Below are 127,963 nucleotides of genomic sequence, written 5' to 3'. Positions count from 1 at the left end.
CATTCACCTGCTCTGCATCCGGACTGGATGCTCTGTGACCTCCAGATATTATACTGGGTGCTTTGTCTCAACAATGAGAAAAGTAATACAGGTGTCAATGCTGAGACTGGACTGAGTTGTGTTGGAAGTTGCGCTGATTGATCGGGCTGGCTTTCCATACTGTATCAGCCCTGTACTTGGTTTTAATTGTTAACTTGACACAACCTTGGAAGAACCCCTCAGAGAGGGATTGTTCACATTGGGTTTATTTCTGGACGTGCTTGTAGGGGATTGCCTTAACTGATGTGAGAACACGCAGCCCACTGGAGGCAGCACCATTCTCTAGGCAGAGGTCCTGAACTGTTCAAGAGTGGAGAAACCAAGTGGAGCACAGGAAACAAGCATGTGAGTGTGTGTGTGTGCTCACTTTTCTCAGCTCTCCACTGTGGACATAGTGTGACCATCTGTTCCAGGCTCTCCACTGTCACTGTGGACTGTGGACAGTGTGACCATCTGCTCCAGGCTGTTCACTGTGGACACAGTGTGACCATCTGCTCCAGGCTCTCCACTGTCACTGTGGACACAGTGTGACCATCTGCTCCAGGCTCTCCACTGTGGACAGTGTGACCATCTGCTCCAGGCTGTTCACTGTGGACACAGTGTGACCATCTGCTCCAGGCTCATCACTGTGGACAGTGTGACCATCTGCTCCAGGCTGTTCACTGTGGACACAGTGTGACCATCTGCTCCAGGCTCTTTAGTGTGGACACAGTGTGACTATCTGCTCCAGGATCTTCACTGTCACTGTGGACACAGTGTGACTATCTGCCATAGGCTCCTCACTCTGGACACAGTCTAACCAGCTGTTTGAAGTTCCTTCCTTCAGTCCCCCACAATCATGGACTGTGACCTGAAAATACAAACTGAATAAAGCCTTTTCTCCTGCATGTTTTTTGTCCGTATATTTATCATAGCAACAGAAAAAAAAAACTAGAATATTTAGCAAACAACAATACCAAACTATCTCTGAGCCAGAACACCTCTGAGTTCCGTGTAAACATGCTTCCAGGGCTGGAGACACGGCTCAGCAGTTAAGAGCACTGGCTACTTTCCCAGAGGACCCAGGTTCAATTCCTAGTATCCACATGGCATGTCAGAAAGCCCATTTCCAGAAATTCAAAGCCTTCATCTGGCCTTTGATGGCCCCAAACATTCACTGATGCACAGATATACATGCAGGCAAATTATTCATAAATCAAATGCACATAAAACAAGCCGACAGCAATCATGCTTCCATGTCTTAGATGCCAGCTGCCTGCAGTGCTGGGAGGCATGCACTAGATGGCAGTGCTGGTCCAACCGACCAAGCTGCATGACAGGGAGGCCTTCCCTGGATTCTCTATTTCTTGAAACTGGCTGATGGGAAACTATTATTTCAGGGGAGAACATAGTGTAAGCAATGGCATGCCACTTCCTAATTGCAGGTCTTCAAGAGCACAGTGTAATTGCAGACTCCCCAGAAGCCTTTTAATGTTACACTGTTCTGAGGTTAATGTGCCATTTTCTTTTAGAAATCCAAATAGCAAATAGCACACCTAAAGGCCGGAGCTGTCTCCACACCTTCCTCCCTGAAGTGTGGCTGACTAGTCTCTGCAGGGAGGTTCCAGATGGGCACAGGTCCTGTGTGGCTTTTGTAGCCCACTCTGTGGAGAGAGAGGATGCCTAACATGTGCTTACTCACATGGACTCGTTAGGTCCCTTTCAAGACCCCCCAAAAGACCACCAGGAGATGAAACCGATGCAAACACAAGAGGATCTTTACTCTTGGCTTAAGCCAGAGCCCCATCTGTCACCAACACAGTGGTTCAGGAGGAGCTCGCTGTGCTCTGGGCTGAGGGCAATTTATAGGGTCCTTTCCCTCCCAGTGTGCCCAAAGCAGGGGAGTTCCAGCCTGGCAAAGGTCTATTGGTTAAAATACAAAGGGGGATATTGTGTTTTAAAATGATTGGTTATGAGCAGGCGCCAAACTCACAAACGGTTCTGGTTTTCTTTGTTCTCCCTGGTCTTGGGTTTCGGTTGGAATGTCCTGTCCTGTGCTAATTGGCTGTTGCTAGGGGAGAAGGGCAATTAGCACATGCTGTGGTGTTTAGTTCTTCTGGGCTCTCAGACTCTGATGCTAGCCTGTATGGCCCTTCTGGTCCTCGAGGACGTTAGCACAGAAAACAATGGCTTCACACGATGTCTTCACGTGTGAGCATTTTGCTCTTTGCTCATCTCCACTGCCCTGACCCCTGAGAGACCAATTCCTCCCCACAAATAAGCAGCCCCCACTCGGCTTCCATGTTTCCCACACATGTCTGTGTCTTAAAGATTCCAGACGGGAGAAAACGTGTGGCATTTGTCTTTCTGAGTCGGCTTATTGTTCTTAGCAGGATTATCTCCCAGTCCATTCAGTTTTCCTGGGTGTGTGTGTGGGGTGGGAGAAGCAGTTTTATTCTTTACATGTGAGGAAAGCTCCACTGAGTGTGCACACCAAATGTCCCTCATCAGTTTATGTGCTGGCAGCCGTCTAGCTGGTTTAGTATCATGGCAGGCGGGTCACTGCGAGTTTGAGGCCAGCCTGGTCTACAAAGTGAGTCCAGGACAGCCAAGGCTACATAGAAAAACCCTGTCTTGAAAACCCAAGCCAAACCAAACCAAACAAAAGCAAAAACAAACAAACAAGACAAAAAATCAACCAAACAAACAAAACAAAATTAAAAAAGGACTACAGGCAACTAAGGACAGCCGAGAGTGGGAGAAATAGTCCTTTCCTGGGGACAAGCACAGCGATGTCATTCTAATCTGCGCTCCCCGAGGCCACAGGCTGCTGCCCAGGCACACTTTGTTTATATGTTCTTCTTTTGACAGCTGTCTAGTCATCTGCCCATCAATTCACTGCCTTGTTCCTTGGTGTTTATGGCCTCCGTTCTCTATGTGGCTAAGATTTGACTGTTAGATTTTTGCTGGCAAAGCTTTCCCCCACCCCTCTCCTTGTTTTTGTTTCCTTTGCTGTGTAGAAGAACTTTAGGTCTCCACAATCCTAGTTTTCGGTCTGTGCTGTTATTCCCTGAGATGCTGGAGCCCCTGTCAGAAGTCTCCTCCTATGCCTCCATCTTTTAACGCTCTCTCCCATCAGCTTCAGAGTTTTGAGCCTTACATTAAGGCTGTCGGTGCACTTTGAATTAGCTTTTAGAGAGTGAGAGGGAGGGATCTAATTGCGTGGCTACGCGGTTTGCTCGGCACCATTCGCTGAAGAGGCTGTCTTTGCCCAAATGCAGGTTTGGGAACCTCTGCTGACCACAGGTGGCTGTGTCTGCGAGGGCCTCATGCCCTCCATGCCAGCTCTCAGCCTGTCTGGTTCTTCTGCTAGCACCTCGCTGGTCTCCATGCCAGGGCTCTGTAATGGAGTTTGTGTGGGACCCTCCCAGAGATGCTGTCTCGACTGCTTCGGCCACTCAGGGTCTCTGCTTTATGTCTGTGGGGAAAGGCACAGGGCCTCATCTCTATAAGGCTCTCTAAGTAGATCACTTTTATCATATGGCTACCTTTGCCCCTATAAGGTCGTCGAAGAATCATATCATCCCCACAGATGCACAATTTGACTTCTCTCCATTTGTGGGACCCTGATTTTCTTTCCTTGCTTTGTTCCCCTAGTTCTGAGTTGGAGTGTGGGCTCCCTTGTCTCAGTCTGCACTTTAGGAAGTGCTTTCGGCTTCCCCTGTTTAATAGAAGATAAGCACTGGTTTGCTGCTTGCAGCTCTACGGGGCTGAAGGCTCATCCTTTTATTTCTACCTTCCTCGGGTCCTTACCGTGAAGGATGTCAGCTTTGCTAGAGTTCTCTCCTGAATCTTTTGAAACGTGATCAGTTCTGTCCCTAGCTCATTCATGTACAGAATTACACTTAGTGATGTGTGTATTTTAGTTTATTGGGTTTTTTTTTTTTTCCTGAGACAGGGTTTCTCTATGTTATCTTGGCTGTTCTGGACTCACTTTGTAGGCCAGACTGACCTCAAACTCACAGCGATCCACCTGTCTCTGCCTCCCAAGTGCTTGGATTAAAGGCATGCGCCACTATGCCCAGCTTGATGTGTGTATTTTAAACCATCCTTGTATCCCCAGAATAAAAACAAATTGATTGTGGTGGGTTTTTTGTTTTGTTTTGTTTTGTTTTGTATTTTTAAATATGCTGTTGAATTATGCTTCTAAGCATTTTTATTTTTTTATTTTTAAAAACAATTTATTTATTTTCATGTGTATGGGTGTATTGCCTAGGCTATGTCTGTGTGTCACCTGTGTGCTTGTGCCTGAAAAGACCAGAAGAGAGCATCAGATTCTCAGAAACTGAAGTTACAGATGGTTATGAGCCACCATGTGGGTGCTGAGAATTGATCCCAGGGCCTCTGGAAGAGGAGCCAGTGCTCTTAACCCCTGAGCTAGCTCACCATCCCCTTATTGGGGATGGTCATGTATTTATTTATTAAGGAAATTGGCCTATAGCTTCCTTCTTTGTTGTGCCTTTGTTTGGTGTGGGGATCAGGAGGACGCTGGCTTTGCAGAGTAGGTTGGTAGTGCTTTTCTATTTCCTGGACCAGCTTGCCGGGCATGGGTGATGACTCTTCTTCAAAAGCCCAATAGCATCCAGCAGTGGTTCTGTGTGGCCCTGGCCTTTTCTATGTCAGATTTTTTAAATACTGTGTGAATATGATTGTTCATTTTATATCTGCTGAAGTTGTTTATATTCTCTTGATTATATCTAATTCTTTTACGTTTCCAAGTTTTAAAATACATACATGTTAAAATATTCCTTAAAGGTCCTCTGAATTTCATGAATATGCTTCAATGCCCCCCTTTTCACATTGCCAGTAGTTTAGCTAGTGGCCTGCTGGGCCTGTTTGTATTTTCAAAGAACCAACTCCGTTTTCTAGCTCCTTTGTCCTCACAGTCTTTCTCTCATCTGCGTCAGCCTGCGTCTCCATACTTCATGTCCCCACAGGTTGGTGGAATGGCTTGCTCATGGTCCCCCCGCCACAAGCCTTTAAGGTGCATAACTGAGCTCTGGATCATGGAGGCCTGTCTGCTTCCAAGCTTACTGGGACCTGAGGATGACCTTGAGCTTCTCTGATCCTCCTGCCTCTGCCTCCACAGAGCTGACGTCACAGGTGTGCACCACCATCTCCAGGTTGTGTGGAGCGGAGGATCAAACTCAGGGCTCTTTCTTCCTTCCTTCCTTCCTTCCTTTCTTTTTTCGAGACAGGGTTTCTCTGTGTAGCCCTGGTTGCCCTGGAACTCGATCTGTAGAGCAGGTTGGCCTCTAATTCAGAGATCTCCCTGCCTCTTCCTCCCCAGTGTTGGGATCAGGTGCGGGGGGATGTAGAGGTAGGGGGGCATCCATTGGGCAAGCTACCAACTGAGCAGCATCCCCAGCCCAAGCTCTGGCCTTCTAGCATAAGCATTCATACCTCCTCCCTCTGAACCAATGGCCTTAGCTGGCTTCTAATCTGGGCTCTTCCTGCTGCAGCCTCCTGGGTTCTGAGATTACTCAAATGTGCCTCCAGGCCCAGCTCTCTGCTATCTGGAGAGCCGGGGTCTGAGTCAATACTGATTTTGAGTTTCAGCAAAGCTGAGTAAACAGCCTGGAAGCAAAGGCTCACGCTGCACTTACGGGTCTCCACTTCTGTTGGTCTCTGATCTTGACTAACAGCAGCTTATCACTTGTGCACTGGATAGGCACTTTTTCTTTGTTTTCAACACATAACATATCAAATAGGAGATACGTTTGACAGCTTGTAACACAGACCAAAACTAACAAAGTCTGCTGGGCCATGTCATAGAGTCATTGGCAAGTCTTCTCCAACTGCCGACATCCATTCAGACTTTAAGATAATTTTACCTAATTCCATAAAAACACAACCCACTGGGATTCTAACTAGGTCAGCACAGCATTGCACTTACACACTAGTTAGGAGACCTGCTGGTTCAGTTTTCCTGTTCAGATTTGATTTGTTGCTTTCAGTAAGATGTGTTCTCGCCACACACATATGGATGCTTATGCTATGGTTGTGCCAAACTGGGAATCTGGAAGTACAGTTCTGGCGAGGCAGGTGCCACCCATGTGGCCAGGTCCCAGTGAGCACTCCAGTGAGCTTCCTGGTAGCCAGCACGTGCTGTCGGCAAAACTTGCTGATGGGCTCTTCTGACAGCGTTGGGCGCTTTGCTGGCCCTGGGACTGGGAGGCATCTTCTATAATCGGGCCGGTGAGGGGCTTCTCAGTTTTCTATCTGTGGATCCGGCTCCTGACGTGTTTATCCAATTCATTGCTAGATGCCAATTCTTTAATATATCTCTCCTTGGCAATTGTTCTAGGTGTTAAGGAGCATTTGGTGACATAATTATGCCCCGTGACATCCTCTCTGACTGAAGAGTGGTTTTAGGAGCACGCTGTTTGCATCTTTATTATGTATGTGTGTTATCTTAATGGACTACGATGAAAATGTGGTTTCCAAATTCTTCCCATTAAAGGTGTGTCTCTCTGTAGTGGGGCACCATCACTTTATGCAAATCTCTCACAAACGTAAGGAAAAAAAGGATTGTAGGTCAAGCTGACCTGGAACATGTGACCCTCCTGCCCCTGCCTCCCAAACAGTTGGGACTGCAGGCCCGCAGCAGCAGGCCTGGCCATCTTCTCTATTTTATGATCTCCTGGAGTGTCAATGGCCTTCTGTACACCATGGATTGAAAATCAGTCCTTTGGGCTTGGAAGGTCCAGGCTCGGACATTCCCAGAAGGAAGGTGAGGGCATCTGCGTGTGCTGTGTGCCTCCCCAGCTTTCCCTTGTTTTGGCCCACAGCCCACACACCCTGTTTGGCCCGGCACATGGCAGGCTGAGAGTCTCCATACACATTTTCAGAATTCCTTCAGCCTGTCCCACTCCTCACTTACTTTCCCCATCCTCGACCTTCCTTCAAAGTTCCCCACACCCACTGAGTCAGACCAGGCCAGGGCCGCACGGGAAGCTCTGTGTGCCTTTGCCTTCATGACTGCGCAGGCCAGTGATGTGCTCTGAGGGGCTTGTCTCCTGGCTAGAGGCTCTTACTTCTTATTCAGAGGCCTGGTACCCTGAGTGTTCCATTCTGCAGAAAGCTGTTTTTGTTTTTGTTTTAATTTTGATTTTTTTTTAGGATTATAATAAAATTTTTTATTTTTTAAAATTTTATTTTATTAATTTATTCATATTACATCTCAATGGTTATCCTATCGCTTGTATCCTCCCATTCCTCCCTCCCTCCCATTTTGCCCTTACTCCCTTCCCCTATGACAGTGACTGAGGGGGACCTCCTCCCCCTGTATATGCTCACAGGGTATCAAGTCTCTTCTTGGTAGGATTTTTGTTTTGGTTGTTGTTCTTTCCCCTAAAAGTATTTTCACTTGAGGTGATCTATTTTTGTACTTGCTAGTCACTGGGAACTGCTGTCAGTTTAATTTTATATTAACAGGTCCTTCTCATGTCTGAACACAGGACTCTGACATCTGCATAGCAACCCACCCCAGGATGATGTTGCCAAGTGAATTTCAGGGACCAGGTCTGAGGAAGAGGCCTGCCTTGTCTCCATGGTGGTTGTACTGTTTTCCTACTTCTCAACGTGGTATGCTACACCCAACCGTTCCTGGACACAGACCTGCTGCCTTCTCTGCCCTGACAGACGCCCACACATACCAGTAATCCCTCCCTCAGCTGCACTCACTCTGTCCTATCTGAATTAGGCATCAGCACATTGTTCTCAGTCAACATGGACATCCCTGCCTCAGGGAGCCCAGTGCCAGGCAGCCGAGGGTCACAGCACTCAACAGAGCTCTTCCCAGTAACCTGTTTCTTAATCCTGGCCTCCTAGAGCTCAGGATCGGAGGCCAAGGGTAGTTTGGCAGAAGTAATACTTCTGGAAGCTTGAAAAAAAAAATAAATAAGAGGAGAGTTCACCAAGGAGCAAAGGGAGGACAAGTCACAGCAGAAAGGGCAGAGGTAGACGTCAGCACAGCAGCAGCAGGGATGGGACCAGGCGTCAGGATAGCCAACGTCCACCACGCAAACCACACCGACCTTGCTCCCGCGGCAGCTGTGTAAGCCATAAGCCATGTGCTACTCGATGAACAACTGCAGACGGAACTGAGGCCGCAGGGCAGATGACGAGGGAGACATCGCCCTGGGAAACCTCAGCTCCAAGGTTCCTGACTGCACAACTTCTTCCCTGCCACTCTGGCGAACTCAAGCTGCACGAGTCGGCTTTAGGTCAAGACCTGAGTTTGTACTGAGCAAGTGTTTTCTGAAACAGCCATATAGTTCGGTTGTGGCTCGAATCTGAAATCTTTCCCCAGGGTCATGTGCTAAGGGCACAGCTGCTGCTCTGACCCCATTGGTGACTAATCCACTGGTGGGTGGAAGCTTGACATTACTGGAAGGCTTTGGAAACTTCTGATGCTCAGGCCTAGTTGGAAGAAACAGGTCACCAAGAGCATGACCCCAAGGGGCTCTTTCTTGGTTCCAGCCCCTTTCCTTTCTGCTTCCTCAAAGATGTCAGGTGACCATTCTCCTGAAGTAGGATCCTCTGTCAGGATGCCCTGCCCTCTCGTCTGGATTCCCTGATTTGCTGGTTGGTGTCCACTGCGCTTTCTTAGCTTTTTTAAGTTTAGTGCTTGCTAAAGCCTACACTTGGATTTCTAGTTTTAACCATTTGTGTCTTCGGCTTTTCCTTGACTAACTGAAGTTGGGATATCTGCCTCGCCCCTGTGCAAAGACTAGTACAAAATAGATCAACACTTCAATATAAAAGCTGAAGCTATAGAACTCTCAGAATAAAACCAGGCGTAGGGCTAGCCACGTGTCAGGCGTGTGCTTGCCATGCAAGTGTAAGGACCTTGAGTTGATGCCCAGAACCCACTTATAAAAACTGTTTTACTCCTCTTTCTACTTTTATCTAAGTTAATCTAGTCACTTTCATTTTATATATTTTTAAAGTTTTGTTTTATTTTTTAATTATATATGTGTGTTTGGGTGGGGTACATACGCATGACTGCATGTGCCTACCAAGGCCAGAATAAGTGTCAGGTGCCCTGGGCTAGAGCTACAGGTGGTTGTGAGCCACGGGACATGGGTGGCTAGCTCCGACCTGTAGCAGTGTGTGCTCTCAACCACTTACTGAGCCATTTCTTCGGCCCCAGCTTTTTAGACTTTTTTCCTTTGCTCTTTTCTATTCCTCCTTCTCACATTATCTTCTTTTAATATGTCCTCCTTTCTCTGTCTGCACTTTTAGTTTTGAGAGAGAGAGAGAGTACTTATGTGTGCAGCTCCAGTCAGAAGCCAGAATTCCAGGTGGTTGTGAGTCACCCAGTATGGGTGCTGATAATGATCTTGGGCCCTCTGAAGAGCAGTAAGAACTCCTAATGGCTGAGCCATCCTTCATGCCTCGCTCTGCATCTCATTCTTTTATTGTTGTTATATTTATCTTTATTATTTAACTTCACTTATTCTACATTGATTTTGTTATTTTATTTTCTACAGTCATTGGTAATGTAGCAGGATTTTTGTTGTTGTTGTTGTTTGTTTGTTTGTTTTAAGACAGTTTCTCTATGTAGCCTTGGTTGTCCTGGAACTTGCTCTGTAGTCCAGGGTGGCCTCGAACTCACAGAGAGCCACCTGCCCCTGCCTCCGAAGTGCTGGGACTACTGTGTTTTATTCTGGTCTGTTTGGTGGTGGTGCTATAATGGCAGCTGGTCTTCTTCTCTTCCTCCCTTTGGGACTCCAGATGAAGCTGGTGAATAAGAAGAGTTTCATCTAAAGCTGAGGCGCTTCCATCCCAACGGCTCACAAAGCTGAGGCGCTTCCATCCCAACGGCACACAAAGCTGAGGCGCTTCCATCCCAAAGGCTCACAAAGTTGAGGCGCTTCCATCCCAAAGGCACACAAAGCTGAGGCAGCACACAAAGCTGAGGCGCTTCCATCCCAACGGCACACAAGCAAGAAAGCAGCACGAGGAACATGGCAAAGCCGACTTGCCGCCTAGTTCACACCTCTTCAGTGACCGAGCCAACACGTGAAAGTAGCTAAAGGGCCAGAGAAATAAGCAAAAGTTTCATTTAAAAATCATCAGTGATCAAAGAGGATTAAAATAAGCAGATGAGTAAAGCAAAAAGACATCAGTTCAAGGCCTGGCTGAGCTCAGCAGGAAACTGGGACTCTGAAGAAATGAAAGCCTTAGACACAGAAGCATCAAGAAGCCATGTGAAAAGCCAGTGGGCAGCACCATTGGCAGGCTGGGTGAGAGGTTAAGGGCAAGGTGAGAGAGCTGCCACTCAAAACAGCACGGGGAGGAGCCATCGTGGCCACAGCATCCAAGACCTCTGGGGCACAACTAAGAGCCTGAACCTATTAATCTGTGGCAGAAACAAGGGAACCAAGAGACAGACCAAATGCATGGAAAGCTGTTCAATAAAACCGTAGCAGGGGAAAAAAAAAAAAAAAGTAGCAGGAAATGTCCAAAGCCGGGAAAGAAAAGGACATCTAAGTGCAGAAGAACCCAAATGGATGTGACGAGAGAGGAACGGCCCCATACAAAAGGCAATACCACGTTCTCTCTCACATGCACAGTCTAGTCTGCTTAAGACATGAGAGTCAGGCTGGGCATAGTGGTGCACGCCTTTAATCCCAGCATACGGGGGAGGCAGAGGCAGGCGGATCGATGTGAGTTCGAGGCCAGCCTGGTCTACAAAGTGAGTCAAGGACAGCCAAGGCTACACAGAGAAACCCTGTCTTGAACCGCCCCCCCCCCAAAGACATGAAAGTAGAAGATGTGCTATTCGGGAGAGTCCAGGGGCCAGTGGGAGGGGGTGGGTATGAGGTCTGTACCTTACGTACCCATAAAAATGTCAAAAATAAAGCTCACTGTTTTATAAACTTGATGTATGTTAGTGAAAAAATTTAAAGGAAATAAAAGCTATACAGCCTGGACAAGAAGAAGGAAAACTGTCTCTGTTCATATACAATGTAATTTTTATGTAGAAAATCTCAAAGAATCTTCCCAAGAAGTAGAGTGTTTGGATCAAGCAAGCAGTTATAGCAATCTGCAGACAAAATCAGCACAAGTCAGTGTTAACACGGTCTGACAATGAACCATGGGGTTTCTTTTCCTTCCTTCCTTTCTCTTTTAGACAGTCTCTCTGTGTAGCCCTGGCTAATCTGGAACTTGCTTGTAGACCAGGCTAGCCTTCAGCACACAGACACCTGCCTACCTCTGCCTCGTGAGTGCTGGGATTAAAGGTGTGCACCACTGTTCCTGGCTTGAACAATCAAAATTTAAATTTTAAAATACAAGTAAGCAGTACCTCACCCAAAATAAATACTTAGGCACAAATGTAACCAAACGTGTATATGATCTCTGTGAGGAAAACCAGAATGTTTAATTAAAGCCAAGGAGCTAAAGGGACAACGAGACACTGGGTGCACGTGGATGGGTTAGGGAAGAATTCTAAACATCTTTGTTTGTTTATATGTATTTATTTGTGTTGGTATGTGCATGTGTTTATGTGTGCAGGCATCCTAAAGACCAGGAGAAGGCATCAGATAGGGAACTGAAGTTAAGGTGGTTATGAGCTGCCATGTGGGTGCTGGGAATCTAATTCAGATCCTCTACACAAGCGCACACACACACACACACTCATACACACACACACACACACACACACTCTCAAGTGCACACACTCACACATGTGCACATATGCACCTGACACACACACACATACACACACTCACAGACACACACACACATGCACACACGTGTACACATACACCTCACACACAATGAAACACATGCACACACACTGACACATGCACAAACATGCGCGCGCACACACACATCCCACAAAAAACTTGCACCCAGCATATCAAGCAAACTCAAATTCACAGAACCAATTTCTGTTCAAAACATAGGGGAAGACTCGAAGCTGATATTTGACAAGTTAAAAAGAAAAAGCACACATAAAAAGATGTACACCGCCAGCGTCCACCAGGGACATGTTGACCAAAACGACAGCGGCATACTGCTACTCTGGATTTTACTAGAAACTGAGACTGCAAGACTTGCAGTACCAATTGTTTCGAGGAGTATGGAGCAATGGAGACTCCGTGCACAAGTGGAAACAGGAAAGGATCTGACACCCCAGTAGAAGTGAAACGCACACAAGCCAGCAGCTGTAGCCTCCAGCAATCACCCAAGAGAAATAAAATACATCTCCACAAAGGTTAGTAATTATTTATAACTATGAACTAAAGCAACTCAAATTGCCATGAGGGGTGAGGGTGACGTACTCAGCTGAGAGTGCTCACAGTGACGAACCACAGCAGGAGTGGCTTTGAACTCTGGCTGGATGCAGACATCTGGACAGAGTCCAGGACGAGGGACGTACAGACAAGGCTTGCTTTGGAGCAGGGTTCTTCACTAGTGTGACACTAATCGTTTTGTTGCAGCTGGAAAGGACTGTTACCCACAGCAGGTAGATAGACCCCAGGGGGGTCGCTGAGCACTCTGTGAGCGCAGCACAGGCCCCACCTCAGTCTGTTCTTAGTTGCAGATAACACAACCCCTCAAGATGGATATGTGATTTTAAAAAAAAGAGAGAGAGAGAGAGAGGTTCATTTTGGTTCCCTGTTCAGGTCCCAGGTCAGAATGGAGGAGCCCAACTGGTGATGGTTGCTGGCAGTGTCTTGGAGTTCAGTTTATCACACAGTGAGACCAAGTGTGTGTATGTGCGCGTGAGCTTGCGTGCGCACGAGTGTGTGTGTGTGTGTGTGTGTGTGTGTGTGTGTGTGTGTACGTGCACTCTGGTCCTTTCCTCTTATAAAGCCACAAGGATTCAGCAATGGGCTCTCCACCCTGATAATCTTATCTAATTCTAATCACCTTCACAAAGAGTCAACATTAAACAGCAGGTCCCAGGCAGAGGTGGTGTGACCACAGCATAGTACCAGAAAACTCCTTTCAGTGACAGGAATGTTTGCGATCCTAACCACAATCCTGGTTTCAAAGTGCTTGTTAAAACTCAAGCTGTAATACTTAAAAAGGGTCTCATTTATCATAGGCAAATTTTGTCTTAAAAAAAAAAAAAACTCAGTTTACACGGTGCTGGAGAGTTGGCTCAGTGGTTAGGAACACTAACTGTTCTTCCAGAGGTCCGAGGTTCAATTTCCAGCAACCACATGTGGCTCACAAGAATAAAACAGTAATAAAAAGATCAATTTATGAATAAAACTGGGAGAGCAGGACCTGCAGCCCCAGCACTCAGGAGGCTGAAGCAGAAAGAATTTTTTTAGTCCACAAGTTGGAGATCAACCTGGAAATGTCTCAAAACAAAAAAGAATGTGATCCTAGCACTGCAGAGACAGAGGCAGGTGGGTCGCTGTGAGTTCGAGGCCAGCCTGGTCTACAAAGCAAGTCTAGGATAACCAGGACCACACAGAGAAACCCTGTCTTGAAAAACCTAAAAAAGAAAGAAAGAAAGAAAAGAAAAGAAAGAAAGAAAGAAAGGAAAAGGAGACCAGAAGAAACCTAGAAATAAGGAAGAGAGATTTCTAGTAAACTCAAACCGGGGCACACTCTTTGAGAAGAAATAAAGAACGCATAAGTCTAACCACATGAAAAGATAAAGTTTTAAAAAGAAAAAGAAACCATTCCCCAGACCAGGCATGGTAGTACATGTCTTTAATTACAGAGGCAGAGGCAGGCAGATCTCTGTGAGTTCAAGGCCAGCCTGGTCTACAAAGTGGCTCCAGGACAGCCAAGGCTGCACAGAGAAACCCTGTCTAAAAAACAAACAAACAAACAAACAAGAGAGAAGAAAGAAAGAAAGAAAGAAAGAAAGAAAGAAAGAAAGAAAGAAAGAAACCCTTTTCCAGCCCTATAGATAGGTCTTGGGCAGCGGGCAGTCCCGGTTGCTACTAGGAGTTTGTGTGAACTGCCATGACCTCGGGGTGGGAGGGGTGGGGGGAGTGGGGGATGGGACAGATGGGGGGGCAGGGGGACAGTCTCCACCAGCTGTTGCTTCATTATTCACACTTGAGTTCAGTCTTTCCAACTCTATGATAATGATACACATGTGAAGTGACAGGCCTACAAGTGAGTGTCACAGGCTCTTCCACAGCGACAGTGACAGTGAGGCACCACCCAGTAATGACGTACTTAAAAAGGACAAGACAACTCTGGAAGTGTTGCATGCACACATATTAAGGCAAGTGTCTTAGTTAGGGTTCCTATTGCTGCGACAAAACACCATGACCAAAAAGCAAGTTGGGGAGGAACGGGTTTATTTAGCTCACACTTCCACCAAAGGAAGTCAGGACAGGAACTCACACAGGTCAGGAACCTGAGGGCAGGACCTGATGCAGAGGCCATGGAGGTGCCACAGGCCTGTGACGTCTTCCAGTGGCTCACAGTGCTCCTACCCACCTCCACAGGTCACAGTCAAGTGGCTAAACCATAAGCCAGGATGACTATGAGGGCCTTAAGCTCTCAACCCAAGCCCTGTAAACACCACATGTGCAGAGGACAGCAGGCTTCAGGGCACAGTGCTGCCTGGTGGACACTGCTCACTACACCAGTGTCACTGAGGACTGGCATGACTTCTTGTCGTTGCCCACTCCGGCTCTCCTGCCTTCCTTGGGGTTTCTGCTGGGCACCCGTGTCTCCTCTGGGGCATTTGTGCAATGATTCTGCACGCTGTACCTCATGCAGCAGCTGCATTTTCAGTAGATCACCAGGGTAATAGGTTTTCTTGCTAAATGCTCTTATAGTTTCCAGCGCTTTCCACCAGTGAACACCGCTGCCTCCCCCCCCCCCCCCCGAGCACCTTCACTTGCAGCTTGGCCATCCCTGTGTTCCCCAGGCCATCTGCACTTGGCCCAGATGAGGGCTCTGCCAAGGTCCCCTCAGAAGGGCTCTCCTGTGCCTCCCTCCATGCACGGCCATGCTCCAGTCTGGAGTTTGTTTAGGTGACTGAGTTCTGTGGTTGCAGAGTGACTCCCTCCCCACTCGACACTTCTGGATACCTCAAAGAAGTCACCCTTAACAACGGTGACATAGACTGTGTGAATCAAGCATGTGACAAGCACGAGTCAGAGGGATGCCCACTTTCTCCATCTTCTGCTATTTTGGCTTGATGACCCCACCATTGCCTCCGTCACCTGCTGTGGGGCTCCACACAGCACATGCGCTTCCATGGGGCACAGAAACAGGGTGCACTGGGCTCACCATTGATCTCTAGGGTCCTGGACTCTGCCTGGAACAAAGCCAATAGCCAATAGGTGCTTACTGAAGGAATGTGCAAACAGTGACCAGCCCTGAAGAGCACTGGGCTGCAGACAGTGGCCGGCCCTGAAGAGCACTGGGCTGCAGACAGTGACCGGCCCTGAAGAGCACTGGGCTGCAGACAGTGGCCGCCCTGAGGAGCACTGGGCTGCAGACAGTGACCGCCCTGAAGAGCACTGGGCTGCAGACAGTGACCGCCCTGAAGAGCACTGGGCTGCAGACAGTGACTGCCCCTGAAGAGCACTGGGCTGCAGACAGTGGCCGCCCTGAGGAGCACTGGGCTGCAGACAGTGAACGCCCTGAAGAGCACTGGGCTGTAGACAGTGACCGCCCTGAAGAGCACTGGGCTGCAGACAGTGGCTGCCCCTGAAGAGCACTGGGCTGCAGACAGTGGCCGCCCTGAGGAGCACTGGGCTGCAGACAGTGACCGCCCTGAAGAGCACTGGGCTGTAGACAGTGACCGCCCTGAAGAGCACTGGGCTGCAGACAGTGGCTGCCCCTGAAGAGCACTGGGCTGCAGACAGTGGCCGCCCTGAAGAGCACTGGGCTGCAGACAGTGACCGCCCTGAAGAGCACTGGGCTGCAGACAGTGACTGCCCCTGAAGAGCACTGGGCTGCAGACAGTGGCCGGCCCTGAAGAGCACTGGGCTGCAGACAGTGACCGCCCTGAAGAGCACTGGGCTGCAGACAGTGACTGCCCCTGAAGAGCACTGGGCTGCAGACAGTGACTGCCCCTGAAGAGCACTGGGCTGCAGACAGTGACTGCCCCTGAAGAGCACTGGGCTGCAGACAGTGGCTGCCCCTGAAGAGCACTGGGCTGCAGACAGTGACCGCCCTGAAGAGCACTGGGCTGCAGACAGTGACCGGCCCTGAAGAGCACTGGGCTGCAGACAGTGACCGGCCCTGAAGAGCACTGGGCTGCAGACAGTGACCGGCCCTGAAGAGCACTGGGCTGCAGACAGTGACTGCCCCTGAAGAGCACTGGGCTGCAGACAGTGGCTGCCCCTGAAGAGCACTGGGCTGCAGACAGTGACTGCCCCTGAAGAGCACTGGGCTGTAGACAGTGACTGCCCCTGAAGAGCACTGGGCTGTAGACAGTGACCACCCTGAAGAGCACTGGGCTGCAGACAGTGACTGCCCCTGAAGAGCACTGGGCTGTAGACAGTGACTGCCCCTGAAGAGCACTGGGCTGTAGACAGTGACCACCCTGAAGAGCACTGGGCTGCAGACAGTGACTGCCCCTGAAGAGCACTGGGCTGCAGACAGTGGCTGCCCCTGAAGAGCACTGGGCTGCAGACAGTGACCACCCTGAAGAGCACTGGGCTGCAGACAGTGGCTGCCCCTGAAGAGCACTGGGCTGCAGACAGTGGCTGCCCCTGAAGAGCACTGGGCTGCAGACAGTGACCGCCCTGAAGAGCACTGGGCTGCAGACAGTGACTGCCCCTGAAGAGCACTGGGCTGCAGACAGTGGCCGGCCCTGAAGAGCACTGGGCTGCAGACAGTGACTGCCCCTGAAGAGCACTGGGCTGCAGACAGTGACCGCCCTGAAGAGCACTGGGCTGCAGACAGTGACCACCCTGAAGAGCACTGGGCTGCAGACAGTGACTGCCCCTGAAGAGCACTGGGCTGCAGACAGTGACGCCCCTGAAGAGCACTGGGCTGCAGACAGTGGCTGCCCCTGAAGAGCACTGGGCTGCAGACAGTGACTGCTCCTGAAGGGCACTGGGCTGCAGACAGTGGCTGCCCCTGAAGAGCACTGGGCTGCAGACAGTGACGCCCCTGAAGAGCACTGGGCTGCAGACAGTGACGCCCCTGAAGAGCACTGGGCTGCAGACAGTGGCTGCCCCTGAAGAGCACTGGGCTGCAGACAGTGGCTGCCCCTGAAGGGCACTGGGCTGCAGACAGTGACCACCCTGAAGGGCACTGGGCTGCAGACAGTGACTGCTCCTGAAGAGCACTGGGCTGGAGGCAGAGAGTCGAACTTTCAACCTATGCCAACTGTGCAAGGCGCCTCCCCATCATGTCCATGTATTGCTAAGATCACAGGTATTTAAAGTGTGTGAACACAAAATTTATAGGTGAAACAAAAGCAATGACCTCTACATTAAGGCCATCTAGTGTACTGTACGATCAAACTGCATTCCTTGGTTTGGTGTTTTTGTTCATTTTGTTCATTTGTAGCCTTGGCTGTCCTGGACTCCATTTGTGGCCAGGCTGGCCTTGAACTCACAAAGATCCACCTGTCTCTGCCTCCCTGAGGCACCCAGCTGCGTTACTTGTTTTTTAAGGAAGGAAATCCGGTATTTACAAAGTCGGTGTCACTGGGCAGGATGAGGTACTTTTAGTCTGAAAGCCTGATGTGCTGCTGGCGGGTGGGAAGGCTGCAGTGTGCGGAGGACGAGTGAGCTGCATTTAGTACCCTCAACTGCGACAACTGCAGATAAACTTCAAGATGGGAGCAGGGACCCCACGTGCTGTTTTATTTGTCGCCTACCCATTTCCTAAGCCTGACTAGAAAGCAAGCAGGTTCTCATGTCTACTGTGTCCCACGCTACGGACCTGGTGGCCAGTGTGCACACTGCTCAGCCATGCAGGCCAGGCCACCAGCGCCCTGGCCCCATGCTTCTTCACAGCCACACCTCTGCGCTTGTTCTCCCCGCTTCAAGGTTGAACAAGGCTATGCGCACTGGTCGCTCAGGACTGCCACCTGCTGGCGACAGCTGGGAGGCACAGTCCCAGGATCCCTGCTATCAGGGAGGTGACTGATAGCTACCCAGCCCACGCTGCTGCAACGTTTCTGCTCCTCCACTTGATGATCCCCTGGGTGAGCGCCAGCATCTTCACAGGAGCATCCCGGGGCCTGATGTTCAGTGGTTAGCCTCTGGCAAAATCCAAAGACTTGACTTTTTAAGGAAAAGATAATCTTAATGCTTATTTGTTTGTTCTACTGAACATATTAATGGGTCCCACTGTGGCATTTCTCTGTGTGCATATATCACGCTTGTATCAGACCCAGCCTCCCTAATAACCTCTTGCTCTCCGCCTTCTCCACCTCTGCTTTCAGGTCTTTGCCCCCAACTCCACGTTTCCACACACGGAAACATGTAACATTTGTCTTTCTGTGTCTGGCTTGTTCCACTTAACATAGTGCTTTCCAGTTCTGCTCATCTCCTGCAGACACACGACTTCAGTCTCGTGACCAGAACTCCACTGTGTAGACATACCGTGTGTTCGTATCATTCACCTGTGACAGGTAGGTGCCTGCTTGAATCCTTATCTTGACTATTGTGAATGGAAACACAGTGTACAAGGACGAGCAGCTCTCTGTGGTGCGGAACGTTTCAGAGACATAGCTAGGAGGTACAGCTGGCCTTTTGAGGAATGCTCGCTTGTTCTCATAATGCTTTACCACTTTATGCTAACTGTACAGGGGTTTCCTTCCTCCAGAACCTCACCATCATTAAAAAAAAAAAAAAAAAAAAAACATAGCTAATCTGACTAGAGATGGAATTTCAATGTAGTTTTTTGTTTTGTTTTGTTTTTGGAGGGAGATAGAATTTCACTCTGTAGCCCAGGCCAACCTTAAACTTGTTGTAACCCTCCTGCCTCAGCCTCTTGAGTGTTGGGGTTCCAGGACTGAGCCACCACAGCTGTAAAGGTCTCACTGTGTAGACCTGGGAGGCCTTGAACTGAACTCCTCCTCATCCTCATCCTTCTGCTTGGGAATTACACTGTGTCAGGTCCAAAGAAAATTCATTTCTCCAATTTCTGGTGGTTGGCAAAGCCAACGTTCCTCTGCCTGCCTGTTAGTTCACCAAGCACTCGCTGCCTCAGGCTCCCCCAGTGTCACAAGTGCAGTGACGCACTTCAGAGTCATGCTGGCATCCTAGGCCGTCCACCTCCCCCCAGCCCCTTCCTGCCCCTCCCTGCTACACATTTTCCTCCTAACACTGTGCTTCAGCAACGCTCGCGTCCTCTGTCTCCCTTTCTCTGTGCTCTGCCCACTTTCCTAGTTCTGTCCTGGTCACATCTCTCTTTCTCATATCTACAGTAAAAGCCCTTCCCTCGGCTGCACCATGTGAGTGGTCCTGATATCAGTTTGTACACAGTATGCACTTCAGTGCAGTTTTGGCTGATGGCAAAAGATGGACATTGCATATAGCGACAGATATTTGTATTTTGAGAAGTGTCTGTTCAGTCCTTAGAGCATGTATTAGGTTAATTTTTCTCACTGAGTTCCTTACATGTTCTGTGCATTAATTCTGCCAGATGAATAGCTGCTGCCTGTCTCGCCTTTGCTGTACGGCACTCCTTTAAATTTGGTGCAATTAGTTCTTAGTCAATTAGTCCATTCCTGCTCTCATTTCCTCAAGCGTCGAATCCTATTTAATATGTCTGCAACACACTGGGGATGCTTCTTGTCGTCCTCTCAAAATTCCAAGCCTCCCTTGAATCTTTTAGCCCCCGTGACTTTTGTACAGGGTGAGAGATGGATAGTTTCCATCCATTTGTGTATGGCTGTTCAGGGTGAGAGTTGGATAGCTTCGATCCATTTGTGTGTGGATGTTCAGGGTTCTCAGGTATCTTTTCCCCACTGTGGGTTGGTTTTGGTTGTTGTTGCCTTTTTGTTTGTTTGGTATCTTTATCAAAACTTGAGTGACTAAAGCTGGATGTGGTGGTGCACGCCTTTAATCTCAGCACTGGGGAGGCAGAGGCAGGCGGATCTCTGTGAGTTCAAGGACAGCCTGGTCTACAAAGTGAGTCCAGGACAGCCAGGGCTACATAGAGAAACCCTGTCTGGAAAAAACAACATAAACCCTGAGTGACTAGCGCGGGGTGGGTCTCGGAGCATCTTCTTTGCCGTGGCTGTGCGTTCCTGGCAGTGCTGTGCTATTTTGCTAGCTCTGCCCCTGTAGTTTATTCTAGAACACTATGATGCTGAACCTCCAGCCTGCTCCTGCTTTGCTGGGTTACTTGGGGTCTTCTGTGCTTCCAGGTCAATTTTAGGATGTTTTTCCTAGTTCTATAAGCAATGCTTTGGTATTTTGATGGAGATTGCAGCCAATCTGACAATTTTTTTTTTGTAATATGTTAGCCATTTTTATCTTAACCCACGTGCCTCCAGTTTCATTTTTCAACATTTTATTATTTTCATTATAAAGATGTTGTGGGTTTTTTTTAGTGTTCTTTGAGTGTCTCACTGTGTAGGCCAGGCTAGCTTTGAAGTCAGGATGCCCTTGTCCTTAGCCTATTGAATTCTAGGATTAGAGGCCTAGGATCTTTGCTGTTGTTTTGTTGTTCTTTTTCTTTAGGCTGTCTTGAAAGGGCTTTTCCTGTTTTCCTTTCCTAGCAGATTGACAACTGATCAGAAAAGCTATTGTATGTCGTACGCTGCCCTCGTGCTGAACACATTAGTTCTAAGTGTCTTCCTTGGTAGAGCCCTTCAAAGAGAAGTGTCCATACACAGGAACAGTTGGATTTCCTTTCCTGCTTCTATTCTTCCCTTGAATTTTACAAAAACAAAACAAAATGAAACAACAAACAAACAACAAAAAACAAAACAAAAAAACCAAACAAACCCTGAGGAGTACTGGTATTAGTTCTTCAATGAACCAGTGAAATTCAACAGTGAATCCCTGACGTCACTGGTTTCTGCATCCTGCACAGCATGGTCCTGGAAAGCTGCTGCTGTGACTGGAGAATGAAGGGACCACAGACCCAGCACAGATCAGCTGAGCTGTGCTTGTCCTCATGGTGGCCACCCGCTATGTACACAGGAGGGAGGGTTGGCTGGCCTCACGGTCGGCCTCTGCAGGGGAGCATTCTCTGGCTGTGGAGGAGGAGGAGGCTGTGGCCTACATACTTGGACCCAGGGAAGTCCTTGGCCATTTCTCTGAGCTTCACCATTTCCATGGGTCTGAGGAGGCGTGGTCCTGTACATGGCTGTGTCCATGTTAACAGCACACTTACACAGCTGGGCGGTGGTGGTGCACACCTTTAATCCCAGCACTTGGGAGGCAGAGAGGGGCAGATCTCTGAGTTTGAGGCCAGCCTGGTCTACAGAGTGAGTTCCAGGACAGCCAAGGTTACACTGAGAAACCATGTCTTGGGGGAAAAACATATTCACACACCTTCATCCACACCCCACACTGCTTCAAACTCATGACTTGTTAGCAATCTGCTTAGGTTTTTTATTAATATCCTTTTGGATCAATTTGTAGGTCATATGCGTCTAGAAATTTGTATTTCTTCCAGGTGTTTCAGTTTGTGGGAATGAATCTTTCAGAATGTTCCATGATGGTCATCTGGATTTCAGTGGTGTATGTTGTAATGTTCTCTCTCTCATTTCAAAGTTTACTTATCAAGTCATCTCCCTTTAAAAAGATCGATGTGTACCGGGAGTGAGCACTCAAGGAGGCAGAGGCAAGCCAATCTCTGAGCGTTCGAGGCCAGCCTGGTCTACAAAGTGAGACCAGGACAGCCAGGGCTACAAGAGAGACCCTGTCTTGAAAAACAAAAACAAAACAACAAAAGATTTAAGTGTATGAGTATTTCGCCTCCACGTGCCTAAGTGCTCACATGTCTGGGGCTCACAGAGGCCAGAAGAGGGCGACAGATCCTCTGGGACTCGGGTTACAGACAGCTGTGAGCCACCATGAGGACGCTGGGAAGAAACCAAGGCCCTTTGCAAGAGCAATCAATGCTAACTTCTTGAGCCCCAGGATTTTTGTTACTACACACCTGTGCACATGCCCATGTGTGTGTGCGCACATGTGTATACAACAGGCCATGGAACACATGTGGAAGGTGTGTGTGTACAACATACCATGGAACATACATGAAAGTTAAAGGACAATTTGAGGGAGTTTTTCCCTTGTGGGTCCTGGGGACTGAGCTCAAAGCATCACCTGGCAGCCCGAGTCTTCACACACTGAGCTCTCTCCCCCGAGATTTACTTTAAGTGTCTGCACATGTAACTATAAACTTTTTTGTACTGATTTTGCTGTATCCCACGGGTTCTGTATATTATATTTCCATTTCGTTGTTGTTTTCAAGACAGAGTTTCTCTGTGTAGCTCTGGCTGTTCTGGACTTTGTAGACCAGGCTGGCCTCGAACTCACAGAGATCCACCTGCCTCTGCCTCCCTGAGTGCTAGGATTACAAGCGTGTGTCACAGCGCCTGTTTCCTTCCGTCCTTCTGTTCTTCCCTCCTTCCTTCTTTCCTTTTAGTACTGTTTCAGCTCCATCCCCAGTTTCTTCAATGACTTACTCTTTTTCGAAAGAGTGTTATTCAATCTCGTTTGCTCTGCAGGTTCTCCTGCAGTTGATTTCTGTTTAATCCCAATAGGCCTCAGAGAATACGAGGAACTTTTTCAGTTTTTTATTGTGTCTGTGGAGGAAATGTACATAGATGTGTGGGTGTCCACGGAGGCCATCGGGAGACAGCAATGCCCTGGAGCTACTTACAGGCAGTTGTGAGCTGTCCAACATGGGTGTTGGACACCAAACCCCGGTCCTCTGCAGGAGCAGTATATGCTCTTATCCACTGAGTCAATCCTTCCAGCCTCAAGACAGCAAGAAAGATCTAAACATTGTTGTCGTTAAATGCTCTCAGATGTCTACAGTATAGGACTGATCTCTGCAATTTCATTGTGTGCAGATAACATATCTCTTGGTGAGTGAGCTAATGAAGTCTTCTGTTGTTACTGTTTGGGGTCCAGTAATTTGCTTTATCACATTTAATTCTCAGAGGTTCAGTGAATATTTACAGCTGTTACGCTTTCTTGGTGGGTGTTTTCATTGTTACATAATTTTTTTTTTTCTCTTCTAATTTCCTTTATGTCTATGAGACATGAGTGCTTGCTTTCAGAGTTCCTTTGCCTGGAGTACCACTTTTTATCCTTTCACTTTCAGTCTGTCTGTTTTTGACAATGGGATTTATTTTTAATAATTAATTTTGGCTGGGCACAGTGGTGCATGCCTGTAATCTCAGCACTCAGGAAGGCAGAGACAGGCAGATCTCTGTGAGTTTGAGGCTAACCTGGTCTACAAAGCAAGTCTAGGATGGCCAAGGCTACATGGAGAAACCCTGTCTTGAAAAAAACCAAGCCTCCCCCCCAATTTTTGTGTGTATGACATGAGTGTGAAATTCCATATATATTGTAGCACACGTGAAGACCAGAAGACAAGTTTAAGGAGCCATTTTCTCCCTAGGTACCATGGGTTCCAGGAACCAGCCCAGGTCATTAGGCTTACAACCATGCACTCTTCCACACCTCGCCCCACCCTGGAGTCATCCCATCCACTTGACACTGAGGCTCCTTGCAAACAGCACATTACTGGTTCTGTGGAGACTTAAGACAACTTACATTTGGGGTTATGATGCATTTCATGTCATTTTGCTTTCGGTCATCTGTTCCTTTGTCCTGTAGTCTCCTCAGAGATTTGATGGGGAGTTAGTTAATGGTTTCCCAACCCACATATGCTTGCCTATTCTTCTAAGTGACCTGCCCTTTGCTCTCAGGATCATATTTATCTTGCTCTCATCTAGGTGTAGAATGCCTTTAACGTCTTCTGTGATGCTGGCTTAGCGATCATGGATTCCACTTGTTTATATTTACTGTGGGAGTCTTTATTTATCCTTTGATTGTGAAGGGTAGCCTTGATGGTACAGTAGCCTAGTTGGCAGTAATTTGGGGACTTAAACTGTATTGTCCCATGCATAGACTGGACCTAGCCACCGCCCCCCCCCCCCGGTTGTAGCAGATGGGCAGCTCAGGCTTCATGTGGGCCCCTTAGAAGGGGACGTGGACTCGGCTGCCTACTTTTTGATCACTCCCTCCTGGAGGGGCTGCCTCTGTCAGACCACAGGGGAAGAGGACATGCTCAGACTTGATGACTTCATGAGATGGGGTGGGAGGGCAGGGCTTTCCTTTTCTGAGGAACAGGGGAGGGGCCTATGATTGGGATGTAAAGTAACTGAATAAATTAATAAAAATGTATCATTCCATGCTTACCTGGCCTTTGCAGCTTCTGCTGAGACCTGATGTTATGGCACTGGGTTTGTCTTTATATACAACTTGGTATTTCTCTGTATTTTAAAATACTTTATAATTTTGAAAGTTTAACTATGATGTATTAAGCTCTTTGCCCCAATATTTAAGAAATCTTCTATGATTTTTACCAAATAGGTTTTCTGTGCTTTGGGCCTGCAGCTCCTCGCCCCTTCTGTTGTCAGTGTCATGAATGCTGCTCCTTCTTACCGTAACCTGCGTATGATGTGTCACCAGCATTGTCCTCAGGGCCTGGCGTCCATTCTGCCCACCCTGGCCGTCTGGTAAGGCTCTCCATGATCTTCTCACTGACTAAGCTTTTATGTCCAAGCATTTGCCTGACTCTTTTTCCAGACTTTCATAGCTTGCACTTCGTAATTCATTGTTATTATTATCTTTGAAATAAATGTTAATAAACTTCCTTCTGAATTCTTGTCTACCATTTCACTTTGCTATCTCTGCAATTGTATATTAGACAACTATACATTTTCAAAGGAGTCATGTTGCCTTTCCAACCACACCTGTTTCTCTGTTGCGATCTGTGCATGTCCAGGATGGAAGCCTCGCTCGCTGTCACAGAGGGGCCTTCTCGGGAGCTGTCTTCTCTTGAGGTGTGCTTGTCTGAGTGCAGCTCCTCTATTGCTTCTGTGACTGTGGTTACGTTGTGACACAATGTACAGCAAGTCAGAGCCTACATGCTTTACTTTCTCCTTAGGTCTCCCCGAAGTGGAGAACCTCTGAGAACTCAGGAAGGTGGGTCCTACGTGTTAGAGTATTGGGGGTATGCCATCTATGGCTACTCTTCTAGTCTTGTCAGCAGTGTGTGGTCTGAAAGGGCATGGAGTCAGCCTGTTTAGATGCAGAGACCACGAGTAGTGTTCATCTCCACTCTGGCTGTGAGGGTGAGTGACCAGAGCAGGCTTCAGGGCTGGGGGCCACACCTTGTGAGACGGGTGCTCTTGTCTCCACCGTTCTTCAGGTTGAAGTACCTGCCAATGTTTCATGAGATCAGGTTGTGGCTCTGCAATTTCTCTCAACCTATCTGCAGGTGCATCTGTCCCAAACACCTGAGGCCAAGGGCTTGCTCCCAGCATGGCTCTGGGGAAATGCCATAGCAACAAGCATGATACTGAAAAATGCAGACATATAAACACAATAATCACCAAATACAATCAACACCATATAACAAAAGAAAAGGGAACAAAATAACTAGATGAACTGAAATGTTAATATAAGCAGAAAATTGTAAAAGGGGAGTGGGGATGACGATTGTAATATCCAATCATAAAAGAAGAAAAAAGAAAAATGGAGAACTATTAGGACAAAAGAAAAAGAAGGGATCCAAGATGGCGGCACTGATCACACATTGTGTCTGATCGGCAGAACTGAGCCAAGGGCCTGGGCTAGGAGCTACAGAACACCAGAGCTGGAGTGCCCTGGGTGAGAAGGGCCCATACTGTGTGGATCACAGGGGGATCTGGCCTTGGGCCACCCAGCTGGTCCACAGAGGAGTCCCTGAGTCCCTGTGGAGAGGTGCCCAATCCCCACATTCTGGATGCATACCTGTCTGCAAGCTGCATCTGTGCTCTACATCTCAGACTCTTGTGTTTCACACTGAACTGTGGGCTGCAGAGCATCAGCTTCTGGGTCTGCTAGCCCAGGTGAGACAAACAGGGTGTGGATCTGACCTCAGATCACCCAGCCAATCCACAGAAGGCTCCAGGGCCTAGACAGATGCAGGCATGGTTGCCAAAACCTAGCCATAGGCTAGCTAGCACTCTGTACCAGCACTCTGTCTCAGTCAAGCTACCTGTTTGTTGAGCAGCACTCAAGCCTCGTGCTTCAAATGGAACTTTGGGCCATCTGTCTGGGTCTTAGAGCCCAGAGGAGACCTCACAATGTACAGCAAAGTGGATCAGACCTCAGGCCACCCGACTAATCCACAGAAAGTTCCCTGATCTGAACCCAGGTCACCCACATGATCAATGAAAGGATGCCCTGATCTCTGCAGGTGAGGGGTCTCAACCTGTAGCCACTCACCTACAAACTGTTCTCAATGGCCAGTGAAGGACACCAGAAACTACCACCCAATGCCCCAAACAGCAAGATGACTAAAGGCCAGCGTAAAAACCACAAATAATAAAAGTCAAAATAATATGGCATCTCCAAAACCCAGATATCCCAAAGCAATCAGCCCTGGAAACTCAAACACAAGTGGAGCACAAGAAAATGACCTCAGATCCTTCATAATGAGGATGATAATGGAGGAAATGAATAAAATCTGTAAACAAATACAGGAAGACACAGCCAAACAGACTGACGGCCTTAGAGAGGCCATGACCGAGGCCTATAGAGAGGAAATGAAGAATGCACTGGAAGAAATTCAGGAAAATGCAAACAATCAGGTGAAGAAAGTCTATAAAGTGGTTCAAAATCTGAAGATGAAAATGGAAAGAATGAGAAAAACACAAACTGAGGAAAGCCTGGAAAGAGAGAACTTAGAGAAGAAAACAGCAACTGCAGATGTAAGCATTGCCAACAGAATACAAGAAAGAGAAGAAACAATCTCAGGTATAGAAGACAGAATGGAAAAATTTGGTGCAACCATCAAAGAAAACATTAAATCTAAAAAATTCCTGACACAAAACATCCAATAAATGAAGGACACCATGAAAAGAAGAAACCTAAAGACAATAGGAATCAAGGAAAGAGAAGACGCCTGGCTCCAAGGCAGAGAAAGTATTTTCAACAAAATCAGAGAAGAAAAAACTTCCAATTTAAAGAGATGCATATGTATACACATAAACATACAAGAGGCCTACAGAACACCAAATAGAGGAGACCAGAAAAGAAAATTCTCCTGCCACCACAATGAAAACAAAGGTACAACATATCCAAATTTTTGGGACACACTGAAAGCAGTGCTAAGAGGAAAGATCATAGCACTAAGTGCCTTTGTAAAGAGATTGGAAACATCTCATATAGGAACTTAATGACACATCTGGAAGCCCTTGGAACAAAAAGAAAGAAGAAGAAACACCCAAGAGGAGTAGATGGCTGGAAGTAATCTAACTCAGGGCTGAAATCAATAAGTTAGAAACAAAGAGAACAATTCAAAGAATCAAGAAAACTAAGAGCTGGTTCTTTGAGAAAATCAACAAGATAGGCAAACCCTTAACCAAACTAGCTAAAAGGCATAGAGATACTATCCAAATCAACAAAATCAGAAATGAAAAGGCAGACAACAGACATTGATGAAATCCAAGAATCACTAGGTCTTACTTCAAAAGCCTATACACCACAAAATTTGAAAATCTAAAAAAATATGGACAACTTTTTGATAGATTCCACCTTCCAAAGTTGAATCAAGGTCAGAAAAATAAATTAAATATCTCTCCTATAGAAATAGAAATAGTCCTAGTTCTTATCAAAATTCTCCAACCACAAAAAGCCCAGGGTCAGATGGTTTCAGCACAGAATTCGACCAGACCTTCAAAAGAGAGGTAATACTGACACTCTTCAAACTACTCCACAAAATAGAAATGGAAGGAACATTACAAAACTCATTCTATGAAGCCACAGCCACCTTGATACCTAAAACACACAAAGATCCAACAAAGAAAAAGAACTTTAGACCAATTTCTCTATGAACATTGATGCAAAAATACTCAATAAAATACTCACAAACCAAATCCAAGAACACATCAAAGATATCATCTACCATGAACAAGGCGGCTTCATCCCAGGCATGCAGGGATGGCTCAATATCCAGAAATCCACCAATGTAATCCACCATATAAACAAACTAAAAGAAACAACCCACACAATCATCTCCTTAGATGCCAAAAAAGCATCTGATAAAACCAAACACACATTCATATTTAAAGTCTTGGAGAGATCAGGGATGTAAAGCACATACCTAAACAAAATAAAGGCTATATACGGCAATTCAATAGCCAACATAAAATTAAATGGAGAAAAACTCAAAGAAATTCCACTAAAATCAGGGACTAGACAAGGCTGTCCACTCTCTCCACAGCTCTTCAATATAGTACTTGAAGTTCTAGCCAGTGCAATAACAGAAACAACAAAAGGGGATCAAAGGGATCCACATGGGAAAGGAGGAAGTCAAATTATCCCTATTCGCAGATGGCATGAGTATGTACATAAATGACATCCAAAATTCCACCAGAGAAATCCTACAGCTGATAAACACCTTCAGCAAAGTGGCTGGACACAAAATCAACTCAAAAAAGTCAGTATACAAACTTTCTGTACACAAATGACAAATTGGATGAGAAAGAAATTAGGGAAACTACATCCTTCATAATAGCCACAAAAAATATAAAATATCTTGGTGTAACACTAACCAAGCAAGTGAAAGACTTTCTGAAAAAAGCCTCAAATATGTGAAATTGAAGAAGATATCAGAATATGGAAAGATTGGGAGAATCAACTTAGTAAAAATGGCCATCCTACCAAAAGCAATTTACAGGGTCAATGCAATCTCTATCAAAATAACTAAACAAAACTTTTAAAGAACTTGAAAGACCAATTCTCGACTTCATATGGAAAAACAAAAAACTCAGAATAGCTATGGCAATCCTGTACAATAAAATATCTTCCGGAGGAATCTCCATCCCTGATCTCAAGCTGTACTATAGAGCAACAGTAATTAAGATGGCATGGTACTGGCATAGAAATAGGCTGGTTGGTCAATAGAATTTGAGACCCAGAAATAAATCCACACACCTATGGACACTTGATTTTTGACAAAGAAGCCAAATCCACACAAGGGAAAAGATAGCATCTTCCACAAACAGTGCTGGTCTAACTGGATGTCTATGTGTAGAAAAATGCAAGCAGATCTATATTTATCACCCTGCCGAAAACTAAATCTCCAGGTAGATTAAAGGCCTTAACATAAAAACATACACACTAAATCTGTTAGAAGAATAAGGGAGGAAGAACCATGAACTCATTGGCACAGGAGACAACTTCCTGAACAGAGTATCAATAGCTCAGGGTCTAAGATCAACAACTAATAAGTGGGACCTCATGAAACTGAAAAGTTTCTGTTAGGCAAAGGACACTGTCAACTGAACAAAACAACAGCCTACACACTGGGAGAATATCTTCACCAACCCTATATCTGACAGAGGGCTAATATCTAAGATATATAAACAATTCAACTCAAGAAATTAAATACCACCAAACCAAATAACCCAATTAAGAAATGAGGTTCAGAGCTTAACAGAGAATTCTCAACAGAGGCATATTGAAAAGCTGAGAAACACTTAAAAGAAATGCTCGGGGCTGGGGAGATGGCTCAGAGGTTAAGAGCACTGTCTGTTCCTCCAAAGGTCCTGAGTTCAATTCCCAGCAACCACATGGTGGCTCACAGCCATCTATGATGAGATCTGGCGCCCTCTTCTGACTGGCAGGTACACATGCGAACAGAATATGTATAAGTAATAAATAAATAAATATTTAAAAGAAGAAATGCTCAACATCCTTAGTCATCAGAGAAATGAAAATCATATGACTCTGAGATTCCTTCTTACACCGGTCAGAATGGCTAAAATAAAAACCTCAAGTGACAGCATATGTTGGCGAGAATATGGAAAAATGGGAACACTCCTCTATTGCTGGTGGGAGTACAAAATTGTACAACCTCTTTGGAAATCAATCTGGCACTTTCTCAGAAATTTGGGAATAGTGCTCCCTCAAGACCCAGCAATACCACCCCTGGGCATATACCCAAAAGATGCTCCACCACAAAGGACATCTGCTCAACGATGTTCATAGCAGCCTTATTCATAATAGGCAGAATCTGGAAACAACCTAGACGTCCCTCAACCAAAGAATGGATAAACAAACTCTGGTACATTTACACAATGGAATACTACTAAGCTATCAAAAACAGAGAAATCTTAAAAATTGCAAGCAAATAGATGGAACTAGAAATGATCATCCTGAGTGAGGTAACCCAGATCCAGAAAGACACATATGGTATATACTCACTCATAAGTGGATATTAGCTCAACATGGATGTCCTCTGAGAGCCTTCACTCAGTGGGGAATTGGGACAGATGGTGGGACTCACTGCTGGACTCCAGATGAGAGTGGTATGGAAGAATGGGGGGATGGAAGGATCCAGGGTGTTCAGGAGCCCCACAAGAACCCTCAAGGCTGGCGGATCTGAACCCAGGGGGGCCTGCTCAAACTGCTGTACAAACCAAGGACAATGCATACAGTAAACCTAGATCTCCTATTCAGATCTAGCCAATGGGCAGCTCATTCTCCATGGTTGTGGGGAGACTGGGGACTGCCTCTGGCATGAACTCCAGTGCCCCCAATTTGAACACTTCCCTTTGGTGGGGAGGCCAAATGGCACACAGAGGAAGGGAAAAGCAGGCTATCCAGATGAGACCTGATAGGCTGTGGTCATATGGTAGGGGAGGGGGTCCCCTTTTGTCAGAGGTCTAGGGGAAGGGAAGAGGGCGGAAGAGGGAGAAAGAGTGGAAATGGGAAGATACAAGTGAGGAGGTAGCAATTGGGATATAATATGAATAAATTATAATTAAAAAAAAAAAAAAGAAAAAGGGGCTGGAGAGATGGCTCAGAGGTTAAGAGCATTGTTTGTTCTTCTAGAGGTCCTGAGTTCAATTCCCAGCAACCACATGATGACTCACAACCATCTATAATGAGATCTGGCTCCCCCTTCTGTTGTGCAACTATATATGCAGGGAGGACACTGTATACATAAATAAATCTTAGAAAAAAAAGAAAAAGGCAGTGTAGGCTCAATTTTCTTAGCAATTATATTTTATTAACTGAGGGTACCTCACTTATAACCCAACTAACCCAAACAATAGGAAAAGGAGATTAAAGAACACAGTAATTGGGGCTGGAGACATGGCTCAGCAGTTAAGAGCACTGGTTGATCTTCCAGAGGTCCTGAGTTCAATTCCCAGCAACCACATGGCGGCTCATAGCCATCTATAATGAGATCTGATGCCCTCTTCTGGTGTGCATGAAGAAAGTGTTCTTTTATATATATATATAATAAATTCATCTTTTTAAAAACATAAAAAATAATACAGTAATTAAACCATAAGAATATCAGTTCTGAGGAACGATTTTCCTGGCATAATTAGCCAGATTTCTTCTGCCGGAACCTGGAGCAACCGAACCCAAGCCTCAGCTGGAGCCCTGAAGCCTCCCCTTCTCTCTAGGAGCATCGCAAAGTGGAACGATGAACAGCCAAAACTATCCAAGTCTCCAGAGGCCCCGCCTCCTCTTTTTGGCTCACATTCATATCCCCTCTCAGAATCTGTTCAAGGATGTTTTTCAGCTGGTTAATAACCAATCTCCCTCACATGGTGGTTTGACTTCTAAGGGGATAAACATCACCTGCTCTCTCACAAGTCTTTTTCTCATCCCTCACTTGTGATCTAAACAGGAAACATGTTTATCTCTCCTTCATTTCCCCCTATTAAATAAGCTATATACAACAAAATAACTATAAGAATTATCCAGTGAGTCACATTTACAAGGGCCAGTCAGTCCATTTGTAGTTAACAATTTTTAAGAAACGTTTCCACTATCTATCTATGCTACTGATTCTTATCCTAATGTTTAAAGTTTTTTTTTTTTAAACTAAACTTATATTAATACTGTGGCTATCTAGTCTTCAACCCCATTAGAGAACCCAGAAGGAAAAACTATCTAATATGAAGGAAGTGCAAACAAGCAACTTCCAAAAAAGTATTGACAGGACAGAGAGCTGACTGGACAGTAGGCATGCATAAAGGTGCTTCCTGACATCCTGAGTTCTAGCCCAGACCCCACAGGGTGGAAGGAAAAGACCTCCACATGTGCATGGTGGCACCAGTACATTACATACACAAAATAATGTAAAAAATATAAAAAGAAAAGGCTAAATTGTATATATACACAAACAAATCAGGCATTACCAAAAAGATCTTACTTTTAAAGTTTCCTTTTCTGAGGCGGCTGATGTGTCTCCAGATCTTCTCTGTGGGATCATTTGAGCTAAGTTAGGGAGAATATAGGTTACAGTTTACTTTTTTCTCTTTGCTTTGTGATGCTTGGTAGGGTCCAATGAGAGTGCCTTGCACCACAGACAACCCTGACTCACCAGTGTCCTGCTCATCAGTGTAAGTCAGGGCATTCTCCTGACAGATTTATCAGGTATTAGCACTGCACACCTAAGGTAGGTGATACTAGTCACTGCCACTCAGACCAGTCTCTGGCATGCTGTATAACACTATACAGTTGCAACCATCTGTGCTGAGCTTCCCAAGTGGCTGGTCCTAACAGGGAAGCAGTTTCATGCCCTTCTGCATCAAGTTCTCAAGGCTTTATTTCAGTCTCTCTCCTTGAAAGCCACTCCTACAGCAAGTATCTGAACTAGCCAGCATCTGCCGTAAGACACGGTCTCCAGGAGAGAGACTCTGAAACAAAGCCTCCATGATCAGTTCTTGGCAGTTTAACGCATTGCTTTTGCTTTTTTGTTCTTAGGCAAGATCTTGAACTCTTTCCCCAACTCTCTGCCTCAGCGTACATATGTGCTGTAATTGCAGGCATGAACTACCACAGCTGGTTCTCTCAACTTGTTTTCTTCTGTCTCATAGAGAAAATGGTGATAGATGCTTCTAATGTACACTTGTGTCTTCCAAAAGCTGACTTTTTAAATATGTCTGTGATCTCTTTACCAGCTTTATAAACTACAATCTTTGTCAAATGAAATACAGAATTGTGGTGGTTTGAGTAAGGATGGCCCCGTCGGCCCGTACTCCGCAGGGAGTGGCCGTATTTGAGAAGGCCAAAAGGATTAGAAGTCACTGGGAGTGAGCCTTGAGGTTTTAAAATCCCATGCCAGACCCAGTTTTATTCGCTCTACCTTCAAATCGGGGTGTAGCTCTGAGCTCCAGCATCATGCCTGCCATGCCTGTCGCCATACTTCCCTCCATGATCATAACGGGCTAAGCCTCTGAAACGTAAGGCAGTCCCCAATTAACTGCTTTCTTTATAAGAGTTACTGTAGTTATGCTGTCTCTTCAAGGTAACAGTGACTAAGACAATAATAATCTCCTTTAACAAAAACCATCAGAAACAGAAACACTGCCTCCTAATGCTTTTATTGTTTCACCAGATATGTCCGTTGCTAAGTCACATCTCTAATTTCCAAAACACAGACCAAGAGGCTTAATTTAACCACATGTCCTAAGTACACAAAGCTGAAGTTATACCAAACCCACATCTTTTCTTTTTCTTTTTTCTTCTTTTTTTTTATTTTTTAGGTTTTTCTTTTCTTTTCTTTTTCTGAGACAGGGTCTCCCTGTATAGCCTTGGCTGTCCTGGACTCACTTTGTAGACCAGACTGGCCTCGAAGTCACAGCGATCCTCCTGCCTCTGCCTCCCCAAGTGCTGGGATTAAAGGTGTGTGCCACCAGACCCAGCAAAACCACATCTTTTCAAGGAGGAAAAAAAAATCAGAAAATGCCACCACATGGTTTTAAAACACACACACACATGCAAACATATGGGAGGGGGGTGTCCATGAGTGCCCTGTGGTAAGCCAGCAGTCTGGCTCTCTCCTGCACCCCAGGACCCTGGAACCTTGTCTCCTGGGATTGGCTACTTACATTTACTCTCATACATTTAAAGCAGAGTACAGCCTTTTCCAAAACAAAACCTTTTTTCAGAACAACTTTTTCCAAAGTGTTTAATATGATGACCTCCATTTCTATAAGAGACTAGACTTTCTAATCTTTCCCACCCAAACAGAAACACCACTACTCTCCACTCTGAGAAAAGGCAGAAAGACAGACAAGCCCTTGGGGTGTAGCAGGAATAGGACGCAGCTGCAGAGAAGCCTCCAGCAGGCCTCCGCCACTGCCCACAGCAGTCAGGGGCTGAGCACAACAGGCTTGTGAAGCTGGTACAGGAAAGTGTTCTTCCCTCGGCTGCCTTCCCTGTCGGCCTGCTCCATGATCAGCCTCGGATCCACCTGGTTGTGCAGAGACGAGAAGCAGGTCAGTGCTGTATGACAGCTGACTACACATCATGTTCAGAAAAGTATGTACACACAGATACGCATACATAGGACAGCAGAGTGTTCTACTACAAAACTATTTGCAGGTGCTTCTCCACTTTTGTAATTTACCCCATATATCTCATTATCCATTTTAATAAACGCTGTGAGGGTTTTAAATTCCATTGATTTGTGTGTGTGCACATGTGTACATGTGTACATGTGCCATAGCACATGTGTGTGGTCAGAGGACACCTTGTAACAGCGGCTCTCTCTTTCCACCATGTGGCTCCAAGGGGTCATCAGGCTAAACCATTTTGCTGGCCCTGATGAAACATTTTTTTAAAAAGATTTATTTACTTATTACTTATACAGTATCCTGCCTGCATGTAAGCCAGGAGAGGGCACCAGATCTCATGAGAGACGGTTGTGAGCCACCATGTGGTTGTTGGGAATTGAACTCAGGACCTTCGGAAGAACAGCCAGTGCTCTTAACCTCTGAGCCATCTCTTTAGCCCCTGATCAAACATTTTAAAACTGAAGTTTAATAACAGGGAAACCTTACTGAGAACTCTTCCACACACTGTGCATACGTGGGAGCAGTGACTTGACTGCACTTATTTAAAACACCAGTTTTCTAAAGCACACTAATTTTCAGATACATCCCATTACTGTGCCAACTTCATGGACCCTGCTTGACAAGCTGGGGCTGTATGCGGAAGTCTGTGCCGACAGCTGGTCCAGTGACATCCCCGAAGGATCCACAGAGAGGAGACACTCACGGGCACAAGGGGAGGCACCATGAATCCAAATGGGTGGAAACAGAACATCCCAAGCGGCTCAGTGTGGACGAAGGTAAAGTAAAGCCCTGCCCCACCTGAAGCCTTACATGCATCTCCTGGCTCTACAGCTGAAGCTGAGACCCACCCCTCTACTCCCTCCCCTCAAACAACTCAGACTCACTCCGTTTTCCACATCTTATAGAGAAGAAATGTTGAGGTGGGGAAGGGGCATGCCGCACCGCTGAGCTGAGCCCCCCCAAAGTCCTATGCTGCAGTGCTGGTCTACAGTGAGATGGAGTCAGGAGGGTCAGAGGCCCTGAGCCAGTCTCCCGTGCCCTCTAGCGTGGCCTGGCAGACACAACACACCCAGAACTAAGGCGCAGGGCAGGGGTGTTAGCGCTGTGGCCTGAGCAGCGGCTCACTCTTGCTTCCTCCCAAGGCTACAAACAGAGGGCGCCACTCAGAAATGGCTGTGGGCTCCAAGACCACCTGCTGTCCTGGGTCCTATCCCATGTCTATCTACCCGTCTTCCCCTCCTTCTAGCAGCAGGCTGCTCCCACAGGCACCGATTCCACACACCTGGTTCCACTCGTAGGGCTTTTCATGCCATTTAGGAGTAATCTTCTCTCGAGGCTTCAATCGACAGAACAAGCTGAACATTTAAAAAAGAAAATAAAATGTTTTGCTGTTGGCTTCCTTTCCATTGCTTTTGTTGGTTGTTGTTGTTGTTGTTTGTTTTTCAAGACAGGGTTTCTCTGTGTAGCCTTGGGTGTCCTGGACTCGCTCTGTAGAGCAGGCTGGCCTCGAACTCACAGGGATTAGCTTGCCTCTGCCTCCCAAGTGCTGGGATTACAGGCGTGTGGCCCCGGCTTTCCATTGTTTTTTCTAAACAAGGTTTTGCTTTGTAGCTCAAGTTGTCCTCAGATTTACTACACAGTCCAGGCTGGCCTCAAACTTCTAATCCCCTGCCACAGTCTCCTAAACTGGGATTACAGGCATGCACCACCACATGCAGCAAATTATTTTAATTATTCATTAGCATTCAAAAACAGTGGGTTTTTAAAATAAATATATGTGTGGGTATTTAAAGTATACAAGTATCCTAGAATTAGAACTATAATGGGCTTTCAAAGTATCAAAATTTATATAGTTATGATATTTTAATTTACAGTTGATTTAAAAGCAAAGAAATAGAATATAACGGACTTTAGGGAGATTATTATATACATTACCTAAAATGTTTTCTAGTAAAAAATTTAGGAGATGTGCCAATCAGGAGACAATAACATGTGACTCTATTCAGGAAAAAGGAGCAATGACAGATGGTCAGTGCACAGACACAGAGGAGGGGCCAGTACACAAGACTTCAAAGCAGTTAGGACAGATACAGTAACAGAATTACAGCAATCCACATAGAAAGACTTCAAACCTGATGGCAATGACAAAAGAACAAGAAGAAAAGAAAGAAAATTTAAAAATCAGCTCAAAGAAAAGGTAAATTAATTAATTAACCTTAAAATGGAAAACTATATAAAAATAGAAATTCTAAAGCTGGACAGTTGTGGCACACACCTTTAATCGCAGCACTCGGGAGGCAGAGGCAGGTGGATCGCTGTGAGTTTGAAGCCAACCTGGTCTACAAAGCAAGTCCAGGACAGCCAGGGCTACACAGAGAAACCCTGTCTCAAACAAACAAACAAATCAAAATGAAAGAAAGAAATTCTATTCTATAAAAAGTAAAATAAATAAAATGAAAATTTCCCAGATGTTATTTTTAAAAGATTAAATATGATGTGAAAGACACAGTCTAAGGGGCAGTAAAGAAAAAGACTGAAGAAAACTGATGCACGCTTCAGAGAGCATGCATTAGCTGTATGAATGGGCCACTGTTTGTAGACTACATTCAATGGAACAGACAAAATAGATGTGTCACATAATGTCTTCATGAGCAGAAACAGGCTGGAGCTGAGTGATCACCCTAAACAGGCCGTCTGTATACCACCTTAGGCTCAGAGCACAGTTTGGAAGAGGAAACAGAAGGGAAAAGAGCCGTGGGATGCTGTCTTCAGGGCATGACACAGCTCTTGTCCTGATCTCACAGCAGTGACAGTTGTCTGCACTGGGCCTGTCAACAGTCACTCATGCTCCTGGAAGGCATGGCCTACCCCTCAGGTCGGCACTGTCTTTAGTTGGGTGCTCAGTGGTGAGCCCACGTTCTCACACAGAAGGCCTGATGAAAATCAGTGGGTCACAAAACAAGAGGGGTACGTACAGGCTGTGGGGAGGGGAAGAATGGCTGCAGTGTGGGTACTCAGAGAGGGAGAGAAAACAACATACTATATATTTGTACCAAATTACACCAAAGTGTTAGGAAAGTCACAGGGTAAGAAATCCATATGTAATCATTTTCTAGAAATGAACAAATCAGAATTAAAGCAGAAGCCTAGGATCTGTGCACTCACAGCTAATGCAATGTTAAAGGAAAGGAAAGAGGACTGGGCAAACACCTTCATGGCTAAAGCACTTGCTGAGCAAGTATGCAAACTGGACATGACAGGCTCACATCTGTAATCCAGTACACACACTGTGAAGCATGCAGACTGGACGTGACAGGCTCACATCTGTAACCCAGCACACACACACACTGAGCAAGCACGCCTGCCATATGGAAGTAGACAAGAGGTTCTGTCTCAAACAAGATGGAAGGTGAGTACCAACAGCTGAGGCTGCACTCTGATGCCAAAGCACACACATAAACACACGTACAAGAAACGAGAGACTTCCAACAGTCCCACTTTACTATTAAGATGGCAAATTTCTCCAAATTCAACAAAACACTGTCCCATCCAAGGGAGGCTTCCTTGCAGACTGACCAACCAGTGATGACGACCTGGACACAGAAACAGGATCCAGGCAGTAAACCCAGGCAAAGAGAACACAGTGTGAAGGCGGTGCTGCCTGGCTCCAGACTTACTAGGTAGCCACAGCAAGCAAGACAGTGAGACAATTTTATAAGAAAGCACAAAGGTAAAAGGTCACTAATCCCAGCATGCCGGAGGCTGAGGCAGAACATTAGGGGTTTGCACCAAGCCAGCAGATAGACTGCAACTCCGACTCAAACATTAACTATAGAAAACACCAACATAGGGCCAGAGAAAATACTTCTCAATAGAGGATTTCTGCAATCCAAAGTGAGAAAGCAAATGTCTATGTGGGCAGACGTTCACCAAGACAGATGACTGGCTGACATGACAGATTATGGCCTACAACACTAGCCAGTGATGGTCACCAAGCAGCACCAAACAACGCAGGTATAACAGCTCTAGCCTGCTGCTGCTGCTATGGGGATGCAGAGAAACTGAAGCATCACATGTGGGAACACAAACATACTTTTTAAAAATACAGTTTAGCCATTTCAAAATGGTAACTTATTGGCCGGGCAGTGGTGGCACACACCTTTAATCCCAGCACTCAGGAGGCAGAGGCAGGCGGATCTCTGAGTTGGAGGCCAGCCTGGTCTACCGAGTGAGTTCCAGGACAGCCAAGGCTACACAGAGAAACCCTGTCTTTGGGGGGGGGAGAAAGAAAAAAGAAAAAAATTAATGTATTATTTTGTGTGCAGGCACACTCACACCATGGCATTCATGCAGAGGCCAGAGAGCAAGTTTCAGAGTTCATGGTGAGCACTTGAACCTGCTGAGCTGTCTTACTGGCCCCAGTTTGGCACATGGTGTGGCAGTCCATTCCTATAGCCAGGTATACAATTGTACCATTGGTTTGTTAAAGCTGACACAGAGGATGGAGAGATGGCTCCATGGTTAAGAGCTCTAGCTGCTTTCCCAGAGGACCCAGGTTCAGTTTTCAGCACCTACATGGCAGCCCACAAACACGTTAGCTTGAGGGGATCCAGTGCCTTCACGGACACCACAGGCATGTGGTACAGACATACATGCAGACAAAACACCCATGCTCATTTAAAAGAAACTTAAAAAGTTTTTAATTGTGTTCACTTCGGCAGCACATACACTAAAATTGGAACGATACAGAGAAGATTAGCATGGCCCCTGCACAAGGATGACATGCAAATTTGTGAAGCATTCCATTTTTTGATACCCTATGAGCATATAAAGGGGGAGGAAGTGCCCCTCAGTCACAGTCATAGGGGAGGGGAGTAAGGGGAAAATGGGAGGGAGGGAGGAATGGGAGGATACAAGGGATGGGACAACCATTGAGATGTAATATGAATAAATTATTTTAAAAAACTGAACCCCCCCAAAAAAAAGTGCAAGGAGAGAAAGCCACAAAGGTGACCTATGACGTCCATATATGTGCAGTGACACACATACACACACACCATATACACACAATAACAATAAACATTTTTCAACGCACACACACACAAAAAAGTTTTTAATTAACATAAACCTACCAGTAAGACCTACGAAATCTGTCCCTGGCTGTCCACTGAGCAGGTGTAGCACCAAGTCACAGGAAGACAGAACAGGGCTCTTAGTAACTGCTCACACCAACCAAACACTGGAAATACTGTGGCCAGCGGGAAGCAATGCACACAGTAACACACATAGACGGAGGACACCGGAGGAACAAAGTGCAAGAAGCTCAGAAATACTGAGTGAGAAGGCAAACTGGAAGACTGGCGAGACTGCCTCAGAGACGCAGAGCAGGCTGCGGCCGCCTGGCTGTGCTGGAACAAGAGCTACAGCGCCAGGAAGGAGGAGCTAAGGGTTCTATGGGATGCACTGAGGTGTGGTTTACACACCACAAAATCCATGCTTTACAGAGTTGTACACATGCCACCACAATTCAGTTTAAAGTGTTGCTCAAGCAAGCAGCATCCGTGGCCTACCTCAGGAGCCTATGCCTGCGCGCCTGTATCTAAGTTACTGCATCTTAGAGCAACTAAGAACAATGTAAGAATTGACTGGATGGCAATGTCCCCTGGATGGGGAGGCCCGATGGCACTCAGAGGAAGGATAGCAGACTACCAAGAAGAGACTTGATACCCTAGCATCATATTCAAGGGGAGGAAGTCCCCATCAGTCAGTCATAGGGAAGGGGGTTGGGGTGAAAGCGGGAGGGATGGAGCAATGGGAGGATGCACGGGATGAGATAGGATGAGATAGTAATATGAATATTTTTCAATTAAAAAAAAAAAAAAAAAAAGAACTGACTGGAACCAAAGATCTCCTTCTGTGGCTAGGAAGAGGAAAGCCAGCTGCAGGGCACAGTCCCATGGTCAGTGGGTCCCTCTAGCAGCTAATGTGACTTAGCCTGCAAATGCCCCTGTGGTGCTGGCACAGAGGAACCTGTTCTCCTTGTAGTATAGGATTTGCCAGTGCCAGATGCAGCCCAGGCTGTGAGTAGCTGCTCCTTCAGGGTTTAAGCATGCCTGATCCTAAACTATATACATATATAGTATTTGTTTTGTTTTGTTTTGTTTTTTGAGACACGTTTCTCTGTGTATCCCTGGCTGTCCTGAACTCACTTTGTAGACCAGGCTGGCCTCGAACTCACAGTGATCCACCTGCCTCTGCCTCCCGAGTGCTGGAATTAAAGGCGTGCGCCACCACCGCCCGGCCCTCAACCATTCTTAGACAGGCCAGTTGGTTAGAAGACTTTGGTCAGCGCTGCTGCCTTCTCTAGCAAGGTCAATGAATGAACACGGGGAGTAACAGAAGTGCACAGTAGGACAGCGCCGGTGGTTTTAAAGTGCACACAGTAGGACCGCGCCGGTGGTTTTAAAGTGCACACAGTAGGACTGCGCTGGTGGTTTTAAAGTGCATACAGTAGGACTGCGCTAGTGGTTTTAAAATACACAGTAGGGCTGCACTGGTGGTTTTAAAATGCACAGTAGGACTGTGCTGGTGGTCTTAACGCATGTGTGTGCTGCCTAGCCTTATGTCAACATAACACAAGCTACAATTGTCTGAGAGGAAGGAACACCAATTAATAAAATGTATCTATTAGATTTGGATGTAAGGCATTTATTTTCTCGATTGGTGACTGATGGGAGGAGGGCTCAGCCCCTTGTGGGCTATGCTGTCCCTGGGCTGGTGGTCCTCAAGAGACACGGGCCACTCAAGCCAGGGAATCAATTCCCATCATCTATGTCTCAAACACAAGGGCGCCAGGTCTATAAAAGAGACACGTCCATAGCTTAAGCCACATATTGACCCTCACACACTAACAGTGGGAGACTTTAGTACTCTAACTCTTGCCAATAAAATGGTCATCCAGGCAAAACTAAACAGAGAAATGCTGGTGCTAACTTTTCACCCAAACACAAAAGAATATACTTTCTTAGCACCTCATGAAACTTTCTCCAAAATTAACCACATACTTGGATACAAAGCAAGTCTCAACAGATAAAAGAGAATTGGAATAACACCTGTGCCCTATCTGACCACAACAGATTAAAGCTACACATCAGCAACAACAGAAAGCTTATGAGTCCTCAGAAACTAAACAACTCTCTACTGAATGAAAAATGGGTCAAAACAGAAATTAAGAAATTAAAGAAGGCTGGGCACAATGGTGTACACCTTTAATCCCAGCACTTGGGAGGCAGAGGCAGGGAGATCTCTGTGAGTTCAAGGCCAGCCTGGTCTACAAAGCAAGTCCAGGACAGCGAGGACTTTTTCTGTGTTAAGGACATTTAGTTTCAAGCTATGTTGCTATGACAATCATGTAAACACAATGGCTTTAGCCCTGGGAACTGTTTAAGAAATAATAATCAGGTCATGTTGACCATTGCTTGGAAATTGATTTTTGCTGTATTGCTTTATTGTACGTTATACAGAACTGTTTGTATTTTTTTGTTAGATTGGTTTATTGCTCTGTTGATTTTTAAGGGCTCTACTGATTGTAAAGATGAGAAGACCATGATGTAATGATCTGTAATAGAAAAACTGAATTTCACTAGTACTGGGGTTGGCCCAAGGATGGGGAAAGCAGAAGAAAGATAGCGTTCTCCTGGACTAGAAGACCTTTCAATTTTCACTGCATTTTATGCCTGGGTCTTAATATTTCTTTTCTCCTCCGTTCCTAAATCTCTCCTCAACAACTAGTTCCTCTAGTTAGTTGTTCATCCATAACCAGCTGTTCCCTATCTGCTCAATTCTCCCTACCATGGAACCAGCAATACTTTCTCTTCTCTCTTCCCAGAGCTGGTCTGAAGGACAGACCTATAGCCCCTGATGAAATAGAAGCAGTCACTGAAAGTCTCCAACCACCACCACCAATACCACCAACACCACCACCAACAACAAAACAACCCCAGGGCCAGATGGTTTTAGAACAGAATTCTACAAGACTTTCAAAGAGTTAATGCCAATAGTCCTCAAATTATTCACAAAACAGAAACAAAATGGACATTGCCCATTTCATTTTACAGGCCACAGTTACCCTGATACTGAACATAGAGACCCAACAAAGAAAGAGAATTACAGATCAATTTCCCTTATAAACAAAGATGCAAAAAACAAACAACAACAACAAAAAACTCAATAAAATGCTTGCAAACTAAATCCAAGAGCACATCAAAAAGACCATTCACCATGGTCAGTTAAGCTTCATCCCAGAGAGGCAGGGACAGATCAACATAGTTAAATTGATAAATGTAATCCACCACATACACAAAGTTAAAGACAACTCAGCCATGATAAAAGTCCTGGAGAAATTAGTGACTCAAGGGACACACCTCAACACAATAAAGACAGTTCACAGCAAGCCCACAGACAGCATCAACTTCAACAGAAAGAAACTCAAAGCAGTTCTACTAAACCTAAGAACAAGGCAAGACTGTCCACTCTTTCCATACATAATCAATTTGGTACTTGAAGTCTTAGCTAGAACAGCTGGAGTAGATCACAGGGAGACAAATTAGAAGGGAAGAAGTCAAAGTATCTTTATTTGCAGATGATGATAGTATACCTAAAAATTCCAATGGGGAAGTCCTATAGCTGATAAACACTTTCAGCAAGGTAGCTGGATACAAAATTAACTCATAAAAATTAGTAGCCCTCCTATATACAAATGGCAAACAGTGTGAGAAAGAAATCAGAGAAACAACACCTTTCACAAGCCCCAAAATAATATAAAATATCTGGGGTAATTCTAGCCAAGCAAGTCATTGAAGAAAGAAATTAAAGATTATCAGCAGATGGAAAAATTTCCCATGCTCGCAGATCAGGAGAAGTAACTAAAAATGGCCATCCTACCCAAAGTAAACTACAGATACAATGCAATCCCTCTCAAAATCCTAACACAATTCTTCACAGATCTTGAAAAGAAAAATGTCAGCTTCATATGGAAATACACAGAAAACAAAAACAAAAACAAAACAGAACCACTAAAACTATCCTGAATAATCAAAGAACTACTGGAGATATCACCATCCCCAGTTTCAAGTTGTACAACAAAACTATGGTAAGAAACAAACAAAATGCGCTGGAGAGATGGCTCAGAGGTTAGGGCTGCTCTACCAAAGGTCCTGAGTTCATTTCCCAGCAACCACATGGTGGCTCACAACCACCTATGATGAGATCTGGTGCCCTCTCCTGGCCTCTCCTGGCATCTTCTGGCAGGTGTACATGCAGACAGCACTGTATACATAATAAGTCTTTTTTTTTTTTTTTTTAAAGAAACAAACAGCAAACAAAAGAAAACCACATAATATTGGCACAAAGACAAACATAAATATGATTTTGATAAAGAGGCCAAAAATACAGACTGGAAAAAAAAAGACAGAATCTTCAACACATGGAACTGTTAAAACTGGATGGTTGCATGTAGAAGAATCCAAATAGATATATACTTATCACCATGCACAAAACCTAACTCCAAAGGCCTAACATAAAACCTGACAGAGGAAAAAACTGAGGAGTCGCCTTGACCTCGTTGGCACAGGAAAAGCCACCATTAGCACAGGCACCAAGACCAACAATTAATAAATGGGACCTCATGAAACTGAGACGCTTCTGCACAGAAAAGGATGCCATCATCCAGACACAGGCAGCCTATAGAACAGAGAAAGATGTTTACCAACTACACATCTGAAAAAAAGCTAATATCCAAGATACATAAAGACCTCAAGAAACTAGCTAACAAGAAAACAACCCAATTAAAAATGGGGTACAGATCTAAACAGCTAACAAGAAAACAACCCAATTAAAAATGGGGTACAGATCTAAACAGCTAACAAGAAAACAACCCAATTAAAAATGGGGTACAGATCTAAACAGGATTCTCAATACAAGAAACTCAAATGGCTGAGAAACAAAGAAATGTTCAACGTTCTTGCAACTACTCTGAGATTTCACTTTACACCCTTCAGAATAGCTAACATAAAACCATTAGTGACAGCTCGTGCTGTCAAGGATGTGGGGGAAGAGGAACACACACCCGCTGCTGTGGAAATCAGAGTGGTGGTTCCTCAAGAAGATAGAAATTGATCTAACTTATGATCCAGCTATTCTTGGGCATAAACCAAAGGATGATTCTTCCTACCACAAAGACATTTGTTCAACAATTTTAGTTGCTATTCTACTTATAATAGCCAGGAATTGGAAACAACCTACATGTCACCCCTCACCAGAAGAATGGATGAAGAAAATATGGTACATTTACACAATAGAGTATTACTCAGTTATTGAAAAAAATGACATCACAAATTTGCAGGCAAATGGATGAACTAGAAAAAATTGTGAGTGAGGTATCCTAGACCCAGAAAGACAATTGTGGTATGTTTTTGCTTATATGTGGGTATTAGCTGTTAAGTCAATGGTAACCAGGCTATAATCCATAGAACCACAGAGGTTAGATTTATAATAGGGGACGTGGAGAAACAGACAGACCTTGTTAGGAAAGGGGAATAAAATAGATAGAAACAGATCAAAGTGCAGGGGACTAAAAAGGGAGGAACCCATGGAGATGAGGAAAGGAAGTGCTGTGGGAGAGAATATGGGGGGAAAGCTGACATTAAGAGACATTAGAGGAATAGTATGGAAGCCTACTACAGTAGAAACTTCCTTAACACACACACACACACACACACACACACACACACATACAGTGATTTAAATGAAATTTCCAAATAATGGGGAGACTGTGTCCCAAATGGCCATCTCTTGTCACCTAGCAAAGCTTCCAGTACCAGGACTGGGTTACATCTAATTGAGTTGTTGGTCAAAGGGGCCTCATGGGAATCCCCAAACCACCTAGGTTGTTTATCTCCACAAACTGACAGCAAGGCCCCATTGTTGAAGATGGCACCTATATTGAGCATGGAGATGTCAAGCTGGTGCCCACACAGAGCCTTCATCCCCTGTGTTCCAGGATCATTGGTACAGGAAGGTGCTCTATACATGATCAAGAGAGTCGGAAATATAAAGCCAACCACAAACCCTTTATCTACAATGGTGGACTGCCTACAGGATATTCCAGGGCAATGGTGGCACAAGCGTGTGGGGGTAACCAACCAGTATCTCATCTGACTTAAGGCCTACTCCACGGGTTGTACCCTATATGCAACACTGTTTGGGTGACCAAGGACCTGAGACTAAAGTAGCCCAGGGACGACAATGGAGTAGTACTCTATTATTGAAAAAAAAAGTTAAGTATAAATAATGCCCTTAAAGTGAGATTCCAGTGCTGAATTGGTTTTTTTGTTTGTTTGTTTGTTTGGCTTGGCTTGGCTTGGCTTTGGGTCTTGGTCTTTGGCTTTTTAAGGCAGGGTTTCTCTGTTTAGCTCTGGCTGTCCTGGACTTGCATTGTAGACCGGGCTGACCTTGACTTCACAGAGATCCCCTGCCTCTGCCTCCCGAGTGCTGGGATTACAGGTGCACACAATTGTGCCCAGATCATTTCACATTCTTTAAGGGGAAAAAACAAATACTACTGGTCTAAAAAGAAAGAAATAAAGAAAAAAATGCTACGATAAAATTACTTCTAATGAAGCTGGATGTGGTGGCACAAGCTGTTAATCCCAGCACACAGGAGGTGGAGGCAGGAGGATCTCTGTGAGTTCAAGGCCAGCCTGGTCTACAAGAGTTCCAGGACAGCAAGGGCTACACAGAGAAACCCTGTCTTGAAAAAACAAACAAACAAACAAAAAAACCCAAGCAAATAAACAAACAAAAAACCCAAAATGACCCCTAATGACATTCTGAGATGAGTGCCTTGTTCAGCGATCGTTAGAGAAGCTTCTTCTTGCAGCAAATGGGAACAAATATGGAGACTCCTAGCCAAACCCCACAGTGAGATCTGAAAACACTCAGCCCTACATGGGAAGTCTCCATAAGTCCGTCCCTCAGAAGAGGAGGAGGAAAGAGAGTAAGAGGCAGAGGGGTGGGGACCACAGGAGATCAAGGCCCTCAGCATCAACATGGCAAACGCGTGTGAACTCAGACTGACGCAGCACGCACAGGGCTGCACCGGGCTCTCTGTTTATATATTTATGGCTTCCAGTTTAGTGTTTTTATACGATTCCTGAGTGTGAGGATGAGTGTGCCTTTAATTCTTGTGCCTTTCATTCACTTGGGCTCTTTTTCCCTTCTGTTGGTTATGTCTTGTCCAACTCCAATCTTACATTGTTTTGTTATATTTTTGAATGAATAAATGAAAACAAATCTTACCACTAGGGTAAAGATTAGCAACTCAACTGTCACATATACCTGCTGGGAGAGAGAAAAGTCAATTCTCTCCACTAGAGCGACACTGGGTACATCAATCACTCCCAGGCAGCCCTTGCGTTCAGGAGTAGTTGACCCACATATAAAGGACTCCACAGTTTTCGTGGATTTTCATTTGGTTACAGTTTGGTGGGTCTTGTTTTTGTTTTTCTTTCAGGACATTTTTTTTTCCTGATTGTAGGGGCTTTTGTTATTATGTGGGAGTTTGTTTTCTTAAAGCTGGTGAGTAAGACGGGGGATAGGATCTGCACAGACTTGGGGGAGTGGAAATATGATCAACTATATTTAAATTTTTAAAAACTTTTAAATAATAAAATATTAGAAAAATGAATAATTTTATACAGTTGTCCATAAACTGTCCATATTTTTTTTTTTTTTTTTTTGTCTTTAAATTGTCTGTATTCTTGAAAGTAAATGCTATTAAACTAACTGGTTCTGCAACTTTAAAAAAATGATTTAATTGTTTAAAACAAATCTACCCAACAAGGGATGGCAGTGCTATACGAAAACCACAGGACATCACTGTTCATGACCTGGATGCCATGGCCACATATATAAGTAATTTATACATATCAAAGCTCAATTCAAGCTACACACACACACACACACACACACACACACACACACACACACTGGGGAGGGAAGAATACAAAACTAAATGGTATGATGGGTGGAGGCAGAGGAAGCCCACTGAGGGCACCAATGGATACTCGGTGGCCTCTGAACTCTGGTTGGGAATGGAGATGCCAAAAAGAGACCAAAGGTACAGTGTGTCACTAGCTCAGGGCGATAGCACCACTCTCTGAGGCCCCCATATCTTACCCTGCTGTATAGAATGCTCTCTTTCCCAGGGTTCTTCAAGTTGTTCACGTGGATCATCAAGACTATTCTGCCTTGCCCAAACCCCTGATGGTACGGACATATGGAACGATATGCCCACATTCCAATGCCTCCAGAGGTGCCCCAGCCTTGGAATCCCACTTTAAGTAACTTATCTGTCATATCCAAATAATTCAGAACATCCACACATCAAAATAACTAGACACACACACATACAAAGGTTATATATTGCCTACTTTAAATCTTAGCAGTATGTCACCTGTAACTTACCCTAGAAGTTTCTGGCGTGCACTGTCCTGTAACTGTGCAATTCTTTCAGGCCCAAGACACTTCAATCCATTTGGTCCATCACACACTAGCTTGTTGATAGCAGCCCTGAGAATATTAATCTGTAAATGAAGAGTGACATACTATGTGGCTACATATCGCTGCATTTCATTCCACTCAACGCTGTGTCCTGTGCATCAGTCAGGAGTCTAGAAAGCCAGCAGACCAGGGACACAGCCCTGAAGAATGAGGAGGCCCATCAGCCCACATCAATCTCTCTGACATTTGTTACAGCTAAGAAACCAGAGCTAGGATGCTGCTACCAACGCTGGATTGGCCTGGATCCCGTCCATTTCTATTAGCATCCCATTTCTCCTCCGGGACCCAGCTCCAAGAACCACACTGAACTTCAAACGTCTTCTCTGGTACAGGATGGCTTCCTAGTCTCTTCTTGATTTAAAAGCCTTTGGCAATTGGGAGGTGCTCTGGTTGGGGATTTTGTAGCATGCTCCCCAGTTTAAGTTTGTCATTGCCCAGAAGGGACACACTGTCCTCTCCTCACACTCCACAGGTAGGCCTGTATGCATCATGGGATGTGGCCATGACAGCTTGGCTGAGGACTCTGCAGGGCTTCTTGGTGTCCACACTCCTGGCATATTAAGCCCCACATGTTCTCAGAGACACACAACCCACCCAAATGCCAAGCAATTTTGCAGGGGACAACCATCTTTCCCCCACTGAATTATTCAATCATTTATTTCTGTACCTAGACACATGGGTATTTTCTACTCCGGGTTATAATTATTCATCAATACTGTCTCACCCTGCCCAGCGTGCCCACTGGCAGCTTTCCCTCTCACTGGCTCTTGCGTCCTTGGAGCGCCCGTCCCTCCTGGTGCTGCAGCTGCTCTGGGCACCTACAGTTCCGGCTCCACTCTCACAGTAAGAAATTTCTTTAAGTAGCCATGGACCCCAGCTTGGGTAATCCCACGAGAAAACTCATGCTGAGTGCCAACTGTGTTCTCAGTAGCCCTCCCCGAGCTGGACGTTACATATGGACAGGTGGCCACTTTCACAGGTACTAACTGTGGGGTCACACGGCATCTCTGGGTCACACTAGTCTTACTTGCTTCCGTGTAACCCCTTCCTAGTAACAGCTGTGGCCCCCAACCCCATTCCCTTATGGAGCCAACCCCAATAATAAGGATAACTTCAGCCCCACTGACTTGTGCCTCCCCAACCCACAGCTCCAGCCACAGCACTGTGCTCACCTGCAGCTCCCTTTCCTCTTTTTCTTCACACTCCTTTTCTTTACTCCTTGGACATGAGTATGTGTGATTTTTGTGACAGTTATGTGTACTGTTCCTTTCCACACATGCATCCCAATCCTGGAAGACTGATACCCTGGTGTGTGCGTGCGTGTGTGCGCATGTGTGCGTGTGTGTGATATATTAAAGCCTTCTGTGTAGGAACACTCAGAGGTGGGAAAGGCATAGCTATGTGTCCTCTACCTTCATCTCTTAGCATCACTCACTCCCCTGTCTCCTGGCAACTACTCACCTCTTCCTGTACAGGATGTCTTCTCAACACACACACACACACACACACACACACACACACACACACACACACACACACACACACACCCTGCACTGCTAGTCTATGTCAACTTGATACACAAACTAGACTTATGAAAGAAGGGAACCTCAGTTGAGAAAATGCTCCTATCAGATCCTATTGTAGAACCTTTTCTTAGTTAGTGATTGACAGAGGAGGGCCTAGCCCACTGTGGGTGGGGCCATTTCCTTTGATGATGAACAGCAATATCAAAGTATAAGCCAAATAAGCCCTTTTCCACTCTAATCTGCTTTTTGGTCATGGTGAGGTTTTTGTTTTGTTTTGTTTTTGTTTTTGTTTTGTTTTGTTGGTCATGGTATTTTATCATGGCAATACTAATTCTAAGACAAGCTGGTACCAGGAAGTGGGGTATTGATGTGACAGACCTGACTGTTTTGGGGTGGATGGTGGAAGGACTTTGGAACTTTGGACAAGAAAAGCCAGCTAGTTTTGAGAGCTCTTTTGTGGGAGCTTGGAAGATAAAAATGCTGAGAGCAGGGCAGACGATGGAGGCCTGGCTTGTGAAGCTTCAGAGGGAAGCTTAAAGACTATTAGGGCCATTTGCTGTTTTGAATTGAGATCTGAGTCTTTCATTCTGGTCAGCTGGGGCTCCAGAGCCAGCATGATTAACAAGAGGCGGGCGCCACCGAAGCGAAGCCTTCACATCACTGGGGTAACTCAGGCTGGTCAGCTGGAGCTCAGAAATTAGTGGCGACAGAGACGAGACCAGCACCGCTGACGTGACGTCTTCTGGGAAGTGTTTCCTGAGAGTCAGCACACAAAAGCTGTGTTCCAGACATGGTCAAGGTTGTACCTTGTGCTGGCAGTTGAACTTGGTAGTGTAAGAATCACCAAGGGGGTGCTGGTTTTGAAGGCATGAAAGGGTCATAGACAGCAGCTGAGGCTCAGCACTTCAAGCAGGCAGAAGAGGCCATTGGTGAAGATGCAACCTCAAGTCATGCATGGTGGCACACACCTTTAACCTCAGCACTCTAGAGGCAGAGGCAGGTGGATTGCTGTGAGTTTGAGGCCAGCCTGGTCTACAAAGTGAGTCCAGGACAGCCAAGGCTACACAGAGAGACTCTGACTCGAAAAACAACAACAAAAAAGGTGCAGCTTCAGTGGCAGTTGAAGCCCAGGACTAGTGGGGTCCTGCAAAGGAGCTGGGGTTCGGCACCATGAAAGGAGCCTATGAAAGGCCATCGGTCAAAGTGCAGCCCAGCTGCAGGACAAAAACCAAGCTGACAGCAGTGTGTGCCAAGGGCAGAGCTGGAGCAGTGACCCAAGCTCCTTGGAAGAGCCCAGAAGAAGGTGAGTGAACCCCAGCTAGCCGGACGCTGAGCTGTTAACACTGCTGGAGTTTGGTTTTGGTTGGTTCAGACTGTGACTATGTCCTGGTTCTTCCCTCTTGAAGAAGGTATTTAATTTTGATTTTTGCAGGAGCCCAGAGCTGACTTTAACTTTTTAAAAGGGGTTTTGGGTTTTTAGAGAGAGGGTTTCTCTGTGTTAGCCTTGGCTGTCCTAGACTCACTTTGTAGACCAGGCTGACCTGGAACTCACAGCGATCCACCTGCCTCTGCCTCCTGAGTGCTGGAATTACAGGTGTGCGCCACCATGCCTGGCTTGAGATTTAATATTTTATTTTTATTGTTTATATATTTTATTAATTTATTCATATTACATCTAAATTCTTATCCCATCTCTCGTATCCTCCCATTCCTCCCTCCCTCCCATTTTCCCCTTACTCCCCTCCCCTATGACTGTGACTGAGGGGGACCTCCTCCCCCTGTATATGCTCATAGGGTATCAAGTCTCTTCTTGGTGAGATTTGATATTTTAAAGAGACTGAAGTTTTAATGTGTTTGAATTTGTAAAAACGGTGGAACTTTGAAAGTTATTTATGTTTTTAATATGAGATCTTGGGGAAGAATAAGAAAGGAAAGGTGTGGCTTAATAGTGATATGTTTGTGTGCCAAATTGACAAGGGGTCAGTTGTTCTGGCTAGTTCTATGTCAACTTGACACAAACTAAGAGTTATCAGAAAGGAAGGAACCTTAATTGAGAAAAGGTCTCTATAAGATCCAGCTGTAGGGCGTTTTCTTAATTAGTGATTAATGGGGGAGGGTCACTGTGGGTTCCATCCCTGGACTGGTGGGCCTAGGTTCTATAAGACAGCACGCTGAGTGTGGTGGTTTGAATGAAAATGGCCGCCATAAGATCATGGGGAGTGGCACTATCAGGAGGTGGCTTTGTTGGAGTCCAGTTGCTCATCCTCTTCCTGCTGTCTGCAGATGTAGAACTCTCAGCTACCTCTCCAGCACCAAGTGGATCCAGTTTAATCTGAGAAGAGGCCAGTCCTCCATGGACTGCCCCTCTGCAGCCCACGCAGAGAACCAGGGCTTCTCATGGCCCTGGCCTTCTGGCATAGTCACTGTCAGCATTATGGACGTAGCCTGGGGTGTGCAGTCTGGGTGCAAGCATCTGCACCTGCATTTTCCTCACAACATGCCAGCTGACAGCGTCTCATTTGTTCAGTTCCCTCAGATTTTACTTGGTTGCCTGTTTTCCTAGTGGATACAGAGTTGCTAGTGTGGGTCTCGTCAGGCATGGAGGGAGTGTCTTCACTCGGTGCCCAGCTTTTCCTCATGGCCGTACCAGGGTCCTTGGCAGAGCCAACTGACCTTTTATAAACCGAACCTCTGATATATATAAATCCACAGACTTGTGCCAAACCCAAATTCACAGGTGGGCCCTATTTGTTTCTAGAATGTTGTTCTCCATTTTAAAATGAAGTCTGTGATGAAGGGAATACAGAGGAGCAAGTCCTCCAGCCCTCGTAAGTCTCGTGTGAAGGCAGCTGACATTACAGTCAAGTGACAACTGTACTGCAGAGGACCCTGACAGCCCCTGTGCTCCAGGCTTAGGACGATGTGGCTCAGTTGTTCCTTCCTTCCCTGTTCTCACACAGCTGCTCAACTCTATCATGAAACTTCTGAGAAAAAAATGTCCCCTACAGCAGCATTTCTCAAGGTATTTTAGAGAAGGGTCATTTCGGGTTTTGGGTGTTATTGTTTTTGTTTTTTGTAAATGCAAACAGATATAAATTGCTAGAATAAGCAAATATGAAAGCAAAAAAATATTTTCATTAGCACCAACCCACTTGATTGGCACACTCTGAAAGCCTAACCTGGCTGCACAGGTACACCAGCTGGCCTGGCGCAGCGATGGATCCACTGGTGGCTGCTCTCCAGGGCAACGGCCCCCAGCCTGCTGCAGCTAGGCCAAGTCTGGACAGGGCTTGTTTCTTTACCTCCCTATGTGTACTAGCAAGGAGGAGGTCACAGTGAGGCCTATCACCAGGTGGCAGCAAATGACGAGAGAGTGGAGGCCGTCAAGCAGGTCCTCAGACCAGGGCCAGACAAGGACTGGTCCTTCTGCCCTAGCAGAGGCCACCTTGGGAAGCAGGTGAGCATGTCTCCATGTAAAGCCCTGTGGCACACACTAAGTCACATGCGTGTAAAAGCAAGTGGAAGACAAGAATGAGAACTGCTGGGCATGGTGAGCAGGCCACACTCACCTCAATGATGTCCTCCACATTGAAGGCCACATCGAAGGCCAGCTCAATGTCATGCTCCGGCAGTACAGGGGCCTCCGTAGCTGAATTCCATCCCAAACCACACAGGACCCCAGTATAGCATTTCCCATCTCGGTCAACTCTGAAAAGTGGTTGGAAAAGTTAAGCGAAGCCACTGTTTCAAGGTTAGATACTTGACTGATAACGTTACCTGGTGTTTTTCTAGCACCAGTACTGTAACAAAATTATGTGATCCCTCAGCTTTTACACATAAATACAGATTAAATATCACTATAAGGATGATAATTTAAATATTAATATTAATAATGTTGGAGTTTTTTGTACAACTTTAATTTTTATTGTATCTGCATAAGTGTCTTGCCTGTGTGCACATATGTGCACCACATACATGTCTGGAGTCCTCATCTGTAACAGATGGAGTTACAGATGGTTGTGAGCTGCTATGTTGGTGCTGGGGACCTCTGCGAGAACAGCCAGTGCTTTTAACCACTGAGCCATTTCTCCAGCCTGTAATGCTGGGTTCTTAATTCTCTCTGGAGCAGAGGAGGTAACTAGAAGTCTCCTTTACTGGCTTACTAAAAGTGAAGGATAGCCTACTTCCTATAGTCCTGTGGGGAGGTGACGGGGCCTAATGGGAGAATCTGGGTCTCTGAAAGCATGTTCCGGAAGAGTGCTGGGCCCTGGCCCTCGCTTTCTGCCTACTTACTGCCTAGGTGGCTTTGCTCTGCCACATGTTGCCATCCTAATTTCCCGCTTTACCACAGGCTCCAGGCCACAGAGCCACACACATGTGTGCCGAAGCCTCTGACACTGTGAGCGGAGACAAACCTTCCATCCTCCAAGTTGTTTTTCCCAGGCATATTGTCAGAGTGACTGTCCTGGCTGGTTTTGTGTCAATTTGACACAAACTAAGGTTATTAGAGAGCCTCAATGAGAAAACGCCTCCATGAGATCCAGCTTCGGGCATTTTCTTATTTAGTGATCAGTGGGAGAGGGCCCAGCCCATGTGGGTGATGCCACTTCTGGGCTGCTGGTCCTGGGTCCTGCCTGTAGGAAAGCAGGCTGAGAGAGCCAGTAAGCAGTACCCTCCTGCCTCCAGATTCTAGCCCTGCTTAAGCTCCTGTCCTGAGTTCTTTCAATGATGAACATGCTGTGGAAACAGAAGCCAAGTTAGCCCTTTCCTCCCCAAGTTCCATCAAAGCAACAGTAACCTTAACTAAGACAGCAACTGAAGTTAACACAGTGCCTCACTCCCACACAGAGCATGCTATGAAGCCTATAATGCTGACACAAAAACCTAACAGGGCGTTTGTCATCACACGTGTCTCTGAGGGGAGGTCCATTTGGCTAGAGAGCTATGCTTTATTGAGTCGTTCACTTCTCTGCTTCCTGGTTCCCACTGGGAGAGGCTGAGGCTGATGGGATTTCCTATGGACAACAGGATGCCATCTCTGTGTACTACTCCATGTTTCCAGCTGCATGTGTTTATTTTGCCTAGTTTTAACTAAGTCCCTGTGAGGGGATCTGAATAGGTACGGCCCTTATAGATTCAGGTGTCTGAGTACTTGGCCCATAAGGATGACACTACTAAGAGGTGTGGTCTTGTTAGGGAAGTGTGTCACTGTGGGGATGGCCTTTGCGGTCTCACATGCTCAAACCATGCCCAGTGTGGCACAGTTCCCTTCTGCTGCCTGCAGATGCAGATGCAGAGCTCTCAGCTCCCTCTCCAGCACCATGCCTGCCTGCGCTCCACCATGATGATAATGGACTAAACCTCCAAACTGTAAGCCAGCCCCAATTAAATGTTGTCTTGGTGATGTAACAATAAAACCCTAACTAACACACAAATTGGTGCCAGGGACTGGGGTGTTGCTGTGATAGGCCTGACCGTGAATTTATTTGGAGGAATGTGGATTTGGAGACTTTGGATTAGGAAAGCAGTGGAATGCTTTAAGTGCTGCTTAGTGGGCCGTCCTAGTAAAAGCATGGAAGACAGTGGTGTTTAGGGTGATTTGGTATGTGGGGGCCTGGCTTAAGCGGTTTCAGAGAGGATCTTTAATGTGTTGCTTAGAGAGTCTTGTGATCTTTTGGTAAAGAATGTGGCTGCTTTTTTTCTCTTGTCCAAATAATCTACCTGAAGCAAAAGTGAAGAGATCAATTGCATTCGGAAAGAAAATTAAAAACAGCCTAGTATAGACTCTGCCATGTGTGTACTAGTGTTCACTCTTAGGAAGAGTGTTTTGGTGAAAAGGAGCAAGCTGAGCAAAGAAAAATACAAAATGTACAGATTGAGAAGAAAAGAGGCACAAGAAAGTGGAGTGGAGCAAAGTCCTATGTTCAAGGAGATAAACAGATTAGGAAACGGACAGAGGGAGTAGGGACTTCAGAGAAGGACCCTAGCGAGCTAAGCTTCCATCTTGATAAAAGGCATTAAAGAAATCTTAGATCCGAGCATGGTGGACCTCTGAGTTCAAGGTCAGCCTGGTCTACAGCAGATCAAGTTCCAAGCTTAGGCAGTCAAGACAAGCATGGAAACAGAAAGCTGGTGACGATGTAATTGAGGGAGGAGACCACGTTCTAGGCGCAGCACGCAGCAGAATGTGGCCGTTTCAGCCACATGGCTCTGGCTTTAAAGTCAAGGACAGAAGAAAGGGGTTTGGAATCTCCCTCCATGACTAAGGAAAGCCACTGAGGCCATGTGTCCTGCAGCGATGCCCCTGAATGGGGGCGCCGAGAGGCCATGTGTGAAGCTGTGAAGGGGAAGCCTGGGTTGCCTTAGAGACATCAAGATGTGGGAGAAGCCAGAGCCGCGGGACACCTGCTGAGGAGAGCTGCTAACAGGGAGTGGAGCCAGCCCAAGACACAACAAAGATAAAAGGAGCTGGAGATCTGAAGAGTACTGTGACATCAGACATGGAGATGCAGAGGCTGGGGTTTGCCCAGCTGGTTTTCAGTCTTGATTTGGTCCAGTGTCTCCTCACTGTGTCTCTTCACCCTTTCTGGGATGGTAATGTGCCACTATATGTTGGAAGGATGTGATCTGCTTTTTTATTTTGATTTTTATAGTGGATTACAATTAAGAGATTGTAGGAATCTTAGAAGAGACTTTGAACTTTGGAGTTTTAAACATTGTTAAGAGTGTGATAAACTATGGGGACTTTTGAAGTTGAACTAAACACATTTTGCATGATGTTGTGGCTTCAAGCCTATGGGGGCCAGGGAGTGGAATGTGGTGGCTTGAGTAGGTATAGCCACATAGACTCATGTGCTTGAGTCTATGGGGCTTGGCCCATAGGGAGTGGTGCTTGGAGATGTGACCTTGTTGGAAGAAGTCTGTCGCTTGTGGGGGCAGTGCCTTCCGAGCCTACAGGACACACTCCAGACTCAAACCATGACAGCATCCAAGCTGAAAGTACCCAAAGTGGGAAATGTATTGATTACACTGGACCTTCTGAATAGCACAGCACACTGACATGTCAGCCATGACACTAGGGCCACCATGCTGCTCCTGTAGCTTGGAGCTTGCCAGCATTTCTAACCAGAGAAACTTAGCAAGTGTTACTTTGGCATCACCACAAAACTAAAACTTGTCGATTTAGGAGTTGAAGTCTCCTAAATCAGGGGCCATGAGCGATATGCAAGGCAGAATCACACTGAAGTGCAGAGAAAGCTGAACCAATAAACGATGGGCTACATCCCGACTCCTCTGTGTGTGCTTTCACTCTCTTTCCCCACCTAGATTCACTCTGTGCAGAAGCCTCTATGTATACAGACAAGGAGACCCACACCTACCTTAACTCCATCACTGGCGCGAATAACATGCTGAGGAGTGCTGGGAGGCCTGGGATGTGAGGCATCAGGGAGGTCTCTCTCAGGAGCATGGTAGACCCTGCCACACAGTAGAGAACCAGCACACACATAGCTTGGGGTCACTCCCTCCTAGTCCAGCTGGATCATTTGTCATACCCATCTTCTGCTGAATCTGACCACTTGGGTCCCTTCCAAGGAACACATGTCCTACCCTTGGCTCCCACGCATCCTACAGACAGACTCATGACCATTCTTAGGCATTTATCTCTGAAGACAGTAACTCATTTAGTTGCTATTTTCTTCAATCTCTTGTTAGGCTATCTTACCAGGATTTCCTAGAGCCAAGAACTTCATAGACAGGAATGAAGAAACAAGAATCATTTAATTCCCACATCCTTCTATACAACAAAAAGTAGTAATACTCATTTCTTTCTTTCTTTCTTTCTTTTTTTTTTTTTTTTTTTTTTTTTGACAGGGTTTCTCTGTGTAGCCTTGACTATCCTGGACTCTCTTTGTAGACCAGGCTGGCCTTGAACTCACAGTGATCCACCTGCCTCTGCCTCCTAAGTGCTGGGATTAAAGGCGTGAGCCACCACCACCCAGCGTAATACTCATTTATTAAATTTGCATTATCTATTGCATTCAGGAAACAGCTTAATGAGAGTTGAAGATATGGCTCAGTGGTTAAGAGTGCTTACTACTCTGGCAGAGGCCCAGGTTCATTTCCCAGCACCTACAAGATGGCTCATAATCATCTATAACTCCAGTTCTAAGGGTTCTGATGCCTCTTCTGACTTCCATGGGCACATATTCTCTCTTTCTCTCTCTCTCTCTCTCTCTCTCTCTCTCTCTCTCTCTCTCTCTCTCTCTCTCACACACACACACACACACACACACACACACACACACACTCAGACAGACACACACAATTAAATTAAAAATATAGCTGAAAAGCATAACACATAAGCATAAATTCACCCACTAATTTCAAGTTAAACTGCTCCAAGTATGAAGTCAAGGAAAAGGAGAGAGAACAGAAGCCATCTCATTACCAGTCTCATTAACTGAGAGCGAAGCTGCAACCAGCATCCTCTGGTGTAAGTCGGCTGGGCTGTCACTGATGACGACAGAATTGATGCTCTCCTTCTCAATCCACACACATCTGGGAAGAAACAGCAGGCGACAACTGTGGAGCATGCCAGCCCATAACTGAACCTCAGCAAAGTGGCTGCACAGGCAAATGCCATGATCCACACACAGGACGCGCCCCTCCTTGTGCCCATTGTTACCCTTCCTCTCCCCATCTTTAGGTACCTTCTACACCAGGGCTCTCAAATCTGCACATCTACCTTTGCTCCACCAGGCCCCTCAGGCCTTGAAGCTAGTGCCTGCCTTCTGGCAGTGTGGGCGCGGTGTGGCCTGTCCATCCTACCCACACTGCTTCCTCTGAGCTGAGGCAGGCTGCAGCTCCACAAAGACACCTTCAAGCTTCTTGTCTGTCGTCACTGCCTGTAGCTTTGCCCCATTTCTGAAAGTGCTCATGAAGCTGCTGGTGCCTACACCTCTTCTCTGGCTTCAGGTTACATGGGAACCAGCCTCACAGGTCTGCCCTTACTAAGAATTCAGCATATTCTTTAGAGACATTAATGTGCATGCAGGCTTCCTGGAGACCACTCGAAAGGTCTGCACAGGGCCTAAGCATCTACATTGCTAACAGGACACCTACTGCCAGCCCTCAGAAGAGTTCACAGACGCTAATGTTTGCCCAGAGTGGTTCTTACAAAATGTATAAATGAGACTTAGGAAGCTTGCCTTATCTGTCACCAAGCCTGCAACCCCTTCTCCCTCCATCCAAGTCTCTGTTGTACTTAACTCACAGTTCTCACAGACACAAACTCTCTAAGTTAGGCCCACATACCCATCCCCGGAGCCACCCTCACCTTCAGCCCCCGACACTATGCCACAGCAAATATCTTGTGGCCTTTGGGAATCAGAAGGCTCTGGAAAACTTCAAGTGTCCCCTCAAAGTATAACCAGGACCCACAGATGTTTCAGTGTTTCCCAGGTCCCCTGTAAAGACCACAGTCACCCTATACACTATCACTAATTTTCTGTCACCATTCAACCTATAGCATTAGGGAAAGTGACAACTTTATTTTGTGTGCACTTTATTCACCACTGTTCCCAGCCACCAGGTCACTCAGCAGTCCAGGTACAGAGATTCATCGCCTGCTGAGTGACAGCTACAGCCAGAGCAGAAGAAACGCAGAACTGTCCTCATAGGGAGGAGGACAGCAGGGACATGCTAAAACATTTACACACAAAGTCAGGTTAGTTTCTGATGAGGTCTACAGATAAAGAAACAGAAAATATTGCATAGGAAAATTAATTTGGTCATACCTGAACTTGGATATTCTGGTGAGACTATGACACTTCAGCTCATAAGGGTTAAATGGTCCATGGAGTACCGCCTGCAGACACAACACAGATGTTACCAACACACAATATGACTCTCAATATAAACAGTGGCAGCCCAAAATCAGCTCACACGTCACACTTCTATCCAAGCTGGTGGCACATGCCTATGGTCTCAGTGGTCTCAGCTCTCGGAAAACCGAGGCAGGAAGATTATGAGTTAAGGCCACTTGAGCTACCTGACAAGACACTGTCAAAATAAAAAGGGAAAAAAAAAAAAAAAAAAAAGGGAGCGGGGGGGGGGGGGGGGGGGGGGGGAGGAGCAACTTTGCTCTGGGAATCAGGTCAGAGGCGTGGCACTCATCTAGCATGTAGAAAGCCATCAAATCACCTTGCAGTTTGGAGCGCCCAGCCGATTGGAAGCAAAGCTCTCCAACAGGATACGGATGAGATGCTTCTCATCATCCTTCATAGGAGACGACATAGAACCGTCTGGCATGCCTTCCACTGACTTAGCAAAGAAACTCTTGAGGACTTCATAGCTTTGCTGATCAGAACAAGAAATGTATATTTTGTTAAAGGCAAAAATTAAAGCAAAAGCATGAATTGCATATCAAAACATTTCACAGATACAATCTTATTCCTATTTGAATGTCATGAATGTACAGGGAGATTGTTTTATCAAGTTCACTTTAAAATTCAAACAAAAAGACTAACTACATTTCTAATGTAATAGAATTTTAGAGAAAGAGCCATTTTATTGTTGTTACTGTTTTCAGAAAGGAACTAGTACATATTAAGAGTGGCTGCCTTAATAAAAATGACTTATTTTGGGGCTGGAGAGATGGCTCAGTGGTTGAGAGTACCAGCTGTTCTTCCAGGGGCCCTGAGTTCAATCCCAGCACTCTCACAGAGGCTCACAGCCTCTCTGTCACTCCAGTGCCAGCAGCTCTGTGGACACACATGCAGGCCAAACATCCATACACATAAAGTAATATTTTAGTTTTAAAGATCGATTTATTTCTAGAGTACATTGACTTACAAACAATAGATAATAAACGTGAGCAAAGGGAAGACTCTTTGTCAAAGATAATTTATGACAAGATTATTACTATTTTTTAAGACATGATCTCCTGTAGCCCAAGATGGCCTCAAACTTGATATGTAGCTGAGGGTGACCCTGGGCTCTGTGGAGAATCTTTCTGTCTCCATCCCTGGAGAACTGGGACTTGGGGTCCATCTCGTGTGTCCAGTTCTGGATTCTTACTGTGACTCTCTCCACAAACCCACTTTCCTGTGCTGATTTGCTCTGAGGCAGGAGACTCTGCCTTTCCCCTGTGTAGTCAAGACATACACACAGATTCTAAATATATCCACATACACTTTTCCGAATAAACAGATGAATATAAACTCAAGACATCTCCAATCTCAGTAAATTAAAACAGGGACCACAGCAGTGGTTCTCAATCTTCCTAATGCTGTCAACCTTTAATACAGTTCCGTGGTGACTCCCCAACTATAAAATTATTTTTGTTGCTATGTCATAACTATAATTTTGTTACTGTTATCAATCATAAAGTAAATATCTGATAGGCAGGATGGTCTTAGGCAACTCCTATGCAAGGGTCTTTTTGTTTGTTTTTGTTTTTCGAGACAGGGTTTCTCTGTGTAGCCTTGGCTGTCCTGGACTCGCCTTGTAGACCAGGCTGGCCTCGAACTCACAGCAATCCACCTGCTTCTGCCTCCCGAGTGCTGGGATTAAAGGAGTGCACTACCATGCCCGGCTGCAAGGGTCTTTTGAACCCCAAAGGTCACGATCCTCAGATTGAGAACCACTGGTCTAGAAAGACGAATCATAGTCAAAAGCAGGTACTGCTTTGGTAAGGGTGCCGGTGTGGAGGCGCACACCTTTAATCCCAGTGCTGGGGAGACAGAGGAAGGTGGGTCTCTGGAGGCGCACACCTTTAATCCCAGTGCTGGGGAGACAGAGGAAGGTGGGTCTCTGGAGGCACACACCTTTAATCCCAGTGCTGGGGAGACAGAGGAAGGTGGGTCTCTGGTGGCACACACCTTTAATCCCAGTGCTGGGGAGACAGAGGAAGGTGGGTCTCTGGTGGCACACACCTTTAATCCCAGTGCTGGGGAGACAGAGGAAGGTGGGTCTCTGGAGGCGCACACCTTTAATCCCAGTGCTGGGGAGACAGAGGAAGGTGGGTCTCTGGTGGCGCACACCTTTAATCCCAGTGCTGGGGAGACAGAGGAAGGTGGGTCTCTGTGGTTGGGGGCTAGCATGGTCCATAGATTGGGTTCCAGAACAGCTACACAGTGACACCTCTAGATAAAATCAAATAAACAAAACACTAAGGATAATTTAAAAACACATACAGAATCATGTTTTATACATAGCTAAGTTTACAAGCAGTCATGTGCACATGTGTGCACAGTTAAGTGACATCGTGCCACTTGGAGTGGGAACAATCCCCTCAAGAGCCACTGACTAACCAACCCTCAGTGCCAGGTATGAGAAACCCCGTTTTGAGTTTTGGGTCAGGGGAGGCCATGAGACTACCAAACAATGCAGATTATTGCTGTTGCCTCTGAAGTTGAAGGTGTGTCCTTTCCACTGAAGACACCATGCCCTTCAGGCACTGAACTTGGAGAAACTGAGCTGCATCTGACCTGAAAGTCTCCTCCCTGGGGAGGAGCTCCAGAGTTCCAGAAGGTGCTTTACAAGGAGAAAAGAAACCACTATCTTCGCAGCTGCGGCACCTATGAACCACAGCAACAACCAGCACAGCAGGACACTCTAAAGGAGCAAAAGTGGCGCTCACGTCTTCCCGGTAACCAACAGCTGCCTAACTGGACTTAAGGCCCACTCAAAGGCATGAACTTATGCCCGGCACTGGAAACCTAGCCAGGCTCCTGTGGGCAGTGAGGCCATAGATGTCAGAGAAGACCTCACTCCCGCTGCTGTTGGGAGTAGAGGAAGCCACGCACTGTGGACATGAGCTGGCCTGAGGCCGACTGACAATTGGCAATGTCTTTTGCTGGTCAGAGTCCAGATGTCGTGAGTGCGAACTAGTGTTTACGAATGGCTCACCAGTGTGTGTGCCAACTGACAAGTGCAGCTGCCTCCCCCTGGCCTGCTGCTGCCTGAGACTGCTCACCTAGAGGCACCCTCCTACCTGACTAGCTAACTCCTCCCACCGTGCTGTTCTTAAAAACATGGCTGGGGTCCCCTATTGTTGCCATGCTAAATTGGTGCCATTCCACCAGAGTGCACACAGTCCACGAGCCCAGCTTTTCTGTTCGTATGTCTACAAGTCTGTCCTTTTTTCATTCCCTCACCAGCCCAGTTAGGGGTCCAGACCCAAGTTGCAAGGCACATGGCATGCCACTTTATTAAACCAGCGTGTTTCCTAACTCCATTCTAATATAGCTACAGGTAATTACAGCTCTTGCACCTCACCAACAAAGCACTTCTTTGCAGAAGACAGATCATTTTAGAAAGCCACAGCGGGCCAACTGCAGAGAACAAGTCCTCAGCCCCAGCCGATACATTTATGACAACAACCATGATGTCAGGACATTGTGGAGACAGGATGGAAAGATTGTAAGGGACAGATGACACCAAGACATCCGCGTTAAAGCTGCAACTCCTAGAAGTGCCAGGGAAGCTACAACCATGAAACCGCAACAATATGGCTGCCTGAAGAAGACCCGAGTAATGGCCACATCAATAGACACTTGAAAAGAGAGACACTTATAGGCCCCGCCTCTAGGTGAAGACCTACAGGAAACGAATGATGCTTGAGAGAAAGGAAAACTTGTTCTCCACCTAACTGGTCATCCAATACTAAGTGGTCAGCCCCCCTCTGCGAGCTCAGCATAGCCCTCCCTAATGAGAACATCTCTGATGTTGACGGCACATACACATACATACCATACGCAGAAACACATAAGCAACACTAAATGGACTCAGCAAGCTGTATTTACCTATCTATGCTTTCATATACATATGTAACAATAACAAAGAAACAGAGGCCAGGAGTGTGAGAGGGAGTGAGGGGAGTCTGGGAGGGATTGTAAGGGGAAGGAGGAAATGATGTAATTATAATTTTTGAAAATTTGCCAAAAAAAGAAAAGAAAAAGAAAAGAAAACAAAAACCCAAAAACGCCAGGTACTGTAGTGCACAACTGTAATCCTAGTATTCAGGGAGGCAGAAGCAGGCAGACCACTGTGAGCTCAAGGCCAGCCTGGCATACAAAGAGAGTCCAGGCCAGTCAAACCTACACAGAGAAACCCTGTCTTGAAAACAAAACAAAACAAAACAACAACAAAACCCAAAAAGGAAGAAAAAGAAAATCTACAAATATAAAAAGCTTTAAAAGTTTTTAAAAGATTTTGAAATGCTTAATACATATGAGATGCTTATTGACTACTTCCATTATGAAAATAATTTTTAGAACCCATTTAAAAAGATAAAACTCAAATACAGAATTATTTTCAAGTTAATTTTCATTTCTAAAAGAAAAATAATTGACTAGGAAGCTACCAAAACCAGCATACTCCGCCACAATGTAGTCCCCCAGAGGGAAGGAAGCTAGTTTACATCAGCGGTCCTCATCCAGGGGGTGTGACTCCTTTGGGGGTCAAACAGCTCTTGCACAGGGGTCACCTAAGACCATCTGCACACCAGACATTTACATTACAATTCGTAAGAGTAGCAAATCACAGCTATGACGGAGCAATGAAAATGATGTTATGGTTAGGGTCATCACAACATGAGACACTGTACTAAGATTTTGCAGCATCAGGATGGTTGAGAATCCAAAGAGCATCAATGAACACTTCCACCCATCACCTACCCTGCCCTCAACAACAGCAGGAAGGAAGAACTTGCTCCACTCACTCTCCCTTGCCCGCCACAGCCTGGCCCCGCCTCCCTGCACATACCTTGTGCTCCACTCACTCTCCCCTGCAGCCTCCCAGCCTGGCCCTGCCTCCCAGCACACACCCTGTGCTCCACTCACTCTCCCCTGCAGCCCCCCAGCCTGGCCCTGCCTCCCAGCACACACCCTGTGCTCCACTCACTCTCCCCTGACCCCCCAGCCTGGCCCCGCCTCCCAGCACACACCCTGTGCTCCACTCACTCTCCCCTGCAGCCCCCCAGCCTGGCCCTGCCTCCCAGCACACACCTTGTGCTCCACTCACTCTCCCCTGCAGCCCCCCAGCCTGGCCCTGCCTCCCAGCATACACCCTGTGTTCCACTCACTCTCCCCTGCCCCCCCAGCCTGGCCCCGCCTCTCAGAACACACCTTGTGCTCCACTCACTCTCCCCTGCCCCCCCAGCCTGGCCCCGCCTCCCAGCTACACCCTGTGCTCCACTCACTCTCCCCTGCCCCCCCAGCCTGGCCCCGCCTCCCTGCACACACCTTGTGCTCCACTCATTCTCCCCTGCCCCCCCCCAGCCTGGCCCTGCCTCCCAGCATACACCCTGTGCTCCACTCACTCTCCCCTGCCCCCCCAGCCTGGCCCCGCCTCCCAGCACACACCTTGTGCTCCACTCACTCTCCCCTGCCCCCCCCCCGAGCCTGGCCCTGCCTCCCAGCATACACCCTGTGCTCCACTCACTCTCCCCTGCCCCCCCAGCCTGGCCCTGCCTCCCAGAATACACCCTGTGCTCCACTCACTCTCCCCTGCCCCCCCCAGCCTGGCCCTGCCTCCCAGCATACACCCTGTGCTCCACTCACTCTCCCCTGACCCCCCAGCCTGGCCCTGCCTCCCAGCATACACCCTGTGCTCCACTCACTCTCCCCTGCCCCCCCAGCCTGGCCCTGCCTCCCAGCATACACCCTGTGCTCCACTCACTCTCCCCTGACCCCCAGCCTGGCCCTGCCTCCCAGCACACACCCTGTGCTCCACTCACTCTCCCCTGACCCCCCAGCCTGGCCCTGCCTCCCAGCATACACCCTGTGCTCCACTCCCTCTCCCCTGCCCCCCCAGCCTGGCCCTGCCTCCCAGCATACACCCTGTGCTCCACTCACTCTCCCCTGACCCCCCCGGCCTGGCCCTGCCTCCCAGAATACACCCTGTGCTCCACTCACTCTCCCCTGCCCCCCCAGCCTGGCCCTGCCTCCCAGCATACACCCTGTGCTCCACTCACTCTCCCCTGCCCCCCAGCCTGGCCCTGCCTCCCAGCATACACCCTGTGCTCCACTCACTCTCCCCTGCCCCCCAGCCTGGCCCTGCCTCCCAGCATACACCCTGTGCTCCACTCACTCTCCCCTGACCCCCAGCCTGGCCCTGCCTCCCAGAATACACCCTGTGCTCCACTCACTCTCCCCTGCCCCCCCAGCCTGGCCCTGCCTCCCAGCATACACCCTGTGCTCCACTCACTCTCCCCTGCCCCCGAGCCTGGCCCTGCCTCCCAGCATACACCCTGTGCTCCACTCACTCTCCCCTGCCCCCAGCCTGGCCCCGCCTCCCAGCATACACCCTGTGCTCCACTCACTCTCCCCTGCCCCCCAGCCTGGCCCCGCCTCCCAGCATACACCCTGTGCTCCACTCACTCTCCCCTGCCCCCCAGCCTGGCCCCGCCTCCCAGCACACACCCTGTGCTCCACTCACTCTCCCCTGCCCCCCCAGCCTGGCCCCGCCTCCCAGCACACCCCAAGCTGTAACAGAACAGCTCATACTTTTGATTCATAGGACTCCTCTGCGAGCTCAGCATAGCCCTCCCTGATGAGAACATCTCTGATGTTGACGGCATCCTGGGCACCCGAGTACCGGTACACATCCACATGCAGGACGCTGTGCACAACTGAGAACACTTTCACCAGTAGAGGACAGCCGCTGACCAGGGAGGTGAACCGCCCGTTGGCGCCCCCACTCCAATGCTCTCCACAGATAAGAGACTTTGCTGATGGTCGCATTTTGCAAATTTTGAATTCCAATGCCTGGACAGAAAGAAAAGCACTCTGAAACAGTTTCATAAATGAACAAAACACTGATAATAAATTCTACTAAAATGTCATTTTGTAATCAGCATTCCTAGAAAAGTCTTGAAAGCTATGGGTAGTAAGGGTTTCACAGCTAAATAAACATAGCTTTACTTCATTTATTTATTTTAAAATTTTATTTATTTACTTATTTATTTTGGAGATAGTCTCACTAGGGCTCACTTGAAACTCACTATGCAGACCAGACTGTCCTGAACTCAAGAGATCCACTTTCCGCCGCCAGAGTGCTATGATAAAGGTGTGTGTCAGCCCATCAGGCTGGATCCCTTTTTATCCACAGCATTATTTTATAGTAAACTTGAGTGTATTCTTGGTGGGGAAAGAGCATGCAAGTGTAGGTTACACCTAGTGCCAACAGGTCCTGAGCAAACAGCATCAGAGGACGCCTGAGGGGTTGGAGTAAGAACAGCCCCCACAGGCCCATCTATTTTAATGCTTAGTCAGCAGGGAGTGGAACTTTTTGAAAGAATTAGAAAGATTTCTAATTTTGCGTGACCTTGTTAGAGGAAGTGTGATTTCAAAAGCCCATGCCAGACCCAGTCTCCTCTCCCCTCTCTCTTCCCTCCGTCTCTCTCTCTCTCTCTCTCCCCGTTTTTCCCTCTCTCCCTCCAGATCAGGATGCAGCTCTCAGCTCCTTCTCCAGCACCATGCCTGCCTGCCCCTTGCCCTCTGCCATGCTGATAATGGACTAAAGCCTCTGAGGCGGTAAGCCAGCCCTCAGTTAAATGCTTCTTTGTGAGAGCAGTCTTCTCTTCACACCAACAGAGCAGTGGATAAGACAGCACCACTGATTAAACGACTCTCTCTCTGCTGGAAGTCAGACCCTGACTATGAAGTCAGATTCTGATTTCATAGTGGCAACAATACCTATGACATTGCTTGTTTGTTTGTTTTTGTTTTCTTTCTTTTTTCCAAGACAGGGTTTCTCTGCCCTGGCTATCCTAGACTCACTTTGTAGACCAGGCTGGCCTGGAACTCATAGCGATCCACCTGACACTGCCTCCCAAGTGCTGGGATTAAAGGCGTGCATCACCATGCCCAGCCCCGACATTGTAATTTTAAAGAGTAGATCCAAATTTGGCTAGTGTGGGCCAGTCTTTCTCTGTCATGGACTTGAGCTGTGAAGGTCAAGGTGACCTCTGACCAGTTTCCTCCAGTCTCCCGCACTCACTCACCGGAATCCTCTCCACCTTACCTGAAATGGAAGCTGCAGAAACTGACAGGGGATTTCCCTCAGTAGGTCCAGGGCTACATGAGACCTATTGCCGTAGTCTACAAAGAACACCTACAGATAAAGACAACAGATACTCTGACAGGGCGCCTCAACAAGGTGGGGGTGCAGGGCCTCCTCCAGCTCCACAGCTCCACAGCTGTCTACACACAGACAGAGAACGCCCTACGTTCCCGTCTGTTTGGTGGTTGTTGTGAGGAAATGCTAGTTTTAGTCAAATCCACACACATGACCAAGACAGTTTTCCCTCCCAGTTCACTATTCTCGTTTGTTTGTTTCTTTTTTGGTGTTCCCTGTCCCAATTTTCAAGAGTTCTCTCAGCTGGCTTTCTGCCCAGGCTGTTGCTTTCTTTTCGGAGGATGGAGGGCTGGGGTCGGGGAGAGGTTACCACAGATGTCTTCTACATCTCTTACATTCTCATTCTAACAGTAATCACTCTGTATTTCCTTATTTTACTTATTTTTTTTAAAAGATTTATTATTTATACAGTGTTCTGCCTGCACATGTGCCTGCACTCCAGAAGAGGACACCAGATCTCGCTACAAATGGTTAGGAGTCACCAAGTGGTTGCTGGGAATTGAACTCGGGACCTTTGGAAGAGCACACAGTGCTCTTAACCTCTGACCCATGTCTCCAGCCCCCTATTTTACTTACTTATTTTTTGTAGCCTTGGCTGTTCTGGAGCACACTATGTAGATTAGGGTGCTAGGATTACGGGTGTGTGCCACCACACCTAGCTGTTAATAATTTCATTTCTATTCTACCTTTAACAGTGCAGATTTTCTATTTTATATGTATGTGCACTACATGCATTCAGTGCCCAAGAAGGCCAGCAAAGGGTGTCAGATCCCCAGGTCTGGAGTTGCAAATGGTAGTTAGCCTCCATGTGAGTACTGGGAATTGAACCTGGGTCCTTTGGAAGAGCAGCCAGTGCTCTTAACCACTGAGCCATCTCTCCAGTACCAAGATTTTCTATACATTTCTAGGCTTATTTTCTTTCCTTCTTAGTGATCTGCTAATAGGAAAACATACCTCAGCAGAATTCCCAGAAACATAAAGGATTTGAGCTCTGAAGTAGCTTTCCTTGTTGTGATCAGTAAATGGTGCCAGGCAGACCATGTCCGGATGCGGGTGCACAGGCAGAGGGACGAGCTCTAGCCGGTTTATCTCAGCAGTCAGTTTTTTCAGAAGCTCTGCATTCCTCTCATCAGTTCTGTACCCCCAGAAGTGCCCTACTTCTACCACCTGAAAGGGAAGAGGATGGGCACAAATATAGACTACAAATGGTTCCACGCAGCCCTGTGACCGGCTTGTCTCTGTGTCCAGCACACGACAGGTTTCTAGGAGCCTCTGTGAAAACAAAGGACGGTCTAGTACCGGCTGAGGACTCGGCGGCCTCGTCCTGATGGCTTCAAGAGCTCTGATCTAGTTCAGGTTAGTCAGTACCAAGGGGCTTCCGGTGCCCTTAGAGCTGCTGAGTCAAGGTGCAGTGCCAAGTGCACAGTCCAGGAATAAGAACAGCATGTGAGGTCTGGCAGAGAAAGACCCACTGAATAGCTTCTCCGCGGCTGCCTCAGGCCACAGGGCCACTGTCAACAGGGCTCCTACCTGCTGGATTCCAGATTTCCACATCAAATTCCCCAGGGAAGTACAGCTGCAGATTTACCAGAACGTGAGCACACTCGCTTATTTATGTTTTGTGCTGGGGCTGGACCTCGGGCCTCACACACTAGACAGGGGCCCACTACTGAGCTTCACCCCTCGCTCCATATTCTCAACACCAGTTTTGCTGATGTAAACAAGTACGCACCATATATCATGCCAACTAATTTTTTAAGTTTTATCTTGCCAAATGTTTAGGGGTTTGTTTCTTGTGAGACAGTGTCTTAGCATGTAGCCCTGGCTTGCCTAGAACTCTCTATGAAGGCAAGGCTAGCTTCAAATTTACAGGGACCTGCCTCTGCTTCCTAAGTACTGGGTTTAAAGGTGTGTGCCATCACACATGGTTATTTTTGCATTTTAAACACTCTGACATCAATTCTGGCTTTCCACTCTGCCCACATTCTAATTTCATAAGCAGTCATTCGTGCTGAGCCTCATTCACCACATGCGCTGGCAGGCACACTGTGCACACGGATGACCAGCGTCTTCAGATGCGGAGGCAGGCGAGGCTCTCACCTCAGTGACATCAATTGTCAGGAGGAGATCTGCAACTGTCCGGGGCCTGTCCAAGGCATTGAATGAGACCTGCATGGGATCTACTGTCTGCTTCTGGAAGTCCACATTCACCCTAAGTAACATGAGTTTGAAAAAAGAAAATGAAAATTAAGTGTTATAAAAGACATTTCCATATATGAAATACCACTTGACCTACTCTAGTATTTCCAGTGCGGTAGTTTGGTTCTTGTAGTTTGGTCCCAGGCCCTGCACATGGGCTCCTGGCAGGTGGCAGAATTCTGGGAGGTGGAGCTCAGGCCCCAGTTAACAGGACCAAGCAACCATGGACTAAACCTTCTGAAACCATGAGCCCAAATAACTTTTCCTCTTGCAAGCTGATCGTGTCAGGCACTTGTCACTGAAACGGAAAACTGGCATAACCAGAAGTGCTGTTTGGTCTCACTTCAGATGTTTGATGACTACCTTGGCAGCCCTGGAAGCAGGGCACATCCTGATATGTACCCACTGCCCTCCAGGGATACAGTCTACCAGACACAATAGCTACTTTAAAGAGTATACATTCTCACCCTTTCCGAAAACTGACTAGAAATGAGGAACCCAGGGTACAACTGAGTTAGTAGAGTGTTTTCTTGGTCTACACAAAGCCCTGGGCGTGATCCTCAGCACAGCATAACACTAGGTGGTGCTTGCTGTGACTCTGGAACTTAGGAGGAGGAAGCAGCTGGAGGGACAGCGTGAGGATTACCAACAACACTGCTCTTCCAAAGGACTGCAGCTCATTTCCCAGCAGCCATCAGGGTGCTACCACTGCCTCTAACTCCAGCTGCAGGGGATCCAAGGCCTCTAGGCCTCACAGGCACCCAGAACCAGGTACATATACACCCACAGACAGACACATAAATATGCATAATTAAAAATAGAATAATAGGTGGGCTGGGCAGTGGTGGTGCATGCCTTTAATCCCAGCACTTGGGAGGCAGAGGAAGGTGGATCTCTGAGTTTGAAGCCAACTGGGTCTACAGAGTGAGGTCCAGCACATCCGGGGTTACACAGAGAAAACTTGTCTCCAAAAAATAGTAACAAGAAACAAATAAAAATACACAAAATACTTAAGGTAGAAGCAGGAAGGACAGAGGCACTTCAAAATCTCTGTGAGTTTGAGGCTAGCCTTGTCTACATAACAAGTTCTAGGCCAGCCAAGGCTACATAGTGAAACCCTGACTCAAACAAAGAAAAAGTTAAAAAATAGACTTCTGCCTATGTGGCACTGGGGGTCTGGCCTAAAAATAGAAGTATCTGTTATAAATACCAGATGGTTTTTTTTTTTAAAGACTTATTTATTTACTACATATACAGTGTTCTGCCTGAATGTACACCTGCACACCAGAAGAGGGCGCCAGATCTCATTATAGATGGCTGTGAGCCACCATGTGGTTGCCAGGAATCAAACTCAGGACCTTTGGAAGAGCAGACTGTGCTCTAAACCGCTGAGCCAACTTGCCAGCCCCTACCAGATCGTTTTTAAAACTGTGTCCAAGAAAAGATCTGTGTTGGAGGATGGTCTGATGTATTTTGATGCTAATTACTGCTTACTGTCTCTGTGACCAACCTTTTGCTTAATAAAAAGCCATCCCACCTGGGCAGGGCAGGAGATAGGTGGGGCTAGGAGAGAGAGAGAGGAATTCTGGGAAGGAGAAGGACCACCACCAGGAGAAGGAGACCTGAAGTGAGGAGGGGAAGGCCGCCATGGGTTAGCTGGAGGAGAAGCACATAGCTGACATGGAGGGAGAATTCGGCCAAGATGAAGAATATTAGCAAGTATCTGGGATTATGGATGGGAGGTATCTTAATAGAAGTTATTGGAAGCAGATGGCATGAGATTGAGGCAGGGATCCCATGCCTGAGGCCCCACTATGGGAGGTAGTTTAGGGGATTGATATCTGCTCTGCCCCAGGTTAACTAAGGCTACTTTAAAATATAACAAGTGTCTGTGTCTTTATTGATTGCTAGCCGGGCCTACAGATAATACTGGTAATACAGATAACACATATAATTTAAAAACAATAGATCTGCATCCCAATGGCTACTGGAGTGGCTACCATTAGCCACTTCTGCTGTGAGGGTCATTCTTGTCACACAGTGGGGTGGAGAGGATGACTGCTGGGCACCCAAATGTACCAGGGCCCCCAAATGCACCTCCATTACAGTCCACTTTTTGTTCTGCTGAAAAAAGAGAATTCTCTCAATGAAATTCATAAATTTAGAAGGAATAAAGAAAATAAGCACAGGGTTGATTTCTACAATTTAAACAGAAATTTTAAATTATTTCACTCAGTCCTTTTCATAGCTTCACAGCAGGCATCGTATCTACTAAACAGATGGCAAACACTGGGGATCAGGGGGTTCAAGGCCACCTGTGAAGAGATGATGCCAAGAATCAAGGGGCAGCACCCTGGTGACAAAGCCAGGGTCCAACAGTCACGTGAGAACATATTTGGGAACAGTAGTGCACGTGGAATCTTCTGGCAATACCTTGTGTTCCTGAGTTTTGACACAGACCCGCCTTGCACCTTCCCTTCAATCTCCTCAGCAGCATGAACGATAAGCTCGAGGGACACCTTTAGCTGGGACATCTTGACTGCCAAGTTCACAGCAGGGAGGGTTTTAAATCTCTCTGTCGGATTCCGAGAAAACTCCACAAAGGCTCTGCTCCATACATATAAATGAAAACATAAATTTATCAGGGATCTAGTAAATAACCATATACTAAATTTTCTTGAGGTTAGGCAGAAATTCTCACTGCATACTTCTTAAAATGCTGGTAACTCATCATTCTAATTAATCAATAGAAGCATTAGCTGGCTTGAAGACAGACTATCTCTGAGGGGGTGTTACAGTGACAAGGCAGTGAAGCTGGCCTCATCCTTGTACAACACTGCACAAAACAGCATGGTTCATAGAGAGCTTCAGCCCAGGAATCTCAGTTTCCACAATCCCAGCAGAAGAGCAGGTCTGCTGCCGTACGGTGCTATAGACAGAGGCCCTGTGCAACTATCATGCAAATGCACAGCACAGTGAGTTGGGCAAGACCCTTTGAAACAGCTACCAAGTTAATAAGTGGAGTCCACAAAACATCCTGCCCCTTACCACTCACTGCCCAGACGGCCCCTGTGCCTGCACGCCGCCACACTCACACAGCGGCTACGGAGCGGAGCGGCTGCCATGCATGAAGAAGCACAACCATTCTTTGGCTGCTGTTTTACGCCTCTAGCTGGTCCCAGCAGAACCAAAAAGAGCATAGTTGCTTTCCCCTGAAATATCTGTGTGACATTTCTATTGTGACTAAAAAGCCAAAACTATGAGGAATGTACAAGGCTCTGGGTTTAGTCCTCAACTCCGGGGATTTTTTTTCCCTAATCAATTTAAAAACTGTAATCTTAGCTGGGCTCGGTGGCTCACACCTGTAATCCCAGCACTGCACGAGGCAGAGGCAGGCAGATCACTGTGAGTTTGAGGCCAACCTGGTCTACAGAGTCCAGGACAGCCAGGGCTACATAGACAAACCCTGCCTCCAAAAACCAAAAAAAAAAAAAAAAAAAAAAAAAAAGAAAGAAAGAAAGAAAGAAAACAAAAAACAACTGTAGGGCTGGAGAGATGGCTCAGCAGTTAAGAGTACTGATTGCTCTTCCAGAGGTCCTGAGTTCAATTCCCAGCACCCACATGTTGGCTCACAGCCATCTATAAAGCGATCTGATGTGCACTGTACACATAATAAACAAATCTTTAAAAACATTTTAAAAACAACTGTAATCTTGTGTATGTAAATACTAGGTGAATCCTTTAACCAACCATTTGCTACTGCCTGCTAATAAACTAGGGCCAAATTAGCTGTGTTTCTGCACTCTGTGTCTTCCAAAGCCACAAAGTTAAGGAGATGCACAGACAGACGCGGCTGTTGGGATCCCTCCATGGGCACAAGGAACTGAAGCAGTGACCTGCCATGAAAATCTGGATGGGCACTGAAGAGAAGGCTCCTGCAGAGAACCAGGACAAGTGTGCCACACGCAGGCCACCAGCACAGCTCCTTCAGGACACACGGCTGGAAAGAGTGGTAACTCCCACTGACAACAGGATAAACCAAAGTTCCACTGGAGAGCTAGCCCAGCGGCCTCCAAGGAGACTTACTTTACACACATGCAGCCCTAGAAGAGACCTCTACAGCGTTTAAAGTGGAGCGCTGACTACAAAAGTCGACTACTTACTTTGCACCATCAAACACAATGGACTTGACTTGCCCGCACTGTCTGAAGAGGGACTGCAGTTGCTTGTAGTAGAGAAATCCATAGGGAGGAATGTGTTTCAGCTGTAAGACAGAAGGCAGCGCAGGCCCAGCCCTCAGGACAGCGCCACCGAGCGCCCAGCAGCACAAGACGCTTGCCCTTATTTGCAAGCTCAGCCCATATACATACACGGCAGACTTGGCCAAGTACCTAACGACTGCACGACTTTAAAATTATAACCATGTTTTAACAAAAGTGCATAAAGCAAAGGTTAGTTTTCCCCTTGTTCAAACAGCTCAACAGTTGAATGCAGTAAAAGGGTACTGTTGTTGCTGCTGCTTTCATTGTGTTACCTGAAAATAGTCACACTAACCGCAGCTCCCTGAAACATCACCCTTCTGACAGAGTGACAGCAAAGTGATTATGGAAGACGGACTGTTCCTCCTCAGAGGCCAGCCTCTTACCCAGCAGCCTCAACTCCAGCCTCCTCAAAGCATCCCCAGTACTCCTCCCTCTGGTTCCACTGAGGACCCTTGTGCTGCCTGCAGTCTACTGCCTGCATGTGGCAGCAGGAAGTCAGAGCAGAGCCTGAGGCATCACTACATCACCAGGCTGGGATAATGGTAAAGCTTTAACTTTACAGTGCTGTGTGAAGCTCAGAGACGGATACACAGTAAAAGCACTTGGCTTCTTGCACAAGTTCTAAAGCAAAACTAGCCATGATTCAGTTTCTATGACACGTGATCAGGACTGTCAGGTGACTAGGCTGTCTGGGGCTAAGTAGTGTGTCTCAAGTAGGGTCCTGTGGGGCCTCCCAACTGTATACAGGACACACCCAGCAGGGAGAGTGCAGAAGCTGCTAGTCAAAGAGCTTTCTCCACAGAGAGAAGCAACAAATAGCACAGTGCCCAAGCTGAGGGTCCTTGGAGCCACAGGAGCTAATGGTAGCCTTTTAAGCAGCCATCCTTCCCCAGCATAAACTGCGTCTTTGCACCCTTCTCACTTGCTGTGCTCTTCAAAGACCCATACTTGAAATGTTCCAGAGTCTGTAGCTCTGTCCTTGTCAATCTTCAGACCATCCACAGTTGCACACGTAGTGTAACAATACCCAGAACTGAAGCGAGCAATGGTTGAGCACTTACTGTATGCCAGGAGCAAGCTTTACAAGTGCTTTTCACTGCTCTACACCCAACCAAGGAATCTAATAAAAGCCCATTTCTCATGCATGCAACTGCAGCTGCCACATGCTGCTGCTGGAGAGTAAACAAACACCCGCCTTATAAACCCAATGCTCGGTGCCTACAGTGCATCCTCAGATCTCCTCCCCTCCCCCACTCCCAGTTCATGCTACTTACATGCTATCCCTAAGTCATAGCCCCTAGTACAGACTTTGAGGGGCCTCAAATCTGAACCTAACACCCTCTAAGTGGTTATGCTGGGCACCAGGGCAGGGATCACTGCTACTTATAACAGTAGCTGCATCCAGGAACATTTTATTTATGTACATTAAGTTGTTAACAAATAGTCTTAAGGGCTTTACATCCTTGAAAATGGCACATGATCAAACAAGCACTCACTCTGAACAAACTATCAAGGCCTTCCTGTAAAATGGGGTCTCTAAAAATGAAAAAGAGACTAGTAAGAAAACAGAAGTCTCTGAAAGGCTTTTTAAAAAAAGATTTATTTAGTTATTATATATACAGTGCTCTGCCTGCATGTAACACCTGCAGGCCAGAAGAGGGTACCAGACCTCATTATAGATGGTTGTGAACCACCATGTGGTTGCTGGGAACTGAACTCAGGACCTTTGGAAGAACAGCCAATGCCTTTAACCTTTGAGCCATCTCTCCAGCTCCATCTGAAAGGCTTTTAAAATAAGTCTAGTGTTCACTTTCAGAAGAAATCCACATAGCACTTACTAGAACGCAAACAGCCCTCTGCACTTGGAACCTTATTTCACAACTATTCTCTTGGGACAGTTGCTATGTGTCACCTACCACAACTGTTGTGTTTGGGTCTTTGCCAGCCAATTCCCTCACTGCCATCTCCTCATCTGGCTGTCCAAAAGTAAAGTAGTTTGGATAAAAAGCACCTGCCAATACAACCTGAAAGAGAAGCACAGTTCAGTTCTTTCCCACCGTGTTCCCCGCTCATCCCAGACACTGGCACAGTCTGCAGCATGCAGGACACAAAAGCAGTCCCTCTCACACACCCTGTTATCCCCTGTGACAGGCATGCTACACAGATCCCCCTTCAGAACAACTGGAATGCCTCTGAGAATGAAGCGAATGAGAACTCAACAGCAATGTACTAGGCCTCCTCTCTCCAGCCTCACCCAGCATTAGCCCAGACAGGACAGGCATTTTCCCAGGTGCACAGACCACCTCAGCTGGGACTCCAGCTGGGCAGCAAGCTCTGGTATCTAATGTTTGCTTCCAAAAGCACTCCACAAAATCCTTTCCTCAGTAAGAACCTGCCTGCATGAAGCACTCCCACAGACTGCTCCGGTCATGTGGCAATTTCACACCGGCAAAAGAACTAGCGCTCCCCCCATGCTGGTCCACAGGTGTCTGCCTCAAACCCTGCTCTATATGCATGTGGTGCTTGAATGAAAAGGGCCCCAAAGACTGAGATATTTGAATATTTGGTCCCCAGTTGGTGGAACTGTTCGGGAAGGATTAGGAGGTGTGGCCTTGCTGGAGGAGTGGGATTTGAGGTTGTAAAAGGCCCACAGCATTCGCTCTCTCCAGCCACTGTGCTAGAAGCTTCTCTACTCCTGTGCTCCCAGGCCAAGGTGGTCATGGACTCCAGCTCTGAACTCCAAGTCCTAGATAACTCTTCTACAAGCTGCCTTGGTCTTGGCGTTTCTTCACAGCAACAGGAGAGTAACTTAAGGCCATGCGATGCCAATCCTACTCTGAAGGCCGATGACAGAGGCTCTTCATGTGCACTATACACGTCTCTATAATGTTCTTGGAAGGCTTCACCCCATAGCTAGTCATCTACTTCATGATCCAGACGTAAGGGAGCTGCTCATGCAGCAACAGTAGGGCACACTGTTCTCTGGACCTCACAGCAAAAGGCCGTATTGTCTTAAAAGCAAAATCCCTATCATTCAACTCTAGCAATAAAGACTCGGGAGCCAGATGAGGGACAAAAGCCTGCTAGCTCAGAGAGGCAGAAAAAACACCCACCTGGCCTTCCTACTCAGTTCTGTCCCGGAAGGAAAAAGTCTTTCTCCTTCTCCACACTCTCTTAAATACCCTCAATTCAAAGTCCCTCCTTCCTGTGTCTGCCTCTTGACCTATGGTTAACTTTATGTAGCTCTTGGATTAAAGGTGTGTGCTAGGGCTGAGCCACACTACAAGTATTTGCTTACAGTAAACAAAAAGCTCTAGGATCAAAGACTGAGCCATACCACAACTAGAAACAGGCTTTTACAGTTCACAGTCTCAGGGTTCACAATGGGATCAAATATCCTGCAGCACCCTATCACTGGCCCACTGTGGCAGCAGGAGCTCACTGAGAAAAAGAAGCAGGTTGAGAACATAACAACACCAGGAAGGAAAAGAATGGCTCCTGGTTCCAACACTTAGGACCATACGGTATTAAAATCTCAGAGCAGCCAAGAACAAGCAGACTGTCAACCACAACCTGAACAAGAACTCACGCTAATCCCAGAACTCAGAAGGCAGAGGCACAAGATCTGTTAATTCAAGGCCAGCCTGGTCTACATGGTGAGTTCTTGGCCATCCAAGGTTAGAGAGAAAGGGGGGGAGGGGGAGTGCGATCACTAAAGGAAGCCCCAGCACACCTGCAGGATGAAGCGCTGCTTGTAAGGATACTCTTGATCCAAGACAGGATGGCGAGGGTCCACAAACATGTTGAACTGTGAGATTCTATTCTTTAGCTCTTCGTATAATTCAGCCACCTAAAGTGCACATTGACATCTGATGCCTCAGAGCACAGATGGTACTCAGAGTAGTAAAAGCGAAAGTATCAACAAGGAAGATTAAATTAACATATCCTCTGAGCTGACCATCTCACCGCTGAGAAGGAGTGCAGAGCAGCAGTTGGCAGGGCTGCCCAGAGCCTCAGCTTACGCACATGGGTCACACAACTACAGCCTCAGCCTCTCATCTTTTAAACTCTTCTTCACCTTCCACTATGACTGTGCTCTGCTTTCGTGTTTAGGAACACAGTATGCACAAACACAACCACACATACCTGTGATCCCAAATTAGGAAGGTGAGGCAGGAGGATCTCAAATTGGAGACCACCCTTGACTACCTGGTTCAAGGCCAGTGTGCTTCACACTGTAAAACCTTGTCTCAAAAACTGTTTTTTTAAAGAAAGGGAAGCAAGGTATGTTACAGAGGTCCCCTAAATGGGAAAAAAAAAATCGAGTTAAAATAAAATCTTTCAAACCAGGCACAATGGGACACTCTTATAATCTGAGCACCTGGGAGGTAGAGGCAGAATGATTGGGAGCTCAAGGCCAGCCTCAACTACATAGTGAGTTCAAGGCCAGCCTGAGGTACACGAGGTTTTCTCTCAAAAATGTTTCATACAACATGTCTTTTTTTTTTTTTTTTTTTTTTTTCAAGACAGGGTTTCTCTTGTAGTCCTGGCTGTCCTGGACTTGCTTTTGTAGACCAGGTTGTTCTTGAACTCACAGAGATCCACCAGCCTCTGCCTCCCCAGTGCTGGGATTAAAGGTGTGAGAGAGATGGCTCAGGGGTTAAGAACACTGGCTTTTCTCACAGGAGACCTGGGTTCAATTCCCAGCACCCACATGGCAGCTCACAACTGCCTCACCTCAGTTCTAAGGGATCTGGCACCCTCACACAGACATAAATATACATGTATTTATATAAATATATTTCATATATAAGAAAAATACAAATTTAAGTCATCACCAAAAAACTCAATAAAAATTTAAAAGCAAAAATCATACAGTAACAGAGAAATTCTATGACAGAATGAAAGGGAGTGGGAACGTCGCTGAGTAAGACACACTAACATACTAAGTGTGTGCTTAACATGTTCAAAATCCTAAGCTAAATCTCTAGCATGTGAGTGTGCATGCTTGCACATGTTGGTTCTAGCAGACACATGGCAACTTGTAACCATCCATACCTCCAGTTCCGGGGATGTCAAGAGCCTGAGACTCGGCAGGGCACTGACCTAGGGGAAGCCAGCCTACTACTATCTGCTAAAGGAAGCTAGCAGTGCAGTTACTCTAATGACTGCTGTTCCCATGAAGAGGTACTGTGCTGATCCCTCATCACACAGAGACCCACAGCTGAACAATGCCCAGACCCTGAGAGACCTTGGAACGCTCAGTCCCAAAGGGGTTGTCTTTATAAAACCATTCGTTTTGTGGAATCTATGTGGAAGAAGAGCTGGGAAGACTGGAGAGCCAGATGTGGTGATAGCTCCAAGGAAACAGCACCTTCCAGACACAACAGGGCTGAAACACAGATGAAGTCACTGTGACAGCACACACAAAACCTGCACAGAATTCCAGCACAGAGGAGGAAGTGCACACTGAGTCCCACCCTAGCCAAGAAGCTATTTGCAGCTGACACCTGCTGGAGAGGGAAATTCCGTTTTCTCCAATGGAGCGCCACTGGGTGTGTTAATCACAGGCCAGGACTGGCCTCACACACAGGAGGAGCTGACCAACACAAAACTGACTCCCAAGCTCGGTGTAGCACATGCCTTTAATTCCAGCGCTTGGGAGGCAGAGGCAGGCAGATTCTGAGTTCAAGGCCAGCCTGGACTACACAGAAAAGTTCCTGGCCAGGCAGGGCTACATAGAGAGATCCTGTCTCAAAGCAAACAAACATGGACTCCATGTTTTTCTGTGTGTTTTTGTTATTGGTATTATTTGGTGGGTTTTCTCTTTTGTGTTGGTTTCTTGCTGTTCTCTTGATTTTTGTTTTTGCTCTTTTTTTAAGAGAGAGAGAGAGAGAGAGAGAGAGAGAGAGAGAGAGAGAGAGAGAGAGAGAGAGAGAAACAAAGTTGGGTGGGTAGGGAGGTGGGAAGAACCCTGGAGGATTTGAGAGAGGGGCGAGAGGACAGTGGGCAGGAGGTGGGGCACATCCAGGAGCTCACTGAGAGCCAGTGTAGTCAGATCAATAAGCTGGGAGGCCCTGCCTCAAACTAAGTCCATAAAGGAAGAGCATGGCTGAAGATAGACACTGCCCACCACTCTTTGGCCTGCCTGCACACATACAACCACACACACACACACACACACACACACACACACACACAGACACAGAGACACAGAGAGACACACACACGTCTCTTAGCTGCTTATGACGGCATACACCTATAATCTCAGAATTCAGGAGCTGAGCACAGGAGCTGTGAGCTCTGACTAGCCTACCTAGGCTAAAAAGGGAAACATGTTTTGAAGAAAATCCTCCAAAAGGCCCTGGTGATAAGTGGCTTTATACATAATAAGATCCATCAAAATAAACATTTTTCAATCATCAAACTGTCACCAAATCTAATGCTCATCCTACAACTGTAGTCTAATCTAATTTAGTGCCACAGTCTGACTTGAGCTGTGATATGGCTGTTCTTGGTTGTCAACTTGACCACATCTGGAATTAACTAAAACCCAAATGGCTGGGCACACCTGTGAGGATTTTTTTTTTTTCTTAAATCACTTGAAGTGGGAAGATCCACTTCTAATCCACATCTTTGAGGTGGGAGGACACACCTTCAATCTGAGCTGCACCATGTGCTGTACAAAGGACATGGAAGAAGGAAGCTGGCTTTCTTTGTCTGCTTAGTCTCACTCTTGCCAGCAAGTCCCTGCACTCCTTCACTGGCCTTAGAGACTACTTCTTTGGGATTCCAGCACAAACTAAAGACCAGCTGAGACATCCACCCTTGTGGACTGAATAATTACGGGATTGCTGGACCTTCTGTTGGTAGGCAGCCATTGCTGGATTAGCTGACCACATTCTAATAAATCCCCAATAGACAGACAACAGATATAAATGGGTGGCTGGATAGACAGATAGATGTTAATTTTATAAGTTCTGTTCCTATGAAGAACCCGACTAACATAAGCTGTGTATGTGCACACATTGCCACAGACTTGCACAAGCCTCAGGCCAGTTGCGCTGTAACTCGAAATCTCCTGGAAAGAACACTAGGAATCAGACCCCAGTGACGTTAGACTCTCTCCAAGGACACAAACTGGGATCAGAAGCACAAGCCCATGATGTGTTAACAATGAACAGACCACATGCTTATCTTGGACGAATACTACACAGATAGCGGGAGGGATTTCTGCAGCTAAGCACTGATGACACTGCAAGGCACATTACCATCTTACCCCCAAGGAGTCCTGCTAACGGTGGGAACGGGAAGAGGTTTGCTCCCTACACCCTGTGCATTGCTGTGCTTAATAACCATTTTAAAGTCAGTTTATTTGCATCAACCAAATCAAAGAATATCGCTTACCTCTCTGATTCTCTTTATTTGAATGTAATTTAGCCGTCCCCAGTCAAGTTCGTCCTTTAAACACACAAAAGCATAATATCCACCATGAGGCCAGCAGGTTAGAGGTTAATTCCATACTATATAATACATGTCTTGTCTAGAACTCAGCAGGCAGGACTCAACTTCTGCAATACTCAACAGTGCACTTGAGTGACCACATACAAGACATGTTCTGTAAGAGCTTCCAACAGTACACCGAGGCCAGAAACACAAGAGCCAAACCACAAACACTACACAGGGAAGGCGCTTCCTATCAGTCTACCTGTCCCCAAAATCAAAGGCAGAATGACTAGTCTGGAAGACTTGTCACGTAATAAATATGGCGGAGCATTTTAAAGTGCAGCTCACACACTTGCTTGCTGGTAAAGACTCACTGAGGCACAACAGAGCTACATGCAGAGACTGGCCTACCACTGGTCTTTGGGGCCTAATTAGAAGACTTATCTGAAAAAGAGAAGAAATAGAGGCTGCTGGATTAGGTTCCTGTTAATTCCATTATCTATGCTTAGAGGAAGCAGCAAAGGCTACAGGGTCATTAATTCTGAGTCAATTTGTTCAACCTAAAGCCAGCAGGCACAGCAGCATGAGGCAGCTGTGGAAGAGTGCCACTCTGCCAGCTGGACAGCGTCCTTTCCACAAGCAACAGAAGAGCAGCACTCAGCAAGAGGACTGGGTCACTGATGCATCTGCCTGCCCCTCCCAGAGGAAAGCACACAGCAGCCAGCTGCAGCACCATCACAGCCCACAGGCAGGGGCCGAGCTGAGGCTGGGGGGGGTCACAGCCCACAGGCAGGGGCCGAGCTGAGGCTGGGGGGTTCACAGCCCACAGGCAGGGGCTGAGCTGAGGCTGGGGGGTTCACAGCCCACAGGCAGGAGCAGAGCTGAGGCTGAGGGGGTCACAGCCCACAGGCAGGGGCCGAGCTGAGGCTGGGGGGTTCACAGCCCACAGGCAGGGGCTGAGCTGAGGCTGGGGGGGGTCACAGGCCCACAGGCAGGGGCCGAGCTGAGGCTGGGAGGGGGGTCACAGCCCACAGGCAGGGGCCGAGCTGAGGTTGGGGGGGTCACAGCCCACAGGCAGGAGCAGAGCTGAGGCTGGAAGGTTCACAGCCCACAGGCAGGGGCCGAGCTGAGGCTGAGGGGGTCACAGCCCACAGGCAGGGTGGTAGGGGATCAGCAGCACCAGCCATCAGTGAGGCAGCAAGGAGCAAATAACTAACCTTGGGATGTCGCAGCTCTCCTCGCTGTCTACAAGCCTGCCAGGCCTAAAACAACACCATCACAGCTTCAGTAACTCACTCGCTAGCTGAATTTCATTCCAATGTCAACACATGGTTGAACACAGAAAATTTACAAATGTAATGCTTTTAATCAGCTTCAGGAAATTGGCTCAGACATCCCCCCACTGCTCCCCCCCAGCAGTTGTTACTTTGTGCTGGCCACAGAAGCCCTTACCAGGAGCATGAGAAGAAACCTCTGTCCACTCTCATAGCGGCTCTCCACCTTCAGAGGAGAAGACACTCACCTTGAACGCCTCCACAAGTGCCAGGCAGTCACTCTTACTGCTACCTGAGAAATGCACTTTGTTCCTGCAAACAGATTAATGAAGTGTCATCTGGTGCCACTAGGAAGGTGACCCCTCATAGTAAAACTGTTAAATACCTATATCCATCCAGATACTGACGAAAGGGCATTGTGAAAAAATTCTTCAGAGAAAGAGCTGCCGCTGAAGACAGAAAACGGAGGATGAAGCCTGACCACACACGCCAACACACACCTTCCCACTCCCGCCCCCACACTTACCTATAATGAGACATTCATCCAGGCACCCAAATACATGCCCCAGCACAATGAGTTTACCCAGCTGCTGACTGACTGGGAGTTGTGCCAGCACTCTTCCCAAGAAGGTCAATTCACCATCATGGGGGTTTTCATCTTCTCTCTGCCCACTAACTGCCAGTGCTCCAACCTTATGAAACAAGTTAGCGCCATTAACTTGAGTTTATCCTTAAGGCAGAAGGTGCAAGACAGCCAGTGCATACCAACTTCTGATGAATTAGGCTCTGAAGACAGCTAAGGTAACCTGCAAAAGGCGATGGCTTCAACATGCTCCTGAAACTCACTCCTGCAGTGTTTTTTAAAAGCATGTTGCATCACTGGGAGATAACATGCAGAGACTTCTACATGTCCACCCAGTCCTGAGCTTAACAAATACAGCACACAGGAAGCCAAGCAGGCTCCAGTGGCACTGTCACCACAGCACCCAACTACACTAACAAACCACTTCTGAGGAGAAAACATTGGTATCCCAGCTTCTGAGGGTCAGAGCAGAATCTCCCTGGCCCCAGGAAACAGTGTGTGGACTAGGACTCAGTTGCTCTCAGGGGGGCTGTGAGGGAAGTCACAGGGCAGAGCTGAGTGAAGAGCAGTCCAAGAAAAGCAAAGCGGGAAGAGTCTCAAGCACCGGGTGGGCAGGAGGGCTGGAATGAGGTGAGGGAATCAAAGTGGAGAAAGAGCAAGAGCAGACAGGCAGTGACTGAAGAAAGTGCCAGATGCTTCTCAGGGGAGGAGGGCACCATGAGGATGCAGAGGTGGTTGGCTTCAGAAACACCAGCAAGGCAAGTCTGAAGAGCAGGCCTGGCACTGATGTCACATAAACTAAACTACTTTAAGGGTTATGAAATTTAGGCCCCTCACAAAGTAAAACTCTTCCTCCCACTAATTCCGCAAGTCCCACCTCCTTCAACAGAAGAATGGTGCGCTCAATGTCACTCAGACTAGGTGGGGACAGGGCCGTTGCCAGCAGAGCTCTCGGTTCACCCATGTCGAGTAGCTTCACTTTCAGTATTGTGCTCCCCAATGGACACCGCTGGAAGAACAGAACTTCAATTCAGAGATGATTCTAAACCACACGACTTGTGCTGCAGTATGCAAAGGAGAGGAGGGAAACCTGAAGCAACGGAGGTGGAGAACTACAGAGAGGGTAAGAAGCAAGAAAAGACAGAGCAAACTGGGCATGGCAGCACACCCACAACCCCAGGCTGGGGGTAGAGGCAGGAGCGGGGCCTTAGTGACAGTGGTGCTACAAGATCCTGACACAAAAACAAAACAGGAAGTGGGAAAGAAGAGAGAAACCAGGCCTGGTACAATGGTGCATGCTTATGTTATGATCCCAACACTTTTGGGGGGTGGGGGAGCAAAAGAATCTTGAGTTTGAAACCAGCTTGGGTTATATAGAAAGACCCTGTTTAAAAAAAAAAAAAAAAAAAAAGAGGTGGAAGGAGAAAAGGTCAAAAGTAAGAGAGAAAGAAGGAAACAAAAAGACATAAAGGGTTATTAAGAGAGGCATGAAGAGAGTGGAAAAAGGAAAGAGAATAGAGAAAAGAGGAAAGACAAAAGGGTAATCCATAATTACTATAAAAGGAACAGAAAACAGTGATATTTAAAAACAGCACTCAAGGGCCAACAGACATTTGGCAACATTCCTCTCATTAAGAATTAAGAACAGGAATCTGGTGGCGGTGGCGGTGGCGCACGCCTTTAATCCCAGCACTGGGGAGGCAGAGGCAGGCACATCTCTGTGAGTTCAAGGCCAGTTTGGTCTACAAAGAGAGTCCAGGACAACCAAGGCTACACAGAGAAACCCTGTCTTAAAAAACTAAAAAGAATTAAGAACAGGGCGCTGGAGGGTGACTTGGTGGTTAGAAGCACTGGCTGCTCTTCCAGGACCAGGCGTGGTTCCCAGCACTGACTGGTGCATGAGAACAGTCTGAAATGCCTCTCCAACTTCAGAGGACCCCACACCCTCTTCTAACCTCTGCGGCACTTCATGACTGGTGCACAGAGAGACAGGCAGGGAGAACACCAATACACAGCAGATAAAAATTATACATTTGGTTGTGAGCCTAGCCTTTAACAGCTGAGCCATCTTGAAAACCAAAAAAAATTTTTTTAGTTAAAAAAAAAGCTACAAGCAGGGCTGGGACAGTGAGATGATTTAACAGGTGAATGCCCTGTCACCTAATAACCTGAGTTCAATTCCCACCTCTGTAGTGAAAGGACAGACCCTCCCGTAGTCTGTTCTCTAACGTCCACATATGTACTGTAGTGTGCTCTTGCCATGCACACCGAGACAGGAAATCCCTGGGGCTCTCTAGCCAACTTGGTGAATTCTAGGCCAGTCAAAGTCCATATGAAAAAAAAAAAGAGGGGTGTGGCCCCTGCAGGATGACACACACAGTGAAGACTATCAGTAGTATGTCCCTTCTGTGTGCTGGAGCATCTTCTGGGTATATTCCAAGGAGTGGAATAGCTGGGTCTTGAGGAAGCCCTATTCCCATTTTTCTGAGATAGCACCAGATAGATTTCCAAAGTGACTGTGCTAGTTTGCATTCCCACGAGCAATGAAGGAGTGTTCCTCTTTCTCCACATCCGTGCCAGCATGTGGTGTCGCTTGAATTTTCGATCTTAGCCATTCTGATGGGTGCAAGATGGAATCTCAGAGTCATTTGATTTGCATTTCTCTGATGACTAAAGACGTTGAGCATTTCTTTAAGTGTTTCTCAACCATTTGATATTCCTCTGTTGAGAATTCTCTGTTTAGTTCTGAGCCCCATTTCTCAATTGGGTTATTTGGTTTGGTGGTGTTTAATTTCTTGAGTTCTTTATATATTTTGGATATTAGACCTTTGTCAGATGTACGGTTGGTGAAGATCTTTTCCCAGTCTGTAGGCTGTCGCTTTGTTCTGTTGACAGTGTCTCCTGCCTTACAGAAGCTTCTCAGCCTCATGAGGTCCCATTTATTAATTGTTGACAATACAATAGTAAACATCAAACCCCTATTCTGATCTACTCAATGGACAGGCCATTCTCCACAGTTATGTGGAGAGCGGGGACTGACTTTCACATGAACTCTGGAGTTCCATATTTGACCACCTCCCCTTGGTAAGGAGCCTATGACCATATAGTGGGGGTGGAGGTCCCAGTCTGTCATAGACCTAGGGGAGGGGAATAGGGTGAAAGCGGGAGGGAGGGAGGAATGGGAGGATACAAGTGATGGGATAACAATTGAGTTGTATTCTGAATAAATTAATAAAAAAAAAAAAGAATATCAGTAGTAGCTGGGTGGTGGTGGCACAGGTTTTAATCCCAGCCCTCGCAAAGCAGAGGCAAGGGGATCTCTGTAAGCTCAACGCCAGCCTGATCTACCAAGCAAGTTCAGGGCTACACTGAGAAATCCTGTCTGGAAAAGTCAAAAAGCAAACAAACAAAAAGAATATCAGTAGTGTAAGGATCAGGGCATGATGCTGAGTAAACAATAAAATTATGTGTTTGTGTATATGCGCATGTGTGCGTGCGTGCGTGCATGCATGTGTACACACATACACAAAAACCTAACAGTGACAATGAACAAAATTCATTACCAACATCTCAGGAACAACGTGATCAGGGATAGAGCTGTCCCAGAAGTCCCTGTGGATCAGTCTGTAACAGTATCCTTTAGACACCCGTCCAGCACGTCCTGAAAAAGAGAGGCTTGAGCCAATTTGACATTGTGAAGAGAAATGTAAAACAGCCATTAAACACTGATCAGGAAAAATGTTAGCTTCTACCACACTAGGCCAGTAAAAACAAATTATCTTTATTCTAATGTTATCCCAAGTAAGATTATCCTAAAAGTTAGAATCAGTTAAATTAAGTGCTGCCTTCTATTCAGTGACCAATGTTTTAAAAATCTAGTATAAGCTTAAAAACAAAAAGACAAGTTGGCCAAACTGCAGCAGAAACCAGAAAACTTATAATGACACACATTCCCTGCAAGATTTAGCTCAAACTAGTAAACTTAGAGCTGATAAGAACAAAGCCGTGTAGCTGGTGAGCACATGCCTGGCTCTCCCGGTGCCAACGGCAGGTGGTCACGGCTACTTTTTGACCACCTGTCCTACTGTTCCTACACGGCCACTTCACGCCACATAAATGAGAACTGTACATGCAAAGAGCGCAGCCGTGTGCAGTCCAAGGAGAGGAGGACACAGAATGACAAAGGCTGCTCCTTTTGTGTGTGAGAATTATTATTTGTAGAATGAAAGCGAATCTTACAAGGAAATAAAAGAGTGAGGTGTGTCCTTAATAGACACAACTTAAACAAACAAACAAGTGCACAGAAAGATCTCTGTGAGTTCAAGGCAAGCCTGGTTTACACAGTGTGTTCCAGGACAGCCAAAGTCACATAATAGAGAAATCCTGACTCAAAAAAAAAAAAAAAAAGGGTCAATATCCCAACAACAATAAAACAGGTACTGTCAGGTGTGGTGGTGCACGCCTATAATCCCAGCACAAGTCTGAGTTACAGACTTTCAGGTGCAGCAGCCAGTCTCCAAGGGAAAATATGGGGGCGGGGCACAGGGAGCTTTATTTCCCCACTAGTGGGTCAGAAAAGACTGATGGGGATTAGACCTCTCCTGCCCACTCCCACTCCCACCCCACTCCTGCTCATGGATCCTGAGCCTTCACCCTCCTCACACCCTCCGGAGCCTGAGCCTTCATCCTCCTCATACCCTCTGTGAATAAGAGAATTGTCTGGAGAGCTCAAGGTTGTCTCCCAAGCAACAAAACCCTTCCTACAACTCACAGCAGACCCAGCAAACCACGGGACTCAAGACAACTAGCAGGAGGTAGCATTCCTTTGTGGAAATAACACCAGGGCCAGGTGTCAGTCAGCCAGGAACCCCATTATCCAGAGTCTCCCCGAGTTACTCAAACCAGCCAGCCTGAGCCGTCCCGCCTTACCACTCCACCACAGAGCCCAGCGAAGGCAAAGCTCGGCCTTGCCCTCACCCGCTCGGCCTTGCCTTCACTACCCGCTCGGCCTTGCCCTCACCCGCTCGGCCTTGCCCTCACACCCGCTCGGCCTTGCCCTCAGCTGCCCATACAACTCAGGCTCTCTCCAGCGTGGCCTGTGCTGTGCGCTCTGCCTCCTGATGGTTTATGGGTGCAATGGCTTTTATCTTCCCAAGCCTCTTTGATACTTCCTGTTTTGGCCACATCTGACTGACTGACCTTCTCAACACAACACACACAACACAACAGGACCATTTGTCTGCAGAGCCAACTACATCCTCAGGTGGAGAAATACTTCAAGCCAAAGCTCACAGCAAGTATGACTGCCTCTAGTGGATGTTGCAAGAAACAGATGGTGAATGTAAGTTTAAAATATAAGTGATAAAACTTCTCTAAGAGCACAAGAAAAAAAGCTTCATGACCAAGAGCTGCACAGAGAATTCTTGTGTGAGCTATGCAGCAAAAACTGACCCACACTGGTCCTCACCAAAGTTTCAAGTCTTTTCTCTACAAAAGACCCTGGAAAGAGACCTGGGGAAAATGCCTACAAAATAAAGTTATACAAAGAGTTCTCAAAACTCAGTATTATATAACAAACAAAAATGACCTAATTTTAAAATGGGTAATTAGTCCTATAATCCTAGCACTCAGGGAGGTAGAGGCAGGCAGTTTTTCGTGAGTTCAAAGCCAGCCTGGTCTGCAAAGTAAGTCTAGGACAGCCAAGGCTACACAGAGAAACCCTGTCTGGAAAAACAAACAAACACATAACAAACGAGTGAAAAGCCGGGGGTGGTAGTGCACACCTGTAATTTCAGTGTTCGGGGGAAGACACCGCAGGCTACTCCCAAGTGCAGGGCTGCCCAGGTCTACACCGTGAGCTCCGCCAGTGCTGCATGGGGGACTCAGAACTAATTAAGCAACTATACAAATAAATATTTAAAAGGCAAGAGACAGAGGCGAGGAACAAATGTGAGGAATGCTGCTTCATCTAATGAACTATTATGGAATCGCAAATCAAAAATCAAGACATGATGGCTTAAAGCTTCCAATGACAGCCAAATAAACCCTTGTGATGCATGTCTAGCACGGACGGGCTGGCCCATGCACAGTGGAGGTGCATAAAGAGGAAGCAGTTTACACTGATCAAACTCTCAAGGAGAGCAGACAGGGTGCAGCAGTCAGGAGGCCTCAACTCTCCGCCCACCTGAGGAAAACCTTGCGCAGTTACTACTCACATTGCTTACAAGGAACAAAGAAAATGCTAAAAACAAGCGTCTCCACTGAGGTAAGAACTTGTAAGGTTTATACATATATGGTAATTTTGAGGCAGTAATTTCCCAGAAGGAATTCTTTGGCCTTCTGCCTACCTCCCTCAGGAGGGTCTCAATAAAATGGAGCCATTTTTCAGGACACACCACAGATGCCAGGTCCTGGTACAGGAGAAGGCAATGTCTGGGCTGGGCATGTTATAGACTCACTTCTTCTGTGGCCAAAGCACCCATGCCCCCAAAGGCCCAGGACACGTGTGAGTGGCACACTGAACCTTGACCCCTCGGTGGGACTTTCTAGGAAAAAGATCCTAGAAGCACCAGGATTCAGAGGTTGTCCAAGGGAAGCTTGTCAAAACCATTCAAGTGATCCACTTGGCTTCCGTCTCTATTAAACACAATTTTAAAATTTCACTCTGAAAATGATAAATATTGAGCTAATAGGCTATCTGTCCCTTAGGAGCTACACTGAAACTCTGAAAGAAAAAAACATGGGCCAAATGTGACTGAAAACCAAGATATTAATGCTTTTACTTAAAAACAGTCCCAATAAAGGAAGTATCTGAGTGAGAGAGAAAATGCCAAAACCAAGCTCTTGGGAAGACACCTGCATGTGCCATGTGACCACTGAGGCCTCAGTGTGCTCTGCCACAGGCGCCTTACCTTTCCTCTGGTCACAGCTGGTCTTCGAGGCCCAGCTCAGTCGCAGACTCTGATAATTTGTATCTTCATCACAAACTAGAGTCCTGGTCAGACAAAAATCTATAACTGCCAATAAAAAAAAAGTATAAGCACCATGCCAACATGGGATCGTGACAAGCAGTGTGAAGGTGCAGCTGCTGGAGTTAGCCTTGTCGCTGAGACCTCTGAGCATGTGCTGACTGCTCACTATCCTGCAGCACGGGGCCAAGGCCTCTCTCTAGATCAGAACTGCAAGTCTTTGGATCTTTGTAAAACCCAAATTATCATAACTACCTACCTGGATGCACCCAGAAGATTAAAGTTACTCCAAATATCATTATACCAGAGGTAGGGAAGACAGGCTTATGTTTCTGTCTGTTTCTGTGTCTGTCTGTCTGTCTACCAGTGAGTGTAACAAATCACCTATATTCTCTATGCTGCAAGATGTTCACCTTTCAAGGCCCAGGGGGAGGAGTCCTTTCAGCTCCACTCTGGACCGTACCTCCTGTCCTATACATGGTGGAAGTCATCCTTTGGAGAAACAGAAGGCAGATTCCTGTCTTTCCTCTTCACCGCTACTGCCTGCCCCCCTCAGGCTGTGCCACACAGCACCGCTCACATCTCCTGACCCCCAGGGGTCTCACACCACCCTCTATGCTGCCAGGCCACCGCCCTTCCTCCATCCAATGACTCCTGAACAGCTTCCTTCCCTTCCCCAGGCATCTTTCTCCTCACCAGAACTCTGGTCTGCAGACACAATCCCTGTCTCTCAGCAAATCTCTCTGTTCCTGCCTTCAGAACCGGGCATGTCTAGCTCCTACAGTGCTCATCCAGAGTGCCAGGGCCCCCAACTCATCATCCTCTCCCCTCATTCGCCTCATTTCAGTCTGTACCCAGAGCGATGCAGGCAAATGACTGTATCTCATCTCTCTTCTGCACCTCAGTCAGCAAAGCAGTCCTAGAGGCCCAGGGCCCACTGCTCGCTTCCCTCTCACTCTGGTCTGGAAACCCTGACCTCTGTTGTTTCATGGCCAGGATTTGACTGGACTTATATGTCCTTTTCTGGTCACTCCTCCAAAGTTCTGTCCTGCCCTTTCTAAGCATTTCTTCCTGTTCCTCACGTCTAAACCACACTTTTGTACAATTCACTTCTCATTCAGTTTAGGCCTTTGTTCAAATACCACTTCCTCAGAGAAGGAGCCCTAGGCCACGCTGTGGCGGTCGGAATGACATGTCCCCATACATTCTGCACGTGTGAACACTGGCTCCCAGCTGGTGGTTCTGCTGGAGGAGGAGGTGTGTCGTTGGAGGCAGTCCTGGGGCTTCCAAAGGCCCCACTATGCACCCTGGGCTCTCAGCCAATGTCTTGCTTGTGGCTCAAGCTGTGAGTGTATACTGTGGGCACAGCTACTTGCTGTCTGCTTCCTTGGATCTACCATGAGGAACTATTATTCCTCTGGAATCACAAGCCCTAAAAAAGCCCTTTTTTGGTCATGGTATTTTGTCTTATCATTATAAAAGTAACTAATACACACCCTGTGCTGGCTAGTTTTATAGCATAAAACTGAAGTCACCTGAGGGGAAGAGATCTCAATTCATAAAATGCCCTCATAAGTTCAGGCTGTAGGACATTTTCTTAGTGTTTGATGCGGGAGGGTCCAGCCCGTTGCGAGTGGTGCCGCCCCTGGGCTAAGCAGGCCAGTAAGCAGCACCCGTTCACCACCTCTGCTTCAGCTCCCGCCTGTCGGAGGTCCTGCCCTGACTTCCTTTGAGGATGAACTATAATGTAGAAGCATAAGCCGAATAAAGTATTTCCTCCCCATGTTGCTCTTGATCACAAGGTGTCATCACAGAAATAGTAACCCATGCCCTATCTAAAAGATCTTTTTCCCAAAAGCCTGGACTTTTCTTTCCCTTACTTTTCTTATCTCACATTTGTCTTTACATGAAACTCTAACTCATCTGTTTACAGCTGTCTCCCAGCAGACTGCAGTCAGTATGCAACAGTCTTCCTCACAGGGGTGCCACATCCCTGGTTACATGCACTGCTCCTCAAACATGACTGATGAACACGAGAATCAACTCATGAGTGAGCAAGCTGCATGCACATGTACAAAGGACCAGTCAGTGGAGTTGTCACGGCCTCCTTCCAAGCTACCTTCACCTGCCCTCCTTTTTAGCACAGGACCACATCAGGGCAGCCCTGACATTCTGCTTCCCACAAGATCCCTTGAAATGTCCTTGGCATCCCCTAGAGGCAGCCCTGCCAGAAAGAGAGGAAACCACCATGAGCCAAATCTGAGGGACTGGAACTTTGTGAGCTGGACCTCTTGAGTCTCTTCTAAAGATGGGTAGGGGAGCAGAGGACAGCTGTGGTACAGGGAGGGGAGCAGAGGACAGCTGTGGTACAGGGAGGGGAGCAGAGGACACCTGTGGTACAGGGAGGGGAGCAGAGGACAGCTGTGGTACAGGAAGGGGAGCAGGGGACAGCTGTGGTACAGGGAGGGGAGCAGAGGACAGCTGTGGTACAGGGAGGGGAGCAGGGGACAGCTGTGGTACAGGGAGGGGAGCAGGGACAGCTGTGGTACAGGGAGGGGAGGGGCAGGGACAGCTGTGGTACAGGGAGGGAGCAGAGGACAGCTGTGGTACAGGGAGGGGCAGGGACAGCTGTGGTACAGGGAAGCAGAGGACAGCTGTGGTACAGGGAGGGAGCAGAGGACAGCTGTGGTACAGGGAGGGGAGCGAGGGACAGCTGTGACAGGGAGGGGAGCAGGGACAGCTGTGGTACAGGGAGGGGAGCAGGGGACAGCTTGGTACAGGGAGCAGGGACAGCTGTGGTACAGGGGAGCAGAGGACAGCTGTGGTACAGGGAGGGGAGCAGAGGACAGCTGTGGTACAGGGAGGGGACAGGGGACAGCTGTGGTACAGGGAGGGAGCAGGGACAGCTGTGGTACAGGGAGGGGAGCAGAGGGACAGCTGTGGTACAGGGAGGGAGCAGAGGGACAGCTGTGGTACAGGGAGGAGAGGACAGGCTGTGGTACAGGGAGGGGAGCAGAGGACAGCTGTGGTACAGGGAGGGGAGCAGAGGACAGCTGTGGTACAGGGGAGCAGAGGACAGCTGTGGTACAGGGAGGGGAGCAGGGGACAGCTGTGGTACAGGGGAGCAGAGGACAGCTGTGGTACAGGGAGGGGAGCAAGGACGCTGTGTACAGGGGGGACGAGAGACAGCTGTGGTACAGGGGAGCAGAGGACAGCTGTGGTACAGGGGAGCAGGGGACAGCTGTGGTACAGGGAGGGGAGCAGAGGACAGCTGTGGTACAGGGGAGCAGAGGACAGCTGTGGTACAGGGAGGGAGCAGGGGACAGCTGTGGTACAGGGAGGGGAGCAGGGGACAGCTGTGGTACAGGGAGGGGAGCAGAGGACAGCTGTGGTACAGGGAGGGGAGCAGGGGACAGCTGTGGTACAGGGAGGGGAGCAGAGGACAGCTGTGGTACAGGGAGGGGAGCAGAGGACAGCTGTGGTACAGGGAGGGGAGCAGGGGACAGCTGTGGTACAGGGAGGAGAGCAGAGGACGGCTGTGGTACAGGGAGGGGAGCAGAGGGCAGCTGTGGTACAGGGGAGCAGGGAACAGCTGTGGTACAGGAGAGCAGGGGACAGCTGTGGTACAGGGAAGCAGGGGACAGCTGTGGTACAGGGAGGGGAGCAGGGGACAGCTGTGGCACAGGGGAGGGGAGCAGAGGACAGGTCATGGCACAGAAGGCCCTGACTGTCAACTTTTGCATGGAGAAGTGAGCACAGGAAGGCCTTACCATATTTGACATCTGGAACAGTGACAGAGCTCTCTGCAATGTTGGTGGACAGGATGATCTGTGGAGCATCAGACAAAGCAGGTTCATGTTTTCCTTCTACTCAGAGCACTGCTGCAGTTTTCAAAAAAAAGGTCTTGATACTGAGTATTACTGTGAATTAGAAATTAGTCATCTTCAGATTTTATGCGGGTCACAACTGATGAAGAAGCTCCTGGTGCATGGAAAACCAGACACATACAACACAGGAGGTGCTGAAAGAGGCTGCAGGACATTTGATCACACTGTGATCCTGGAGATTTTGTTGTTTACTGGAAAAACCCTTCTAGTTGCAGTGTGGCTCAGCCCTAGCACACACCTTTAATCCAAGAGCTCTCTGCCTGAATATTGCAAACAAGATTAAATAAAGTCAACCATAGGCCAAGAGATGGAGCAAGCAACCATTTGACAGGAAATGAAACTAGGAAAAAACAGAGTAAGAGCATTTAGGGGGATGGATAGAGAGACACACAGGAAGTAGAAGGTAGGCACATTCAATTTGAGGTGCTTTTTTTAAGGAGAGCATCTTCTTCTGGGATGTCAGCTGGGTGTTTCCTCTGCCTCTCTGAGCCAGCAGGCTTTCACCTCAGCATCTGGCCCCTGCGTCTTCACTGGTAAAAGCAATGGAGTCAAGAAGGACCAGAGATCTGCTCATGAACCAATTGTAAAGCTTAGCAGAGGACTGAGGAATTGCCAGGAGCCAAAAATGTAAGCAGGTCAAATCCAGAGCAAGTGCTGTCGCCCTGAGCACCCTAGAGTAGCATGTGAGGTCTAGTTTGCTTAAAGATTCCAAAATCCTCAAGAATATCAGAGATTTGGGCCAAAATCTCAAGGTCCCAGACTCTGATCCTCCCAGGCAGCTCTGAGGAGGTGTGGTAAAATATTGACAGCCTCCAGAGGATTTAGAACACAGCTTCTGTCGAAGTCACCACTTCCAAGGCAGCAAAGCCCCTAGCAACAGTGCCCTGGACTCAGGAAACCAAACAAATAAAAATCTTATTTTTGCCAGGCACAACAATATATACCTATAATCTCAGAACTCAGGAGCACAGCACAGGGTGGTCCCAAGTCCATGGCCAGCTTAGGCTATATACCAACACCTGTCTCAAAAACAAAAAAAGATCTTAGCTTTTCAGGAAACTGATGTACAAAATAGCACACAACACAAAAGGGCACAAATTCTTATCAACACATATTTGTCTGGTGCCTTCAGAGTTTAGGACACACTGGGAAAGAGGCTAAAGCACCAGTCGTCCTCTCGCACTTCACCATGCTGGCTTCCTACCTTTCTGTACCCGGGGACCGGACTTAAAAATACATTATTCTGTTCCTCTAGAGTCACACTGGAGTGGAGTGGATAGACCTGCAACCTAAGAAACAGAGTAGTAAAGTAAAATATCACATGGCACACAGCAGGCACAAGTAACTACACAGTGAAGCAACTAAATTATGTAAGGCACAAGCAGCAGCTGCTCTAAGAGCTGAAACAAAGCATATCACCTAGACATACCTTTTGTGGATCATGTTGGTGAGAAGTTCATGCATATAATTTATCTCACCTAGACCTAGGGGTGGGGAGGAAAAGAAGAAGGCAAGTGTGAATTTATTGCTAAAAAGTAACCTTTAAATTAAGATGACAACTTATTTGTAAAGCTCCTTACATCTTTAAGCATCCCCCAGAGACTCACTGAGGGCCTGTTGTACGTACTATGCCACACCCTGCAAACACACAGTCAATAGAGCAAACATCGCTGCTCCCCAAGAGTTCCCCTTCAGGAGCAGCACAGACAACAGCGAGCTGACCATGCTACAGCTGCCACTGAGTATGTGCAGCGTGGACAACAGCCAGGCAGGAAGGTGGACAGAGCATCAGAGGACGCCTGTGACTTTCAGTGCTCTGCCCTGTATAGCCCTCGTTAAGAAGATGGGTTTTTTTATTGTTTGAGAACTTCACGTGTGCATATGTTTTGGTCAAATCTACCCCACATTCCTGCTACTCCAGTTCCTCCCTCCAATGCTCCTTCTCTCTCCTACCTGTATATGCCCTTAAAAAACAAAACAACAACCCAGAGTTCTCCTGGTGCTGCCTGTACATGCATGGGTGGGAGACTGTCTGCTGGAGCTTGGGCAGCCACATCCCTGAAACAAACACCTGATTTTCCCTCTTCTCAGTAGCAATCAACTGCCAACAGCTTCTTAGATAGGGACAGGACTTCACGAGCCCCACCCCCACCCCAAGCCACACTGGGATTTTGTCCGGCTCTTTCCTGTACAGGTCATAGTGACTCAGTTCTAGCTACTATGTGCTCATGTCTGTAACAACAGTCGTGCTCCAGCAAATGCTGCTTCCATGTACACATCTACTCCCTCTGCCTCTTACAATCTTTCCAGATCCTCCATAATGACCACCTAGTCCTAGAGGGAGGGGAGGAGTATGGGCGGCCCACTTAGAGCTGAGCACTCCATAGACTTTTACTTTTTGCACAATGATCATTTGTGGGTCTCTGTATTAAATCATCACCTGCTGAAAAACAGGCTCCTCTCCTGAGTGCTGAGAGATTAACCAATCTATAGTATAAAGATAAAAGCTCAGGGAACAGCTTCTTACTGTACCCATTAGCAGAGTACTAACTAGCACTAGGCTCTAGCTGAGGGCCTATGACCTCATCGGCACTAGGCTCTAGCCGAGGGCCTATGACCTCATCGGCACTAGGCTCTAGCCGAGGGCCTATGACCTCATCGGCACTAGGCTCTAGCCGAGGGCCTATGACCTCATCGGCACTAGGCTCTAGCCGAGGGCCTATGACCTCATCGGCACTAGGCTCTAGCGAGGGCCTATGACCTCATCGGCACTAGGCTCTAGCCGAGGGCCTATGACCTCATCGGCACTAGGCTCTAGCCGAGGGCCTATGGCCTCATCGGCACTAGGCTCTATCTGAGGGCCTATGGCCTCATCGGCACTAGGCTCTAGCCGAGGGCCTATGACCTCACCAGCACTAGGCTCTAACCGAGGGCCTATGGCCTCATCGGCACTAGGCTCTATCTGAGGGCCTATGACCTTATCGGCACTAGGCTCTAGCCGAGGGCCTATGACCTCACCAGCACTAGGCTCTAACCGAGGGCCTATGGCCTCATCGGCACTAGGCTCTAGCCGAGGGCCTATGACCTCACCAGCACTAGGCTCTAACCGAGGGTCTATGACCTCATCGGCACTAGGCTCTATCTGAGGGCCTATGACCTCACCAGCACTAGGCTCTAACCGAGGGCCTATGACCTCATCGGCACTAGGCTCTATCTGAGGGCCTATGGCCTCACCGGCACTAGGCTCTACCAGAGGGCATATGGCCTCACCAGCCTCCACCTTAGGCTCAATTAATAGTATGAAGCCTGAGTTCCATCTTGGTTGATCCCATGACATTTCTGCCACTATTGCAATGAGGAGGCCTATTCTGCTGCAGCTCACAGTGTTCACAACTGGTCACAATGTTTACCATTGTTCTCCCCAGTTAACACTTATAGAACCTTCCAGCACTAGGTTGCTTTTATTTCTTGGTTATTGTGAGTAGAGCAGCAATGAACACAGACGAGTGAGCACTTCTGTCTGTGGTAAGATATGGTCTTTGGGTATATGCTCAGAACAGTATAGCTGGACCACACGATAGAGCCACTCCTAGTTTTGGAGAAGTCTCCACACTGACTGCTACAGTGGATGCACTCCCACTGACGGTGGTACGTGCCCTCCTCACCTAGACCCGTACTGCACTTGCCATCATTTGGTTTTTGTTGTTTTTGTTTCATCTTAGCCATCTTTCTGCAAAAAGGTGAAATCTCAAAGTAGTTTTATTATGCATTTCCCTGATGACTAAAATATTTTTTAAAATACTTCTCAGTTGGGGCTGGAGAGACAGCTCAGCAGTTAAAGGCATTTGCTGCTCTTCCAGAGGGTGGAAGTTCAGTGTCTAGCACCTCTGTGGTGACTTAGAACCATCTGTAACTCCAATTCTAGGGGATTTAACACCCTCTCTGGTCTTCACAGGCACCAGGCAATGCACAGAGTGCACAGACACACATGCAGGCAAAACACTCATATACATAAAATACAAATAAATAGCTCTTTAAAAATCGGCCTGGCCACTGTCTTATTTTGAGAACTCTGTTTAATTCCTTGCCCCAGTTCTTAATTGGGTTGTTTGGTTTCTTGTTTGCTTAGTCTTTTGTTTCCTGAGTTCTTATGCACCAACCCTTGGTCAGACGTATTTCATTTCTCATCTTATAAGCTGCACCTTCGTTTGAACAATGGCATCCCAGTCATCGTTGGCCTTAATGCCTGTACTACTGGGGTCTTGTCCAGAAAGTCCTTCCTGAGCCCATGAGTTGAGTGTACTCCCTGCTCTCTATCAGGTGTAGGGAATCAGATATTATGTTGAGGTACTTGATCCACTTGGAATTGAGTTCTGTACAGAGTGTGAGATAAGATCTCATCCCACTCTCTACATGACATCTAGTCTGACCAGCCCCATTTTCTTGAAGATGCTGTCAGAGCTCCAATGTGTATTTTTGGCCTCTTGTCAAAATCCAGGTTGCTGTTAGGAGTATGGGCTCATAAGGGGGTCCTCAATGTATCATTTTTATACTAGTACCATGCTGTTTTTATTACTGTGGTTCTATAACATAACTGAAAATCAGGCACAATGTTTTCTCTAGCAATGCTTTTACTGTTCAGGATTGTTTGTTTCCATATGAATTTTGAAATTATTTCTCAGTTTCTGTGAAGAACTGCACTTGGGATTTAGATGAGGGCTGCACTGAGTCTGGAGGCTGCTTTGGGTAGATGGCCATTTTACAGTATTAGTCCCATCAATCCTTGAGCACGGAGGCCTTGCCATCTTCTAGTATATTCTTCAATTTATTTCTTTAGTGTCTTACTTAAAATTGTTTTAAATATATATACATTCTTTCAGTGTTTTCCTTGTCAGAGTGCAAGTAATTCCTTCTCTTCCCTGTGTTTTCTGAATTTCCTCCAATGAATATACAAAATGTTTCCTATCAAAAAATTATAAGCCAGATATGGTAACTCCAGTCTGAAATCCCAGAAATTTGAAGATGGAAGCAAGAAAATATCTACTTCAAAGCTAGACTTGGCTACATAGATGGTTCCAGACCAGGCACAGCTACATTAAAATTCTGACTCAATAACAACAACAAAAAGACTAGACTGTAATAAATGGCAGAGTTTTTGGTTTGATCCCAAGCAATAAAAAACTATTAATACTTTAAGGGATATGGTCATTTTCAGTAGGTTTAAAAATATCTACTGACTTATAGCACTTGCATATGCATTCTGCCTCATGAGAATGATCAATATTTGAGTCTTTTAAGGTTCAACTGTGTCTCCCAGAAAATATTTTAGATTACAAGTATAGTAAACTCAAAATGTGAGTGACCTTATTCAGAAACAGCCATCACACGGATAGTTAGCTATGATGAGGCCTGGGAGAGTAGTTTGGTACCTTCATCCAACAGGACTATTGGTCCCATAAAAAGAGGGAGGGGACAGACGTATGGAGAATGCCCCGTGGCAGCAGCAGAGATGAGGGAGGAGCTGCTACAAGACAACCAGAAGCCACCACCACCGAGCTGGGAGGAGCCTGGTGCCTGAAGGGAGCACCTCTACTACCGCTTGTTTTAGAATGCCCAACTCTCATTAAAAGTAGGAAAACACACTGTTCTTATTTTAAACCATCCAATTTGCAATATCTTGTTAGAGCAGCCCTGAAAAAAATCTAACACAGATCTGCTAGAAACAAGTCAATTAGTTAAACAGCAGACTTGATTTACATTAGCACAGACAGTCACAGGCCTGACGATAAAATATCACTTGTAACCGTCTTGCTGGGGCAGTGCTCACCTCATGTTAGAGATTACTGAGTAGCAACACAGCTCTGCTGCTGCTTTTCCCTTACATACTGTGGTTATGCACTATGTGCACACAGAATCACTTGATAAATACAAACCCATGCAAACTCTATGCACCTGCCAGCTAGCGGCTGTTTCTGTGCATAAAATGAGTCCAGTCAGTAAACAAATGTAATGAAGACTTGAAGCTCACATGTTACATTCCAAAGTGAAGTTTCTCTTGTTGCATACCTTTGTTTCCATCCCTAGACGCACAAATACGCATATGTGCTAGTGTTACTTTTCAACAACCGAGTATGTGAATTATTATAATTTCATCAAACTATACTACTTGACAAAGTCATTTGACAAAGTGCTGCTAAACAGAGGTGAGTCTTTCAGAAGGGTAGGAAGAGCCCATTGTCTTAAGCACTAAGAAGGGACTCAGAAATTGCTGGTGACTCTAGTGCTTCGTGCTCTGTCTCAGTAAGAACGCCGCGCATGAACTCATGACCATGCAGAGGAATGCTCTTAACGAAGCAGGACACCTTACCGGAAACTCTGAAGTGGCAAGACTGCCTTTGAAAAGCTAGTCTTTGTTCCTGTGAAAAGCTAGTCTTGGTTCCTGCGAACCCCTGTACAGTGCAATGGTTACAGTAACAAACCAAGCGAGTCACAGTTGTGCATGTTCTCAGTGTCTGAGAAAACAGGCAGCATCAACACCATTTTTCAAATATGTGCTGTCCAGAGTATTAAAATTCCAGTCACAAAATATGACATTCACACCTGGCAGAAACACCAGCACGCTGCTCCGCTCCGACACAAACTGGGCCCCCGACCAGGTCTTGTTCCTGTCAAAATGTGAGTTGAACAAGTTTGAATCAAGGCTAGAAGAGGCCTGCTGCCTGAGACCCTGCTGCTACTGTTTGCTCAGGAAAGCTCGTGCAGATCGTGTCAGATGACGGCCTTCACTTCACATGAACAAGACAGGGATGCAGAGAACCCAGGCAGGCAATACGCTGGGGCTCCTGGCTTCCATCACATTTGCCTGTAAGACACACTATCTGCAAAAGTTTTCCTGCAAATTTAGACACTATAATCCAGAAACCCATTAAGTCCCAGATTATTACAAAGTATGCTTACAGATGCAGATCTCAGATAACCACCTCCTCACTACCATGGTTCTTTCAGTATGAAATAGAATTCTTCCTCCAAAATCTATGGGCCCTCCTTGCATTTCACATCCTCTATGCAGTCTGGGGGCAGCAGTAACAGACAGAAGGCCTACCCCTGGCTAGAGACACAGATTAAAAAGAAAGTAAATTAAGAAGGTCCCTTCAACTTAGCAATAAGATGAGAGAAACAAACACAGCAATGTGTTAGAGAGAGAGCAGGGTCTGGAGAGATGACTCAACAGTTAGAATTACTGGCTGCTCTTCCAGGGGATCCAGGTAACACAGTGACTCAAGACAATCTGCAACCCCAGTTCCAGGCACATACATGGTGCACAGACATACTTGGAACAAAAACACTCGTATACGTAAAAAGAGTTGTGAAAAAATGGGCTGCACAGGACAGTGGGGTAAGTCATATGCTTAACATGTACAAAGTCATGGGTTCATTACCAACACCAGGAGGAGACAACTGTGGACCAAAGGAAAAGTGTTAAGTGAAAATTGATTATCAAAAAATAATAATAAACCTGGAATAGTAGCATGCACCTTTAATCCCAGCACTCAGGGAAGCCGAGGCAGGAGGATCACTTTGAATTCAAGGCCAACCTGGTCTACAAAGTGATCACTTCCAGGACAGCCAGGGCTACACAGAGAAACCTTGTATGAAAAAAATCATAATCATAATGATTTTTAAAAACCACTGTTTATCCAACGCTAATGGGGGTTCAACCACAAAAGTGACCAGGTGAAAATTTATGGAGTTCAAGACTAGGCTGTAATACAAGGGGAACTGGCCCTAAAGTTAAATCCCAAGGAGCTAGGGCAGTGGCTTAGTCAGTAAAGTACCTGCACAGCTATCATGAAGACCATGTGCTGGGAGCACACGACTGTGACTCCATCCTGCGGAGGCAGAGATAGCAAGATGGTGCAGGCGTGACTGCCAAGGAGTCTAGCCTAATTGGTGTGAGCTCCAGGCCTATGAGAGCCCCTGTCTTGGAGGAGCTGGACTGCAATCCTGAGGATGACACCTAGGGTTGTCCTCTAGCCTACACACACACATGATTCATTCATTCATTCCTTTCCAGCTACAACCATTGAGAACACCTAAACATCGCGGCAACAAGGAGAACACTGCAGAGTCTGGCGTCCTCCCATGACTCCCTGCGGGAGCTAGACTCCCATGACTCACTGCGGGAGCTAGACTCCCCGGTGAGTGGCAGAAGCTAGTGCCCAAGGATGTAATAATCATCCTAGAAGACTCCAACTCACTGCATTTACGACAACTGGGGCACAAAAGAAACTTGGCTGAAGTTAGCTTTACACTTTAATAAAAACCCATCAATCTTTTAAAAATAAGACAAGCCTCACTTCTGCAAAGTTTTTTCTGACATAAAGAACTGTTATCCAAAATACATAAAGAACACTTAAACTCAGCATTAAATAAACAACAAAACAAACAAACAAAGCCAGGTATGGTGTCACATACCTTTAATGCCAGCACTCAGGAGGCAGGAACAGGCAGATTTGAGAGTTCCAGGCCAGCCAGGTCTACATAACAAGTTCCAGGACAACCAGGGCTATCTAGTGACACCTTGTCTCAAACAAACAAACGAAAACAACAAATAAACTGAATTGTAAAATGGTCAAAAGACATGAACAAGCACTTTGTGAAAGACGAAAGAGACATCACAGACACAGAGAGAGCTGGCTAAGCGTGCAGAAGCACAGAACCCAGCCTCTGACTGGCAGTAATGCAACATGGTGCAGCTACACTCAAAGACAGGCTAACGGTTCCTTATCAAACTAACTGTGCTCCTGCCATGGAAGCCAGCATTTGTTCTCCTTATAATTTATCAAGTGAACTAATGTCTCTGTCCACAGAAAGGCTGCGTGCAAATTTTTACAGCCGTTCTACTCAGAGTTTGAGACTGAGAAGACAACCAATATGCCATTTAGTAGGTAAATAGATAAACTGTGGTCAATGCACACAATAGAATACTATTCAGCAGTTAAAAAGTTGGGGCTAGCCGGGCGGTGGTGGTGCACACCTTTAATCCCAGCACTTGGGAGGCAGAGGCAGATGGATCTCCATGAGTCTGAGGCCAGCCTGATCTACAAATTAAGTCCAGGATAGCCAAGGCTACACAGAGAAAACCTGTCTCGAAAAAACAAACAACAACAACAACAACAAAACAAAAAAGAAAAAGTTGGGGCTGAGGAGATGGCTTGGTGGGTAAAGTACTTAACATAACAAGAGGGAAAATTCTTCTTGTAGAATCATCTTAGGGAATATAGAACAAAGAAAAATTAGAACATGCCAAATATACTAAGGATCAGACAAGAGGGCCACTGAAGTCTGGGCAGCCTTCAGATACTAGTGCTGAGGTCAGTAAGCTCACTCAGTCACAAGCACAAGAAATACAAACCTACTCCCAACTCTGAGGTCAGAGGTCATCAAAGACAAAGCATATATCTGATAGTTAGCCAGAGTGAAAGATACATTTACCTACAGGAGTGATGAGACAAAAAGGAGCTTTATCACTGGAGTAACACAAGCCAGTAGATTTTAGGAAAACAGCATCAAAATTTAGAAAGAGTGCTAAAAAGGATGACTTTTGTTACATGCTTATCTCAATATGTTATGTATGTAGAATTAGAAAACTGAAATGGAAGAAGCATTTAATAACCATGAATTTCATACAAGTTGAGGGCCCCTGCTCTGAAAGTCTGAAATCTGAAAACTCCAAAGTCTGATGCTTGACTTTGAGCCTCAAAATGTTGTTGAGTGTGTAGTGTCTACAGGTTCAGCCACCACAGTCTGTGAAAACACTCCAAAATACAAAAAATCCTGGTCCACAGCATTTCAGGTGAGAGAAGCCCAGCCAAACCTAACAGCACTGCACACTCATCCTTTTGATGGTTTGAGAGCCAGTGCCTGTTTACACACTAGAGCGAATCAGTCCAAAATGTCTGCACACTTCAAGTCATGCTATACAAAGTAAAGCCATGAATTTTAATGTATGCATTTGTGTGTGTGTACACATATATGTGGGTATATGTGCATGCAAGAGAGGAGAAGGGAAGAAGAGGGAGAGAGGATGAGGGGAGGAAGGAAGGGAATGAGGGAGAGAGGGAGGGAAGACAGGGCCTCAATGGCCTGATGCTCACGGATTAGGCTAGCCTGGCGTGATGGTCCCTGAGACCCAGGGCCCACCTGTCCCACCCTCCCAGTGGAATTTCAAGCACACACCACATGTGCGGTGTTTTCCCTGTGTGCTCTGGGAGTCAAACTCAGGTCCTCATGCTTGCAAATCAAGCACTTTACTAACTGAGCCATCGCCCCAGCCCCAGCTCAGTTTTTTATCTGTTAATTTAGATTTCTTTAACCAAAGAATAAAGCTGAAATAAAATAACTTTTTAACAAAATAAAAGCCACCAAAAATTACAAACAGAGTCTTGGAAGGGTGTAATTTGGGAAGATTGAAAATAACCCAAGATAAGAGGTCCAAACCTGAGGAGGATTAAGCCAGGCCGAGGATGGCGGGTGCGGGGGGGGGGGGGGGGGGGGGGGGGGGGACACGACACAGCTGCCATCTAGCCTGCTACTAAGGGAGGAAGAATATACATTGCTATTATTTGTTCCTAATAAATGCTATTTATGAGATGTAATAAAATTAGGCCCATAGAGCTTCATTGACATAGGTTTGTTTTTTTTTTTTAAATTATAGAGTCAACCCAGCATTTAGAATCTAAACTGTTCTGAAAGGGAAAAAAAAAACTCAAGTTAAAAAGAAAGCTAAAAGAATGAACATCTAGATTGCCTGCTGGGTGTCAGAAAATATCTCTGAAACAAAGAAAACAAAGACAAAGCAGAGAAAGCCATGTGACTCCTACGTCTGAAAAAGCCATCATCCCGCTTTCTGGCTCCAGTGCTAGGGAAAGATGGGTAGGTAGGTGTAGGAAGGTAGGTGTAGGTGTAGGTAGGTAGGTGTAGGTAGGTAGGTGTAGGTAGGTAGGTAGGTAGGTGTAGGTAGGTAGGTAGGTAGGTAGGTAGGAAGGTAGGTGTAGGTGTAGGTAGGTAGGTGTAGGTGTAGGTAGGTAGGTAGGTAGGTAGGTAGGTGTAGGTAGTGGGGTAGGTGTAGGAAGGTAGGTGTAGGTAGGTAGGTAGGTAGGTGTAGGTAGGTAGGTAGGTAGGTAGGTAGGTAGGTAGGTAGGTAGGTAGGTGTAGGTAGGTAGGTGTAGGTAGGGTAGGTAGGCAAAACTGCACTCAGCAGGGCTCTGACTCCCATAAGTAGAAATCTGCAGAGAGGGACCAGTGACTTCTGACTGCTGAAAAGGCACCTACAGCTCCGTGTGCAGCACACACCTGGAATCCCAGCACTTGAGAACAGGAAGACCGAACTGTCATTATGTAGCTAGACTCTGTCTCAAAATAAGCCCAAGTGTCTACAGCTATGGTCTTAATCCAGTAAAAAACGCTAAGAAGGCTCAAAATAAGTGACCAGTGTTTCAAGTTACACACAAGGAAATGTGGCTGGAGGGACCTTACCCGCTCTCCTTCATGTCCAGGTCGTCAAACACCTGAATAAGAGCGACAGCAACTTCATAGGCATCCTTTGTTATCACTGGCTCCTCCAGACGGCAGGGGGGGAGCTGAAAAAAATAGAATAGAATAAATAAAGTTGCAGGGAAAATGCTGGTTTAGATGTGTGCCACCCCTTTAGCTATCACTCTAAAAACACTTTAAGTAACAACAACACTTACAGTCACTCTTGAACACGTGTGGCAGCAAGTGCTGCTGGGATACCTAAGATGTCTGGCATTAAAGTCAATGGGACAACGAATGGAATCAGAGTCCAAGCAGAGACTACTTCTAAGGCACAGAATAAATTGCATCAAAGCACTAGAAAAGTTGTTTCCTATCCCCAAGTCAGCCTCCTTCCAGGGTATCAGATCCCTGCCTCTGCAAGTCCCAACATCCCAACATCTACACACAGAAACTACCAGCAAAGGGTAGTACCACGTCTCCCAGTGTGCCCTAAGAATACCACAGGACATAGCAGCTGTCTGCCAAGGCTCAGAAGAATGCTAGACTACTTTTAACTAAACATTAAACCCAAATTGACCAAAGCGGCTAAGAATTTCCCTTGCAATCCTCTACAGAGCACAGGCACCCACCTCATGCAGCCCTCCCGTGGCCAGGCTGAAAGGACTGTCTGTGCACACGACTCTGCAGGAGCTGAGGCCGCAGCTACAAAGAATTTCTCCAATTGCTACAACACAGTTTTCACAGGGTCTATTTTATAGTCTTTCTGTGTTTTCCACCAAGAGTAAGAAAGTGTTTGTTTAATAATTGGATCGACTACAGTCTATAAGACCTCACACATGATGTTGTGACAGACACACAGAAAGGACTCTTCAGGTGGTCAGAAGTTATTCATATATGGAAATATTATTCCAAGTGTTACTTAGAGTAAACTAAGTCAGCTAGTATCCAAATAACCACCTTCCCAATACTACAATTCTAGTAACTTGGTTATGACAAAGCACATTTAATGCACCATCCCTGATATACCTTAATTTCCTACCTATCCTAACAGTGCCGAATATTCTGTAATGCAACTACTCAAAATAGAAATAAGGAGAAGGTATGTGTTCCACAAACCCCAAAGTGGCACCAAACCCACCTAGAAGTCTGCTATCGACAAGCCATGTGGAAAAGGCATGTGACTCTACTGAATTCTAGAACTCAAGCCCTCTCGACTGTTGTTCTTGACGTTGGTGTTCAGCCTAGAATCCTAGAGACCCTCCTGTGTCCACCTTCCTAGTGCTGAGAATTAGAAAGGAAACTGCTGTGTGTGTGGAGCAAACTCAGGTTCTCGTGTTCGCAAAGCAGCACTTTTGCACCTGAGCCACCACTCAGCCCTGATGGGCCTTCCAAAACAACAAAGGGCACAGACTGGCTACAGGCCCCTGCAGTATGTTGGGGCTAAAGAAAGGTATCAGCCTGTCCAGGCTGGCCAGGGGGGTTCCCAGACAACAAGAAACAAGTTTTTTGGAAAATACATTCGTCAAGAGACTAGGTGTCCCTCCAACAGGAGGAAGCAAATGGCAGGAAAGATGAGAGTCTAATTTAAGTGGATTAAAGACCTAAAAATGAGAATAAACCCCTACAGCAGATGCATAAATGCCGGCTGTTTGTTGGGCACAGTGGCACACACTTGTAAGCCCAGCACTTGGGAAAGTAGAGGAAGAAGGAGCAGGTGTTCAGGGTCAGCCTTGCCTACACAGCAGACTGAGGCTCGCCTGGCTACCTGAGAGTCTGCCTCAAGCAAAATGCAACAGCACAGTCATGATGCATAAACCAGGGCCAGAAGCGCAGCTCTCATCCTCAGTGCTGGGGAGGGGGTGCTGCATGGGGGGGCAGGGTGCTGCATGGGGAGATGCTGCAAGGGGTGGGGGGCAGGGTGCTGCACAGGAGTGGGTGCTGCATGGGGGAGTGCTGCACGGGCAATGCTGAATGAGGGTTGGAGTCCTGCACGGTGGTGGGGTGCTGCAAGGGGGACGGGGAAAAGGGGGGTTCAGGGTGCTGTACCAGGGGCAGGGTGCTGCACTTCTGGCCCTGGTTTATGCATCATGAATATTCACTGTACAATCCCACTAGAGTGTACATTTACACTGTATATTCTTGAAAAAGAAAACAAGTTAAAAATAAGGGATAAAGAAGAGTTCCAAAGGGTCTTTAAAAGGAACACCTAAAACTGGCATCAGAAAAAAACAGGAGACCACCAGGGGACTAAAGATGAGTTTCAAAAAGTCCAGAGTGGCTAAAATGTCAGTATCTTCAAAAAGCCATGTAAACTTACAGTAACCTTGCTACATGGTAACAGGACCCAAACAAGCCTGGTAAATACAGCTTAGGCTAAATGGGGTTAGTAGAGTCACACTGGAAAAGAGAGATCATACCCCACCCCCACCCCCACCCCAGACAGAGGCTGGGAAGGGCTGCAGAGGAACCTGGGACTGAGGAAGATTTTTCTGAAGAAGAAAGCCAGTTGTGTTTAAACATGGACAAGAAAAGATGAACAGCCAGGAAGTATTGGAGCACATAACCCAGCTCCTAGGAGGCAGAGGCAGGTGGATCTCTGTGAGCTCATGGTCAGCTTGGTCCTAAGACAGGCAGCATGTGTGCACACACAAACACACACACACACACACACACACACACACGCACACACAAAGATGAGCAAGCCCAGGATGAGGAGAAGAGAAGCAGCAGTGGGTCAAGAGGAGAGAAAGGCAAGCACAGGAGGAAGGGCTGAGTGAGCTCCACAGAAGGCATGGCTGGACAGCATGAGACAGCACTAAGACAACAGTAGAAACAATGAGAAAACTGGACTTGAAAACACATTCTCTCATGTTGAACGTTCTGTGAACACCACCTTCATAGTTAGCAGTGGTAGACAGGACATGGGAGTAAGAGTGAAGCTTAGGTAGGCAAAGGCCTGAGTTCCAACCCCAGCATCCTCCCCCAAAATGTCCAATAAAAATCAATACGCAGTGAGGTCTGTACAGTCATGTTTGCTCATGCACCGAACTGTTTACTATGTGCCTTCTAGATACCAAAGACAGGCTATGTGGTAAGCGATGGTAAGTCTAGGTGCCTTCTAAACAGCTGAATACAACCTACCATCAGTCAAAGGGCCCTGGCTTCCAGGCAGTTGGCCTAGTCTAACCAGAGGGCCTCAGAGAGTAGACACCCACAGCTGGCCTTGCCTATTTTTCAATGCATCCACCAAGAATTGTGTGCTGTTGATGCCAGGTGAGACCTGGCCAGCACCTCATTCTAACCCAGGCCACTGTTCAACACTGCTAGTGTCTTTAACAGGGCCTCAGCCCCTACTCCAAGCAACCGAGCTCCATCTGTCAAACTGTAAGCACATGTAATCTTTGTCCCAGCAATGTCTTTCCCGGCTCAGAGGTTCAGGAAGGAGGTCCACACGGAGCCACTGCCTAGAAACACTTTTGGTTGTGATAAGGAAGAGGGATGCTACGTGCTCCCAGTGGGACAGGAACAAGAAGAAACCGTGGAACACGGGGAATACCCCTGCCACACAGGATTGTGTGGCCCAAAATGCCAGTAGTGCTGAGGCTGAGAACCCGTGTTCTACAAGACAAGCTATCCTGTGTGCACAGTAGCATGTGCACTTAGTCTGCAGCGCTGTCTGTAGCAAGAGCACAGGTATCAGAGGCTGAAGAGCAGCCCCTCCATGGAGGAACGGCATGCAGCTCTCCTAGAGAAACAGGAAAAAGATACTGACTGAAACACAAGCTGTGGAGACCCAGGCAAAACTGTGTGCAGAGAGCACACCTTCTCTGCACAACAAACGTCTCCCTGTTTGCTCAGCAGGATCCTGAGAGTATGAGAAAGGGTCCTGTGAGCTTTGCAAGAGCAGTCTCTTATGGGAAGGGAACCAAGGCCTGATGGGTAAAGAGAGACAGGAAGAGGAGAGGAGAGAGGCAGGAAGAGGAGAAGAGAGAGGCAGGAAGAGGAGAGGAGAGAGGAAAGGAGAGAGGCAGGAAGAGGAGAGGAGAGAGGCAGGTTTCCACTCCTTCTACTTTGTGTTCATGAGCTGGGGATGGAGCTAGGAACTCAGACAGCTGTGCAAGCACTCTGTCATTGAGCACAAGCCCAGGAGGAGAAAGGAGTGTGCCATAGCTCCTTCTGCTTACATTTACAGTCCTGGGACTCAAAGTGTACCACACATGTGGAAACAGCTCTACGTCAGCCTCTTATGGAGATGTGTGCCCAGTGTTCACTGTGACAATACAATATTCTTCCACATTGAACTCAACTCACCTTACACTAGAAAGCATGCATTTAATCAGAGTTCCGTCTTAAATTGTCCATCCTCATGTGAATTTACAATTTTACAATGACTAAAACCTGTGAGGTATGAAGCTAGTCTCAATACTTCCCATGAGGATGTACGAAATGAGTATTTACTATGCTCACAGCTATAACAAAACCCAGTTGTTTCTTCCCTTACTTTTATCCAGCCCATCCGCCCATGTGTCTGTTCTGACCAGTTCTAAAAGGGCCTGGCCACCATACCTGGGTCCATTCATTATAGAAGAAGCAAAGCACCCCCAACATACCCCACTGTGATAAATGTGCCCCAAATCATTAAGGTAGTACTCCTCAATAGCATGGGGCTTGCCTTCCACTTCAAAAACATATGCAGGGTTCATCTTGTTCTGCACGGGGACAGCAAAGTAGTCTGCAAACTGCTTGCAGTTGATGGTGGCAGACATGAGGATCACCTGCAGCCAAGAGAGCCCCATGAGCAGTGCCAGTCACCTCAGAACCCAGACCCGCCCTCCACATCCTCCACCACACAGGAACTACTTTTTGTTTTGTTTGCTTGTTTGTTTATATCCTAACCCCAGTTTCCCCGTCCTCTCCTCCTCCCAGTCCCTCTCCCTCACCTCTCTTCCCCCTCCCCATCCACTCCTCCTCCATTTCTCTTCAGAAAAGGGGAGGCCTCCCATGAGTTTTATATAGACTATCTTTGTTTTTTTCTTGTGCATTATACAAATTAAAGCAGTATAAAAAGTGCCCTGGGCCTACTTCCTGGCAGGATCTGGAGTATGACATCTGACAGTAGATTGCAAGAGACTATGGATGTGTTAATTAGGGCTTTGTGGCTAGGATAAACACTATGAGCAAAAGCAACTTGGGAGAAAAGGGTTTATTTCATCCTACAACTCTCAGGTCTGATTCTATCACTGAGGGAGTCAGGGCAGGAACTCAAGGAAGAGAAATGGTGGCAGAAACTGAAACAAGGCCATGCAAGAGTGCTGACTCCTGGATTGTTCCTCGTGGTTTGCTAGGCAGCTTCTTATCTCATTCAAAACAACTTTCCTGGGCTGGAGAGATGGCTCAGAGATCAAGAGCACTGGCTGCTCTTCCAGAAGACCATGGTTCAATTCCTAGCACCCACATGCCAGCTCATGCCAGCCTGTAACTCCAGTTCCAGGGGATCCGACATCCCACACAGACATATATACAGGCAAAACACCAATGTACATAAAATAAAAAAGAAACTGAAAAAGAAAAAAAACACTTGCCCGGGGATGGCTCCTCCCACTGTGGGTGGGGACTTCCACATAATCAGTAATCACAAACCACCCTACAGGCCAAACTTATAAAGGTATTTTCTCAGTTTAAGAGTCACTTTGCCAGATATATCTAGGTTTGTATCATATTGACAAAAAACCAACTAGCACAGCATCCAACTGTTAAAATGGGAGAAACAAAATGAAATCTAAAAATTACCTTCACAAAACGTGAATTTGTCCTCAAGAGTTTTCGGACTACCAGTAGCAGGAAATCCATTTCCTCAGTTCGCTCATGCACCTACCAAAAAAAAAAAAAAAGGAAGGCGCCCTCCTATGGCATCAAGAGTGACAGGTCAGAGTCAAGATAACTCCGTGGTTAGATAATTCGTGGCTTGAGCATGAGAATCATCATTCAGACTCCCAGAATCATGTAAATACTGGGTAACACGTTGGGTCTGTAATTCCAGCATCAATGCGGAGAGAGAAAACCCACAGAAGAGGCTGCTAGTCATACAGGCAAGCTCTGGCTTGATCGACAGACCCTGCCTCACTGAATAAGGTGGAAGAATGATCAAAGAAGATTCTAGATTATCAAGCTTGAGCTTCCATGTGAATGAGCATGCATATGCACACAGGCCCATACATACATGTGCAACGCACATGCAAACATGCATATCACATGCACACCACACACATGAAAATGAAATTTTACAAAAGGATGCACATGTCACTTGATGGACAGGGTAAAGAGGGCTTTCATGATCCTAGGAGACTTTCAGCTAAACCAGGTTTCTCAGCTCACTACAAGTCTGCAGGGGACCTGCTCCTGTCCTGCCTAAAGACTAAGCAAAGGGCCTCTGCCCACAGGTCAGAGGGTATCCCATGGGACACTGTCACCCTCACTATTTCTCTTTGGGACTTACTGGCATTAGAGCAGACTAATGCTGAGCCCTCGCTCTCGTGCACGTGCACGTTCTCTCTCTCTCTCACCCCCCCCCCTCTCCCTCTCTCATGCCTGCTTAACAGCAACATTGCCTGACCAGTCCCTGCTGATCTCTCCACCACAGTTTGTTACTCCGACGGTATAGAGCTCAAGCTGTAACAGTCTAACGCTGGCTAAGGCGAGGAGGTCCTGGTCCATGGCAAGAAGACCTGGAGCTCACAGGGTGGTCAGAGGCTGGCCAGCAGATGCTGGTAAGCCATACCAAGCATAGTCTAGGTCCAGCAGACAGGACTTCCACAGGAGCACAAAGGAGCGCATGTGGGAGCAGCTGCCTCTCAGTCCTCCTCAGATAGAGATCCAGCCACCAGGGGACCCGTAACTGCTCCAGCAGAAACAAGGAGCATTTTCCCAAAAGCTCCAGTTAGGTTAGGCTATATGATAGCACACAGGAACCGCAAGGTTATATCCATATATCTCCCTGAAAATGGAGAGAAACAGCTACTAACTCTGAAGAAGAGACAAGGCTTCATTCACTCTACAGCTAGTTCTCTGTGTGGCCCTGCTGACTTGTGCCTCTCTTCCTACTGACCAGAAGGCAAATGGTGGGAGGCAAACATTGGAAACTGTTTGCTGCTCGTGGACAATGCTGGAAATCCTCACAGAAACTTCACTCTTATTTCACCCACCAACAACTCCAGAACAGCTCCTCAGCACAAGCCTCTCCTCTCTTCCTCAGGAAAATCAAAGGTCCTGCCAATAAAGGGCCCAGAAGAGTCACAACTTTAGCCAAGCATCATGGCACACATTTGTGACCCCAGCATTTGAAAGGCAGAGGCAAGAGGATCAGGAATTCAAGGACAGTATGGCCTATATGAGACCTCATCTCAAAAAAGCGCATTAGCAACATGGCCACCTTTCCTCCATATTTGCACTCTCTTTTCTGGTCCTCCAGGCCAGCTCTTCCTATCCAGCTGTCCATAGCACTCCACGCCACCACACATCTTTTGTTTCAGCTCTGGCCCCACAGGTTTTCCCCTTGCACAAGTACACTGTCAACACATACCAGCCTCCTGAGACCCATGCAGAGCTAAGAAGCGAAACTACAACTCCCTTGTCTCCATAGACATCTGTCAGGCACTTCTACAACTACTCAAAAATAAATTTAAAAATGCTCAGAGCTTGCTTCTTCTTTTTCGAGACCCATAAGCCAGAAGTATTATCATCCCATTTCACACTGCCTGGCTGTTTCAAATGTAGGTCTTCTGAAATTCCATTATTGCAGAGAATATGAATAGAACTGTGTGCGTGGGGGGGGGGGGGGGGGGGGGTGTGACCAGGCGTGGTAGCGCACACCTTTAATCGCAACACTTGGGAAGCAGAGGCAGGTGGATCATTGTGAGTTTGAGGCCAGCCTGGTCTACAAAGCAAGTCCAGGATAGCCAAGGCTACACAGGAAAACCCTGTCGAAAGAAACAAAGAAAGAAAAGAAAAGAAAATATGAACAATGCCCATCATAGTGGTACACACTAATCTCAGCAGAGACAGCCAGCCAGATGTCCATGAAGTGAAGGCCAGCCTGGTTTACATAGTAAGTTCCAGGCCAGCAGGGATACACAGTGAGATCATGTCTCAAAAAGAAAGAAAAATAAATAGAAAGGAAGGCAGGAAGGCAAGAAGGAAGGAAGGAAGGAGGTTGAGACAAGTCCAAAAAGTACAGATGAAGTTGATAAATAAGAAATTATTAGGAGCCAGGCATGTTGGCTTACACCTGTAGTCCCAGCACTCGGGAGGCTGAGGCAGATTGCTGTGAGGTCAAGGCCAGCCTGGTCTACAAAGCAAGTCCAGGACACCTAAGGCTACACAGAGACCCTGTCTCAGCAAACCAAAAAGAAAAAAAGAAAGGAAGGAAGGAAGGAAAGAAGAAAGGAAGGAAGGAAAGAAGAAAGGAAGGAAGGGAAGAAGAAAGGAAGGGAAGAAGGAAGGAAGGAAGGAAAGAGGAAAGGAAGGAAGGGAAGAAGAAAGGAAGGAAGGGAGAGTTAGGAAAGCTAAGACAAGCTTTGTGTCATGGCACATGCCAAAAATCCCAAGCCTCAAGAATTCGAGGCAGGAGGATCATGGATCCCAGGCTAGCCTGGGCACGAGGAGGAGAAAGAGGAGGATAGCAACTTTGTCAGTGAAAGTGTCAGCCTGATGACCTGAGTTCAGTTTTCAAAACCCAAGGTAAAAGGAGAGATTCAACTTCTAAAATATGTATTGTGGCACACCAGAATACATACATACATACATACACACACACACACACACACACACACACACACACACACACACACACACACACAAACACAATTGTTTTAATTAGGAAATTTTTTAAAAAGATAAGAGTTCACACTACTCTTTTGGGTGGCTGGGTTTGGGGGGGTTGTTTGTTTGTTGTTGTTTTGAGACAGGGTTTCTCTGTGTAGCTTTGGCTGTCCTGGACTCACTTTGTAGACCAGGCTAGCCTCAAACTCACAGCAATCCACCTGCTTCTGCCTCCTGAGTGCTGGGATTACAGGTGTGTGCCACCAACCACCTCCTGGCTCACAATAGTTTATCATAATTGAGCTTTTTTTTTTCTGGAGTAGGTTAAGCATAGGGCTTCACACACGTGAGGCAAGCACTCTACTACTCAACTACACCCAGCCCACCAGGCAGAAAGTCTGCCTCTGTATGTGGGCTGTTCTCCACCAGTCTGGTGAGCATCCCTGCTGAGATACAGGCCTGGTGAGCATCCCTGCTGAGATACAGGCCTGGCGAGCATCCCTGCTGAGATACAGGCCTGGTGAGCATCCCTGCTGAGATACAGGCCTGGCGAGCATCCCTGCTGAGATACAGGCCTGGCGAGCATCCCTGCTGAGATACAGGCCTGGTGGGCATCCCTGCTGAGATACAGGCCTGGTGAGCATCCCTGCTGAGATACAGGCCTGGTGAGCATCCTGCTGAGATATAGGCCTGGTGGGCATCTCTGCTTAGATACAGGCCTGGTAGGCATCCCTGCTGAGATACAGGCCAGGGCAACTCAGACCTCAGAACAAGCAGCAAGGGAAAATGCTCCGTAAAATCTCACTCACAAAAGGCTATGCCTGATCTCACCTGGGGCTACAACCTGCCTATGGAGCTCTGCTCTGAATCTTTTTCTTGGTCCTCAACAGCCCACCTATGTTTTGAGAGAGAAAGAAAAAAGAATAAAACAAGTAATTCACACTGCCACGTATAAAGGGAAATTCAGACACTTGCTGCACGGACACAGAGTGCAGCCCACACTGCTCTGGTAATGAAGGCACCTAGACAGCAGAGGACTCACCTCATCAATGAAGACATGTGTGAATTCCATCAAACTCTTGGCACTGACAAGTTTCTGAAGCAGGACTCCAGTGGTCATGTAAATTAGCCTAGTGTCTTCTGTTGCTATTTTCTCTAGCCCTACCTTAAGTTGAGGAAGGAAAAGAGAGGAAGAAAAATATAGGTTTCAATAGCACCCATTTAACTACCCAAGTAAATTATGTCCATTTTATCTAAGGTAGGGAATTTTAAAAGCTACTGTATTTCAGAAGACTTGTAGGATCCAAATGAAAAGTCAAGTTCTCAAATTGAATTTTTTTTCTTCTGTTTTGGGCAGGGATTGGCTTATCCAATGGTGCTACCTACAGTATTTCCATGTGACAAGACCTTAAAGACTATAAAGGTCTAATTTAAAAGACTAAGTAATAAAAAGCACCAGTTTGAGAATTCTCCCTTCTCTCCTATTCAACTAAAAAATAAATTTAAAATTATTTCCAAGAAATTTACTTTCAATATTTTTTATTATACCACAGTGCTGCTCTTTCATTTCAAGTAGAAAATAGTTACACCCTGACATGAGCTCACATAGAGTAAACAGTCACTACGGGGAGGAAGCCCACGCATGGGTCTCACCTGGTAGCCTACCAAGCCGCCCAGTGTCCAGGAGCGCTCCTTACTGATCCACCTGGCAATGCTGCTTGCCCCTATTTTCCGAGGTTGGGTAACTACTATGTTGCAGAAGGCAGAGCGCTGAGCATAGTGGTCCAGGATATACTGTGGAAGCTGCGTGCTCTTCCCGCTTCCTGTGGCACCGTGTATGATCACCACAGAATTGCTTTCTATCAAAGAAATAACCTGTAATTTAAAAAGTTACTTTTCACAATTGGTACAGATAGGACTACAATGCAGAGCTCTGTTCATCTAAAAAGGCTTTTAGGCATGATTCACCTTTAAATCAGTAGTCCACCACCCCACCACCACAAAAAGAAGAAGGAGAAGGAGAAGGAGAAGGAGAAGGAGAAGGAGGAGAAGAAGAAGAAGAAGAAGAAGAAGAAGAAGAAGAAGAAGAAGAAGAAGAAGAAGAAGAAGAAGAAGAAGAAGAAGAAGAAGAAGAAGAAGAAGAAGAAGAAGAGAAGAAGAAGAAGAAGAAGAAGAAGAAGAAGAAGACGACGACCACCACCACCACCACCACCAGCTGTGCTTTCCACGTGTAAACTCATTCCTACTGGTGGTGGCTGGCCGGCTGGCTGGCTGGCTGATAAGGCCACACCCAGCACACAGATGCTGATAGCTACGGGAACCAGGTCAGAGGACCAGTGCTCTAGGCTTCAATTTCTTCTTTTAAAAGATCAAGGTTTCAAACCCAATTTCTATGGTTCTAAGTCTAAATGTCTATTATTTTAAAACTTTATGGGCTGGAGAGATGGCTCAGAGGTTAAGAGCACTGGCTGCTCTTCCAAAGGTCCTGAATTCAATTCCCAGCAACCACATGGTGGCTCATAACCATCTATAGTGAGATCTGGTGCCCTCTTCTGGTGTGCAAATGTTACATGTAAGCAGAGCACTGTATACATAACAAATACATTTTTTTAAATAACCAAACTTTAGAGCCAAGTGTGGTGGCGCACGCCTTTAATCCTAGCACTCAGGAGGCAGAGGCAGGTGGATCACTGTGAGTTTGAGGCCAGCCTGGTCTACAAAGCGACTCCAGGACAGCCAAGGCTAACACAGAGCGACCCTGTCTTGAAAAACCAAAACCAAATCAAACCAAAAACAAAAACCCAACAAACTTTATAAAGAGACTGACTACAATTTTCCTAAAAAACAAACAAACAAAAACTGTCATATTCACATGACTTTAAACTAACTGTCTTTTTTTATTTTTGTCTGTCTGTCTGTTTGTTTTTAGAGACAGGGTTTCTCTGTGTAACAGCCTTGGCTGTCCAAGATTCACTTTGTAGACCAGGCTGGCTTTGAACTCACAGAGACCTGCCTGCCTCTGCCTCCAAGTATTGGGATTAAAGGCGTGCTTTAAACTTTCAAATCATATTCTTCAGATGAATTTTAAACAATTAACAATTTTAATGACTCTTCTAATAATCAGCAATGGCCAATAAGTATAAATTAATTTGGATTTCAGAATCTAAGTATAAAGTATATATACTCAAAAAAAAAAAACATGGTTCAATTTTCAGCAAAATAAAAATGAAATTTGGAACACTTCCTGCTTTATCTACAACTTTTTTCACTAAATTAAATAACAGCTTAAATGTACTTACTTTTAACCATACTTAATAACATATAACTACTCAAAAATCTAAGCATCCTACTGCTAGAGGTGGCTTGGCACTGGTAACAAAAGGATGTGTACAATCTGATTAAATCAACCAATAACCAGAAGAGAAAGCAGCTGCCACAGGAAACTCCAGTGCAGACACTGGGGCTCATCCCTTCTCCACCAGGAAGGGAGCACAAACCACTGTTGACTGCAGTGTGTCTGAGCAGAGCGCATGCAGGGTTAGCCTCAGCTCTGTGCAGATGTTCTGTATGACAGGCGCTGCTGGCTTTTCTTCTGGCCTGTGCACACTAAACTCCACCCATGTTACCAATAGTGTTATGTTTCAGTCATTTATTCAAACAGCAACACTACATTAGGAAACAGTAATTTTACCTCTTCTTTACATCGGTTTATAGGCAAATCAGGATATTTGTATGTTGTCTCTGGGATGCATGTCACATTACTTAACTTAGCCAATGGTGACCTTAGACCTATATTCAAACAGAACAAAGTTATTTGTAGCTGAAAAGAGAGAAAGAAAATAAGCCAATGACCTATCTGGTCTGTGTATATGGCTTATGGACATATACATGCATATGCTTGTATACACAGACCCACACACGTGTGCTAAGTATGTTCTCTACAGACTGACAGCCCCTCCCCCTTTGTGGGTCCACTATTAATGATGCAGACTGGCCTTCCATCCCAGCCACCAGCACTGTTGGCCTACACTGCCTCCTCAGTCAACAGACCTGACACACACAGCACTCAACACCCGATTCAGCGGCACCTCTCTAATGTGGGCCTCTGGCAATGTGCACTATACATTCCTTGCTACAAAAGAAATCAATAATGGTGACAGATAAATCACACACAACTTGCAAGCTGTGGATATAGTGAAAGGGGCTTGTTGGCTATGCAAAAACATTTAGTTTGATGTCTGTCTGATCATAAGTATGTAATGTTCTCTTGTGAAGCTGTGCACCTGCTCTAGTCACCCTACAATTGTAACTGCCTCTGGTCACCACTTGGCAAAGGACAAAACACGGAGTTCATGCATAGAGGTACTGCCGGTAAGTGCTTTATGTTCAAAACAAACTCCTAGGCCTTCCTGTTGCTTTCCAAGTCACCCTGCCTGGGAACCCCTCTGCCTCCGTGCTCCTCTTCTTTCTCTCTTTGCACCTACAGCTTGTCCCTGTTCTCACCTAAAAAACACGGGGTCAATCTTCCTTTCACAGTCCAACAGTGTGTGAGTAAAGTGGCACTTTTTTTTATTTTGTGGTGCTGGGGATCAATCCCCAGACCTTGCATCCCCAGCCCTATTTTATACACACACATTTAGATGTCTGGAGTGACACTAGAGATCATCGCTGAGCCTCCTGCACACTCCTCCCCTGGACCCATCTTTTCCTGCAAATGGATCAGAGTATGTGGTACTTGTTCTTAACTTCACAGCCAGCAGATCCCGATCTGTCATAATCTCTCAAAAGAAAAAACTGTTCCTTCCTGGGAGAGAGTCCTGTTCCTAAGACCTGCTCTGTGCAGGCCCCTGGCCACCTCTCCCACACACTGGCAAGCTCACAGAAACGGAAGCTCTCCATTGATGTGTCTTACTTCACTCACTGTGGCTTCCAGCTTCTCTGGTTTAGGTCAGGTTGGGTTTGTTTGTTTGCTTGCTTGCTTTTGCTGTTGTTGTTGTTGTTTTGGTTGGTTGGTATAGGGGGTGGTATGTTAGCTTTGGTTTTTTGAGGCTGGATCTCACATAGCCCAAACTGCCTTGAACTCTCTATGTAGCCAAGGATGACCTTGAACCCAATTCCCTGCCTCTGTCTCTTGAATCCTGAGATTATAGGCATGAGATAGCACACACTGCTTTGCCCTGAAGCTTAAAAGAATTGTTTTTATTTGAAAATGAGGACAACTGAACCTTGTCATCCTCACAGCCCAGACAGCAGTCTCCAGTTCTGGTGGAACCTGAGCTGGAAAACACCACCATGCTCCTAGGGACACCTGCGTGTCCTGAGCTTTTAAGATTAAGTCCTTGCTTTCCTGTGGCCAAGAAGGGAAGAAGCCACTACAGTTGTGAGGACGGACACAGCAGGAGAGTCAGTGGGAGTGAGGCTGAGGAAACAGCCATCCAAGGACAGAGAGAGAGAAAAGGAAGATGGTCCATGTGTTTGCTAAGAAACCTTGAGCCTGGTTCCTGGGGCTCCTAAAGGAGCCTTCCTGCCCTGACAGCATCTGTGTGACTTACAGGACTTAACTACGTCCATTTTGAAGGTTGCTAAAGACCGAACATTTACAAGAAGGAAAAAAAAAAAGTCCTTGCTGCATTATCTAAACTTCAGCCTTTCTCCATGTGGCACAACATTTCACCTGACATTTTCAGGTCACCGCTGAAGCAGACCCACCCAGATCAAGCCTTGCCTTCACCGACACTGCCCCGGGGTGGACAAGAAATCAGGGAGAAGAAATGTTCACAGCTGTGTAGCTGTTGGCTTTGTGTAAACAAAATAAAAAGAAAAACATCAACAATAATTTAAGACAAACCAAAAAATTACATGTGACAAAGTGAAGTTTAGAAGGAGTTGAAAAACTACAACTACATATGCTGGTGTCATTTTTCCATTTTTCTTTATTATTAAAGCATTAAGATATTTTATATAAACTGGGAGAATACAAAAACCATTAAAACTGCTGTTCTTTCCACTTCTCTGCCTCACCATATCATCAAACAATCCAAAAACTGACAGAAGCCCAAAGGTTCACAGGATGTAATAGACTTTCACAGTTAAATTCAATGTCAACTAGTTGACATGAAAAAAATAAAGCTTACCTTAAGCTCTAGACACTATCCAGACAGCCACTACCACACCTTTAATCACAGTACTGAGGAGGAAGAGAGAGGTGGGTTCCAGTCTGGTCTACAGAGTGAGTTCAGGCTAACCTAGCCAGAGTTATGTGAGACAGTCTCCAAAACCAAAACAAACAAAAACTCTAGACATTATCCATACAAAAAACTAAGCTACATTACTGGGTTTATACCTTAAATGAAAATTTAAATCTTCAAAATAATTAATAATACATTGCTTTCTCCAAGTGTGGGGTAATGTTCTACATTCAAAACTGAGCTTAGGTTCAAAGAGGCAGCCTGTTCTCCCTCCTCTTACAAGGTCAGAAGAAAAAGCATATAAGGGATGAAACAACCACTAAAAACACCACCACACCAGGAGAGGGAAAGATGGCGCACTGCGGGAGAGTGCACACTGCTCTACAGAGGACCCCAGTTCAGTTCCCAGTATACACACAGGGTGGCTCACAACCACCTGCAACTACACACACACACACACACACACACACACACACACACACGGGGGAGGAATGAGAGAATGAGAAATAAGTTATTTTTTAAAATACTTCCACATAAATAACAAGAGATCATTGTGGCTTTTGTTGACTACCCAACACCACTGCCAGGACAACTGAACATGGCCATGTGAAAGCAAAGACCATGAAAAGGCCACCACCTGAAGCAGGCCCACCTGTTATGAAAGACCCCACCTCTATTCAGTTTCCATCTTTAAGAAATTATTTACTTTTAAATATGAAGGGCTGTTATAATTACAGTATATGGAACTCAATGTGTGTTCTTGAATTTCTACATAGAACCAAGTGTTTGAATACTTTCAAGTGAAATAACAATACTATGCCAAACTCAACAGTATTTAGTGAAAGTATCCTACTATGTCATAAGTGATGTCACAGTGTTTGTGTTAAAGCCCCATTTATTTCTACTCTTTAGAATTGTTTTAATGTTTACTATAAGGAATCTACTCTTTTTATGAGTGTGGCACATGTACATTCATGTGTTCCTGTGGGTGTGTTTATGTGTGATCATGAGTGCACATGTTCAAGTGTTCACATGCACATGGAGGCCAGCGCTCTATGCTACGTGTCTCCCTCAATCACTCCTATCTTGGTTTTGGGAACAGAGTCACAGAAACTGGAGCTCACCTGTTTCCCAGCCAGCAAGCTGCAGGGATCTGCCACCCTGCTCTCCCAGCACTGGGATCACACAGACACGGCAGCACGCTGAGTTCTTCTATATGTGTTTGAGATCCACACTCAAGTCTTTTGCTTATGCAGCAGACACATTACCAACTGAGCCATCTCACCAGCCCCTTCCTGTGTTGTTTTGATTTGGTTTTAGAGATGAGGGTCTTATATATAACCATGGGTAACCTAGAACTCAATTTGTAGACCAGACTGGCCTCAAGGTCAAGACTGATCCACTTGCCTCAGCCTTGCAAGTGCTAAGATTAAGTGAGCACCACCACACCCCACTAAAGAAATATCTTAAGTATTCCTAATTAATAGGAAGTTAAAGGCCCATTATTTAATCTTTCAAAGAACAGATTATTTAGGTTCTATATTTAAGATATAAAAAAAATTAACACTTTATAATCTACCATACATGCATTCCCCCCCCCACAAAAAATCTTGAATTAAAAGCTAAGTTTCATTTTGTTTTGTTTTTACTTTGGCCAACTTTAAGCTTTTGGGAAGATGATGTTTTAATGCACGAACTGTCCGTGCATTGTACTTACCTGGCCCGCTGGGCAGCTGCTCCTGGCCATAGGTGTCAAGCTCTTGTGCTTCTAGTTGTCTGTATTTGTTAATGTACTCCATTTCTGAGCTCCTCTGGCTGAGTGATCTGCAAAAAAAAAAACAGGAAAAAAGGTCACTAACCTGCTGCAGAGGAGTTCCTGAACAGTTATTTCATGGACGTCGGAGAAACATAAATAGTCAATAAGCAATTTTTAATGCTCAAATTCAGTAAGCAAATAGAGCAGAAGTGGAACAATGAGAGCCTCGGCGCTGCAGAGATGCTGCGGCAGTGTAGAGACCTGGCTGCTCTTCCGGAGGAGCTGGGTTCGGTTCCCAGCATCCACCCACATGGTAGCTACAACCGTCTATAACTCCAGTTCCAGGGATGTGACAGCCTGTTCTGACCTCCACAGGCACAAGGCACAAAAGTAAGTGCACAGACATACATCATACATACAAGCAAAGCACCCATACACATACAAGTAAAAATAAAGTTTAAAAAGCAACAAGATTGAATTTTTTTCATCAACTAAGCTGACAAAGAGAGAAAGTCATCTCAGACTGCTGAGGAGGAGGTGGGTGACCTGATCATCCATGGTGGCACAGGGCAATCTGCAGATGTACTAAGACCTTAAGGATGCTTCTCCTGCGGCCTCTCCATCTTCTCTAGAACCCTGCAAATTTGCACACATAAATAAAGCTGTGCATGCACGCACGCATGGGAGAACCCACTCAGTAGGCAAACACTAACAGAACACCCACCACACAGAAGGCACTGTCTCAGACAGCAGAGACAGCACAGCAAGTCAGGCTGATGCTTGTGAAAATGGCACCCCAGGAACAAAGCGTGAGCTGCTGACTACGCATACACAGCAAAGCCTTCCAGGGACTTCTGTGATCTCAGCCTTCAGGAGGCTGAAGCAGGAGGACCACTACAAGTTCAAGCCAGCCTGGGCTACACGATGAGTTCCAGACCAGCCTCAACTACAATAGGACAAGGTCTCAAAGGAAAAAAGTCCTGGGCTAAAGAGATGGCCCAGTGGTTAGGAGGGCACACTGTTCTGTAGAGGATGAAAGGGTTCAGTTGCCAGCATCACAGTGGGCAGCTCACAACTGCCTGTTTCTCTACTCAGGCCTCTGTCCTCCTCAGGCGTGGGCACTCGTGGGCATGTACTCACACACACATATAACTTAAAACATAAAAATATGTTAAAGTCCAAAACAAAAAGTAAAATAAGAATCCCAGGATAAAAGGGTAACTTTTCACAATATTCATAATTAAACCTGTGAAAGTGTGCAGCTGTCCGAGGGCTAAGCTGACGCTGTAGTACATCCTTAATATGCATTGTTCCAAGAATGCTACAGCTCCTTTTCACATTAATAGATTTTGAATGCCCAGAACATTAACTGAAACAGACAATAGCCATAAGATAGTATGATGTATATAACATGGTATCACACATGTAAGACATCAATATAGCGTGCATAGCACTCTACCATTCAAAACTGCTTTATAATCAATGACTGGTATGCATCCAGGGTTAGAGAACATAGCACACTGTACTGAGTCTTAAATTTGAGACTTAAGTGTTTTGTTGATTTTAGGTGCCAACTTGACTTGGCTCAGGGATGCCCAGACAGCCTGTGAAATATCTCCAGCTGGGAAAATTCAAGACCAGCCTGGTCTACACAGGCCAGCCAGGACTACATAATGAAACCCTGTCTCAAAAAAAAAAATTCAGAGTAGGGGCATGGAGTAATGGCAAAGATGCTTTTGGTTTACTTATTTCTTTCCCTAAAGAGAGAAGTCATTGAAAGAGTTTGAGCAAAGGATCTGGCATGAGTTTTTTGGGCCCCTGCGAAGAAGCTCAAGGTGTTTCCAGAAGACTGAGTAAAGAAGTCCCACACTTCCAAGTGTGGGCAGAAAGGCGGCATTCTATTGACAGCCTACAGAAGCCAGGCATGGTGGCGCACGCCTTTAATCCCAGCACTCGGGAGGCAGAGGCAGGTGGTTCTCTGTGAGTTCGAGGCCAGCCTGGTCTACAAAGAGAGTCCAGGACAGCCAAGGCTGTTACACAGAGAAATCCTGTCTCAAAAACAAAAAACAAACAAACAAACAAAAACCTGAAAGCCTACCCAAATAAGAGTCACAAGGGAAACAAAAGAATTTCTCTCTCATTTGTTGACCTGGACATCATTTTTTTTCTGACCACAGATATCTGAGGCACCTGGCTCTATAATATTTAGGATCCAACTCACTCATTATGATAATTTCTAGATCAATCCATTTGTCCACAAATTTCGGGAATTCCTCGTTTTTAATAGCTGAGTAGTATTCCATCGTGTAAATATACCACAGTTTCTTAGTCCATTCTTCTACTGAGGGGCACTTAGGCTGTTTCCATGTTCTGGCTATTATGTATAAAGCAGCTATGAACATGGTTGAGCATATGTTCCTGTTGTGTGGTAGGGCATGTTCTGGGTATATTCCAAGGAGTGGTATAAGCTGGGTCTTGAGGAAGCCCTATTCCCATTTTTCTGAGAAAGTGCCAGATAGCTTTCCAAAGTGGTTGTACTAGTTTGCATTCCCACCAGCAATGTATCATAATGAGTGAGTTCACCCAGAAGCAAAAAAAGACAAACGGTATATACTCACTTCTATCAAAACACTAGTCCAAGGGATACGTACTATGAAAATCTTTACTTACCAAGAAAGTGGGTCAGAGGAGAGGACATCCTATTGAGACTTTAGGCAAGAGTAGCATGGAAGAAAGGGGAAATAGTAGGACCCACAGGGTCCTGGAAACCTACAAGAAGAACTTTATGACAGGCAGATCTGGATCCTGGGGTCCTCCTCAAACTAAGGCACCAGCCAAGGAGAATATAGGCAGTAAGCTTCGAACCCCTACCAAGACCTAGCCGACGAACAGGATATTCTCCACTGTTGAGTGGAGAGTGAGATCTGACTCTCACACGAACTCTGGTGCCCCTTTTCTGATCATGTCCCCTGGATGGGGAGGTCTGGTGGCACTCAGAGGAAGGATAGCAAGTTACCAAGAAGAGACTTGATATTCTAAGAGCATATATAGGGGGAGGAGGTCTCCCTCAGTCACAGACATAGGGGAGGGGAGAAAGAGAGAAATGGGAGGGAGGGAAGAATGGGAGGAAACAGGGGAAGGGCTAACAATCTAGATGTAATATGAATAAATTAATAAAATTATAAAAAAAATATTTAGGATCCAATATTCACCCCCTCAGCACCACCACCCCAGGTGTTCCAGCCTTCAAATTATGAATTACATTACACCTGGTTGCCTTATATGATGCAGTACATCATGGCACTTCCTGGCACCATAATTACAGGGGATGATGGCTTCATAGCCATCATCTCATTGGAAAACACCCGCACACTGTAATGGGAAGCAAGCTGCATTTGTCTACTTTTGCTGGATCTAAAGCTGCTACCAGCATCCCCCCCCCCCTTGTCCACCCCACCGGCCCCCCGTTACTGATATTCTGCTCCCCAATTCACTAATAAACAACTAGGGTCTGACTCCACCCCTGGCATCTTCTGAACAACCTGCAGTGTATGCAGGGAAAGAGAATTAAAAGAGGTGAGATAGGTGATGGGACACCGGCTCAGTGCGTAAGAGCACCTGCTATCCTAGAAAACCAAGGTAATTGCGGCTGGAGCGATAGCTCAGCAGTTAACAGCACTGGCTCTTCCAGAGACCAGGCTTTGATTCCCAGAAGCACTCACATGGTGGCTCACAACCGTTTGTAACCCCATTTCAAGGAGATCTGAGATCGTCTTCCGGCCTCTGCAGGCACTGCACTTACATGCACAGACATACATGAAGGCAAACATTCATCCACATAAAATAAAAATGAAGGCGGACCAGGTGGGGTGGCAAAGCCTTTAATCCCAGCACTTGGGAGGCAGAGGCAGGCGGATGGCTGTGAGTCCGAAGCCAGCCTGGTCTACAAAGTGAATCCAGGACAGCCAAGGCTACACAAGAAACTCTGTCTCAAAAAACCAATACATAATTAATTAAATAAATAAAAGTAAAAAATGAAGAAACAAAAAACAAAGTAAGACAACCATCAGACAGAAAATGGCCCAATCACTTCATGTCTTCCATACAAACAGCTGGATAAGGCTCTGGAGCAGAAGAAGTAACCCGCCCACTGAACTTAAAACAGCTGACAAACTCGCATGCCAGTCTAGTTTTTACCCTGGTAAACAGCTAAAATTAATTGGTTTTTCGAGACAGGGTCTCTCTGTGTAGCCTTGGCTGTTCTGGACTCACTTTGTAGACCAGGCTGGCCTCGAACTCACAGCGATCCACCTGCTTCTACCTCCCAAGTGCTGGGATTAAAGGCGTGTGCCACCATGCCTGGTTCCTAAAATTAATTTTTAAAAGAGAATTTCCTTATCTTGCCTACAAATATGTTCTTTAGCTACATGGTAGTAGGAGAGAGATTATAGAGAACAGTATTTGGCCTCTACTCCAGTCTTAACAATTTCCTGAGAAAGCAGGAAAATGAATTTCAAAGCAGTGTAAGTAGCACAAACCAAATACCAGACGCTGTGCTTTGTACTGTATGTTCACAGGAAAGAATACCCAGCGTTACTGAGGTGGGAATGGAGTTCTGTGAAGATTAGACCATGACTTCAGAAGCTGCACAGATAGGTGCCCAGTAAGCTGAGTGGAGAAGAGACGGCCTCAAGAAGTCCTCTAAGGTAATTTAAGCCGCTGTTCAAATGCCAGGTGTTGTGGCTTATGCCAGTAATCTATTTAAGAGGCTGAGGCAGGAGCGCAGTGAACCTAAGGCTAGCTTTGGCTATGCAATGAAACCCAGCCAAAAACTAACAAATAAATCCCCGTTCAAAGGAATTATCCCTACCAGAAAGTCCTTGCCTGACCCTCAGCTGACTGAAGGGAGCACTGCACGAGTTAAATAAGCAAGACAGCCTGTGATCATCTTATACGTGAGCATCGTCCCTTGCAAGGGCAGCTCCCTGAGAGCAGGAACTAGACCTGTGAGTGAACTGAGTCATCCCCAGGTCCTAACCCTGCAGATCCTAAGAGACAGCAGTAAATATCTGCTGAGCAACTGAACACCAACAAGGACACATAGTAGAATTTAATCAGAAAGTATTTTAAAACTGGGGAAGGCAGAACTAGAACAAGTTCAAAGATGAGTAGGCCCAAGGGAGAAAATGTT

At 46.5% G+C, this 127,963-nt stretch overlaps 1 protein-coding gene and 1 non-coding gene across 2 annotated transcripts; one reads left to right on the top strand and one right to left on the bottom strand.

Moving 5' to 3' along the window:
* Nucleotides 1-33,842: 33,842 nt before the first annotated feature.
* On the bottom strand, nt 33,843-122,815 carry Tdrd9 (tudor domain containing 9). Its single transcript, XM_051152482.1, has 35 exons — nt 122,734-122,815; nt 117,075-117,139; nt 116,482-116,703; nt 115,871-115,993; nt 111,802-111,882; nt 110,622-110,786; nt 106,012-106,115; nt 101,074-101,138; nt 95,903-95,957; nt 95,678-95,762; nt 94,357-94,414; nt 90,530-90,634; nt 87,182-87,279; nt 84,496-84,627; nt 83,562-83,727; nt 83,421-83,484; nt 83,284-83,347; nt 82,979-83,023; nt 81,723-81,776; nt 78,049-78,165; nt 76,232-76,339; nt 74,217-74,317; nt 72,487-72,660; nt 69,955-70,066; nt 68,809-69,021; nt 67,741-67,830; nt 66,222-66,482; nt 59,914-60,069; nt 59,508-59,578; nt 58,160-58,269; nt 57,090-57,186; nt 53,280-53,418; nt 48,089-48,207; nt 35,847-35,919; nt 33,843-34,461 (listed from the first exon to the last, which is right to left on the bottom strand). The coding sequence occupies exons 1-35, from the start codon at nt 122,813-122,815 to the stop codon at nt 34,360-34,362; spliced, it is 3,876 nt and encodes a 1,291-aa protein (XP_051008439.1). The 3' UTR covers nt 33,843-34,359.
* Nucleotides 39,270-39,376, top strand: LOC127197753 (U6 spliceosomal RNA). Its single transcript, XR_007831730.1, has one exon. It is a non-coding gene; the product is annotated as a U6 spliceosomal RNA (small nuclear RNA).
* Nucleotides 122,816-127,963: the final 5,148 nt, after the last annotated feature.

The sequence above is a fragment of the Acomys russatus genome, chromosome 1 (genome assembly GCF_903995435.1).
Source record: "Acomys russatus chromosome 1, mAcoRus1.1, whole genome shotgun sequence".
Taxonomy (NCBI): domain Eukaryota; kingdom Metazoa; phylum Chordata; class Mammalia; order Rodentia; family Muridae; genus Acomys; species Acomys russatus.
The sequence above is the reverse complement of the archived record's forward strand: the minus strand, read 5'-3'. Positions and strand labels throughout refer to the sequence as shown.

What these genes read in the sequence shown, in the direction of transcription:
- Tdrd9 (XM_051152482.1), bottom strand. Translation starts at nt 122,815, where the DNA reads ATGGAGTACATTAACAAATACAGACAACTAGAAGCACAAGAGCTTGAC. An exon ending in CAGCCGGCCAGCCACCACCA is followed by an intron (nt 116,704 to 117,074) that starts GTAGGAATGAGT and finishes TTTAAATTACAG; the next exon opens with GTTATTTCTTTGATAGAAAG. An exon ending in GCGGCTTGGTAGGCTACCAG is followed by an intron (nt 115,994 to 116,481) that starts GTGAGACCCATG and finishes CCTCAACTTAAG; the next exon opens with GTAGGGCTAGAGAAAATAGC.